The sequence below is a fragment of the Malaclemys terrapin genome, chromosome 14 (assembly GCF_027887155.1).
Source record: "Malaclemys terrapin pileata isolate rMalTer1 chromosome 14, rMalTer1.hap1, whole genome shotgun sequence".
In the NCBI taxonomy this organism is placed as follows: Eukaryota; Metazoa; Chordata; order Testudines; family Emydidae; genus Malaclemys; species Malaclemys terrapin.
In genome coordinates, this window is record NC_071518.1 from 37,497,441 (window position 1) to 37,637,731 (window position 140,291).

Sequence of the window (140,291 nt, forward strand, 5' to 3'; positions counted from 1 at the left end):
TGGGACGGCTCTTCCCCGGCTGGCTGAGAGGTCTGGCTGGGGAGGGTAAAGGGGTCAGAGCAATGACAGAAGCATGGAATCTTTCACCTGCTCTGCTCGGATCCAGGCACAGAACATCAGGCCACAGACTCTAGCTTCCTTGGACCAAAATGGAAAACAAATATTGGGCCGGATCCTGCTCACAATTACACCAGCGTATACTAGGGTTCCACACGCCCTCTGCATCGGCATAAGAGTTGCTGGGATGTCCAGGAGAGTACAGGCCGTACCTAGCAGGAACTGTGTTCCCTTGAGCTCTGGAAGCTATTGTCCCTCTAAACTAGGGTGGCCAGATGTCCTGATAAAATCGGGACTGTCCCGATATTTAGGCCTCTGTCCCACGATGTTTGGGCGGGATGCAATTTGTCCCGATATTTCGCGGCACTCTGTTTTTGTTTGTTTGTTTGTTTTTGCTCCGCCGGCGACCCCCTCCCCCCATGTGTCCTGATATTTTCTTCCTCTCATCTGGTCGCCCTACTCTAAACTCACTCAATGGTGAACATAACGCAGCCCGAAGGGAGTCCTGGAGGATATGGGTTTTGTGCGACTGCTGTACAATGCATTTAAATATTAACAAAAATAATGGTGAAGTCCTGCACGACACATCTGAGCTGGAGAGCAGGGCGTGCTACAGAAACCCTGGGAAGTACCTGTGGGGAACCTCCCAGAACAGATTGAACATGTGGCCTTTTCACAGCAAGTCAGTAGAATAGAGGGGAGCCCTGCTGAACATGTTGGCGCTTGGAAAGAGGACGCGGGGTGGGGATTACTAGATGTCGCAAAGTATGGATGTGCTTTGCTGTGCTGACCAGTCCCTGGCTTATAGCTAATGGAATCCAATTCAGTAGTAAAAATGGGTTGGGTTTGTTTTTTTAACCCGGTCACTGCCTCTGGAACACGCATGGGCCACTTGGCTTGCTTGGAGGAAGAACTTCCAGGGCTGGCCTGGTTGGTTATTTGGCTCTGAAGTAATGAAAGGAGGAATTTCATTTTAAGTCCCTGTAAGTTCTTCCTTACTTTATACTTGATGGTGTCCCTAGCCTCTATTTGTCAGAGGTTGGAGATGGATGGCAGGATCATTACCTGTTCGGTTCACTCCCTCTGGGGCACCTGGCATTGGCCACTGTCGGCAGACAGGATACTGGGCTGGATGGACCTTTGGTCTGACCCAGTCTGGCCATTCTTATGTTCTTGATCTTCATTGATTTCAGTGGGAGCAGGATCAGACCTTTCAAGTGCTGGTGATATGGGAACATGAGAGGAGCTGCCAGACCAGATCAGACCATTGGTCTAGCTAGCTCAGCAACCTTCCTTCAGCAGTGACCAACACATGAGGCTTTAGAACAGGGGTCCCCAAGGCGGTGCCCGCAGGCTCCATGGTACCCGCCGGGGCATCTATGCGCGCCCGCCTATTGGCCGCCAGACAAGCAGCCGCTGAAATGCCGCCGAGAAGCAGCAACGTCAAGAAGCGTTGCCGTCGAAAATTTACTATAATTTCGGCGGCGGCACCTCTTGATGACGCTGCTTTTCGGCGGCATTTCGGCGGCGACGCTTCTTGATGTTGCCGCTTCTCGGCGGCTGCTTGTCCGGCAGCCACGGTCCTCGGTCTGGAGCCCGCCACACGGAAAAGGTTGGGGACCACTGTTTTAGAGGAAGGGGGGGAAAGCCGAGCTATCATGCACAATTTGGAAACACTGCGCATGGGGGTGTGGGAATATTTCCTCCTCATCCCTGCAGGTGACCATGTTATGAAATGTCACATTGTACATGTGTGACGAAATGGGACTGTTCTTACTGTGGTCTTTGAATGCTGACAGGGGAGTGTGGCTAGGGTGGTCTGCATTGGGGGATGGGAGACTGGCCGAGGGAGAATACCTGAGCATGTAACATGAGAACCCAGGAAGGGGTTAGAGGCCAGGTGACACCTTTGCCTGGGAAACTGAACAAAGGCTAGAGAGAGAGTTCAGGGCTGGCTGGTGACATGGCTGGGAGGCAGATGGGGCTCTGACCTCCCAAGAGGGTTGTGGTGCCCTGGGACCCCAAGATGGACCTAACTGAGGGGGTCCTGTTGTTTGTGCCTGCAAGACCTGTCTTGGACTGTATTCCTGTCGTCTAAATAAACCTTCTGCTTTACTGGCTGGCTGAGAGTCATAGTGAATCGCAGGAAGCCGGGGGTGCAGGGCCTTGTGTCCCCCCAACACTACATGATAACATGTGGGGGAGAGGGATAGCTCAGTGGTTTGAGCATTGGCCTGCTAAGCCCAGGGTTATGAGTTCAATCTTTGAGGGGGCCACTTAGGGATCTGGGGCAAATATCAGTACTTGGTCTTGCTAGTGAAGGCAGGGGGCTGGACTCAATGACCTTTCAAGGTCCCTTCCAGTTCTGTGAGATAGGTATATCTCCATATTACAGCAGAATGTTGCTAGTGGTCATAGAATTATCCTAACTTCTACAACATCCTGCCATAGTATTTTACCTCTGCGGGTATCGATGCGACTTGTTCAGAAGAGACCCCACCTTGCCAGCCCAATGTTAACGCATCATCATGGGAGAGCCCCACTGACCCCCAATCATTAGTTTAGTCTCTTTATCATCCCCCCATAACCACATACCTGAGCATCTTGCTTCCCTCTGGCCAGAGGCTGTGGAATCACCTTCTCCATTCCCTGAACAAACCACTTGAACACCCTGCCAATCAGAAACTCCTGTTAAACTCCTCTTACAGCCCTTGCTTTCTTCATCGGTGGGGTTTGCATGCACTTGAGCCAGGGCAGACTTAGCACCCCAAAGGGCCCGCAATGCAAGAAGCGAATTTACCCTCTATCTGTGTCCACCCTCTGCGTATTGTTCTGCACCAATTAATTCAATCAATCAATTAATGATAAGGTGCCAGAGGTGGCTAGACACACTCGGCATGTTCTTGGGTTCCCTCCATTAGAATGAATGTTCCACCAGGCAAAGACAGGGGGATGCACACGGAGCAGCAATGGAAAGGGCCAGCAGATCAAAGTATTAGGGAACCCAATTATCTAAGAAACCAAGGACCGTCCCAATGTGACAGTGGAACATTTCAGAAGGATTCACACTGCACTACCTGCCACCGTCGCCACCTAGCGTCTGAGGAAAGAGAGAGGCACCAAGTCCCGACAGGCCGTCTGTAGATGCCGGCTGTGAGGTTCCTGATACGCTGTGACTTGCTTGAGAGCTTCCCTTTAGTGCTGTCCTTGTCTGACTCGCTTTACTTTCTGCTTGAGATTGTTCACAGCGAGAGAGAAGCGACACCGTGAGTTTCATTTTAAACAGTGAAGGCCTTTAAGGCATAAGCCATGTAGGTGAAATCCACCCCTGTGCAGAGGGCCAGATCCAACGAACATCACTGGAGCTACGTCTGTCTACCGCAGCTGAGCACCCAGCCCAAGGTCAGAACTAGGTCTATTTTGAGGGCACAAGTGGGATTTAGATATTGCGCTCACAGCCTGTGCCAGCCCTCTGCACAAGGGAGAGCTTCATGCTGTAGGACTTGTCAGTGAGGTAGGAGCTGCTACCTGCTCACCGTGATGCTTGTTGATTTGTATTGTAGTGGCACCCGGGGCCCAAATCACGGACCAGGGCCCTGTTGTGCTAGCCACTGGACAAACCCACAACTAAAAGACAGTTGCTGCGCTGAGGCATTTACAATCTGACAACCAAAACACCAGCATCAGCACCGCTCTCAGTCACGTATCTGCATCATCCCAAATGATCACCCACTTTTTGAACTCTAAACTCTGGTAAAACCCTCATCAGCAGGAGAAGAACGGGTGGAGGGGAAGCGTCATTCTGTATTGTCAGTCGCTGGTTTCCGATTGTTTGGTTTGTGCTCAAAAATGAATACAGCGCAGAGTCTAAAGTCAACACTTTCAAGCGCAACAAGGGGATATTTCAGAGGGTGAAATGAAAACTGAGGTGCTGTGGAGCGCTAAGGGATAAGACTGGCCCTTTTAATCTAGATTTATAAACATTGACAGCAAAGAACGCCCCAGATACCTTTGCTCTGCTATCAATGTATCCGTCCAGGATTTCTACGAGAACTAGGACGAGTACTAACCAGTACCAATTTCCCAGGAGTGCTCGGATGGGTACTAGCCCATTAATCAGCATAGGATAGCCATATGCACCCGTGTTTGACAGCACCAGTCCCTAGACAGCACAAGCACAAGTAATCGACTTCCTTTCACTGCCTGCAACGCCAAGTATGAAACCAGGATACTGAGGAAAACCAGTGAAATAAGATCTTAGCAGACTATGACGTTTCCATTCCTGAAAGTTCTACAGTCAGGCACCCCATTCACCCCAGCAAAAATCACTCACCTTCTCTTACGGCTGCCGCTTCAGATTTCCCCTCCTCTACATCCTGCCAAACAAACACATATGGAATAGACTGACATGCCGACATCTGAATTAAAGTGACGATGCAGCTCATAGCAACACCCCATCAGCATTCATCTTCGCATGCCTTGGCCTGACAGCAGAGCCGCCCGGCAGACAAACAGTAACCAGCATTTATAAAATGGACAGAAATGAAGGCGTGCTTTGATTGGCTCCTGCTACTTCCCAGGCAAATGTACAACTCTGGCTAATCTGACAGCTCGGTTCTACTTTGCCATGTTACACCTCCCAGTATCAATACCCCTCTGGGGGAAATAAATGTTGGAAATTGATTCCACCATCTTTTTTTGTTAATTGAGTTTAAATTTTAAAAAGCAATCACTGAAGATTGTAACACCCGGCAGATCCTAAGGAGCAATTAAAACTAAACTTTCTGTGTACTTGAGAGCTGAGCTTAGACAGGCTTAGGTGCTGTCTACACTAGGGGAATTAGTGGTAACACCAGTAGGAATAGTTCAGTCCAGATTCACAGGGCTGATTCTGATCCAGGGCCGGCTCTGGCTTTTTTGCCGCCCCAGGGCGGCAGGGGAGGGCGGCCAGAGCCCCGGGGGGAGGGCAGCGAGCCCCGGCCGTGGCCCCGCTCTCCCCGGCGGCCGGAGCCGGAGCACCGCGCCGCCCCCCTCCAGGTGCCGCCCCAAGCACAAGCTTGGTGGGCTGGTGCCTCGAACCGGCCCTATTCTGATCTCACACAGGTTTTACACCCAGGTAATTCATTCCATGTACTGATATAAGTGGAGTGATTCCTACAGACACTGATGTAACTGAGAGCAGAATCAGGCTGTCACCTGCTGGGTATAAAATAAAAAGTTGTTTGTTTTCTTTTCTCGATGCTCTCAATGGAAAATCATCTGTTTTTCCTCCCGAGGGGTTTGTGCCTAAATAGAGCGAGGGCCGGAAAATAAGGAGAATGCTTTTCCCTTTGGTCTTTCACTGACCTGACCTAAAGGGCAGTGTTTCTTGCTCACTTTGAAGTTAACATGCCCTGCTTGGGCTAAAGATGCTTTCACAAGAGAATTCTGCCTTTCAATAGAAATCTGTTTATTTTTTTGATTTTCAAGCTTGTTTGTATGCTGAAAATAATCCCCCCCACACACACACACACACACTTTCAGGTCAATGTTTGGTCCTGAATAGGCTGGGCAGGCATAAAAACAAGCAGGAAAATACCCTCAGGTGGATCAGATAAAGTATCAAAGAAAAATGGGTTCATTTTCTTCACAAGAGATCTCTTCTTGAGGTACAACTCCATTCAGAATTAGCCCGGATGATTTCCCCTGCTTGGGTATTTCAGACTATCATTACAGTCATTATTACTGGATGGTCAGAACTACAACTGTCACTGTCCTTAACTGACCGCAGATTACCCAAGAACAGGGTGGTTTGCAGGACCGTGTGTCCCTGTACAAACCACACTGTATCACCACACTTAAGTCTTCTGCTGCTTTTAGCTGTTTAACTCCGAATGTCCCAAACTTCATCTGTATGGGTCAGATGCTAGGTGCTCTTTTAATGCAGAGTTTTACTGTTTAATTTGTAAAACTGGAAAACAAGCAGGGGTGGAGGAAAATTTCCATACGGGATGGTCTTCACTAGAAAATTAAGTCATGTCAAACCATGCCCTTGAGGAGTTGTGCTACCAAACAGAATGTTGAACACCATTAAGTCGTCCAGGTTACAGGAACCACGATACTTAACATTGTGAGTAACACCTGCTAGAACCTAGGGCTAACCACAACCAGCTGACACAATGTTAAACACAGCTTGTCTCTGTCTGCACTGACTCCAAATTGTTTTAATAGCGTGTTAGTTAATATGCTTCCTCAAGCTCATGTTCGTATACGACCTAATTTTCTAGTGAGGACCAGCCCAGAGACAGCCGTAGCAGCATCTACAATGGCTGAGCTGTTAGAAAGTCAACGTATGTGTATTAAGCCCGATAGATTCCTCATGGAAAACAGTATGTATGAGACAATCCTGCTGTTGCACTTTATGATTCCTGTATTTATCTTCCCATTTTTCATTTCTAGAGACTGGTGAAATGGAATCTTTATTTTGAGAGCTCACCCTTCACCTGGAGTGCCTATATGGCACTCCAGTCAAGGTGAATAATATGCTTGCTTCAGCAATTCTGAAAATTAGCATAATGGAGGCTGGAGTGACACAAGGAGTTGCTAATGGAGATTTTCACCCCTAGTCCATGAGTCCACATATGGACCAAATCAATAGTAACTGGAAGCCAGTATCACCTGACAGCTGTCTAGTGGCTCATACAAAATGGGCTGGTGGCGCTCAGTCCAGTGCTAGGGGAAAAGTGTCCATATCACAAGTGGTACTAACTCGCCCCTTTCTTGTCTGTAGCATTGTTATAGCCTGGATGGTGACTATGGCTAGGTCTACACTACCCGCCTGAATCGGCGGGTAGAAATCGATCTCTCGGGGATCGAATTATCGCGTCTCGTCGGGACGCAACAATTGATCCCCAAATCGACGCTCTTACTCCACCAGCAGAGGTGGGAGTAAGCGCCGTCGACGGGGAGCCGCGGAGGTCGATTTTGCCGCCGTTCCCACAGTGGGGTAAGTCGGCTCCGATAGATCGAATTCAGCTACGCTATTCGCGTAGCTGAATTTGCATATCTTAAATCAACCTCCCCCCGTAGTGAAGACCTGCCCTATGACTGAAGGGGTGTTAATGGGCCACTTCACCGTGAGTGGTTCCTTGAAATGTGTTAACTCCTTGTGCTAAACAATCTGTTCCACCTTGTATTTAGCTGTGAAGCTCTGAGTACATTTCCCAGATCTGAAGAAGAGCTCCGTGTAAACTCGAAAGCAGAAGTTGGTCCAATAAAAGATATCCCCTCACCCACCTTGTCTCTCTAATGGCCCCTTTGTTGACAGTCTCAACAGAAAGATCACAGATTGAATGAGCTCCAAAGACTGAATTCCCCTCTCTCTCCTAGAAGCAGTCCCTTGGCTTCAGGATTGGAGACTGGCATATCTGCTATTTATATTGCACTGTTCTGGAGACAAGCAGAGGACTTCAGTCTCCAGTGCCGTTAAAGGGAGACCTTGCAGAGAAGGCCAGAAGGAGCCACTAAGCTCCTCTTGTCTGGGCTCCTGGCAGAACACAGACCAGAAAATTCCATCCAGACATTCCTGCAGTGCAGGGAACGGCACTGCCCTTCTGTAGAGCCCAATAACTTGTAGCCGAGCTGCAGCATCTTTCAGAATGAGATCCCATCTGGATGGAAGGGCTCCAAGCAATGGTGCATTTTGCCACATGCCATGTCGAGCTGTCCCAATGGTTAATTATCCCCTATTAAAAAGTTGTAGCTTATTTCCACTTGGAATTTTTCTAACTTCATTTCCAGCCATTGGGTCTGGCTATGCTTTTACCTGCTTATTTAAAGGTCCCCCTAATATGAGATGCATTTTCCCCATGCAGCTACTTACAAACCGAGATCAAGACGCTTCTTAACCTTCTCTTGGAAAACTAACAAGACTGAACTCCATAAGTGTCCGCATGCAAGGCATGTTTCCCAGACCTCACTTTTCAGTAGCATGAAACTAAGGGTACATCTATACCCAGCTGCTAGTTCGGCAGCTGGCAATCGAACTTCTGGGTTCCACTTATCGCGTTTTGTCTGGACGCGATAAGTCGAACCCGGAAGTGCTCGCCGTCGACTGTGGTACTCCAGCTAGACGAGAGGAGTACCGCGGAGTCGACGGGGGAGCCTGCCTGCCGCGTGTGGACCAAGGTAAGATCGAACTAAGGTACTTCGAACTTCAGCTACGTTATTCACGTAGCTGAAGTTGCGTACCTTAGTTCGATTTGGGGGGTTAGTGTAGACCAAGCGTTAGGTACCGCTTTAGGAAAAGATGGTTCAATAAGTAACAACCCCTGTAGAAAGCAACTTTCCCCAAATTGCAAAATCATGTTAAGAATGAGTCACCGTGGGAAAGCTGAGGGTGGAGTGTACTTGAGGTTGAGAGGCTACCATCACTTTTGGGGGTCAGAGGACTTGTGTACATGTCTGTGTGTGCACGGAGTACCATGCACGGACTACACCATCTCTTGATGACACAGTTGTCTGGCAGAGCAATCCAGGGAACTGTCCCATGCTACAATTTGAGCAGTCCCTGTTATCCCAATGTCTTAAAACAACATCATTGGGCAAAGGAGGGGAGGGGACTCAAGAAAATTATTTTAAGTAACTTTACAAATTCTGGAGACAATACAAAGAAGTTACTAAACTGATCAAAAGATCAACATTAATGGCCTAGTGGATAGAGCACTGGACTGGGAGTCAGGAGCCCTGCACTCTATTTCCAGCTCTACCACTGGCCTGCTGGATGACCTTAGTCAACTCACTTGATCTATCTGTGCCTCAGTTTCCCCATATGCAAAATGGGGGTAATGATGCTGACCTTCTTTGGAACGTGCTTTGAGATCTTCTGATGAGATGTGCTAGGTATTATTGTCGTCATCATCATCAGGGGGTCTTCCTATGACAACATAGGCTGAAGTGCTTGAGCCTATACAGCAGAGGACCCCAAACTGTGGGGCACATCCCCCCCACTGAAGCTGCAGCCCTGCTCCTGGCCCAGCTCCGAGGGAGGCAGGGGGGCATGAACAGGGGTAAGGAGGGGGCGCGACCCTCAAAAGTTTGGGGACCACTGCTATACGGTCTGGAGATCGTATCGTCTTATTATAGTGCATAAGTACCCAAAAAGAATCACACAGACTGGAATAAAGATCTGTTTGAACTAAGTCGTTACAGGAGAAATCAACAATGCCGGCGTTCTTTTCTGAGGTTGATCGGTCTTTGGAATTCTCCATAGGCGCTGGTAGATTTCACCTTGTGGGGATTCCAGAAAAAACAACAACCATCGTGAGGGCATTGGGAGCAGCTGGATGAGTGCATGGAGCAGATGCTTAACAACACGGATTTCTGTTCCCATGGGGAGTTTTGCCTGCATCAGATCTGGCCCTGGGCAGCAATTTTCCCCACGGCCATATTGCCAGGGCCTTCCTTGCTTGTCACTGAGCATAGAATGTTCATTAAGATCAGGTGGGCAAACTCCTGTAATTACAAGGGGCCTCAGACAACGGTAGTCCCTAGTCCTTCCATCTTCCTCCTCTGTGTTTCAGTAATGTCAGAAAAGGAGGGGGCTAGTGACCATCCTGCACGGACTTGTGGTGGGGGAAGGGTTGAGGGGCGCCGTTGCATGCGTGTGTGGGTGTGTGTGGGTGTACCTGTAAACCTATGTAAAGTAGGACTCGTCCTTACACAATGGGATGTGTGCGCTCATGACATGTGTTGGTGCTTCTCTTGTGCTGCAGTGACTACATCTCTTCTTTGTCTTTGCTGTACTCACCTCAAGCTTCTTCATGTTTTCTGGCTGTGGGATCATTTTCCCAAATCCCTGCACCAGCCAGCTAATCACCCTGCTGCCGGTCCTGCAGAGAGAGATCACCCACCATTAGGCAGTTCTCCTTCTACCCTCACTAGAGCTGGAGCAGATCCATTCGCCTCTCCTCTCCTGTTCTCTCCTCCGGGCCCTGGAAGATTGCTCTCGACAGCTAAGGGCCAAGTCCTCAGCTGCTGTGCAAAGCCCAAATAATCAGTTTTTTTGCAGAGGCTGGGGAAAGGACAGAATATCTCCCCCCACCTCCCTCAAACCCAGAGTCGGGGCACAGAAGAGAGACCTGAAGCATCTCCACAAGGCACTCTCCTCCAGGTGCTACTGGCATCTGCCAACCTCTATATCCCTTCTCTGTGGGTGTTTTGGCCAGCAGATCTCCATCGTTCACAGGACCAATGGTCAGACCTGGTTCACCCCCAAATCACCCCTTTTCCTGCATGGCAACATGGATTCACGGAGTTTAAGGCAAGAAGGGGCCATTAGATCATTCTAGTTGGACCTCCTGCACATCAGAGGCCAGAGAATTTCACCCCATTAACACAGGCAGTCACTGTGCAGCAATACTTTGCAGCAGGCAGAGAGAACCACAGAGCCCCCTCGGCTAGATTAGCTCATCTGGTCAGACCTCTCCACACCAGAACTCAGCTGTTTCATTGCTTTCCAGGCCACGTACCCCCAAGCAAGGGACCCTAAATCCCTCTCAGTGTTAAATACATACAGAGAATAGCTGAGGATCAATATAACAGAGACTTATGTGCAATTTTATACATAGAGTAAGTGAAATTGGCATGACAGACAGAAGGGTGAATCAGGCTCTGATGAATTACCTGAGACAGGGTAGAGCTGAGAGGGGGCAGAAGGCAGAATTCTCACCCTGGTCTACCAATAAATCCCAACCAAAGCCATCAGAAATACTAGTAACAGGCAAGCTGACTTTGTAAAATAAGCCCCATCACAAAAACCTCATGCAAAATCAAAATGTCCGAGCCTTTTCTGGCAATTCAGACGAGTGCAGTTAGCTTCATCATCACTGTCTGCATCTCTGTGTTTCCCAAACTTGAGTTAGACTGGAAGGGGAAGTACCAAAATACTATGCAAACACCTGCTCTCATAACATTTCCAATCCAGTTTTGCAGAGCCAAGTGTGCGGGTGTGTGGCTGGGATTCAGAAAAACATGGAGCGAGTGTTGTCCAGTGTAGCCAGGCTGATTTTTGCAATTATAAAATTGCTTATTGGGGTGCTACATGTACTTGTCACAAACAACAGGTTCTTTATTCTGGGGGCTACTTATAGGTAATTAAAAAGATGAAACTGGTGAAGCACACAGCAACTCTCTGAGATTTAGTTAATACCAACAAATATAACTGAAGTCACAGAAAAATTAATATACATAAATCTATGAATCAGATAACTACAGTAAAGTGTTTCCTACATTGTTCATACATACAGTCTTGCATTGTGCGTACTTGCAACCTTTGGAGATGTTAGAAACAAAGATGGGAGGACCAGTCAGTGGTGCACATCAGAGTGTTGGTCCTGATTCAGTTACACCATCTCGAGAATCCAGTGCATCCAAAATTTAGGGAACTAAGTCACGTCTTTTATACCTATTCTTTATGTAACCACTGAGATACAGAACCCTTTTTGATGCTCTTCCGTGACTATAATAAAGTTAACACCTGCCCATTAGCCATATGTGGTAATCTGGGTGTCCATAATTATACTTCCGATCACTGACCTAACCAATATGAGTCAATCCATCTCTTCATAGACCACATGCATCACTGTGGTTTAATTACCTAGTTACTACGGTACAAGACATTGGAGAAAATCCCCCAAACTCCCTCTTACTTGGGCAACTTGCTGTGTACCTGTGCTTCTCTGGTCACTTGTTTGTGACATCTAATAAGAAGGTATCATTCGTGACCTAGGGTTCCTCAGGCCTGCATTGACTTCACTTAAAATTCAGCCCGTGGCTGACTAAAATCAAGCTTGTTACACCGGGCTCTTTTACTCTAGCAAAGCCTAGGAACCCAGTTACGTGTGCTCCCTGCTTGCTGTTACCGCTTCAATACTGCTTGTTCCATTATTATTTCTATGAGCAGACACAGCAGGCAGATTATATTTTACCCTATCCTATAGACCCTCCAAAATTAGATCAGGGGTCCACACCAGGGAATCAGACAGTTCTACCCCCAGCCCTGCCACTGACAGATTTTGAACAAATGCTCACGACGGCTGTGCTGCTGGGGAGACTGGGGTAGTGTGTTGCTCTGAAGGATAATGGAGATGGCGTGTGGGAAAAATCAACCCTTTTTATTCATTGGACTGAAAACTGCAGGGGTCTTTCCCTCTTGCGCTAAGGGAAGGTGGGCCTTCCATGGGTGCTCAGGATTGAATGAATATGAATGAATATGAAGGCTGGATTTCTCTTCACATCCCATGGAAGGGGAATCTCTGTAGGGCAATGCTGGCATCATGGTTGCCACCGGGAGTCTGTCTGCAGAGTGGTGATGCAGATTTGTTTAAAAATCCACTTCTCAAAATCTTGTCATGGTGTCTTCTTGCCTCCCGCGCCTGTGACTCGCTGTGGCCTTCTGGTCTGATAGACTTTATCTCAGACAGTGTTATTCTGTTCTAACCCTGCTGGTCCCCGGCTGTAGGGTTGATGCAGCTCTGCATTTTGCTCAGTGAATGCAATGAGGTACAAGTAGAGAGCAGAGCCGCAGGACAGACAGGGTGCCACCGGAGAACCAATGCCAGTCTCATCTTGGAGGAGGCAAAAGCAGTGCCCAGTATTTCTCTTTAGTTTGATTAGCGGCGCGGGAGAGAGAGAGATGGATGCCCCACACTGCCCATGTAGTTTCATTAAAAAGTATGTCTAGGATTTCCCCAGAGACACCTAAGACAGCGAGGCACTTAAACCCCATTCAACAGGAGGGCACCCAACTCCCTCAGGCTACTTTGCAGATGCCAGCACATCGCATGTCTGATCCTTCCAGCTCATGGTGACTTTAATCTGGCAGCCCAGAGAAGTTTAGTGATTTGCTCAAGATCACACACCATGACAAGATTTTGAGGAGAAGTGGATTTTTAAACAAATCTGCATCACCACTCTGGAGACAGACTCCCGGTGGCAACCAGGATGCCAGCATTGCCCTACAGAGATTCCCCTTCCATGGGATGTGAAGAGAAATCCAGCCTTCATATTCATTCATATTCATTCAATCCTGGGCACCCATGGAAGGCCCACCTTCCCTTAGCGCAAGAGGGAAAGACCCCTGCAGTTTTCAGTCCAATGAATAAAAAGGGTTGATTTTTCCCACACACCATCTCCATTATCCTTCAGAGCAACGCACTACCCCAATCTCCCCAGCAGGACAGCCGTCGTGAGCATATTCAACCCAATCTGGCTGCGAGTCAAGAGGGAAGGTGGCAACCCCCTCTGGGTGGCTATCAGATTAGAGCTTCAGCGGAGAACCTCGTGTGCATGAAATAGAAGAGGAAAGTGACTGAATCCATGCTACACAGCTTTCGGGGGGCTTAAGGGAACTTACCCTTTTTCTGAGGCATTATTATCTGAGCTGGAATGCAACTCGCTATGCTCCTGAAGCTCCTCTTCATCTGGAGCGAGGGTGGTTATCTCTTGAGGGGGAAAGTAATAAAAAGACAGCATCAGGACAGCTAACCAGCTCTGCTGAAACAAACAATGGGAACTATGCAAAACCCAGGATTGCAAAGGACCCTTGTAGGCTTCAGCCACAGCTGATTAACCCACAACCACCCAATCAGGCATTGGGTTGGCTCTGCAGATGGTGTTGGTGACCTGTGATATACAGGAGATCAGACTAGGTGACCTGCTGTCCCTTCTGGCCAAAAACTCTATGAGCCCAGCATTGCTCAGACCTGGCATCAATCCCAATGGGCTGGTTTAATGAACAATACAAGCTGACGGGGGACAATGGAGACTTCGAAGGACTGTACAGTCTGGATCTTCCCAGCAGCTAGTCTGTCTTATTTGTATTACTGTAGCGTCTAGGCTGCATGGTGCTAGGCACTGTACAAACAGAACAGAAAGACAGTCTCTGACCCCAAATTGCAACCTAAGTAACTTCAGGCCTGCTCCCTGTTGCCCCAAGACTGGTTTTCCAATCTGTGCGAACCAAGACAGGGGCATCAAGCAGGGAAAGTGCCGTGAGGCCCTCAAAAGAATGGGGAATCCTCTCCCAGTCCCATCGCTCGTCAGGAGAGACTGGGCAGCGATTTCACTTTCCCTGCCGGTCTTGCTGCTGAAGGAGATCAGGCGGTGAGTTACTTGTGCTCAGGGCCATCCCTGCAGCTCTCATTACTAGAGAGCTCAGTATTGGATATATGTACAGGGAGCTGAGGGCGTGCACAGCCCATTTCAGCCAGGATCTCTCTCACACACACAGGCACCCTGACAGCTGGGGCTCATCGCTCGGAGCTGCTTGGAGTTCTCAGTTCCGGAGGAGTCACGCGTGGGGTGGGCAAGACAAGATACACTGGAGCACGCTGGGGATACAGTATAATCCCTCCGAGCCCCTAAAGAGCAGCAGGTGACATGCTCCCTCCTGAGTGCGGCCAACCGGCAGGACGGGTGAGTTGCTACAGTGCATGGTGAGCCTATGACGACAGAAGAGGATATTTCACCGTTTTGCACCTGCAGCCACCTTTAAGCAGAGTGGCCGAGTGGATAAAGCAGTGGACTGAGACTCAGGAGATGTTAGTTCTATCCTGGCACTGCCACTAGCTTGATGGGTGGCCTTGGGCAAGTCACTTCCCTGCTCTGTGCCTCAGTTTCCCCATCTGTCAAACATGGATAATGCTCTTGAACTCCTTTGTACAGTTCTTTGAGCGCTACTGATGAAAAGTGCTATATAAAAGCTAAGTATTAACATTCTATCATTAGTAAAAATTGTACCTAGTAGGTTGTCATCTTCCTTTATGCTCTGGACTTCAGTCTGAAGAGAACACACAAAACACTGATTAAAGCCACTGGCTAACATGCTGCTCACAATAGGGGAACTATGGCATGAAAATCAAACGCCGTTACTGAGTGAGCCCATCGATCTGATTCTGGTACATACCTGGTCAGGGAAGTCCAAACTGGTCTCGAAGCTCTTCCCGACAGTCTGCAGCATCCCTGGATTCTGGGCTGGCTGAGGGACTACCTTTCCCAGCTCTTGAGATAGCCATGAAAGTACACCCCTTCCAGCACTGCAAGAGAACGGACCGGCTAGGGTCTGCCAAGCTAATCAAACCGCAGGGAGAGTTTATCTCATACGCTTTCCCTTGTGGAGATTCCCCCACAAAGAAGTGTGGTTTCCCCTCCTCCATGCAGCAGATCACAGAATTCTCTAGAAACCTTGTGGACCCTGTGGAATCTGTAGGCGATCAGGCCAGTCACTGAGAGCTCTGCTCCAGCAATGTGTCCCCATCGGTCCCTCTCCAACACCCAGCGAGCCCAATGGAGCCATGCCAACAGACTCCCCCAAGGCCCAGAGACCCCAGCCTTAAAAGGGAGATCCCCAGTGCTGAGGGGACTCTGGGGAAAAGATAATACCGCCTCAGGCTGTCACCTTTCCTTAGTAAGTTCCACAGAGCTGGATAGATGATAATGCTCCGTTGGCCCTGCCCCTGGCCTGCCCATTCCTCCTCAGCATCCCCTTTCTCCACTCCCTGCCCACAAGAGGACCTCAGTGGAGGGGACCCCGTGAGACCAGGGAGATGCCATGGAGACAACCAAGCTCCTTTTGGTATGTAATTGGGGAGATCAGGGTGCAGAAGTTTCCTTCTCCACACAGATCCACCCCAGAGCCGGATGTCTAGCAGCTATCTAAAGCCCGGCTTTCTATCTGAAGTCAGAATTCATATTGGTTCAAAGTCCTCTCTCAGCTGGTATTTCCAACCCTAACTCCTCGCTGCCATGAGTGTGAGAGAGAAAGAGAAAGGGAGAGAAAAAGAGGAAGACACCTGTCAGCTGAAGACACTGAGGATGGGCCTGGCTCCTGGGTTGTGATGAATGTCACTTTCTTCCCTGCCCCTAAATGAAAGCAAAAAATAAATAAAAAACACTTGTTAGAATGACCACCGGGGGCCTAAATAGCTATATCTTCTTAGCGCAAGCCAGACTGTTTGCTTTCGAGACATTTTTAAATACACTTTCATCTCTGTTTCGCCATCTCTTTGGTTTTTCTTGCTGTGCAGAGATGCCAGATTCTAGCAGGTAACACCAGCGGCGATGTGAAACCCGCTCTCATGCACCCTGACAAAGCTTTGCATGTGCAGATCCATGTTAACATCGGCACAGGCTTCTCCACTGCCTGGCGATGCGGTGACAGCACTGTGAAGGCTGTGGGGGAGCCACACCGCGAACATGCTGTTGTACACCTCTACGACTGAGGCAAAATGGATGAGGAGAGACACCGCCCAGAGGGTGTGGCGTGGGCTAGAGGCATGGGCTGAAAGGCTGAGCGTATCTGGGCAGTGGTGACCAATGTATGTGTAAGAGTGACGGCTGGCTGAGAAATCCTAGCACAACTGTACCGGCATGACATGGAGGAAGCTCTGATTTAGAGCTGGTGTCTCCTGGGCAAGTCTCAGCTGAGCTGGCATAAAGGGAGCAAACACTGAGTCCTGTCATGGGACCATGCTCGCTGCTTAGTAGACTCTGCTACGTGGTGAAACCCACTCCGAATGTCTGGCTTCCAGCAGGGGAGAGAGATGAGTAGCCATAGCTGACCCCAGAGCCCTTCCCAAGCTGGCTGAGTGGCCATGCTCTGGAGACCTACCCTACGCTCTTGCTATTTTCATTTATGAAGTTTAGATTTTGCAGGAACGTTGTTTGCAGGAACTCACCCTCGGTCTGACGGCAGTTGGAAGATTTTCCTGGACCTGTGGAGTTTCCTTTTGGCAGCTTTTAGGGATTAAAACATTAAAGGAAAGATTTCAGGTGAAAAGTGACGTTACAACTTCCATCCCTGTACTCCTAAATTGACCTGGGCTTATCAAACCTGAATTAAAATCTCAATGACTTCACCCTCCTTTTCTACAGTTCCCACAGTCTGGACAATGACTATAGGCTGGTCCTATTTCATCTCTGTTTACAGATGGATCCATATACTGCATTCGGAATCACTTAGGTATGTAAGTTAATGGGCGTGAGTGTCTGCTCACGCGCTTCCAACTGGAGAATCGGGACCTTTGTTTCTAGTCCATTTCACTTCCTGGTTCTCATGAACTAACACAAAGGGCTGGTCCACACTAACCCCCCAGTTCGAACTAAGATACGCAACTTCAGCTACGTGAATAACGTAGCTGAAGTCGAAGTATCTTAGTTCGAACTACAAGGTACTTACCGTGGGTCCACACGCGGCAGGCAGGCTCCCCCATCTATTCCACGTACTCCTCTCGTGGAGCAGGAGTACCGGTGTCGACAGCAAGCACTTCCGGGATCAATTTATCGCGTCTAGACAAGACGCAATAAATCGATCCCAGAAGATCGATTGCTACCGCCGAACCCGGAGGTAAGTATAGACGTACCCAAAGGTGCAGCAATTTCAAACAGTGCCTGGAAAACTGCTCATGAAAACAAGAGAACGAAAGCTCCAGCTAGAGTCGTGTATTGGGCTGCTGGCATGTGCTTAGGGTGACCAGATGTCCCGATTTTATAGGGTCAGTCCCGATATTTGGGGCTTTTTCTTATATAGGCTCCTATTACCCCCCACCCCGTCCCGATTTTTCACACTTGCTGTCTGTCAGCCTACATGCGCTGTGCAAGCCTCACTCACACTGTTGGCCAAGACACTTCGGCCAGTGTCCAGGAAGAGTCTCATCGACAACATCTGTTTGGTTGTGGTTTGACACGTAACCCCGCCCTCTATCTAACAAGTGAGTGGATGTGTAGCGCCCCTTGTCCGCCCAGCCCAGCAGTGACCAGCCCCTGAGCTCCCCCATCTCCCCTGGTTGCTCCCCTCTCACCTGCTCTGCCTCTCCAGGCCTGGGTGCGACAGTTATCACCCTGGGATCTGCGTTTTTGTCTCCGTTCTCCACTAGGGGTGGCTGGTGAGGGGTCCCAGGAGGGTGAGGCACCACTCTCTCGATCCAGCCAAGCATCCTGTCACCTGCAGAGGGGAGGTTTGTATCTTTACTTCTTTCTAGAAAGGCCCATTGGTAAAGACATGAAACTGCCAGGCGAGCTAGTGGGAGACACAGCACGGGTTGAAATGTCAGCAGGAGGCAGATAACCGCCAGCTTTGCATCTCCTTGATGTCAGCGCCATCCCCAAGCTGTCTGACTGCCTCTCTGAAACCAGCACCTGGAGAAGAGCAGCTGGGTGAAGCTGAAGACTGAAGCGATGCTAGTGGGAAGGGAGAAGTGACTTGATGAGCTCTCATCCTTCCAGAAAAGGCATTTGCTCTCAGATTGTGAAATCAGCTCACAGACTTGGGGTCCTACTAGACCCTGCACTGTCCTCGGACACCCAAGTAGCTACAGCAGCAAGAAATGCTCACTACCAGCTGTGGTGTCCAAGTGAATGTGCCTCATCCTACCGAATGCAGCCCTGGCCTCATCTAAGCTAGGCTACTGCAATTCCTTCTCTCCAGGAAGGAAGCCCATGCCCCGAGGAAGCCCCAGCTTGGTTCAGAACACAGCAACCCACCCGCGCAGCAACACAGGTCACTGGGAACACAACACCCTGTTATGCCACCCTCCACACCGGCTCCCCATTGAACACAGGAGCCAATTCAAGGCTGCTGGCCTGATTTCCAGAGCCCTGCATGGCATTGGTCCTGGTCAACTGTGAGATCCACTATCCTTCTGCAGCTACGACCTCCCATGATAGCTGCATTCCACTGGAACAATGAAACTGTCAAGCAAGAGGTGTAATCTCATGAACGAAGGAGACAGAACCTTCCCAGGAACTAGAGCAAGAATGGGGAGTATGCTGCCGGAGGATATAAGGCCAAGAATTAACCTGACCACATTCAGAGCTAAATGCAAAAACTTCACCCAGGCTTTCCCACAATAACACCCTCAGTCTTACAGATTCATTAATAAAGAACACCCAACCCCCCTAAGCCTGCTTCTGGCTGGCAGAGAAGGAAGAGAAAGAGCAGGTCATCTTTTAATTTAAGAGAGGTGTTTGGGTGCTCTGGTTTGAACATAATATAAGTGAATGGCTGTGTGGGTGGGTGGATAGAAAGGTGACCTTCTGTTGGCCCTGTGGTTCTAGGAATGGAAGATCTCAGTGGAATAGCTAACATAGATAGGTATTAAGTAGTAGGATCCTTTGAGTTGAAGACAACTCTGGTGGGTAAAGTCCTTTCCTTAGTCCTTGGATAGACTGGAATTCATTATCCCAAACATCCCTCCTGGATACCAGTAGGTGCCTCGTGTAGGCTTTTAAAATCTGTTTTGATGAGACTTCCAAAGCCTACCACTCAGTTCATTGCTAATATTTAACCTCCATTTTCTCCAGTGCAAGTTAAGCTAAGTATTTCAGATCCAGGGCAGCGTGGCATCATTACTGGGTGATGTGCAATACTCCTATTAACATAAGAGACTACAGCAGGTATTTTGTGTGTGCCAGCAGCCCATAGTTGGTTCTCTTTAGTGGATTGTGCAATATAATGGCTAACTGCAACCAGTTCTCATTCTATAGCTGGTTGTACCTTGGAGAATGTCTTCCTGCATGAAAGCAACAGAGGGTCCTGTGGCACCTTTGAGACTAACAGAAGTATTGGGAGCATAAGCTTTCATGGGTAAAAACCTCACTTCTTCAGATGCAAGACTGCATGAATTATTTTATAGTCCTCTGCAATGAATTTCACAGTCTTAATTTTTGCCTATTTGTGTAATTCGTCAAGATTTTAGTGTCTTTTAATCCTGTCATCTACAGCAATGTCAATCACTTGGTATCATCCTCAGATTTGTTTTTATGTTCTCCACAGCCACTGTGTTCTTAATGAAAAGAGCCTGGTACGATTCTACTGATACCAAACCATGAATAATTACTCTGGGTAGATTACACCCTTCGTGTTTCAACAGAATTCTCAACTCAACTGGCTGGTGCCATGATATGGCCCTGTGTGTTTAACTTGTTTTTGACTTGTGTATCCATTATATAGTATTTTCATCCAATCCACTTTTAGAGTTTCCTCCTGAGGATTCCATGTGGAACTGTAGTGAATGCCTTACGAAAATGATGACATACTGTACAAAGTCTGCTGTGTTTCCTCTAACTACTAATCCTGAAATCCTCTCAAGGAAATAAATTCAGTTCCAGTAGTTTGGCAAGACTAGTTTATTGACAAATACGTGCTGCCTACTAGTTAGCGCCTCACTGTCCTCTCCGAAATTGTCTGCTTTGATTTATTTTTTTAAAGCAATTCACCATGTATTTAAATGAAATAGACCGGTTCATAGTTCCCTAGGTTACCTTCCCCCTTCAAAACCAGACACTCTACTCAGGGGTGGCTCTAGCTTTTTTGCCGCCCCAAGCACGGCAGGCAGGCTGCCGTCGGCGGCGCATCTGCGGGAGGTCCGCCGGTCCCTCAGCTTCGGCATACCCACTGCCGAATTGCCGCCGAATCTGCAGGACCGGTGGACCTTCCATAGGCATGCCACCGAAGGCTGCCTGACTGCTGCCCTCGCAGGGATCAGCAGGGTGCCCCCTGCGGCTTGCCGCCTCAGGCACACGCTTGGAGCGCTGGTGCCTGGAGCCGCCGCTGACTCTAGTAACGCTTTCCCAATCCTCTCTACCCCCTGAGTTCTCAATGACCATGTCCAATGCTTCCCCTGCTACTCCCTTTAGCACTCTACAGCAAATTTCGCTGAGTCCTGCTTCTCTGAAAACAGTCCAGTGATGATTAACCAGTTCTCGTCCCAGATCCTGCCTTGTCTTACTTCCATATTAACTATTATTACACCAAATACCTTGTTACTATTAGCCTTTTTATGGACTGAAGCCCAATAACTACTAAGCATATTGGCCTTTGCCTTGGCATCTATGTTTTCCCCCGATTCTTGCCTTGTTCTAAGACCCTTGCCCGCCTTCTCTTCAGGATTTGGTGGTCTATACCAGTGGTTCTCAAACTAGGGCCGCTGCTTGTTCGGGGAAAGCCTCTGGTGGGCCAGGCCGGTTTGTTTACCTGCCGCGTCCGCAGATTCGGCCGATCGCAGCTCCTAGTGGCCGCGGTTCACCGCTCCAGGCCAGTGGGGCTGCGGGAAGCGGCAGCCAGTATGCCCCTCGGCCCACACTGCTTCCTCCAGCTCCCACTGGCCTGGAGTTACGAACTGCGGCCACTAGGAGCTGCAATCGGCCGAATCTGCGGACGCGGCAGGTAAACAAACTGGCCCGGCCCACCAGGGGCTTTCCCTGAACAAGCAGTGGCCCTAGTTTGAGAACCACTGGTCTATACCAGTTAACAGGGGCTGCTAACAGGGAGTTTCGCAAGGGAGTTCTCCAGGTGAAGGAGGAGCAATACAGCACCCTTTTGGGGTAAGTGACTGTCTGTAGTGTGTTTGTTTGTGTTTGAGGGTTACTTGCTGTGTGCTGAGCTTGTGTTTGTCAGTCTGTTTGTTTGTTTTGGTTGTTTGAAGGACCGTGTGCTGTGGCTGGCAGTTGGAAGCTGTGAGCTTCAAAGGAAGGTTTGAAAGCTAGAAGCCTCTGGTAAGTGGCTGAGCCTTAATCAGTGGGCGGGGCATTCATACAGGCCAGGGCTTTATAAAGCAGCGCACAAGCGACCAGGGGCTGCTAACAGGGAGTTTCGCAAGGGAGTTCTCCAGGTGAAGGAGGAGCAATACAGCACCCTTTTGGGGTAAGTGACTGTCTGTAGTGTGTGTTTGTTTGTGTTTGAGGGTTACTTGCTGTGTGCTGAGCTTGTGTTTGTCAGTCTGTTTGTTTGTTTTGGTTGTTTGAAGGACCGTGTGCTGTGGCTGGCAGTTGGAAGCTGTGAGCTTCAAAGGAAGGTTTGAAAGCTAGAAGCCTCTGGTAAGTGGCTGAGCCTTAATCAGTGGGCGGGGCATTCATACAGGCCAGGGCTTTATAAAGCAGCGCACAAGCGACCAGGGAGCTTTGCGACCAGGGGCTGCTAACAGGGAGTTTCGCAAGGGAGTTAGGAAGGGGGCGAGGGTCCCTTGCCGGTTCCATCTGTTTTCTCTTGATTCCCCTTAATACCTATAAAGCAACTACATTCTAACTGTTTGCTTAAACAACCCTTTCAGCTGACAGGGGGCTGCAGACGGGAGTTTGACAGAGGGAGGCTTACGATGGTTAGGAAGACCCGCAACACCTGTGCCAGCACTGCTACTGTCTCCTCCACCTGTGCCTGTAGCCAGACAGAGTGCCTAAGCATGGATGCCTCTACCCAGATCCTGGTGTGGTTTTGCAAAGACTGTAACTTGCAATTTCCACTTACTGATATCCAGGCTGGGGGGACCATCCAATGTGAAAGGTGCCTGCTGGTGGAATCTCTCAGGCAGCAGGTGGGAGAGCTACAGGAGGAGGTGGCTAGGTTGAGGAGCATCCGTATCCACGAGCAATTCCTCGACAGTGTCCATGTGGAGACAGCTGAGGTAGCTGTCCCAGTACACAGGACTGCTGATACACCACTGGTGGAGGAGGAGATGGCTCAGGGTGGACGCTGGCAGCTGGTTACTTCTGGCAGCAGGCAGTGCTCCACCCTTGCTCCGAACCCTCCTGCCGTGGTTATAGGTAACCGTTATGCTCTTCTTGATACAGGAAAGAAGGAATCACTCCCTACAGTAAAGGAGGAGAAGCCTCGTACCCCTAAGGCTGGAGAGTCTGCTGCCACCACTGCGAATAGGAAACGTAGGGTAGTGGTGGTCGGAGACTCTCTGCTGAGGGGGACGGAGGCGCCCATCTGTCGCCCTGACATTTCATCTCGAGAGGTATGCTGCCTGCCGGGGGCCCGTATCCGAGACGTTACGGAGGCATTGTCGAGGATTATCCGGCCCTCTGACTACTACCCCATGCTACTCATCCATGTGGGCACAAATGATACTGCGCGGTGTGACACTGAGCGGATCAAGAGTGACTACAGGGCTCTGGGAGCACGGGTGAAGGAGTTTGGAGCACAGGTGGTATTCTCTTCAATTCTTCCTGTTAAAGGTAGGGGCCCGGGCAGAGACAGATGCATCATGGAGGTGAATGCCTGGCTGCGAAGATGGTGTCGCCAGGAGGGCTTTGGCTTCCTAGACCACGGGATGCTATTCGAGGAAGGACTGCTAGGCAGAGATGGCGTTCACCTTTCAAGGAGAGGGAAGACCCTATTCGGACACAGACTGGCTAACCTAGTGAGGAGGGCTTTAAACTAGGTTCGACGGGGACAGGTGAGCAAAGCCCACAGGTAAGTGGGGAACATGGAGACCGGGGAAATGAGTCGGAAACAAGAGGGAGTGTGGGCTATATTGGCAGAGAGAAAGGAGAGTCAGGAAAAAACTGGGAGGAAAGATCAAACCAGTATCTTAGATGCCTATATACAAATGCGAGAAGTATGGGGAATAAGCAGGAAGAACTGGAAGTGCTAATAAATAAATACAACTATGACATTGTTGGCATCACTGAAACTTGGTGGGATAATACACATGATTGGAATGTTGGTGTGGATGGGTACAGCTTGCTCAGGAAGGATAGACAGGGGAAAAAGGGAGGAGGTGTTGCCTTATATATTAAAAATGTACACACTTGGACTGAGGTAGAGATGGACATAGGAGACGGAAGTGTTGAGAGTCTCTGGGTTAGGCTTAAAGGGGCAAAAAACAAGGGAGATGTCATGCTAGGCGTCTACTACAGGCCACCTAACCAGGTGGAAGAGGTGGATGAGGCTTTTTTCAAGCAACTAACAAAATCATCCAAAGCCCAAGACTTGGTGGTGATGGGGGACTTCAACTATCCGGATATATGTTGGGAAAATAACACAGCGGGGAACAGACTATCCAACAAATTCTTGGACTGCATTGGAGACAACTTTTTATTTCAGAAGGTTGAAAAAGCTACTAGGGGGGAAGCTGTTCTAGACTTGATTTTAACAAATAGGGAGGAACTCGTTGAGAATGTGAAAGTAGAAGGCAGCCTGGGTGAAAGTGATCATGAAATCATAGACTTTGCAATTCTAAGGAAGGGTAGAAGGGAGAACAGCAAAATAGAGACAATGGATTTCAGGAAGGCAGATTTTGGGAAGCTCAGAGAGCTGATAGGTAAGGTCCCATGGGAATCAAGACTGAGGGGAAAAACAACTGAGGAGAGTTGGCAGTTTTTCAAAGGGACACTATTAAGGGCCCAAAAGCAAGCTATTCCGCTGGTTAGGAAAGATAGAAAATGTGGCAAAAGACCACCTTGGCTTAACCACGAGATCTTGCACGATCTAAAAAATAAAAAGGAGTCATATAAAAAATGGAAACTAGGACAGATTACAAAGGATGAATATAGGCAAACAACACAGGAATGCAGGGGCAAGATTAGAAAGGCAAAGGCACAAAATGAGCTCAAACTAGCTACGGGAATAAAAGGAAACAAGAAGACTTTTTATCAATACATTAGAAGCAAGAGGAAGACCAAAGACAGGGTAGGCCCACTGCTTAGTGAAGAGGGAGAAACAGTAACAGGAAACTTGGAAATGGCAGAGATGCTTAATGACTTCTTTGTTTCGGTCTTCACCGAGAAGTCTGAAGGAATGCCTAACATAGTGAATGCTAATGGGAAGGGGGTAGGTTTAGCGGATAAAATAAAAAAAAACAAGTTAAAAATCACTTAGAAAAGTTAGATGCCTGCAAGTCACCCGGGCCTGATGAAATGCATCCTAGAATACTCAAGGAGCTAATAGAGGAGGTATCTGAGCCTCTAGCTATTATCTTTGGAAAGTCATGGGAGACGGGAGAGATTCCAGAAGACTGGAAAAGGGCAAATATAGTGCCCATCTATAAAAAGGGAACTAAAAACAACCCAGGTAACTACAGACCAGTTAGTTTAACTTCTGTGCCAGGGAAGATAATGGAGCAAGTAATTAAGGAAATCATCTGCCAACACTTGGAAGGTGGTAAGGTGATAGGGAATAGCCAGCATGGATTTGTGAAGAACAAATCATGTCAAACCAATCTGATAGCTTTCTTTGATAGGATAACGAGCCTTGTGGATAAGGGTGAAGCGGTGGATGTGGTATACCTAGACTTTAGTAAGGCATTTGATACGGTCTCGCATGATATTCTTATCGATAAACTAGGCAAATACAAATTAGATGGGGCTACTATAAGGTGGGTGCATAACTGGCTGGATAATCGTACTCAGAGAGTTGTTATTAATGGTTCCCAATCCTGCTGGAAAGGCGTAACGAGTGGGGTACCGCAGGGGTCTGTTTTGGGACCGGCTCTGTTCAATATCTTCATCAACGACTTAGATATTGGCATAGAAAGTACGCTTATTAAGTTTGCGGATGATACCAAACTGGGAGGGATTGCAACTACTTTGGAGGACAGGGTCATAATTCAAAATGATCTGGACAAATTGGAGAAATGGTCTGAGTTAAACAGGATGAAGTTTAACAAAGACAAATGCAAAGTGCTCCACTTAGGAAGGAAAAATCAATTTCACACATACAGAATGGGAAAAGACTGTCTAGGAAGGAGTACGGCAGAAAGGGATCTAGGGGTTATAGTGGACCACAAGCTAAATATGAGTCAACAGTGTGATGCTGTTGCAAAAAAAGCAAACATGATTCTGGGATGCATTAACAGGTGTGTTGTGAGCAAGACACGAGAAGTCATTCTTCCGCTCTACTCTGCTCTGGTTAGGCCTCAGCTGGAGTATTGTGTCCAGTTCTGGGCGCCGCATTTTAAAAAAGATGTGGAGAAACTGGAAAGGGTCCAAAGAAGAGCAACAAGAATGATTAAAGGTCTTGAGAACATGACCTATGAAGGAAGGCTGAAAGAATTGGGTTTGTTTAGTTTGGAAAAGAGAAGACTGAGAGGGGACATGATAGCAGTTTTCAGGTATATAAAAGGGTGTCATAAGGAGGAGGGAGAGAACTTGTTCACCTTAGCCTCTAAGGATAGAACCAGAAACAATGGGTTTAAACTGCAGCAAGGGAGGTCTAGATTGGACATTAGGAAAAAGTTCCTAACTGTCAGGGTGGTTAAACACTGGAACAAATTGCCTAGGGAGGTTGTGGAATCTCCGTCTCTGGAGATATTTAAGAGTAGGTTAGATAAATGTCTATTAGGGATGGTCTAGGCAGTATTTGGTCCTGCCATGCGGGCAGGGGACTGGACTCGATGACCTCTCGAGGTCCCTTCCAGTCCTAGAATCTATGAATCTATGAATACCGCTGCCCAGAGTCCCCATGAATCATTGTCGTTACTTTGCTTCCTTTGTCTTAAGCAGAAGACTTTCAAGATTTGTATCTCCTATATCCATATGTGCCCAAGCTGCACAGTATAAACATGTCCTCTATGCAACATCCCCTCCCCATACTGATCTGATAAGGAAAAAGGGGCCGTTTTTACACAGCCGGTCTTCTGACCACAGCCTCGCCCTGTAACTCTGCCTCCCTTACCTATTGTGTTTGTCAACCCATTCCTGTGATTTTCATGCATTTTAACATAGATGAAGCTCTCGCATAACCACACGCCCATGCAAGACCCGTGCAGTGAACAGGGAGGGATAGAAGTCCGATTGCATGAACGACAGCTGTGATTCACTTAGTAGACTGTCTGAGGCGGGAGAGTTAACTCAAAAGGGTGATGCAGGTATAACTCATTCTAGAATAGTTAGGTTGCTTCTAAAGAGTAGTAAGTAAATCAGGATAAAACGCCAGGTACATTGAAAAAAGAAATTATGTGTATGGCTGCAAGGGAATTTATGGAGGAAAAACTAAAGTTACACCAAAAAACTTTCCAGTGTAGACAAAGCCTGACTCATGAGTCCTCATGGAACTCCTGTGATGTAGGTAACTGCTAGGATCTCCATTTTATGGATGGGGAAAGTGAGGCGGAGAGATGAAGTGTAACTGCACCTTCAGACTGCCGCTCAAATGTGCATTGTGTTAGATCTTGCATCTCATATATGTAAGGGTGACATTACACCCCATATTCTTCATAGGAATATCTGTGTGATATGAATACGGCATAACTAAAGTACGCTTCCTGCAAGATGGGTCATGTGAGGTATCATTGGAAAGGTTATGATTTACTGGATATGATTAACCTATTTGTAGGAATGTATCATTTCTGTATCTGAAGTTAGAAATATTGACTATGTAATAATTACAACTGTGTTTTCACCTGGGGAACGCCCACCAGACAGTATGCAAACATCCGGGATAGGCCATTAGGAAGGACAATAGGTCTTTGAAGATACTAATCTTCCTCCTTCCTGAGAAGCTTCCTGGGAGGCTGCTTTGACACTGCAAGGTCATGTGATCGTGTCACCTGGTACGGGATTCCATCTTGAGCTGGTATTTTTCCACTGGAAGGGGGTGGGCTAGGAAACAAAAGATTCCCGCCACATGTAAATCCTATTTAAGGCTGGGGAGTGAGTTAATCTTGGCTCTTCTCCACTGCCTCCCCGCCCAAGAAGGAAGACTGCTGAAAACACCTGAAGAAACAAAGGAACTAAGCTGGGGGGAGGCAGAGGCTGAGCCCAGGAGAGAAAGGTCAGCCTGTAAAAGGAATCCCTGGAGATTTAAGATGAAAGCAGTGCAGTTTACCTTCAAGAAACTGCAACCTGCTTGAAACAACATTTAGGGTGAGAAATCATTATTTGTATCCCTTAGTGTATTAAGCTTAGTTTGTGTGTTTTGTTTTATTTGCTCAGTAATCTGCTTTGTTCTGTTTGCTATCCCTTAGAATCCCTTAAAATGTACCTTTTGTCGTTAATAAACTTGTTTTTTGTTTATTCCAAAACCCAGTTTGTGCAATTCATAACTGGGGGAAGCTGTGCATATCTTCCTTCACATTGAGGAAGGAGCAAATTTCATGAGCTTACGCCAGGGGTTCTCAAAGTGGGGGTCGGGACCCCTCGGGGGATCGCGACGTTATTACACGGGAGCTGTCAGCCTCCACCCCAAACCCCACTTTGCCTCCAGCATTTATAATGGTGTTAAATAGATTAAAAGTGTTTTTAATTTATAAGGGGGGGTCGCACTCAGAGGCTTGCTGTGTGAAAGGGGTCACCGGTACAAAAGTTTGAGAATCACTGTCCTACGCTGTATAAATCTCTCTACAGCCCAAGACAAGATAATTTGGGGTTTACACTCCAGAGGGTGTGTGCATCAAAGTGCTGGGCAATTCCCCGAGCTCCCCCACAGAGCTGATTGCAGACTGTGTGATTCTACAGCTGGGTGTGTCTCTACCTGTGTGTGTGCTGGAAGGGGGTTTGAGAGCCTGTCACAGCAGCACAGAGTGAGGGGAACCCAGGCTGGTGGGACAGGCGGGCTCAGTGGGACCCCAGCACATCAGGGGCACCCCAGAAGGGGGGTCCAACCCGTCACAGTAAGATCAACCACTAAGGCTGAATCAGAGCCTAAAAAAGGAAGCACATGAACTGCAACTCCAAGACACTGCCCGATCAACTACAGAGTTGATAGAGAAATAGGAATATTCTGCACTAACATAACACCACTATTATCCGAGGATGTCAAAGTACTTTACAAAAATCAGTTACAACTCTCCGCACCCGGTGAGGTAGGTTAGTAGCATCGTTTCTATTTTATGGATGGGAGAACTTGCTCACGATCACCCACTGGAAACAGAAACTAGAAGTCTTAATGCCCAGTCCCCTGCTCTAACCACTAGACAGCACTGTGCTTTACAATGGCACGTCTGTCTTTAAATATTTGCACCAAAACAAACTCTAACTGGACCTCAGTCCATCTACAGGACAAACTGGTTCTAAAACTTAAGCAATGCATGGATTTGAGTTTTCCGGCTGCTCCAAAACTTGAAAAACAATGTAGCTATTGTATAGCTTTTAAAGAAATATTTTAGATTTGGGCTAATAAAGTGTAAATCGAGTTTCAGCTGCGCACAATGTAAACCAGGACATAAGACAGGAAATGGCAGTTTAAAAATACAATAGCATGTCTTCTAATGGAAAAGTGACTCGATCCTTGAGGCATGAATATGCTCCAGGAGTTGTAAATGTGAATTGATGCAAACAGTCCGAACCAGAGGAACTTGCTTTGCTACAGCTGTGGCCTGACTGCATACAGATGTGATTGTCTCAAATAAGTGGCTTCCTTGGCAGCTGTGTTCTTCGCCCATACACACATGCTCGGCACCCAGAGACCTGTGCCCAACAGCTGTGCCCTACTTCCACACACGTACCCTACACCCATTCATGTGTTCCCTAGTCATATACCCAGCTACCGTGCAGCTGTACCTTTTGCTCGTTCATACATGCCCTACTCCCCAGTCCCTGTGCCCAGGCAGCTAGCCCATATTCCCAAATGCCTGCAAGTCACTTGCTGTGTCCTGCAGAACCGAAGCACCACGAAAAGGCTGAATCTGGGAGCAAATTCTTTTCCTGCTGCAAATGGCAGCTCTCTCTGTTGCATGTCACCTGTTTGCAAAAGAATTACACCTCTACCTCGATATAATGCTGTCCTCGGGAGCCAAAAAATCTTACTGCGTTATAGGTGAAACAGCGTTATATCGAACTTGCTTTGATCCACCGGAGCGCACAGCCCCGCCCCCCCGGAGCGCTGCTTTACCGCGTTCTATCCGAATTTCTGTTCTATCGGGTCGCGTTGTATCAAGAGGTGTAGTTCAGGTCGTCTGCATTGATTTACGGGCATCTCAGGAAAACATGGCACTCACTCTTCAAAGCATCTAGTTCTTGTTATGCCGCAGGTGGAATCCATTAAGGTAAGAGATAGCAAGTATTTCTGGGGCTATTTGGAGCTCCTTAATCCACACGTACCCAGCAGGAAGCAAGAGAGTTTATCCCATGCACAGCCACAGCCTTCTGTCTGCAACGTATTGTAAACTCATCCCGCTCACTGGAAACAACTCGGGGTTTGGACGTTCACCCTCGCCCTCCGCTTAGCACAACAGCTTTTGCATGCTCAGAAATCTTCGGATCCTTAGTCAATATAAACCCACAGTGAGGCACCTGATGAACACTGCCCTGATTGCTACAGGTATAAACGTGTGCGGGGTGCAAAAATGCACGTTCAATTGCACACCTAATTTGTGCGTGCAACTCTTGCCTCCCACCAAAGGTGCATGCACAGATTGGACACTTTTTTATTATACGTTATACTTTGCTATTATTGGTTACTTGGTAGCAGTGCGTTCAGTGCGGCACAAAATACAGAAACTGTCTCTGCCCAAAGAGCTTTGAATTTAAAAGATTTTAGACAAAAACAGACCCAGAGGACAGCAATCACTTCATGGGATGGTTTCTTCTGGAGAAACAGTCGGGTGAGCAGGATAGTAGAGAGAACACACAACAGGGTTGTGTGGCCTAGTGGTTTTAGCACCAGGAGTTTAGGGTAGTCACATCCCTCACAAGTGGCAAAGTCAAGAGAAAGTTATGCGACTCCCTCCAAAATGAGCGTGGATAAAATCTTCCAGGGCTAGAAGTGAATGTTGGTTCCCACGGGAAAGCTTGAAATCTCTCTGCCCATCAAGGTCAAGAGATAGTAGAACGTAACCACCTCATCCCTGGTGCAGGAATGAATATGGCGCCAAGCAGTTTATTTTTCAGGGGGTGGAAGATCTGTGCGTAGGGTGGGACTTGCACAATGGGAAGAAAGATGGAAACATTTCCCTGGCAAGTTGCTTTAACAAAATATGGCAACTCTTTGAAGCTTGTCATGGGTTTGGAATGTGATAGTTAGACCCGGCAGAGACCGATTGGTGGGCAGAGTGCTGGTGACAGGGTCAAATGTGCAGGATAAACTGCAGATAAATTATCATTACATTTTGCAATTTATCATATATATTATTATTTATTATTATCATTGATGCCAAACCCCAGAGCGTGCTAGGTGCTGTCTGGATATCCAGAAGCCCTCCCTGCTATCTAGAGCATAGGGGTGCAGTGCTGAGAAGACAATGGTAAACACTCGTGGGTCTCATAAGAAGTTGGTTTTCAGGAGAAACAGGAATCACAAGAGGCCGATGATTTGCCCGTGCAAGTAACCATTGGCAAGGCAATTGTACTAATTGCATGGGCAAATGAGGTGCACAATCATGCACACATTTTTGCACACACATGCATGGTTAAAAATAAGACACATGATGTCTGCTAGCCTCTCTCTTCACGCAGAAACACCCGGTAGCAGTGTATCTCCATTCCATACTGCTCCTTACCACTGACTAGTATTTGTACACAATTCACGCCAGGCGAGCTTATCTTGGGACACTGCGCATGGCCCTATTGGTTGAGCTGAGAATGCCAGGGGCGGGACATTGGTAGAGTTCCACTAGAATCGCAGCAACAAGTGAGCGCCTCTCTTTCACTGTACCCGCTCACACTCCAGTCGCCCCCTGGCTGGTTTCTAACCTATTGCCTTCCTTCCTTTGAATACCACATGGCCCTGGAACCAGCAGGAGGCACAGAAATTATTAGCAACTTTAAATAATCCGAGAGCCATTTTAAAGTTCCCTAGGGTGGAACTGAACTTGTGTCACTCAGTTAGTTACTGGTTAAGCACAAGTGACCAAGCTTCACTCTCTGCTACGGGCACCACCCACCTGCTGTTATTCCATGTTCTCATAGTCACCTAATTACACGTCTGCCCCACTATCCCACAGCCACTCCCTGTATCATTCCGCTTCAATTGTCCCTCACACCTCTGGCCCATTACAGATCAAACACCTCCAGGAGCTGTACAAAGCTCCCATGATCCCCAGTCTATCATCTTCCTCACATCTTTCACTGCAGAGCAGAGCTCTCCTTCATCCTATACAACCCTGCTGTTATTCTGCCTTCACTCACTGCTCGCTCCTCTCTCTCATTAGCGATCTGAACTCTCCACTCTCACTCACCGGTTTATGATACTCCTCACTGTTTCTAGTGAAAGAACCCAATTCCTTTCTTAGCAGAGACTGCAAAATTCAAATTAGGATGCACACTTCCCCAAAGTTTGGGGATGTTCGGATACAAGATGCTGGTTTCGGCCCATCTACCTCCTCCCCTCCATTAGCTAACTTGAACAGGGAGGGGGCTGGCATGCAATCACTGAGAGCTTGGGAGGCCACAAAGCTTCAGCTACCCCATCCTTCTCAGACCCCATCTCCACATCCCTCAAAACCTTTGTGGTATCTCCTAGGGGCCCAGTAGGTGGCTTCTGCCTTTCACCCCTTTGGTTCTTCCGGATACCAAAGGGGGAAGTGCCAACCAGGATCCCAGCAGCTGCGGATTTAGGGGCAAAGGATCTCTAAATCATTCCCAGTATGGGGTCGCTCCCATGGGCTACTGTCCGAAACACTCAGCTGGTCACATTTCAAAATGCAAACAGACAGGCCGTCACCCCTACTGCATGGACCCTCTCCACACAAATAAATCCCCAGCAATCCCTCTCCTGCTTTCCCTTTACCCACAACCTCAAAGACAGAATTTCAACATCAAAACCAAAGCCAGAGAGTTGGATTCAGCCTATGGCTTCGGCCCTACAGCAAGTTCCACAGGCTACGAACCCCCAGAGCTGTTGCCCTGTCACTTCTACTACACATCAGCCTCTCCGCTCATTGCATCTTCTTCCACGCTCACTCCAGCCGCCCGGTAACAGGACTTACCACAGGGTGTAGTCTGGAGTAATGCAGAGGTCCTGATTTTCCCTGTGTCATAGGAATTTTCCTGCCAAAAATGCTTGAGAGGAAATGAATCTAAGGAAAGAAGTTTGTGTCCTTCTCTGTTTACCTTGTGATTTATTGTAGCAGCTAGTGCGAGAGCCTGGATTACACGGAGTCACTAATCCTGGCAGGGGATTAGCAGAGCACCCCGTATGAAAATGGGATTAATGGAGTAGAGCTGTCCTATAATCCAGAGGCACAAGACTGTCCCATAACTCAGACACACCAAAGTGCGTGACTATTTCAGACCACAAGGGTGTGTAACGATGCCCCACATGGCTGACCAACAGCCCAGTGTGATCTCTATTCGCATCGCTTTCCGCGCTGTATATCAGACACAGATCTCTGCTTCTTAGCATGGCACTTGGGAATCTGCACATTCCTCTTAGGACTTGCCGCAGCTGGAGACGTGAACATTATAAAGCACCGAAAAGACCCCCAAATTCAGAGATCTAGGGCTGCCCCAAAACTCAGGTACAGGAAACTACGGAGCTGTCCCAAACGATAGTGACTGCAGGTTTATCATAATACTGTAGTCCAGGGGTAAGCCCTGAAACTGATGCAAAAGATTGCATGCCAGCACAGAGGTGCTGGACTCTAACTGTCTCCTAAACCAGGAGTCTGAAGGTGGGGGACTGTAAATATTAGGGGCACAGGAAAGATCTGTCTAAAAGCCGAAGGGTAGGATGATGCCAGGCTCTGCCCTAGCTCAAGATTTAAGAACACGGAGGGCTGCCCCTCCTCCCAAGGCTCCGTCCCCGCTATCACACGGGGGGAGAAAGCAAGTCTGATGGTAGGCAGAGGATGTCATTGAGCTAATCCTGCCTTTGCTGAGGATGCCAACTGCAGGCTGATCCATTTACTGCTGACCCTGTGAGGCTAACAGGATTTCCAGGTGTCCCTAATCCCTCCCTCGCTGTTTTTACGTGCTTCTTCTGGAGAGCAGGGGGCGCTGAGTGAGGGCGCCGAATCCTCCCGTCCATGGCTGGATTGCCCAGGCAGACAATCCATGCCACGCACAGCCCACTTTCTGCACTCCTCTTGCTGCCAGCGGGCAGGTGAGTGGGTGCATTCTGGGTCAGCCTGTATCAGCACTGACTTCAGAGCCTGGCAGAGTGAAAGGCAGGTGGACTGGAGCTGTAAATGCAACAGGCAGTGGAAGCGGGATGCTCAGCTTACCTTAGATTAAATTTTCCCATGATGCAATAGAATCCAGGCCACTTTCCAAGAGTGCAACTGTAACCCCTGTGCCTTGTGCTGTGATATTTGACGTTAAAGTCTAAAGAAAGGCAGAGAAACAGGTGGGGAGGAAACATGGACTTTTGTTCGAATCCTCTGCTCAGCAGCGGAGCTAGAAAGGCCTAGAATCACCCACAAGAAGGGTCTGCGAGTTACTAGATATCCTTGGTAGCTGTTTCTGAAGCTGTATAGAAAGTTTCCATTAAGGGCAAGCAGGCTTGCAGGCCATACACATATTAACAATCTGACAGTTGAGCCACTCAGTGGGGGAAAAGTTATAAGTACAGGCAATAAAGACAGTCCTGTGGAGTCAGTGGCTGATCAATGCAGGACCAAGAGATATTTTTGCTGTGAGGGCTGGATCCCAATCCTGTACCACTTTGGATAGAAGCTACAGGTTTCCTATCTCACCAGGAGCTGAGGAGACCAATGTCCTATTAACCCAAAGCCTGGAATGCTGCTAGCTGGAAGGTGCCTCAGACTTTAGTTTGCTGACAAGATTTGGAAGTGTTTGGACAGGAACAGAGATGCTGCATCTTCTCAAACTCAGGAGAATCCCAGTGGCACACACTACGGCCACCGTATAGAGATTGAGAAGTCATCACTGAAAGATGAGAGGGGAATGGGTTCATACATGGGTGCTAAAGTATTGAAAGTAAATGTCATGTTAAAATCCGACACTGAATCTGACAGTGGCAGCAGAGTGGTAAGATACCGTATGCGGAACACCAGCAGATTTACAATCTAATAGCTTTTGTTTAAGAGCTTTTCATAAGCATTCCAAATACGCTCTGCAATATTTTTGCGTGTGTTAAATATTTGTGTACTAAGAATTGTGGGGTACTCGGTTTGAACTGGGGGCTGTAATTAACTCCCACAGGCAGGGCCTTACATACAATAGCTCTGAGGCCTAACTGTGTTAAATGTCTTCCTAAAAGACAGAACCCTGGTCTGTGCTTCCAGAGCCGAGGTGCAGGAAAGGCGCGTGGAATAGAGTGGTACATAATATAATCCCCAGCATGCCCTAGCGCCCCCCGCCCCTGGCCCCGCCCCTGACTCCACCCTTTCCCCGCCCCTGCCCCGCCCCCATTCCAACTCCTTCCCCAAAGTCCCCGCCCCAACTCCGCCCCCTCCCTGCCCCTATTGGACCCGTTCCCCAAATCCCCGCCCTGGCCCTGCCTCTTCCCCGCGCACACCGTGTTCCACCCTCCTCTCTCCCAACCGCGCAAAACACCTGTTTTGCGGTGCAAGCGCTGGGAGCTGGGGGGGGGAAGCGGGCACGCGGTGCGCTCAGGAAAGGAGGCGGAGATGAGCTGGGGCGGGGGGGCGGGGAGCTGCCGGTGGGTGCAGAGCACTCATCAATTTTTCCCTGTGGGTGCTCCAGCCCCAGAGCACCCACGGAGTTGGCACCTATGGCTGAGGCACTGTGAGCACTAGACTCAAGGCTCCAGGGTTCACTAGGTCCCCTTTAACACTCCCCGTACGGAGGAAGTAGCAGGATTATTTGCTAGGCCTGCCAAAAATAAAAGGTGCGAATACACCACTAGGCACAATGACTTTAACACATACAATGGACACCTACCCACCAGCTCCTAGCGCAGCCTCTACAGGGGGGGATGCCCATGGCATTCCTCAAGCCTCACACTAGGCCTGCTCCCTTTCCAGTCCATCTATCTCCCAGGGAAATGCCGATCTCAGTTAGAGATCTAGTCCATCCATCCATCTCCCAGGCAGAGCTCAGTTATTTCGTCCATGGTCTCTGGGACCCACCTGCACTGCCCTCCTGAGGCCCCCACATCTCCTGTCTGCCCACTGCAGCAGTGTCTTGTGGCTGCAGCTAATGCTGACCCTAGGGTGACCAGACAGCAAGTGTGAAAAATCGGGATGGGGGTGGGGGATAATAGGAGCCTATATAAGAAAAAGACCCAAAAATCAGGACTGTCCCTATAAAATCAGGACATCTGGTCACCCTAGCTGACCCTTTGCCCAGCTGTCAGCTTTCCAGACCCAGCTCCCAGGCGGCCTGCCTCTCTGCCTTCCCTCCACGACCGGTTCCCAGACTGCAGCTTTCAGCCTGCTGCTCCTTCTCACATGTAGCCTTTGGCTGTCTGCCCGGCCTGGTGCCCTCTGACAGCCCGCGGTTCCTTTCCCTGCACTTGCAGCATTATGGACCCCTGGACTGGCCAGAACCTTTCCCTACGGCTCAGTCAGGTTCCAGGGGAAATAACCAGTGAGGAGCCGGCAGGTCCATGACACTATCCAGCAAGGCAGAGAAAGGGCTGGGCTTTCATTCATCTCTGTATCTGAAGAGGGTGGGGAAGTGATCCGTCATTATTATTAGCTGATCACATAGGACAGAGTCTGGAAACAGAAACCCTTCATCAACACACAGGCCTAAAGTTTCAAGTCATAGATTCAAAGATTTTAAGGTCAGAAGAGGACACTGGGATCAACAAGTTCCACTTCACCATCAACTTCAGCCTGGACAGTCCACACAAGAGGTCCACTTTCTGGACACTACAGTGCTAATAAGCGATGGTCACATAAACACCACCCTATAGCTGAGGCACTGTGAGCACTAGACGCAAGAAACCTACTAATTGCTATACTTACCTACATGCCTCCAGCTTTCATCCAGACCACATCACACGATTGTCTACAGCCAAGCTCTAAGATACTGGGGGCAGCATTTGCTCCAATCCCTTAGACAGAGACAAACACCTACAAGATCTCTATCAAGCATTCTTAAAACTACAGTACCCACCTGGTGAAGTGAAGAAACAAATTGACAGAGCCAGAAGAGTACCCAGAAGTCACTTACTACAGGACAGGCCCAACAAAGAAAGTAACAGAATGCCACTAGCCATCACCTTCAGCCCCCAACTAAAACCTCTCCAGCACATCATCAAGGATCTACAACCTATCCTGAAGGACAATCCCTCACTCTCACAGACCTTGGGAGACAGACCTGTCCTCACTTACAGACAGCCCCCCAACCTGAAGCAAATACTCACCAGCAACCACACACCACACAACAAAAACACCAACCCAGGAACCAAATGCTGCAACAAACCCTGGTGCCAACTCTGTCCACATATCTATTCAAGGGACACCATCATAAGACCTAATCACATCAGCCACACCATCAGGGGCTCGTTCACCTGCACATCTACCAATGTGATATATGCCATCATGTGCCAGCAATGCCCCTCTGCCATGTACATTGGCCAAATTGGACAGTCTCTACGCAAAAGAATAAATGGATACAAATCTGACATCAGGAATTATAACATTCAAAAACCAGTAGGACAACACTTCAACCTTTCTAGTCACTCCATAACAGACCTAAAAGTGGCAATTCTTCAACAAAAAAACTTCACAAACAGACTCCAACGTGAAGCTGCAGAAATGGAATTAATTTGCAAACTGGACACCATCAAATTAGGCCTGAATAAAGACTGGGAGTGGTTGGGTCATTACAAAACGAAAACCTAATTTCCCCCATACTAATTTCTTTCTACTGTTACTCACACCTTCTTGTCAACTGTTTGAAACGGGCCATTCTGATTACCACTTCAAAAGTGATTTTTCCTCCCTTGGTATCCTGCTGTTAAGAGAATTGTCTCATTAGACTGACCTCCCACTTGGTAAGGAAACTCCCATCTTTTCATGTATTTATACCTGCTCCTGTATTTTCCACTCCATGCATCCGATGAAGTAGCCCACGAAAGCTTACGCCCAAATACATTTGTTAGTCTCTACGGTGCCACAAGGACTCCTCGTTGTTTTTGATGATACAGACTAACACGACTACCACTCTGATACTAATCATTTTGGTCACCCTTCCCTGTATCTTTTCCAATTCTATCTTTTTTTGAGAGGGGGCGACCAAAATTGCACATGGTATTCAAGGTGTGGGTGTACCATGGATTTATATAGCGGCATTATGATATTTCTGTCGTCTTATCTCCTCCTTCCCTAATGGATCCTGATTCTGTTAGTTTTTTGACTGTCACGGCACATTGAGTGGATGTTTTCCGAGAACTATCCACCATGATTCCAAGATCTTTCTTGAGTGGTAACAGCTCATTTAGCTCCCATCGTTTTGTATGTAGAGTTGGGATGATGTTTTCCAATGTGTGCTACTTTGCATTTATCAGCATCGACTATCCTCTGCCATTTTCTTCTCTGGCGCTAGGCCAGAAGGCAGCCAGGCTGCTCGAGCTCTTCCCCTCTCTCTGCTCCCCTTGCCAGCTAGCAGTCAGCATGGAGTGAGAAGGAGGCACCGGAGCCCCCTCGTGGCCCCTGGCAGGGAGGGGAGAGGCTAATGGGAACAGGGTGGGCAGAGGTTGGAATGCAATACCACAAGGGTCGGGACAAATGGGGCATTGTTGGGATGGAGGATCCTAGAGCAGAGGGGTGGCTGGGGTAGGTGAGAGCTCCCCTATTGTATCCTGTATACAGCTGCTCCCTAGGCTCCAGGGTGTCCCTTCCCAAAATCTGCCCCTCCCCCAGACTCCCTGTTTATCCCTGGTTCTCCCCACACACGCTCCCCTCCCACCTGCACCCACTCCTTGAGGGCCGGAGTCCGTGACCGATTCCCATCAGGGGAAATGTCTCACACAGAGCGGCACAAAGCTGAGCAGCTTCGGGTGCCTGAGTTTGGATGTGAGGGGCTAACTTTAGGCTGCCGAGTTCGGAAGTGCTGGCCACGGCCTTCTGCTGCGTGGCTGGGTGCTGTTCGCACTGCGTAGGGTTACCATACGTCCGGATTTTCCCGGACATGTCCGGCTTTTGGGGCCTCAAATCCCCGTCCGGGGGGAAATCCCAAAAAGCCGGACATGTCCGGGAAAATAGGGAGGGAGGGCTCGGCGGTGCTCGGCCGGAGCCGCTGGGGCTGGGGCCAGCGGTGCGGGGCCGGGCCGTGGCCGGCGGTGCTTGGCAGGGGCCGGGGGTGCGGGACCGGAGCCGGCGTGGTGCCGGGCTGGGGGCCGGGCCGGGGGCGCGGTGCCAGGCTGGGGGCACAGTACTGGGCTGGGGGCCGGGCCGGGGGTGCGGGGCGGGGCCGGGCCGGCGGCTGGGGGCACGGTGCTCAGCCAGGGCTGGAGCCGGGGCTGGGGGCACGGTGCTCGGCCGGGGCCCGGGGCCAGGGGGGCGGGTACTTGGCCGGGGGCCGGCGCCCCAGGGCCCGAGCCGAGCCGGGCAGGAGACGCCGGGGCCAGAGCCTCTTGGCCTGGGCCGGCCGGCCGCCGGAGGGAGCCGCTCGGCCAGGGGGGCCGGAATGGGCCGCGCCGCACCCCGCCCCAGGCCCAGCTTACCTGCTGCCTCCCTGTTTCAGGCTTCCTGCGAATATTTGATTCACTGGAAGCAGGGGAGGGGGAGGAGCAGGGGGCGGAGCGTTCAGGGGAGGGGGCAGAGTTGGGGCGGGGCTGAGGGCGGGGAAGGGGCGGAGTTGGGGTGGAGGCGGGGCCCCATGGAGTGTCCTCCTTTTTAAAAATTAAAAGATGGTAACCCTAGCACTGCGGGCCTGGCTGTTCTGAGCACAACAGATGCCCTTTAGACACCCACCCAGCTAAGCGCACAAACTGAGAGGCCCCTTTCAAAATTAGCGACTCCTAAAAGGGAGCATTTTCCTTACCAAGGTAGGGGAGCCAGATCCTTCCATTCAGTGGGGCTGCACCGACTTAATGTGTCAGATCCTGAGATGACTGATGTATTTTCTAGGGCTGTCAAGCAATTAAAAAAATTAATCGTGATTAATCGCGTGACCAAAAATTTTAATCGCAATTAATCACGTGATTAATCGCATTGTTAAACAATCATAGAATACCATTTATTTAAATATTTTTGGATGTTTTCTATGTTTTCAAATATATTGATTTCAATTACAACACAGAATACAAAGTGTACAGTGCTCACTTTATATTATTATTTTTGATTACAAATAGTTGCACTGTAAAAAAGCAAAAGAAATGATATTTTTCAATTCACCTCATACAAGTACTGTAGTGCAAACTATTTATCATGAAAGTTGAACTTACAAATGTAGAATTATGTACAAAAATTATTGCATTGAAAAATAAAACAATGTAAAACTTTAGAGCCTACAAGTCCACTCAGTCCTACTTCAGCCAATCGCTCAGACGACCAAATTTGCAGGAGATGATGCTGCCTGCTTCCTGTTTACAATGTCACCTGAAAGTGAAAACAGGTGTTCGCATAGCACTGCTAGATATTTACATGCCAGATGTGCTTAAAATTCATATGTCATAGAATAGCAGGGTTGGAAGGGACCTCAGGAGTCCAACTCCCTGCTCAAAGCAGGACCAATCCCCAGACACATTTTTGCCCCAGATCCCTAAATGGCCCTTTCAAGGAATGAACTCACAACGCAAGGTTTAAGAGCCAATGCTCAAGCCACTGAGCTATTCCTCCCCCTTCATGGCCTTCATCTTTAACCACCATTCCAGTGGACATGCGTCCATGCTGATAACGGATTCTGCTTCATAATGATCCAAAGCAAAGCAGACCGACGCATGTTCATTTTTATCATCTGAGTCAGATGCCACCAGCAGAAAAAGATTGATTTTCTTTTCTGGTGATTCAGTTCTGTAGTTTCCACATCAGAGTGTTTCTCTTTTAAGACTTCTGAAAGCATGCTCCACACTTCGTCCTTCTCAGATTTTGGAAGGGACTTCGGATCTTAAACCTTGGGTCGAGTGCTGTAGCTATTTTTAGAAATCTCAAATTGGTATCTTCCTTGCGTTTTGTCAAATCTGCAGTGACAGTGTTCTTAAATCAAACAACATGTGCTGGGTCATCATCCGAGACTGCTATAACATGAAATATATGGCAAAATGCGGGTAAAACAGAGCAGGAGACATACAATTCTCCCCCAAGGAGTTCAGTCACAAATTTAATTAACGCATTATTTTTAATGAGCATCATCAGTATGGAAGCATGTCCTCTGGAATGGTGGCCGAAGCATGAAGGGGCATACGAATGTTTAGCATATCTGGCACGTAAATACCTTGCAATGCCGGCTACAAAAGTGCCGTGCGAACACCTGTTCTCACTTTCAGGTGACAATAGGGTGACCAGACAGCAAGTGTGAAAAATCAAGAGGGAGGTGGGGGGTAAGGTGCCTATATAAGAAAAAGTCCCAAAAATTGGGACTGTCCCTATAAAATTGGCACATCTGGTCACCCTAGGTGACATTGTAAATAAGAAGCAGGCAGCAGCATCTCCTGTAAATGTAAACAAACTTTTTTGTCTTAGTGATTGGCTGAACAAGAAGCAGGACTGAGTGGACTTGTAGGCTCTGAAGTTTTACCTTGTTTTGTTTTTGAGAGCAGTTATGTAGCAAAAAAAAATCTGCATTTGTAAGTTACACTTTCAGGATAAAGAGATTGCACTACGGTACTTGCATGAGGTGAATTGAAAAATACTACTGCTTTTGTTTATCATTTTTACAGTGCAAATATTTATAATAAAAAAATAATATAAAGTGAGCACTGTATATTTTGTATTCTGTGTTGTAATAGAAATCAATATATCTGAAAATGTAGAAAAACATCCAAAAATATTTAATACATTTCAGTTGGGATTCTATTGTTTCACAGTGCAGTTAAGCACGATTAATTTTTTTGAGTTAATCGCGTGAGTTAACCGCTATTAATTGACAGCTCTAGTATTTTCCTATCCCAGGAGTGAAACATCAGGCACAGTGTCCTCAATTCTCTAAGGTGCATAATTCCATATTAGCTTCCCGCACTGAACATGGGTTATTGCAGCTGGCACCACTGTGGGTGGAGCTGTAGGGTCCTATGTGATCTCTGTGCTTGGGGATAGCTTTGGTTGTGGGGCGATGCAGTTTCCCACGTCAGCGCTCTCCACTAGGGCTGCTTTCCAGTAGGTTGCAGCCACCCAGCCCTGTGACTTTTCTCCCTCTGCAAACAAACCAGCTCTTTATCAGGAAGCTGCAGCAGCTGGCTGGAGGCCTGCGGGGCTTGGAACTTTCCTTTCAGCCAGGCTGAATGGGGGTCACCGGTTACCAGGTAACTACAGGGACACTGCTCTGGTTACTTAGCAACCCTGCCCTCATCACCTAACAACTACTTTTGATACTGGCTGCCTGTTGCCATGGGGAATAAGGGATCAGTAAACAGAATGACTGGAGTCCACCTCAGGCCTGAGACAATGCGAAGAAAGCTGAGAAAATAGGTATCGCTTCGGTTTAGGTATTTATAATTATTTACTGTTTATGCTGTGGCAGTCCCCCAAAATGTGCTAGGCTCTGTACAGACATTTATCCTCGATCCTAAAGCCCGGGTGTTGCTTTTCCTTTGCACTGTCTTTGTCGTGTCTTTCGACCAACCCTGCTCACAAGTAGGGTGACCAGACAGCAAGTGTGAAAAATCGGGACAGGGGGTGGGGGGTAATAGGAGCCTACATAAGAAAAAGACCCAAAATTCAGGACTGTCCCTATAAAATCGGGACATCTGGTCACCCTACTCACAGGGGAAGAATCTAAGGAGTCCAGCAAAACTGGCACATCCTGGGGCTGACGTCTCTCTCTTTAGATCTGCAGGGAGCTTTTCTCCTGGGCAGGGCTGGCTCTGGCTTTTTGGCCGCCCAAGCAAAAAAAACAAACAAACAAACAAACGGGGCGGCCAGAACGGCAAAGCAAAAAAAAAAACCTTCGACGCGGACCGGCTAGCGGGGGGGAGGGGGAGGGAGCGGGCGGGAGAGAGAGAGAGAAGGGGGGTGGACAGGGCTACAGTGGGGTGCTGCCACGCGGCCCCTCCCGCCGCGCCGCATGGCGCCGCCTGCCGGGAGGGCTCCGCTCCAGTCGGCAGGGAGGGAAGGATGAGGACTGCCCTGCCAGGTTTGCTGCAGGGCGCTCCCATCCTCCGCGCCGCCTCCCCTTACAGGGCGGCCGGAGCGGAACAACAACAAAAAAAAAAAGCGTCCGTGCCACCCTAGGATTGGGCAGAATGCCACCTCATTCAATCTGCCACCCCAAGCACCAGCTTGCTCGGCTGGTGCCTGGAGCCGGCCCTGCTCCTGGGAGTCAAACGTTCATCACACAGCCGCCATGGCAGTGCCGTGAACTCCCTGCCAAGTGTTTCCTGAATGCAGCAAGATGCAAATTTCAGAGCTTCCCTTCCCCAAGTTCAGAGGGGTTAGAAGCCAGGATTTGAGTTCAGCCCTCTTTGGAGCAAGGGGTCCGCTGGGAGGTGGTTCAGAGGTGGATATGAACTTTCCCAACATTTAGGGGGATCCAAACCAGAGTGTTGATTCTGGTGGACCCCTGGTAGGTGGGTGATTGAGTCGTTTGAGAGTGAGATCAGCTCACAAGAGAGACTGAACCAAATAGTACATTTAATGGCTTAATTGTGTCCATGTTTTTCTAGGCAATTTTCACCACTGATTTTACTGATTTCAGAGTAAGAGATTTTCCATTGACTTTAACCAAGTTCTTCCCCAGCTTTGCAGATTAAAACAGGCTTCCAAGCAGCCATTGTTCTCGGTCTCTTCTCCCCCCCGCTTCGGAAACTCAGGGACGTGATCTACATTCCCCCCTTTTGCTTCATTTGCAGTCACGTACCCTCAGCAGATCCTGGGCACATTGTTATTTCTAAAGTGCTGTAAGGGCCACGGCTCCTGACAGCTGACCAGGTCAGGTGCCATACGAGACTGAAATCTCTGCCCTCCAGCGTTTACCCGATTCCACTGCCTTTGCAGGGAGCAGCTTTCAACTGACTTCAGCGAGAGTCGGATCAGGCCCTAAAAAGTCCCAAGCGGCTCCAGTACAGACCAATGCAAACAGAACAAAGCCAGGGTGGCTCCTGGACAGTGCCGCTGGAGCTGGGCTCACATTAGCTAGGAGCATAAGCAGGCACGAAGTGAGGAGTGGGCATAGGGCACGGAGGACGTAGTCAGGAGGGAAGCGTGGGCGCAAGGCAGGTGTTAAGGTGTCTCTGTCTGAAGATGGGCACTGAAAAAGCACCTCAAAGTAGGAGCCGCTTCTGAGAATTTGATCCTGAGTGATAAGGCCCCTGTTGTCCTGGGACTGCACGTACACCCGTCCCTGTGCCTTCACCAGGGCTGCACAGGGGTAGCCGAGCTCAGAGAGTGGAATGTTTCATCACCTGCCTGGTATGCCTGCAGCAAGCCCAAGCCCATGTGTCTTTTGAAGGGATTTATTTAGGGGCTCATGGAACACCTAGCAAACATTCATTGGGCCATCTCCATTTGACAGGATTGTGTGTTGTTCCCTTTGCTATGATACCAGCAACAAAACAGGGAAACAAACCATGCCTCCTCTCTAGGGGATAACGTGGACATCCTGTACACAACACGTTATCAGGACGCACGGTCTGTCGGTCAGGGTGGATATAGAGCTGTTAGCAAATAAGTGCCATGTTTTTGCACTTGTCTGTTTCATTTTGCTCTCTCTTTGGCTTTGCTAGTTTACAGGAATGGCCCAAGTAATTGATTTGGTACCATGGCCTGAAGATGGCCACCCTGTCTACACGGCCCCAGCGGTGCTACTGCCGCTGGACCCTAGGAAAGCCATGCTGGCTGGAGTAAAGGACAGGCTTTTCCACCCAGACCTGCCAACCTTACGGCAAATGGACATGGACTCAGCAGGGAACAAACTCCCAGATGAACATTCCAGGACAACCACTGCGTGCACCAAAGGTAATGCTGAGGCAATATGGGCCTGGGGATAGTGCACTGGATGGGGACTCAGGAGAATGGGTTTTATTGGTAGCGCTGCCAATGAGTCGCTTCAGGTGGCGCATCTGTAAAATGGAGAAAATGATCCTCACCCCCGTTGAGGTCCTGGGCAGAGAAGCACTCTATAAAGTGCTAGGCAGATAACACCACTATTTCTTGCTCTCTGATGTTATCCTTAGAATATCAGGGTTAGAAGGGACCTCAGGAGGTCATCTAGTCCAACCCACTGCTCAAAGCAGGACCAATCCCCAGACAGATTTTTGCCCCAGATCCCTAAATGGCCCCCTCAAGGATTGAACTCACAACCCTGGGTTTAACAGGCCCATGCTCAAACCACTGAGCTCTCCCTGTCCCCTATAGAACAGCAGCCTGGTTTTCACAGGTGCTGAGTCCCTACAACTCCTAGGGAAGTTAACATGTGGTTGCTCAGCACTTCTGAAAGTCGGGCCGCAAGGTCTCCGTCTACCTGCAGCCACTGGTCACCCAGAGCAGTCTCATAGCCTAGGTCACACGGAAACTGCGGTGAGGCACTAAGGCAGGGGTAGGCAACCTATGGCACGTGTGCCGAAAGCGGCACATAAGCTGATTTTCAGGAGCGCTCACGCTACCCAGGTCCTGGCCACCGGTCCGGGGGGCTCTGCATTTTAATTTAATTTGAAATGAAGCTTCTTAAACATTTTAAAAACCTTATTTACTTTACATACAACAATAGTTTAGTTCTATATTACAGACTTCTAGAAAGAGACCTTCTAAAAACGTTCAAATGTATGACTGGCACGCAAAACCTTAAATTAGAGTGAGTAAATGAAGACTCGGCACACCACTTCTGAAACCCCTGCACTAAGGTGACTTTCTTCTGTAATGTCGTGCAGTGTCTGGGCACCAGGTGAGTCCGGCATAACCCGAGGGACTCAGCTAAATACGCAGCCTGCCCTTGATTACTTTACTGATGCTTGTATGAAGTGCGCTACTGGTGCACAGACAGACAATTCTACCGACCTGTGTTCAAATTAAGATTAGGCTGGTTTCAATAATAAAGCCCTCCCATCCCAGGGTAACTTCTCACTTGTATGCACGCACTTGCAAGCATGGCATAGCCCAGGGGTTCTTCTGTAATCTTTGCCCTGGCTCTATAGAAAGATGGTCTAGATAATCCTTAGTCGTGCCATGAGTGCAGGGGATTGGACTAGATGACCTCTCGAGGTCCCTTCCAGTCTTACGATTCTATGGGCTCGCCTGAGGTTTGCAGAGCTGGGCACACCTCGTGGTCTCTAGGCTTATCCCTGAACCCACAGCCAGCAGCTTTTCAGTTCTTTTTGGAAGATGAGACCACATGGCCAGTCCTGAGAGGCCAGGCCTGGATTCCTTCCTACAGGAACAGCCCCCATTCACTATCTGCAGTTCAGATTAGCGACGATAAAACCAGATGTGTTTGTCTTAGAAAAATGGAAGGGAAAAAAATCAAAGCAAGTAAAAGTTAAGCAGAATAAGCCATGACTGTCTAGACGTCACAAAGTCTACCTAGCCAGGCCAAATCCCATAGTTAGTGTCTATTGATCAGTTCCTTTCATCTCGGCAATGGCCTACATTGCTCTTGCCAGCAGCAGGCTGGGTTCAGTCAGTTCCAATGCATGTCTCCCCTGGGCTAAGGCTTGTATCCTCTCTATTTAATAGATTCCAGCTCCTTTGTCTTAGGGTGTCAAAATCCCTCCTTGCAATGTCAACCCTCCAACCCAGCCTCCCTGTTCAATTAGCACTGAGACATTGTTCATTAAGTTTGTGATCCCCATTCCCCGCTCCCCCAAACTGAGAGCAGTTCCTCCCCAATTAGCAACTGCGGGGTAGTTAGCATATCAAAGAGTTCTTTTCATGCTCTCTAGGGGCTTGGGGAATACACAGTTAACAATGTCCTCCTAAAGGTGTTGTTTGGCTTCCTGGCAAGACAACTGTTCCCGCTGTGACTGTGAGCAAACGATCCCCTTTGAATAAGAACTGTTAGCATTTAAAATGCCCCCGCCTCATAGACAGGGCCTCTGTTTTCCTGCCTGAAGGATTGGGGTAGCATATTTTCTTTACCTTGTCTATACACAGAAGTTGATTTGAATCAGCTGAATCCCTTGTTGACATGGGGAAATTTACCAGTATAATTATACAAAGCACTATAAAGGGGTTACGCTAAACTGGAAAAAGACACCTTCTGGAATAAGGATGCGGCTTCACTAGGGTGACCAGACAAGTGTGAAAAATCAGGACAGGGGGTGGGCGGTAATAGGAACCTATATGAGAAAAAGATCCAAAAATTGGGACTGTCCCTATAAAATCGGGACATCTGGTCACCCTAGGCTTCACTCAGATAATCAGCACCTGGGTTAGTCTAGTCTGGGAATGAACAGTCACATGACAAAGCCTTACTGCATCCTCACATCCCATCCCATGGGTCTTTGTGCTGCAGAGCGCTGAACCGCTCTGTGAGTCTTTCCAGGTTGGAAGAGACCTCAGGAGGTATCTAGTCCAATCCCCTGCTCAAAGCAGGACCAATCCCCAACTAAATCATCCCAGCCAGACCACTTGTCTGTCTTACTGGGCACAGGAGGGGATTGTGGGAAGGCACTGGACGATGCTCGGCGCTCGAGGGGTTTAGCCTGCATCCTCGCTGCAAAGTGGGCATTACCAGACCAAGTGAAAGTGGCAGCCAGGTTTTAATCCATAGCCCAGGCTGGGGCAGCTAGCCTGGGTGGAAAGAGTCACTGGAATTGAGTGAGGAGGTTTTGTGTGAGAGGAGGCTGGGGCAACACCCAGTGAAGAGCCAAGTGCAGCGAAGACATTCCCTAAGAGTGTCTCCACAGGGAGTGATACTCCTCGAACCAGAGTGCTATCATTAGACTTGGGATAGCTGTCCTAGTGACTTTCCCCGTGTACACAAGCCCATTAAAGCTAGCGCTGTTGGTGCAGCTTTGTGCCTGCCAGGCCTCGTCCACTTGCAGAAGTTGTACCCATTTACCCCCAAAAAAGACAACCCCTGCCCACCGGGCAGGCTTACCTCGGGTTTTAATTTACAGAAACCAAATTAACGCTGCATTCAAACTAGCTCCCAGGCGTTCAAGTCCATACCACGCACACTCGTCCTGCACAGAGACCCGAGGCCAGTGTCATCAAGGTTAGGCCCTGCTCATGCTATATGGGTTAGGGCCAGGAGAGCTTTCTTTCCCTGCACTGGCTTCACCCTGACGAGTGACAGCCTTTTTATCGGGCCTGCTGGGTCCGGACTGGTCTCCGCCTCCTGCCGGCCCTTCTAGCTACTGCAGATCCAAGGCTGGCTGGTTCTGACTGCAGCTGATCATGGGAGGCCACTCCAGGCAACCCTGGAGGTATGAACTTGCTGCTCGTCTCTGCATGGAGGGCGTGCCCCAAGCTGGCAACGCCTCTGGCAGGGCACAGCAAACACCTAGAGCACCCCGTCCCATGGCCCCAAAGAGATTCTCATAGATTCATAGAGCTTAGAGCCAGAAGGGACCATCTAGTCTGATCTGTAGGTCACAAGCCATTAAATCTCATCCAGTGACCCCCCCCCCTGTTGAGCCCAGTGACTCATTTGGGGCTACAGCAGCTCCCAGAAAGGCGTCCAGTCCGGATTTGAAGACAGCAAGAGCTGGGGAATCCACCACTTTATGTACAGGCCAGGCCTGATACACCATCTGAAATGCATTGTCCTTCTCGAATAGTGGCAATATGTTTGGAACAAGAAAGGCTCATATTGTCACAGATGACATCATCTTAGGTCACTGTCATGTGATCCTCACAGTCAGGTGAGGACAGTTGTAGTACCTCCTAGTGGTTGCAGATGTGAGCTGAGAATGTGGCTAAGAACAGGATGCAGAGTGCGATTAGGGTGACCAGATGTCCCGATTTTATAGGGACAGTCCCGACTTTCGGGTCTTTTTCTTATATAGGCTCCTATTACCCGCCACCTCCTGTCCCGATTTTTCACACTTGCTGTCTGGTCACCCTAAGTGCGATTTCAGGGGGCCAAGCCTTCCTCTCTACACCAGCCATCTTGGGGTGCACTTCCATTTGTGGTACCAAAGGGGGGGCTGCCTGTGTGTCCAGGGGAGGGGTGTCACGCTCTCTAATCCTGAGGCCTAGTGACACAGAGCTGAGACCTTAGGCAGCTGTCTGTGCCCCGTTGTCACAGATCCTAGCGAGCGCCCCCACTTGGCCTCCCACTAGGGCTGCTGTGAGGGGGATCCAACCTTCTATGCTCTGAATCCCCTGGGGGGGTTCAAGCCCCTGTAGACTGAACAAAGTCCAGCCACTACCCCAATCTGGGAGTCACCTTGCAGACGCTTAGGGCACAAACGTTCTCTCAGGCAGCCCCCTCCGAGTGCTGGAACCTGCCGTCCACTGGGAACAGCGCTGACCCTTCGGACCCCCTGTTCTTAACCACAAGCCTTGTTCCAGAACTCCACCTCAAAGCGCGATTTGGGAAGCTCCTACTTATGGTCTAACTCCCCCTGGGACATGCAGCAGTTGCAAAGCAGTCAATATGGATACACAGTCCAGTCTAACACCTTTATGTACCAAACAAAGCACAGGAGATCATAGAAAACGATCAAACATGCGAAAGGCAGCTCACCCTCCCTTTGGGGAATCAGCCATGTTCCACAAGGCAGGGTCAGACCTCCGCCCCGTTGCCTGCCCTGCCCCTTGCAACAGCCTCCCTCATCCTAATCTGGTGCAAAATGACTCTCTCCCCCCAGTTCAGTTTTCCCCAGTGAGTCCCTTTATAGACTCTTGCTGGGATCACCTGCGGCTCTTGTTCTGCCTTTTGGTAATTTTCCACTTCTCTCAAGCTCCCCCTCCCTTCAGACGAGAGGGAGACGTGTCTCCTGCCGTCTAGAACAAACCCATTGTCCCAGGTTGTTTTACTTCCACCAGCTTGTCGAGAGCTGCTGATCACTCACCGGGGTCCCTGGCTTGGCAGAAACATGCCCCAACTCTGCTAACTCTGGGTGGACCCACATGCCCAGAGGCTTTCCTTGACTCTGTAGTTTCATGATCCAACTTCATCAGATCAGCCCCAGTTCAGAAGCGGTGCCAACTTCATCGCACCCGTCCACACTAACATACCCACTCTTGTTACCACCGCTGGAGGAGCACCCGGGGTGGCAGGCGTCCGAGGCAGCCGAGCATACAAAGGGCCTCCACGGCCCCGTTTGTGCTGAAGTCTCAACACAGTTCCTGCTAAGCTGGTTTTGAACACTATTATTTATTTGGAGTATTTCAGAAGAATCTAGAGGCCCCAACAAACATCGGGGCCTAATTGTGCTAGATTCTGTGCAAACACCTAGTGAGACACACTCCCTGGTTCAAACAAAGACAGATGCAGCGTGGGAGGGGAAACTGAGGCAAGGAACGGGGATGTGACTTGCCCAAGATCACCCAACACGTCAATGGCCAAGCCAGGCAGGAACCCAGGTCTCCTGACTTCTAGCCTGGGGTCGTACCCACTAGACAACACTGCCCCCGCGTGGTTTTAATCAGCAGAGGTGAGGCCAAACTGTTTTAAAGCCATTTTCTAAAGCCCTATTTAGACTGTTCCATTGCAGGACCCCAGGGGTCGCCCTTGGGATCTAGGATCACTCCTAGTTTCCAAAAAATGTTCTAAAATAGTTTGGCCCTGTGCCTGCACTGGCTGGACCAGCTGTGTCTGGAGCCAGTTCAAAGGCAGTTTTCAAACAGGCTGCAAAGCCCAGTGCCTTGTCGTGGACACGCTCCTGGGCCAGACAGGTGGGCTAGGCCAAGCCCGCTCTCCACCCTTTGGAAGCAACCAAGAAGGCCACAGGTCTCATTTCTCTCCCTTCTGTTTCCCGCAGAGGATTTTGCCAACGCATCCTTCACTCTGGTGGGAGTCCCCAACAAGCGCCTCCCCTCCCTGGTGAGTCACTTCAGCCAAAGGAAGCGGGATTATGAGGGACATTTACACACCTGTTGACTTTCGGTCCAAGTCCTGGCCTTCGTGTAACCCACTTGTGCCTTCCCCGCCTTGTAAGCTCAAGCCTGAATATCATCCAGATCCACCTCTGCTTAAGCACTGAGGGACCTTCAGACATGAGCCAGCATCAGCCGTTTGCTCTGCCCTGTGCACACAAACAAGGAGCTACAGTCCCTGTTCCAAGGCACTTACAATCCAGACCAGGTACAGACAAACCAGCTCATGTCTACACTAGGATAATGTTCTGGAATTTGGCAATCAGTTTCCACCACTGGTTCCCAGCCTGTCCCCCAACTGGGGTTGAAAAGAACATGGCTGCTAGTAGGCAGAACCAAATCAGTTTCAATACCAGCTACAGAAACATGCCAAACACCTCCTTCCAACCAGGGCAGAACATCCCTTCTGGCACGGGTGTCAAACCAATTGGTCCGTTTGTTTTCAGCCCTGGTTGAAGAAAGATGTGGGGAGGGGACCTGTGGCTGACATCTGTTGCCCTTGTCTATACTGGACTATTCAATTTTCCCACTGTTGCTACCATCAACACAGTTCCAGCAGCGGGAGCCTGAGTGTAGATAGGGCACCTGCATCCCGTGGCATCTTAACCACCATGTTGAACCAGATCTGGGCAGGGTTAGATGACAGGTAGTTAAAACACCAGCAGAGGCTACTGAAAAAGAAAAATAGTCCAACTCTAGAAGAATGGTTCAAAAAAAAATTTGGGAGGTGGTTATTATGGAAAAAATAATGCACCAATTACATACTGTGCTGGGGTGTGTTCCTGTGACAGGATGTATAAACCCCTCACTGGACAGTAAAGGGTTAAAGAGCAGTTCTGGGCTTGGGAGATCCCGCCCCTGTGCCCTTGCAGAGCATGCGCCAATTGGAGGCGGGGCTTAAAAGGGAGCCGGCGGGCTCAGCTGGGGTAGGGAGGAGTTGCTCTGAGAGTGCTGCAGGAGGATGTAGCCAGATTGGGAGAAGGAATGGCGGTGAGCGGCAGTCCTTGCGGGCCACAGCCGGATAGGCAGCCTGTGAGATAGCACTTGTGGGGACAAACCACAGCATGCTGTAGGAAAGAGGGGGATAGGAAGTGACCCAGGGAGCTGACTTGACATGCCCCAGGGTGGAAGATGCTGGATGGGCTTTACAGGGCCCTGAGTTGGAACCCAGTAGAACAGGAAGGCCTGAGTTCTCCTACTGCAGCCACTGGGTGGTAGACCATGGAACCGGACCTGTTCTCAGCTCCCCACACAGGCCCTGAGAGAGTTGCATTAGGCCAGGTGGGTCCAATCAGCCAATTAAGCTGCAAAGGGGGGAGATTTAGGCTGTGTGGAGAGTGCTAATGAGAGGGAAGCTCACCTGTGAGGGGACAGGCAAGGCTTCTCTAAAGCCAGGAGTCTGGTAACAGTGAAGGCTGCAGAGAGGAGGCACTGAAGTCTGTCTCCATGAGGTAGGTAGGAGGAACAGGAACACCTGAGAAAGAGGTTATCTAGCAGCCTTAAGAGGGGGGGTCTGACTAGGAAGACTTCACTGGAGAATGAAAAGATTGGGGATGCATGGTAAGACATAGTCCAGGGAAAAGCGTGCTAAGGAAGGTGTAGCCATAGCCCTTAACTACTTGCTGTAGGGCTCTGGGCTGGAACCCAGAGTAGAGGGTGGCCCCTACCTCCACTGCAGAGTGGTAGTGCAGTGCTAGGGGCAGTGAATAGGAAGACTGCCGGAGTGACACAGGGCAGCGGGTGTGAGGCCTGCCTGATGCTGCTTGTGGAGAGAAACTTTGAAAGACCCCCCTGGAAGGGGGATCACAGTGGAACCTGGCAGGAGAGCTGAGTCACGAAGCCACATTGCAACTCTGTGAGCAAAAGCAGAGCTGCCAAGGTAGAAGAAGAGAAAGGGGGTGCTGAACCAGGTGGAGCTAATCCTCAGAATTGCCAGAAGGAGGCGCCACCCAGCAGTGAGCAAAGTGCCCTGTGACACATACCCAGCAAAACAGAAGATAAATAAAAAGTCAGATATTTTGTTACCATTTATTCAATACTCAAAGTACATGCCCTTGCCCAAAAAACAGCACATCAGTCCAATTCTTTTGAATAGCGACATTTGACAGACATGCCTGGTCTGTTAAAGGTATGTAATCAGAGATTTCAATCAGTAAAAATCACACACAAAAAGCCCCCAAACAGCAGATGTTCTCCACTAGGATGCCCATGTGACTTCCGCCACAAGAGGCTGAACTTCTGGTGGCAGCAGTGGGAATTTTTAAGGGGGAAAAAATATCTAAGCCCTAATTTTCATTTGTACTAAGGCCACTTTCAGCTCTCTAGCAGCTTAAAGGATTTTTCTGCTTGTTTAAGAACCCTTTACACCATCTTAGCATAAATGAGACTCGGGGCTGTAATGTAGACACATTCTTGGACAACTGGTGGTGAATATCCCCTTGTGATAAGGACATCAGCTACCACGTGGGGCAGGACTCATTGCTGAAAAGCTTTGGGGAAGAACTGTGTTGATAAGAAGGGATTTAAGGGAGGAGAGGGGGAGAAGGAACAGTGGGACTGGGAGTGGCAGGAGAAGAAAAGGTGTAATTGAAATTGTAAATACACTTGTTTCTTTATGATAGATTTGGCCCAGATTTCTCGGGTGTGTGGGTCTTGTTCTCTCTTCGGGCACTGGGGGGCAGCCTGAGCTCAGGTTTGCTTCATGGCTCTCTCCCCCAAGGCTTAGCTTTCTCAGAAGCTGGTTACCTGTGAAGAGCAAACAGAGATAAAGAGGGACTCAGTTCTAAGCAGGATTCCCCTACGCCCCACTTCCCATCAGAGTTGGATCCATCTGGCTTTTACTCCAAACTCTGTTAAGCTTCAGTCTTTCCAGTTTCAGAACAAGAGCAAGTAGCTTGCAATCGCTTCTCAGCTCACCTCCGACTAGTGAATTCCGTTGCCTCTGCATTTTTTGTTACCATGTGCCATAACCGTGGGGCCTAGAGATTAAGGCAGCAGGGCGGTTTCTACAGGTACTGTTATCTGAGGATTTTAGAAGCCAAAGTAAGCTCAGAGAGCAGCCAGTCATAAAAAACTTTAGAGCGGTAAGCAATGGTGGTTTTGCGGTGGAAGAAGGTAAGGATCCTGGATTGCACCATAAAAAAGCTGTTTGCGCTGAGTGAATTCACAGAGAACGCAGCCACTCATTTCAGATGTTCAAACCCCAGTTTAGCCCCAAAAGTGGCATCATTTTCAGGGCGGGTAATATGATGCCAGTTATTAGACCAACACATGCTTTGCAATACCCCAGCTGACAGTCGTTGGCACAAAGGGGCTTCTCATTGCGTATTTATTGGCCTATTCAAAGGGACTATGTTGTGTACTTTTAGTAAGCAATGCAGATACGAACATTTTCTCTATGTAAAGACCATGTGTGATGGAGTGGGCCGAGCATAGGAGTCAGGAACCCCCGCTGTCTAATCCTGGCTTTGACACTGACTGGCTTTGAGCATGTCACGTCACTTCACAGGTCCTCAATTGTTCCTATTTGTAAAATGGGGATAATACTTGCCCTGTCTCACAGAGCTATCATGGAGATCGATGTTACTCGACAGTTCTGTAGCACTTTCTACCCCAGGCTCTCAAAGCCCATTGCAGGCACTGATGAGCTGATCTGCATAAACCCTACAAGGCAGGTATCTATTAGCAGCTCCAGAGACTACACAGCAGGCCCCCGGATGGTGGGACTGAAGCCCAGCCAGGTTAATGAGACATAGCTGTAGATTCGGCAGGGAGTCGCTAGCCGATCTGCTGGCTCCCTGTACTCTCCCTTGGCCCAGATCCCCAAAGGTGTTTAGCTGCCCAACTCCCAGTGAAATCCTTTAAGGATCTTAAGTGCAAGCTTGTTCTTCCCCCATTAATCGGTTAAGGTGGACGAGGCTTTGCCAAGTCTATAGCATTACACATATTTGCCGCATAAAAATAAGCCAACTAGCCAAGACTCTGGAGCCAGGCCTGTGCCAGGTGGATGTGGAACAGTCTGACTATAGGCGCTGACTCCTGCTCCCGCCGATGGGTGCTCGACCCCCCTCTGCCCTTGGCCCCGCCCCCACTCCACCCAAGTCCCCACCCCTGCCCTGCCTCTTCCCACCCCTGCTCCGCCTCCACCCCACCCCCTTCCCCAAGTCCCCACCCCGGCTCTTCCCCCCGAGCGCACTGTGTCCCCGCTCCTCCCCCTCCCTCCCGAAGCGCCACCAAACAGCTGTTTGGCAGCGGGCAGAAGGGCTGGGAGGCACGGGGAGGAGCAGGAACGCGGTGCACTCAAGGGAGGAGGCGGGAAAGAGGCAGGGAGAGCTTGGCTGCCAGTGCGTGTGGAGCACCCGCTAATTTTTCCCCATGGGTGCTCCAGCCCCGGAGCACCCATGCAGTCAGCACCTATGAGTCTGACTGTAAAAGGATACCAAATGGCTCTGGATTTTCTACTTGCTGGCTGCAGATTAGGGGGAGGGAACTAACCTCTATTGTTGTATTGGCCTGCTGGTCAACTGCATGGGTGGGATGCAAAGGGTTCAAAATGGCTGCTTGCCCTGCACCCCACGCCTCCCTGCTGAGCGCCCAGCTGGGAGCCTGCAGTAACCTCTCTCTTTGGCTTTGCTACTCAGGGGATGACCGAGCTGGGCCAGTCGCTCACTGCAAGGTACCGAGCAGGGAAGATGGCTCCACTCACTCCCAGCACTAACCACGAGGAATGGCCAAGCTACACGCGGGCTATGGATGACTGGTCACGCTTCGTCTCCTCTGCTGGAGAATTCAAGCTACCCAGCGTCAATAAGAAAGGTACAGCCAGGCACATGGTAGGGGCAAAGCCTCTCTTTGAAGGAAGGGAAGGGCCAGCATCATTTCATCTCTTAGATAGGCAGCTCTACGACCCGCCTGCCTGTTTGGGAGACAAGCTCAGATGCTGCCTACTCCTTTTGAGGTTTAAATGACTAGCAGCTCTTCCACTGAGCAAGGTGAAGCCAGGCCAAGACTTCACTGATAAAATTACAGCTGTGATATTGACCAACACGACTCCATGGGAGCGCCGAGGTATTGTATGTGCCACCGCCTTCTGGCTCTGCCAGGGGGTTGTAAGGGTGGCATTTCCACATGTGTACATGCTGCGTCAGAGCCAACCCATATGCACAGTAAACTGTCCTCTCTTTTTGGAATAGCCGTGCTGTCAGATCAGGGCTACAGAGCCAGCTGGAGATATAGATGAGCCGGATGCAGAAATCCATTCACCCTACCTGTATTTTCCAGAATGACTTGCTAATCCCCAGAGCCCCATCGAGAATGTGATTATGCAGAGTTAGTTGCCACGTCTGTGGTATTCTAGATTCTTACCTTTCATAGTAAAAATATCAAGTCTCTAATCCTGGTGGCGGCAAAGAAAGCTTTCTGGGTGTGGAATGAATGTAACCAGTGCAGTGCCTGCGCTTGCTCAGAAAGGTGCACAAGCTCCCATTGGTCTCCATGGGGTGTTAACTCAGGAACTTAGTGATGACAAGTCAACACCAGTTTGCTGATCACTTTCACAGAACGTGCTTCCTCCAAACCACCCCCAGCAGAAGCCCCAAATGTAGTACAGAAATTGGCAGCAAACTGGCCAGGGCAGATTTGAAGGCAGTATAAAATAAAATGAAATTAATATCTAAATGTATTAGACCAGGGTACCCAGATGCTCTGGTGATGGGCACCACATCGGTACCGGGCTGGCTGGGGCAGTGAAGGGGAAAGGACAGGAGGGGCCGTTGCTTTATTATTTCATTTTACACAGACATTGGCGAGCAGGGTGAAGCAGCTCTCTTGGCAATGCAAAGACCATCAGTTCGGACATGCTGACTGGAGCTCCCTCCACCTTTCTCCTTCCTCCCTCAGCGTGCACGGGGGGCGGGGGGCAGAAATATGTTAGACTCTTGCTGCCCACCTTGGAGGACAGGAGTCTAGAGCGCAGGTGGGATATTCACAATGAGGGAGTCACTCTTGTCGCATTCCCATGGGTTGCCAGGCTGTGTTCTCCCAGGATGCTGTGCCGCCTGGGTATGGTGTGGGGCTAGCAATTAAAGCCATAATTAAAATATTGGCGTGCGACAGGGCTGGGGTCACTCGTGATAATAACATGTGCACCATTCTCTCTCCCCCCAGTGCTCGGGTTCAGCTGTTATGCTGTTAGGTACTTAAAGCCAGACGTGTCTCAGACGTGGAGGGTAAGGAGTTCTCCCTGCTACTGAATCGTCGTGCTGCTGCCTCCTGCTGGGAGCCCTGGGGAATCACAGGTTGCTTGGGGGAAAGTGGAATTTATGTTTAACCTCCTCAAGACAGGCATTTTGCATCAGCACATGGGCTATGAGCCACGGCCACCCTGTCCTTTCCGTATTGCTCACTCGGATGGAGGTCCCAGCTAGAGGGGAGGGGAAGTCTAGGAGTTGCCAGTACGGAGAAATTGAGACCCACTGGGTTAGTGGAACACTGTCATGGGCAGGAGGCCAGACTAGATGATCACGCTGCTCCCTTCTGGCCTTAAAGTCTGAGTCTAATTCACTTCCGGAGCTGGTTGGCTGATGTTGGGGAAGGCCCTTAGTGTAGCTTCATAAACATGGGAGGAGGAAAGGGCTTTTCCCTCATAGCCTACCAGACGCCTAGACCCCCTACAAGGGTTCTCCGATTTCTCTTTTACCAACTAGGACTCGAGTTCATATCCCACCTGGGTTTTACCACGGCAGAGAATTCCATTTCACCATTCCCCACCCCATAGGCCGCCCTGGGATCCACTGCTCCAGCTTTACTCTCTCCATGGGCACAGTTACACGTACACTCATGCCCCAGTGCGTGTGCACCGGGGGGGCTGCATGTATACAAGTCAGGTCCTTGGGAGATTTGGGTCCAGAGATACAGGGAAAAGCTGCCTGGCAGTCAGAGTGGGGACGGGGAGGTCAGGAGAAGGAAAGGAGCAGGCAGCTGCCAACTGGCGGGAGTATCTTTATAGTCCCAACCCCAGCTCCCCAGTAGCAGCAGTTGTAACTGCCCCGGGCTGCCTAAATCACAGGAACTGAACAGGAAGCAGCTCAGAAGTTCTACATTTCCTTCACAGTAATAACCCCTCACCACTCCCAGCCTGGACCTTCTCGCCTGAAAGCTTCTAGAGTGCTCTACAAGTTGTACTGCACATTCCCTCGCCACTAAAATGTAGCCACCTCTGGGGTGGAACACGGCAACCCTTCTGCACCTGCCACAAGGGTTTTTGCTCTTGTTTCAAGACGGGGAGGCCCCATGGGCTCACCAATGACCACAAGACGTTAGATTTTACATCTCATTTGAGCAACTGTGACCCTGGGCACCAGAGGCAGACAGACCTTGCAGTCCCTTCTAACCCTATGATTGGCTCAGGCCTGACTGAGACAAGAGCGCCACCTATTGAAACATGTGCACCACTGCCTACAGCAGCTGGATTTGCCATGATTATGTCCCATCCAAGGTGTGACCTATTCTAGCACTTATTAGCTTCCAGACCTTGTGGAAGGAGGTCTTCCCCGGTCACAGAAAAGGTTTCGAGGTACCTTTATTCTTGGGAAATACAGTTTTGGTTCCTTTTCTTGAGACTAATGCAACCTGCCAATATAAACCAGATGCGACTGGATTGAAATCAATAGAATGACACTGGGGTAAAACAGGTGGGAGAGGAGAATCAGGCTAGGGGCCTAGATTCTACACTGGGCACGCAGCCAGTCAGTCAGGGGGTTGCTATGGAAACAATGGGAAACTTGAAATCCACCCGTAGTGGTCAGGAGAGGCTGGACTCCAGTGCAATGGTGGCCAAACCTCTCCCCCGCCCCCTTACCAGCAATGGAACATGTCCGTGCCACCCCGGGCCGGGAGCGGAGTCACAGAGTGACACTCCCTCCCCACCCTCCCGTGGGGGCTGGCCTAGGCCCCACCATGCTCCTCAGATGTTCCTCTGTGCCCCTCTAGGGGGGCACGCCCCACAGTTTGGGGACCACTGCAGTAGTGGCTGGATAGGTGGCAGCAAAGGGGTGCAGATGGAGGGAGGGGGCTACTTGGTTACAGTGGCCATCTCTGACCACCCTCCCCGCTCTGCACTGTCCTTCCAGTACTGCCTCAATCAGAACCCCAGCCTGGACAGATATGGACAGAAGCCCCTCCCTTACAACAGCACGTAAGTAGCCCCCCGGCTCCCCAATCCAGGCTGCCGTTGTAACCCCGTTGTGCCTTTCTGTGACTCACACCGTCTTCTGATCCTTTGCAGCAATGTCTTCAGGAGCTTTGGGTCAGCATACAGGTAAACAGCAGAGATGCTTCTGAATTCAGCAAGTGGGCCAAGGCCAGTAGTAAAGAGGGGGAGACTTGGGGGGACACGAGGGTGGGGAGTGCATGGAGGGAGGTAATGTGCTATCTCACCCTAGGGAAGTTGGCTGTAGGGAAGGAGGAGAGAAATTTGCATACAGCCCTTTATCACCCTCCCTCTGCCAGATATTCCCTGAGGGCCAGGCAGTAAACTCCCTACTCTCCGCAGGTGAATAATTGCTCACCAATGAAAGGAAGGGGTTCACCGTCTGGCTCAGAAGCCAGCACCATCACCGGCCTCAGCTGGGGAGGAGACAAATGCCCCACGCCTCCCAGTTCGGATTTGCAAGTGCTAATTGGATTCCAGGTTCACACACAAAATCAGGGGACCAGCTGTCCTGCTTTGACTTGCGGATGGATGGGATAGTCCTAACCCATCTGCCTTTGGCCTAGCCTAAATTTGGACAACACAATGCTACTGTGCAACTCTGCCATCACACTGGACTGCTGGCAAAAAAAAACCTGTCCCCCTCATGAGCCTGTGCAGAAAGCTAGCACACACAGGGAATGCAGTTAGTGAATCATTCATCCCCCGACGCCTTGCAGTTTAACGTCTTCGAGCCTGTAAGAAGCACCCGTACATACCATGGCTATAAAGACTTTACAAACAGCATTGTGTCTACTGAAGCAGAGTATATTAATACCACATTGTGGCTGAGAAGTTTACAGCACAACACTCAGGGACTTTAAAAGTTGTGGTCCTTACACCAAGTGCAATTCCTCCTCCTTGGCAATCACTAGTATTCTGCTTCAATGGCCAGGATTGCTGTAACTAAACCAGCATGTGGGCATATGGAAGTGTAGCTTGTTGTGACTGCAGTCACAAGTTACTTTTTTTTTTTTTTTCATTTGCACAGTCTTGCATTTCACTTCTCCGCCCCTGCACGCTATTAACCTAGCACAGGCTTTCCCGTGGGATTTTTTTTAATTGAAATAAATCCATTTCAGGTTACACGCTTTGTAATAAATACAGATGCCAAATCCAGCTAACGCCAGTTAGGTGCATGTGCTCAAACATTGATCCCCTGCCAAAATGAAGTAATTTGCATGTGTATACATGGAGCATCTACTTGTGTGTGCATGCAGGCCATTCGAATCAACACACTGGTTTCTACAAGCTCCTGCTAGGTGAGAGAGAGGGGGCCTGGTACCCTAGGACAAGACAACGGTTGCCTGACTAGTTGGTTCCAAATATTAGAGGCAGGGGCATGTTTACTCTGCACTTTCGAGGAAGCGAATAGCTGGCCTTAAGCTGGATCCCTAAGAAGAATAGGGAGGAAAGCTGAGGTAGAAGGGACAGAGAAGAGACGGGGAGGGTCCCTGGAGTGGATAGAGAATGGGTGGGACTCAGGGAAGGAGAGAGAGAGGGAGAAGTGGATTCTCTTAGGAACAGACAAGGGGAAAAGGAAGTGCTCCAGGGGAGGAAGAAGGGCTAAGGCCTAGTACAAGTGCTTAGGGGAAAGGGGGATCACCCAGTGAAGGCATTGGAAGCCATTTGTTGTGCTTCATCAAATGCGGTGTCTGTTTTCCTTCCCAGCCGCTCGCACTACCTCCAGCCCTGGCCCTAGACGGCAGGAAACAGGAAAAGGTGCGGAGCCCGAGGTGAATCTACTTGGCCTCTGACAGCCAGCTCCAACAGCCAAGGCGCACAGGATCCGAGAGCGGCCGTGGGGAAGGGCAGGACATACACCTTGGTTGCACTTCCTAGCAAATAAAAAACACTCTTAAAATGTCTAAATATAACGAAGAGAGGATGAGGGAGGGGCTTCCTGAGGGTTTTCAGACCTTTCTCCCCCCACCCTGCCATTCAGCCTGAGCTGAGGGGAAGCCAGGAATGGAAAGTTGATGTTAGCTGAAAAGAAAGATGTTTGCTGGACGTTTTCAGAGATGCACCAGTCAGTTATACACAGAAGCACCAAAAGGCCCCAGTCAAGGATCAAGGCACCACTGCGCTAGGTGCTGTACATATATCAAGATATCTTCTCCTTCCCTGCCATGCACATGTAGCTCAAAGAGCGAATGCTGGACACTGAGGCAACCCTTACCTTGTGTCCTGGCTGTTGGAGATGCTCATAGTGTCCCTGTTCCCTCTTTCCTCCAATCCATCTAACCTGCTAGCATTTACTTCCTATCATTCACTGGGATAAGGCTCATCTCTCCCGCACCCAGCCCCACCTCCAGAGCACTCTGTGCCTCCCAGGGCCGGGGCGCTCTCCCTCCCAGCAAATACCCTGACAGCCCAGAGTGCCAGACCCTCCCAGCCCAGCTCTCTGTGTCTGCTTCACTCCTAGCATAGCCTGGCAGGATAGGCAGAGCAGATTTACTAGTAGTTGGAAGGTGCCTTTAAAATGGGCACAGGCCTAGACTGGACCAGTGGAGCTCTTTAAACTTGGGTGAGTCAGCCTCTCTGTGCCTCACTTCCCATCAGTGAGCTGGGGATGGATATTCACACTGCCCTGCCCCTCAGGACGGTCCTGAGGATAAAGACATGAATTGTGCAGTGCTCAGATACTCGTGACAGGAGCGAGACACGTACCCTAGGTAGACAGACAAACTAGGTGTAACAAAGCAAATTACTGGAGAGCCAGGAGAAGCAGCACTGGAATGGGACCCCGCTGAGCGGACACAGTCTTCTGATGCCCAGGCCAGAAATGCATGGCCTTGTTATCAGCTGGAGGGGAAAGGGCCATTGCATTAAATTTTACACTGACCCCTTGCTTAAGCGACATTCCTGGGCTAGAATGCTACCCAGAGATGGGTGCGAAGGGAAGGCATGGAGCTGCATTATGCCAGCAAGAAATACCCACAGTATGTTTGATACTGAACCAGGGGGCAAAAATCGATCCCTTCGGCGCTGCAGCGTCTGACGTCTGTTGGCTAACTTAGTCTGGCAGCTTGGCTTCGTTTGAAATTGTAACAAAGGGGAGCTGCCCCCATACGGCGACCAAGGGCATCAGCAGCGACCGAACACCGCAACTTCAGCACCAAAAGGGCAAGCCCCTGCCACCGGAGCTACTTTGAACAGCGCTGCAGCTGTTTGAGTGGCTAGGGCGAGACATCCTAACTAAGCCAGCACATTTCAGAATCACCTCTTAGTAGAAGGTGCCTAAATGAAAAGAATTCTAAAGGCTTTGAGTCAAAGACTAACATCCTATTCTAGCGTTTGGCTTGGAGAAGAGTGGACGCAGACACAGAGAGGTAATGCCCGGGGTATATTAATTCTTAAAAACCTACACCAGAAAAAGCCTGTATTAAGAAGGTGGACAAGCAATCACAAGCCAAATGATCACTAAGAAAGGCCAATAGTGGCAGATGGGAGCATAATGGTGTGCAGTGTCCCACACTCCCAGGAACTAGACCGTCACCTTTATGAAATGGGTTTAGATTGAATGTGGTTTATTCCTTCTGGTGCAGCATTCATGGCCTGCACGTTGATTAATAACTGGTGCCGTGCAGCTCACTGGGCGTGGTACAGGTTTTCAGGATGGCGGCACAGGCCAGGGGATGGAAGCACTGGCCTGGGATTGGGAATCGAAAGACCAGGCTTCTTATCCCAGTTCTGCCAATGACCTGGTCAAGTCACTTCACCCCTCCATGCTCCTGCTTCCCCTCCCTCCCTTTGTCTTGTCCATTAGACTGAAAACTCCTCGGGACAGGGAGCGTTTCCTACCCCTCATGCACAGCCCCTAGCCCCAGTCTCAGTTAGAACCTCGAGGTTCCTGTAATAACACGTGTATGAAATAGGGTGAAGCATCTACAGCCAAGGAGAGGCACAGGAAACCTACTACTAAAGAAACCACAATGGCATGATGCTGTATTTGCTTTTAATAGGGTAATTGTACTATAGTGGTGCAGTCCTAACCCATCAGCCACAACCACACCACTCCAGCCAGGGCCTACAGCAGCAATGCTCGCAGTGCGGGAGGAGACTATAAAAACGATTCAGCTAGTTGCTCAGTCACAAGACAAGTAACAGGTTTGGGGCGAGTTGGTGCCTGCAGTGTAGTAATGCTCTGGGCTGTTCACATTCTGCCTATCCTCAAACACAAGGACAAGTGCCAAAAATCTTACCTGAAAGCCACGAATGCTTTTTTGGGACAACTAAAAAGCCATTCAATGTACATTAAGCCTGAGTAATTATTGGTTCTGAGGAAGGATGAAAAGAGTCTGTAAAATGAAGGTTATCCCTGCTCTGCTTCAGTGTCTTTAGGTGGAAAACACATCACACGTTTATACAGAGCACAATTCTGTCACCCGTGCGTGGAGCAGTAGGATTTAACTGCAGAGGTAGGGGCGTCTCAGCGAGAGACCGGCTGGCAGAGTCAGGCCTAGAAGAGAGCAGGCAGACACACCAGCTGTCTAGTTGCTTGGAAGATCTCGTAGTACTTTCTTGTTCATTGATGAGACCCAAGAGTAGCAGGGAAGCTTCTGTTACCTGCCATCTCACAGCCCAGGACAACTTCAGTGAACAAGGCATAGCCAAGGGCATTTAACAAAATGGAAAAATGGTGTTAAGAGGCAAATACTTATTTCTGCATGGCAGGCCCCTCCAAGCAGGGTTAGAAGGTGCTTTTGGTACAGAAATCAGCGTTCACCAATTCTGTTGTGCAGTTAAAACCTACATCAGAACTGTGTGTTGTTCAGTCCATTCACATTGCTGTATAGGCCATGTTCATTGCCTGCAAGGAGCCTTACCTCTGAGAGCTTTAGAGGGGCACTAATATAATGACTATCACCAGCTTTGATTCCAAAGGAAGTTTCAGCTCATGCTGCCCAGGCCTCAGTGGGTTTTGGCAAGCACAGTAGTCTTGTGCCTAGGGTCAGTTAGAGTGGACAGGTTAAGTTACTCGAGAGCAGGGCTTTAGAGCCATGAGGGAGGATAAAAGAGGGAGACACGGTGCTCTTCCCAAACTATCCATGGAAGGTGGATGAAGCAGGTTAGGGAGGATGATCAAAAGGCAACTTACAAATAACAGGACATATCCGTTTCTAAGACAATTAGGAAGTTGAATCAAATACAGTATTTCACTTTCCAGCGGGCTAGGAGTAACAGCACAGAACATTACCAGCTCCTGTCAGTAAACAGACTCCAGTCCCTGAAATGGAGAGAAGCCTCCATGATCTTTGACACAGGCCCAATTAATGGGATCGCACAGAAAGGTGGAAACGAAAGATACAAGCTGAGAAATAAAACAGCCCTTCAGTACTTTCAAAGCAGCATGAAGCCTTTCAGTTGAGTGAATTTCAACCACTTGTATGGGTAGCCTTCCCCCCTGGTACTTAGCTGATTGCATCTATCGAAGCCCCACCTCACAGTAGGATGGTAATAATGCCTATAGATTAAATAGCCTCTGTTGCTACTCACATTCCCACCTGTGTGGCATGCTGGTTTAAAGTTAGACTGAGAATGACGACAGGAGAGGTTTTCTATGCTGATAGAGCCAGTGAAAAGATTAGGAGTGCTTACCTTACAGAGGAGACAACACGGAGCAAACATGTGAACGATATACAAAACATCGAGTGGTCTGGACAAGGAGGATGGACTGGACGCTGCTACCCACCCTCTCAAACATTTTAGATGGGGAAAGTGAGGCCGCGAGGTGAAGTGCCCAAGGTCACTCAGCTAATCAGTGTCAGAACCAAGAACAGAACTCTGGTCTCCAGATTTGTGGAATGGGAAAAGCAGTAACTCTTAAATTCCTCAAAGCAGCACTGAACTATGCAAATACCATCACAGGCAACACAAGCTGGTAGGAGAATTCGAGAGTAGCACCATTGAGTTACTAAGAGTGGGCTTTTTTTTGGTACGGGAGACACAGAATAGGTTTTTTCAATCACAGAACAGCCTTTTTTAAAAAAAAACCAAAACGTAAGTTTGGTGAGAAATTGTCACCGTTGTGGATAGTCTCTCTTTTCTAAACGCCTTTCCATGACATTTTTAATAATTAATGAAGATATCCTATTTCCTAGAACCGGAAGGGACCTTGAAAGGTCATTGAGTCCAGCCCCCTGCTTTCACTAGCAGGACCAAGTACTGATTTTGCCCCAGATCCCTAAGTTGCCCCCTCAAGGATTGAACTCACAACCCTGGATTTAGCAGGCCAATGCTCAAACCACTGAGCTATCCCTCCCCATCCTTATTCATTTCTCAAAGACGTTTTCTAAATTACTGAAGCTCCTCATTGACCAAACCCCGGTTTGCAGTAACAAAACACAGTTTTTGGTAAACGACAAATGGCTATCGCAGTTTCAAAAGCTACTGCAAAAATTTTTTAAAAGGAGGGAGGGGGTCTCCAACTTTGAACCCTGTGAAACAGGAACCACTTCAACATTTTGGGCAGTCATTTTCCCACTGTTTGGCCAGCTCTACTTATTACTCCAGTTAGGGTTTAACTAGCTCTTAACCCTCTGATTTATGCACATTTCTTGGTTTTATTGCTATTTAATGAATTCCAAGTCAAAAGACACTTACTGTGCAAAGCTGCCAGTGTTTGGGGGGGTGAACCTGCCCCAAAGACAGAGTATTATCTGATGCTCTAGAACAAAGTTCAAGCAGTTCCATATTTTAAAACCTTAAAACACAATTTAACTCCCCCCGCCCCGTGTCTGGCTTGGAAATAACCTTACAAAGAATAAGGAAGCCAGGCAGTGGTGAAGGGCAGCCCCCATTTACATCAATAATTGGACACAAGGTTTGAAAAACAGGACACAGAAGTTTTAATGGCATATGGTCAGAATCATGCGTTTCTCTCTCCTCCAAAAAGCCAGGAACCCCAGCAGCACAGAATCACTCATTCAATACTGACCCAGAAGGGAAGACGGCCACCTAGCTGAATTGCCAGCACCACCTTCCTGAAGGATCTAGGCCACGGGTTCTCACAACAAAAATTTTGGTGGCCTTAGAGTGCGGCCACCAACTCTTGCTGGTGGCCGCTCTGACAATTTTTCCTAAAATAACTAACTTTAGGAAAAACAAATAAGTATGCACATAGACATGTCCATATCATTGTAATTTATTTATGAGATTTTTTTGCAGACTCAATAATAAAAATAATGGACAGTTGTCCCTATTCTTTACAGGACCTAAACAAAATAGAAACACAAATAAGGTTTTGTTGGTTTTTGTTAGACTTGCTAGCAAGTCTGCTATTGTAAAAAGTGATGTTTGTTAATATCGCTTTTCACAGCAAACTTATTCATCCCCGGCAAGCTGGAGGACAAATTTAAACCCTGGATGGGGAGACGGGTAAGGAGGCAGGAGGGCACGGGGTGAGGGAGGACTGGATGGGGAGGTGGAGGTGGCTGCAAGGGTCAGGGTGATGCAGGGAGGGGGTGAGTCCAGGGCTGGAGCCTGGAATCCCACTGCATGGGTGAGGGGGCTGGAGGAGGCAGCGGGAGCCAGGGGCAATGTGGGGGGGGGGGTGAGCCCAGGGCCGGAGCCCAAAGCCCAAGCCCAAGCCCCACCGCCCCCAGGAAGGTGGAGAACTCACACTGGTTGCCTGCTCCTATAGTGTTTGTGGTTCCAGAAGGGGGCACGGACCAACCCCTGCTGGCGACCCTGGGGGAGGGACCGCTGCTTTGCCCCCCTACTGCCCCGCAATCACCACCCAGGAGGCGGTGGCCGCAAGAAAAGCCCATGGTGGCCGCATCTGAGAAACGCTGATCTAGGCCTTAATTAAAAGCTTTCCCAGCCATGTATATGATGCTGCCCTGCCCAGGTTAGGGGGTCAAAGTCTCAGGCAACCGTCACATTTACAATTAGAAATCTCTCTTCACAATAAAGGATCTAAGCATGCAATAGATCCAACTTCTAGGATACAGAATTGGAAGATTTTCCCTCCCCCTCAAAAACAGGAAAATGTAACATGTTGTCCCCATAGTACAGTGTGATGGGCTGTTTCTAGCGGGCAAAGAATTTCATTCACTGATGCAAGTGCTTCTTAACACAGACCCGAGTTCTGTTCCCAGCTTTGCCACTGGGTGATCTTAGGCAAGTCATTTTCCCCTCTGTGCACCTCCTTCCCCGCCACCTGTAAAATGCAGATACTACTTACCCTTCTTTTGTCATAGCGCTTTGAGATCTATGGGGGACAATATTTATAAGCAGGACCATTTAGAAGGGAGAAATGTTTTGAAGGTGCTACTGCTGCAGGACAGGATCAGATGGGAGACACCTAAAAATGAGGAGGAAAACAGGCTACATTTGTTGCAGCGTGAGTTTTGATGTCAAGAGATCCCTCATGCCTGATCAGGGTGTCTCATTTTCAGAGAGATATAGCTCTGCCATCTGAACCCCCCGACATTAATCGTGTGCTGGGGGACTGGATGTTCTCTCCCAGTTTTAGATCTCAAGAGGGGTAGGGAGGAAGTGGGGCCACAGACAAGCAAAACTATTTTCCTCTTCGCATCTCCATTATCTGGCCAAAATAACAAAACCCACATGATGGAGCGGGTGGAGGGGAGAATAACTTCGTGCATTTGAGAATTTCTGTGCCTGGTTTCTGCCCAATTCACCTCCAAACCACAGAGTTATTACAATGCCATGACTAGATGAGCGTTGAGCGAGAAGCAGAGCTCCTTTGGACACTGTGGGAGCCTTCCGTGGAATCCGGATCCTTGGAGCAGGAATCGATCCATTTCACCAATGAAATCATTGCTAACTGTACTGGATAGACAGAGCACCTATAGCCGTCACTGCTAAGCTCGTGGTAGTGGAAGCCTTTGGCCATAACCTCCATCCAGGGAAAACCAGCAGATAAGAGGAACATGCTCATTTCTAGCAGGAGTGGAGCACATCAAAACTTTTTCCTCTTTTGTTTTAGTTTTAGCGGCTTGAATCCTGAACGTTTTCCCATTTCGTGACCTTCGGTATCAGCAGCACAAGCTATTGTTTTTCCCTCCACAGATGCTCAAAAACAGGAGCTGCCCCAGGAGTAGATTTACAAGAAAACCACAGTAAACACTTCGGGTAAGAGGGGTCATGCGTGATGTCCCCCTCTAGAAACCTTACAAACCCACAAGAAGGTATAAATAACTATAAATTTATTTGTCAACTGGTTTTGCTTTACTATCACACAGGAGAGCCGGACAGGTTAATACAATATATATATACACACACACACACACGCACACATATGGGATATAGTCTTATAAACACACGGAGAGCAGTGTTAAAGGCACTGCAAGCCACACAGAAGCCTCATCGCTCACAAGTACAATCTCACACAGCCCTGCTAATTCACAGGCATGGAGTCACAACCATAGGTTACGCGATCCACCTATAACCTCACCCCATCAGAGACTGTGCGTGGGCCAACAAGCCCTCTGCTACTGACCCGGCTCCACTGCAACGAGGAACTGCCCCTGAAAAGAAATCAGATCCATGGATCATATAAAACTTTAGAGACAAGCACCTGGAGTTAGGGGTTAGAATTCCACCTTGGGGTTCTGGCAAAGGGATTCGCGCTCAGAGGTCTAGGGATGTCGGGAGGCTCAGCTCCTGGATGACTAAGACGGTCAGCAGGGAACATGCCACGGAGGAACAAAGTGGATCCCAAATCACAAGAGACGCTCAAGTTGCCAGAACCCAAGACGGAGTGGTAGCCCAAAATTCATACTTGCCTGTCCATCTCTATGGGATGTCTGCGTACACAGGAACAGAAATCTTCCAGAGAGTTAACTCAGCGTGTCACAGCTTGATGAAGAATAGTTAACATTCAAGGTTAAGGTTTTTGTTTCATGAGTTAAACACCCAGTTACCAGTTGCAGTCCTGGGTTGACTGTAATGCCCGAAGGAAATAAAAAAAGTGCTCTTCTCCTCCTCAAACACATCATGCAGGCAAGTTATTTCAGCGGAGAGCCAGGAGACTGTACCAATCCATTGTCACAGGCCGCTTTGGCCTCATCCATCCTCCAGTTTTTCCCATTAGTGTTCACTTTGATCAGCACCAACTCCTCCAGGAGCCACATGGCAACCCAACGCTGAGCACGCACATCAGCACCCAGCTCTAAGAGGGACACCCTCGCTCCGCATCACGCCCCTAAACAATCACTGAATATGGGACCAAGATCAGACAGCTGGACCCAGGGCACAGGTACAAAGTAGGTTGTACCCATCATGGTGAAGCTAGGATATCCTTCCACCTTGAGAGCTACAGCGTGACAGCCCCATAGGCAGTCGTAGGAACAACCATTTAAGGATAGATTGAAGTTTTTTAAATTCCATATGCACAGTATCAGTGCGTATCTCGATACACCGCTAACTCACCATTTCTACCCCATGAACCCTTTAGGGCTCTCCACTAAGTTACTATCAAGATTTGCCTTGACAGTGTCAATGGACAATTTACTGGAGAAACTGCAACTCATCAGGCTATGTCTACACTACCACGGTAAATTGACCTACGTTGCACAACTCCAGCGATGTGAATAATGTAGCTGGAGTCGATGTAGCTTAGGGCGACTTCCAGCGTGGTGTAGACATTGCAGTGTCAATGGGAGACGCTCTCCCGTTGACTCACCTTACTCCTCTCGTTCGTGGTGGAGTACCAGGGTCGACCGGAGATCGCTCTGCCATCGATTTAGCGGGTCTTCACTAGACCCACTAAATCAACCTCCAGTGCATCCATCACCGGAGCATCGATCCCCAGTAGTGTAGACATAGCCTCAGGCGAGCGCCCGTTTTACAGCTATGCTGACCAGTCTCCTCTTGGTTCTGCAACCTCAGTTTCCTACACAGGAGCATTGGGAGACACTTTCCCCACACTTTGTTGCCAACACCCCCGCCTGTAAGGCTGAATTGACACGCCCAGAATGGAACTGACCCTAAAAGAAGAATGAGGAATGTGGCTGCGCAAATCCTTTGCTAGCTTTGGCTGTGCCACTGCGGGCAATGGCTCTGCAGACTGCAATTGAGTTAGCTGCTCAAATCCCATTGGAATTCAATGGAACTGGGCACCTCACCCATCAGGTTCCTTTAAAATCCCCACCATTCGAGGTCTTCAAGTAAATGAGAACTACCACTGGTCTCCGAAAGGTATTTATTTTAAAGAAATCCATAGTAGAAAAATAATCAAACCGGCAAAAGGGAAAAATGTACCATCCTTTACAAAGAGCAAAGCCAACATAAGAGGTGCAAAGAAACCCAGAGGTGATTATAAAAGGATAATCCCCAAAGACTGCTGAAGAGCGCACAAGAGACATGGGGAGGGAAAAAATAAAAAGATGTCAAGGCATCCTGTGGCTACGTTGAAGGAAGGGAAACAGGAAAAGGGAGGAGGACAGAAAGAGATGGATAAGAAGGAATCTCTCCTTCCTGGAGGCAAACACACAGCTATGAAGAACTGAACGCATTGTCTGGAAGCCAGTTGCCCGGCTGCAGAGGTACAACGTAGGTTCCCCCCACCATCCCATCTTTCTATGAGTTTCCAAAAGTTCCGTCTTTTCATTCCTATTCTTCTGATCTTCAAGGGCTTCACACTAGAGAAACCGCCACACGCAAGACGGACCCGCATCTAGCCCATAACATCTTACAGCTATCGAGCTATTGTGCCTGGCTTCCCGTGTTCAGGGCAGATAAAGCTGGCCGGGACTGTTAGGTACCATGAGCAGACGGAGGAGTATCTTTTGAAACCAGGATGTGGGGCTACAGATACCCCAGCCGTCTCTCTCTCTATAAACATCAGAACGGAAGAGAAAGGAAGTGCAATACAGATACAGAGTTTAACACATTTTATCCCATAGAGGCTTTGGCCACATTTGCTCTTTGGTTTGAAAGTAAAAGGTCAACTGAAAACAGTCAATAGCGGATGAGCCCTTCCGCCCTGTAGGATGGTGTCATCATAACCCGCTTTGGAAAGGCAGCCATTATATCAGCTGCAGGAGCCCCCCAGAAGCAGAACCAGGGAGGTTCTCTTGCAAGATGATGTTCTACTATTTCTACCACTTACCCCAGTTTAAAAAACACCTGACTCGGAAAGGCACAGCTATGTAAACCAACCCTCTTCTCCCCAATCTAAACATCTTTAAGGGAACAGCTTGTAGTTAAACAATTTTCTTTACCTAATCAAAATCCAGGGCTATAGCACCAGTTCTACCATATGACTTGTCCCCACCCTACCCTTGTCCCAGGAACAGCATTTTAACACTTCTGATCAAAGGTATGGCCACATACACCTGACTATTAATCTGCTCCTGCAACAGATGCTGTCATCGGCTGTTAGGACAATCAGCGTTTTTAATTGGAACTGGACTGCACTGTTACCAAACAGAACAAGCCAACTGTAGTCCTGAAGCCACACATAGAATCACAGAAGTGTAGGGCTGGAAGGGACCTCAAGAGGTCATCTAATCCAGCCCCCTGGGCAGAGGCAGGAGCAAGTAAACCTAGGTCATACCAGACAGGTATTTGTCCAACCTGTTCTTAAGAACTCCCACACCCTCCTTTGGAAGCCTATTCCAGAGCTTAATTTCCCTTATAGTTAGGAAGTTTTTCCTAACAGCTAACCTAAAATCTCCCTTGCTGCAGAGCAAGCCCATTACTTCTTGTCCTACCTTCAGTGGACATGGAGAACAACTGGCCACCTTCCTCTTTATAGCAGCCCTTAACATATTTGAAGACCCAAATCCCTCCTCAGTCCTTCAAGACTAAACATGCCCAGTTTTTTTAACCCTTCTTCATATGTCAGGTTTTCTGAATAATCGTTTTTGTTGCTCCCCCCCAGACTCTCTCCAATTTGCCCACATCTTCTCTAAAGTGTGGCACCCAGAGCTGGACACAGTACTCCAGCTGGGAGCTAACTAGTGCTGAGAAGAACGGGGACAGTTACCACCTGTGTCTGACATGTGACACTCCTGTTAGTGCACCCCGGAATGATATTAGCCTTTTTTGCAGCTGCATCACATTCCTGACTCAGTCAATGTGTGATCTGCTATAACCCCCAGACCCTTTCCGGCAGTACTGTCACCTCAACATTTACCAACGATTAGGACTCCTGGGATGCATCTACACTACCCGAGAGCTGGGTAACAGCCCTGGGTACATACAGACCTGAGAAATGCATGTCTCTAGTTTACAGGGTTGCAGCTATGAACTGCATTTCCACACACTGGACATAGATTCAAGAGATCTTGGGCCTGATTCTGTTACACTAAGACCCTTTTATGATGCTCTGGCAGCATGAAGGTGCCCTAAAGTGGGTGGAAAGGAGTAGCCCCCGTACAAAGGGCCTGCCCACAAACCTAACACTCCTGTAACACTGGCATCAGGGGCAGGCCTCTGTTGTGTATGACCAGCTATTTACTTTACAAATGAAGACTCTCTGGCAACTACAGTCGTAGATCAGCATCCTCCATCCTTAAATGTGTAATTCATAAAATATCAGGGTTGGAAGGGACCTCAGGAGGTCATCTAGTCCAACCCCCTGCTCAAAGCAGGGCCAATCCCCAAACAGATTTTTACCCCAGTTCCCTAAATGGCCCCCTCCAGGATTGAACTCACAACCCTGGGTTTAGCAGGCCAATGCTTCCCTTCTCAGAAAAGGACCAGATCTCTCAATTACGCAACACAAACATCCTCTCCATCCCCTTCCAGTTCATCACCGACCATCCCCATTTTGGGGACTAACTTAGAAATAACTCACACAGCAGAAGAGACAGAACCGCTGTCTTCTGCCACCGCTGAGGTCAGCTCCCCACTCCAGCACAGGGCAGCCAGGGTACCAGCTACGCACTGCACTGCCTAGCTACCTGCTCCCACCCTGAACAGTTCAGCAGCTCAGGGATTTCCCGGCTGGAGCAGACAGCTAAACACAGCATGAGAGTGCACCAGAGCCAGTGGGGAACGCAATGAGGTTTAGCCTGGGTTCACATCCTCAAACTGGTTACAAAAACCAGGGAGAGGTACTGAGCTGAGAACAGATCCTTCGCATCCAGAGCTAGCTAGTGCTCTGAAGCGGATGGGACAGAAACCAGAGTCGGAGGAGAGGAAGAGGAGAAACTAGCTCGTTAATAAAAGTAGTATTGCGGAGATGCAACGGGAGCCTGTATATCTGGACAATAATTTATCTCCCTACTTGTAGGTGCCACCCCACTGCTGCCTACTATACATTCAGATCCACCTCTACAGCACCCCTCTGATCTCTTGAGGAGGGTGGGGTATTTGCCACCCATAATAAATCTATTGTTTGCTGTTTAACTACAGTAGAACCTCATTAATCCACTTTTTGGTCTCTCCACAGCCAAGTTGAATACAGCAGCTGGCAGAGCATTAACAGCAAGGTCTGATACCCAATCTTGGTGGCGCAGTTTACTGCAGAACATTTACTTGTAGGTTCTGAACTATCAATGCTTCTGGCTGTCAAAACAAAACGAGGGAGGACACTGGGAGCCAGTCTTGATTTTTTAATTTGAAATGTGTTTATCATCTTATGAGCCAATTCACCAGCGCTGGTGGTTCCCAATGGATGTCCCGAAGGCATTAGTGCAAAACGTAAAATGCTCTGCAGCTGGAACAAAATGAGTCTCTATAGCCAAATGTCTTGCATGTTGAACAATTTGGTTCCTTAGTTCTCCCCTCATATCCTGAATTTCAATTTCCAAAGCGATGTCCCCTCCAACGCCACCGCTCCGACTCCCCCAACCTTACCCACTTATAAAGACAACCTGAACAAGATTAGCTTTTCTTGTTTTTGTTTCAGTTTTACTCCTATAGTTAAGAATACACTGAACTCTATATATTAACATCAAAAACCAGCTACCTAGAACTGAATCTCTCTTTTTAAAGATCCAAAATGACATCAAATTAAACTATACAGGATTTCTTTTAATGAATATTAACAAACTGCTTTTTAAAAAAAAGCAAAATGGAAAATAAACGCAGACAGAAAACTTGGTAGAAGTCGGTTCTACATCTTTGAGGCAGCGTGAAATACGAAGAGCACTGACTGAGTCACTCCTCCTCAGGTGCCAGAGGTTCATTTAAATGCCTTAAAGCTGCTCATGAGGAAAACTTGGCCCTGCTGGGACCTGTTCATTCAACTTTTCCAGCCACCTGTGGAAATAAGCTCTGGTCCTCTTTATGGTGCTGGAAGTGGACATGGAGTAGGGGATCCTTTGAGAGAAAACAAGCGTGACTTAACCTTTTACAGAGTTAATGTGGGTGTCTGTCACCCACAATGGAACTGCTTTTGTGACCCTATCCAGTTGGGCAGCATACAGGTAGTTTGACCACCACTGCTCACTAGTTACAACCAGTGTACCACCAATTCAAACACTAGCCAGCCAAGCTGGTGGCAAGGAAAGGATTTTGGGTAATGCAGCAGGCACTCCTCTGGCCTAGGAAGTGCCAAACGTTAGCTGAAGAACCCTTGGTCGTGAGACGCTAACAATATTCTGTAGACGACAGCTCTGGGGGCTGGATCAGCCCTGTCAAATGGGAAAACAGATGATGGTGATTTTTTTTTTAAAATGGTTCCTAGTTGCAATATAAAGATGCAATTCCCATGAAGGATACAGGTGGGATAAGGGACCAACAAGTGGGGTCCACAGGGACTCCCAGGAAGGAAAACATTCATCCCTGACCCTCTGCTAACCTGCCCTTTCCTGTGTAATTGGCTTCTTGGGGAGAATTAATTCTCCCCTACTCACTGTCTGATCAGAATAAAGAGGTCATGCCCCATACGATCACAATTTAATGCCACAGAATTTGAACGTGGGTTACAGGCTCCTACCTCTCAATTAGGATCCCAAATCCTCAAACTCATTTTTAAACAAACTTCTCTTTTGCTGATTTTTTTTTTTCAAGTTGTATTTTAATAGTAGTGTTTCCCCCACCCCTTAGTGTTTTACTGCTGATCCCACTCAGAGACCTCTCTCTATTTCAGCACGGAGGCCCCTGAGGCTGGGATCGTATGCCCCGTCCAAGTGCATCACTGAGTAGCACGACGAGAGAAGGGCTTGTGTTGGCTCCAGATACCGTGCAGCACCCTTGTAACCCTTCGACTGCACCAGAGCTCCTGGGGGTCAGGTGAGAGGGAAAGGAACCTTTGCAGACTTCTACAGCTAGCAACGGACTCAGTACATCTGGAGCACAGCAGTCCTGATGCTGTTCCCTTCTGCTCACTCTAGTGAGAAGTAGGTCTGGGGAGCTCCAAGGACCATTTGGTCAACCAGTGCTACTGACTCGAAACTGCCTTCAAGCAACGTAACTGTATTTGGACTAACAAGCAGGAAGGCTCCCAAACTGGAAGCCTGCTGTTTCACTGCAGAAAATGCAGCTATGCCTGGGGAGAGAGTCGTGCCTGGGTCTGGATTGTTCCTGAGCCTCTCTGAAGGCCAGGGACAGTCAGCCGGCTCTCTCAGGGAACCTCGTTACTAGGGGGTGTGTGTAAAGGGCTACAGTCCCTGGGGGCAGCTGAGCAGAGACCTGCAAACTCACATCTCTTTGAACTGCAGGTGCAGTGTGAACTACAATCCAGAAAAGGACAAGCAGGTATTTGATTTGCTTTCACTATTTCCTTCCCTTCTCCTCCACCCCCCTGGACTCTTCACATATTGTCCGTCAGATCAGTAAGACACTAATACAGGTGGAACAGAACAAAGAGGCCAGAGCACTGTCAACCAGGCCAGCAGCCCATCTCCCGCTGCCCCACCTAGGTACGGGTATCGGTCCTGTACGATCAGTGAAGGGAAGAGGGCGGTTGAGAGGTCTGCATGCACGCTGAAGCCTGCCGAGGAGGCTCACGGCAAGCAGGCCGCCACCTGGTACGCCCCCTCGGCAGTGTGCTGGACGCTGTGTTCCTGCAGCAAGCCCAAGTCCAGGAATCTCTCCCCACACCACATGCACTTGTACTGCTGCTCCCGGGCATGCACGCTGTGGTGCTTGTTGAGGTGCTCACGCTGCTTGAAGGCCTTCTCGCACGACGGGCACTTGTAAGGCTTCTCGCCCGTGTGCACGCGCCGGTGCCGCTGCAGGTCGGAGGCGTATTTGAACCGCTTCTCGCAGTCAGGGCACTTGAGGGGTTTCTCGCGCACCGGGTCGCAGCGGTGCTGCACGAACTCTGAGGAGGAGAAGAAGCGTCTCTCGCACAGCGTGCACTTGAGCGGCTTCTCAGCGCAGTGCGACAGCTGGTGCTTCTGCAGGGCCGAGGACCTCTTGTAGGATTTGTTGCACACGGTGCACTTGAAGGGCCGCTCGGCGTTCTGCACGCACTTGTGCCGCAGCAGCTCCGAGGACTGGTTGAAGCCCTTCTGACACACGTTGCACTTGAACAGGTTCTCTATGCCGTGCACGTGCTGGTGATAGACCAGGTGCGAGGGCTGCACGAAGCCCTTCTCGCACAGGTTGCACTTGAAGGGCTCCTCCACCTTGTGGGTGCGGCGGTGGCGCATGAGCGCATACTGCTGCTTGAAGCTCATCTGGCACAGGTCGCACTTGAAGGGGCGCTCCTCGCTGTGCGTGCGCTCGTGCTGCCGCAGGTCCGAGGGGCGCTTGAAGGACTTGTGGCACTCGCCGCAGCGGAAGGGGCGCTCCCCACTGGGCGTGCACTGGTGGTGCAGCAGCTCCGACGACTCCTTGAAGTGCAGCTCGCAGACACTGCACTTGAAGAGGTGCTCGCCCGAGTGGGCGTACATGTGGCGCACCAGGTGCGAGCGGTGCTTGAAGGTCTTCTCGCACACCGTGCACTTGTACGGCCGCTCCGAGCTGTGCGTCCGCTTGTGGTGCACCAGGTGCGATGACTGACTGAAGCTCTTGTCGCACAGGGTGCACTTGTAAGGTTTCTCGCCGGTGTGGATGCGCTCGTGCCGCGAGAGCTCCGACAGGTGCTTGAAGGTCTTCTGGCAAATGGAGCAGCTGTAGGGCTTCTCCAACGAGTCGAGGGCCTGGGAGTGCTCCGCCTCGGGCGGCTTGTAGGTCTTCTCGCAGATGGAGCACTTCATGGCGCTGCCGTTGTGGACGTTGTGGTGCTGGGCTAGGGAGGTCAGCAGGGAGAAGCCCATCTTGCAGACCCCACACACGAAGGGCTTCTGTTCTACCTGGATGCACTGGTGCTCAAGCAGGTCAGTAGCCTGGTGGAAGATCTTCAGACACTGAGTGCACTGGAAGGAGCGGTCGTGCCCTGGCAGACACTGGTGCTCATGTGGGTTGGACAGGTGAGTAAGGTCGTGGCCGCACACGCCGCATTTGTGGGACGGCTCTCCAGCCTGGATCGGGGGGGGCTGGTGATGCTGCGGATTGGGGTCTGGTTGGAGCAGGATGCCGTAGACAGCACAACCCAAAGGGTTCTCAGCTGTGCTCGAAGGGATCGAGTGCTCTGTGAGAGCTGCTGTCCCGGCGTGATGTTGTTGCTGTTGTGGTTGTGGTTGCTGCTGCTGTTGTTGCTGCTGCTGCCAGCTTTCTGACATGCTTGGGAAAAAGAAATGGGGTTTTAGCAGACACAGCTTCAGCTTCTCGGTCGAGGGGGTCAATTCAGAAGATACTGATTCCCAGCAGCTGGTCCTGAACTGGGGGTGGGGAATCCAGCCCACTCTCTAGGTATCAGCAGCAGGGAGTGCTTTTCATGAGATCCTGTCTCAAGTTTTTTGGATAAACTAAATGGAAACCAGAAGCAAAAGAGTGTCTTGAAGACAACAGGAGGCCCTTGTCCGTGTTGACCCAATGCACTCACATTGGGGAAGGTGAGGCACACACTCCAAGGAACAACTCTGCAAGGAAAGAAGACAGCTCACATCAGTTCCCACAGGTAAGCAAGACAACTGTGTGTTCAACCCATGGATCAGACTAAAAATAATCGATTCTACCTAGTCTATGCAAGCCACACTTACGCAAAAAAGGATGGAAACTAACTGAACCAGGAGGAACACACAGTCTGGGGGAAGTTTTACCTAGGACCAGAAGGGACCGAGTCCTGCCCTGACAGCCACACCCCCCATTAGACTGACTTTGTCCTAGTGACCAGCGGCCTTGGTTTTTGGCTCCCTGCATTTTCAATCAAGTACGGTGGCCCAGAAAGGGAAGCGTGTGTACATGTGACTGTGGCTCTTTCAGTTTAGAGAGAGTCTGGGGATTCTTCTGTCCCCATCTGGGACACAGATTGAGACTATGGAATGACCCGTCACCATCTCTTTCCTCAATACTCAGCAGAGAAGACTATATAGTCAAACTGGATTAAATTAATCCAGTTTGATTTCCCATCCCCAGGCGTTCACTTGTTCGGAGACCATTGGCTAGTGATGGTAAAAGTGGCTTGCTCGCCAAAAGACAAGTCCAACCTTTCTAATGATTTCATGTAAACCTCACTCAAGACGACATACAGCCCCTAGTCGGACTAAAAATACTGCCCTCCACAAACCCTTATAAAAACCACATCACTGCACAGGATCTGCTGAGGTTCAGCACATCTACTAAAACCAAAATGTTGTCTCACGGTTGTGCAGTCCAAGGGGGTAGATACACCCTACTGTATGCTAGGAGCCAATCAAGATTTACACTGAAATCTAGCATCACAAGCGGAGTCCACTCTGATTCAGTTAGGACTGGTTGAGTACCACAGGCTTACTTGGGGAAACAGATATCTCAGGATTTACTTCCAATTCCCAACTTTGTTAGTGTACCTGACACCACAGCTGTAGAAACGAAACAGCCTCACTGAAGAGGAGATTCAAGTGAATAAAATATCTTCTTATTTTGAGACTAGGAAGAACAAGAGGGCTCCAGGGAAACAACTACTCTGCTTATGGTGGGCCACACAACATTAACCCATTAGACTAGAGCAAAGGCCCACTTACAGACAGATCACAGTACCCAAAAGTGTTTGTAGCCATATAGGTCTCTTAGTGAACGTGGCCAGAGTACATAACGTGATTGTTTGGTTACAGAGACTGTCAAACTGCTGAAAGGAGGATCACTGGAGCCTACAAACTTGTGCATAATTTACTCATTGTCCCAATGAAAGGTATCCCATTTTCTGCCTTACAAAGAAGGCTCAGCAGGAGTTGTAATCCTCTAGATGCATAACACAGAACTAAGAAAACGTACCTCCTAGTAAGAAGACTAAACCTATTAGCCAGAAGCAGATACAAGAGGAAGATAGTGAGGTAACAGCGAGACCCAGGAGCAGGCCAATCCCCTGGCAAGAATTCCAACACCACCTCTTGGGAAGAAGGAGGGTACCGATATTCCTCCCAGGCCCTGCTCAAAAGCGCCATCTTTCAGATTAGTTTCCCGTTAACAGGTGACTTTGGATTCAGCAGAAACTGATGGTTTAGTCTCCCACTCATTGCTGCAACTGTCTCACACATCAGTGGTAAGTGGCAAAAAAACCAACCCAAAACTTCATCTAGGCCACCATGGCATTCAGCTCAGATTGAGTTGCACTATTTTGGTACTCAATAGGATGCTGCACTAACCAATTTGCCTTTACAATGTTATAGTCAATGGTGCACTATTCAGAGAAGCCACCAAACTCCTTAGGGCTGGCAGCTTCACTGCGATCTCCCTTTCCAATCCTGCATATTCTACCCTGTCCCCAGATTTAATTTAGAACTATTTACAAAGAATATCTGCAGTTACACTAGCTGGAATAAGACTATGAATAGATAATCTCATGTTTCAGGGCATAAGCCAACCACTAACTGCCCAGGAAGAAGAAGAAAAAAAACTCCCCCGGGGGCAAGTTTAATCTATAGTTGGCTGTTACACAGTCTGATAGGTAAGCGGAGACAGCACCTTGGACTATGGCCTGATGCAATATGGAAATAGCTAGGGAATACCCAGATAAAGCTGTTAGGAAATACCAACCTGGGTACATTGAGATATATATATATATATATATATATATATATATATATAAAAGTGAATGCAGATGTTCAGTCTAGCTCATCCCTTGGTGGAACACAGAAAATGATGACACTTGAAGATCTCTCAAGCTGGAGAAGAGGATGGCAAGGTAGCCATCTGAAACATAATTTGATCCACCTTCTGCTTATCATTTCTCTTGCCTTTTTGTTATGAACCTATTTGTGTTCTGATCAGGACCTCTCCATTTCAGGCCCAGGTTCACTTCCCGTTCCACCTCCAAGTCACAATCACAGCACCAAATTCAACGAAATAAAACATCACAAAGATAACTCCCGAGTGCAGGCCAGCAGCAGAGGCTACATGCAAGGGAGACGGGCTCAGATTCCAACTCAAGTAGATTCACAGCAGCAAAGGGCATAGAGGAAATCGGAGCACGGGCCTGCGCCTTAATTAAATGGTCTGTTCCCACAGGTTTACTCCAGCACAAGTGTTCCTCTGAATTTCCTGGCGTTTGTTGCCTGCAGTGTACCCTTAAGGTTAATGTGCTTGTTAAACACGTTTAATAATTCCCCATTAGAAGATACAGCTAGATCTTGAGACGAAACCAAGCACCCTCAGCTGCCACCTGTTCCTCAAGACATCTTTTACCTTTTCGCTGTATGATCTAGTAAGCTACCCCACACTCAGTCACACCCGAGTCCTCTATTTGGCTCTCGCCCTGGTGGGATCAAAGGAAAGCCAGTGCTGAGTAGAACAAACTACACCGTTATGTTATGGAGAACTCACAGGATAGTTACAAATATGTAAAGAGAAGCAGGAAACGCTACAAATACCCCACTGAAAGTCCTCTTTGTAATGAGCCTATAAACATGACAGGAAATAAAGCCTCCCCCTCAGTCCAGTTTATATTACACCCCCTGTTCAACCAGACCTTAAGGTGAGACATCCAAACCACGAAGTTTAACTTGCAGATCAAAAAAAAAAAAGTGGTGTTTAGTTAACTTAGAAGTAAAAACCCCCCCTCTCCTTCCAGCCCGTGTCCTACGTGTGAAGCTGGGGACATTTCCAGCTGGGAAGAACAAAAATGCAGGGGAAAGCGAAGGGAGAGACAGGAGACAAAACTGGGAGTAGAGCTGGGGAAGAGGGAAGAAATAAACAAAACACCCAGTTCAATAACTGGACTGTGTCTCGGGGAGGAACAGCTCCCGGGGTGGGAGGAGGAGGAGGAGGAGAGGCCGGGCTCCCCCGGGGCTAGGGGCCGTAGGACGGACCTGAGGAAGCGGGACACGGAACGAGGGTGGGGAGGGCCGGGGGCACCCCAGGATTTGGGACACGGCCCCCGGGAGAGGGGAGTGGCGGGGATCCCCCAGCGATAGCGGAGGGATCGGGCCGGGGGAAGCCCCCCGGAGACGCGGGGGACACAGCGGGCTACGGGAAGCCCCCCTGGGCCGGGGACCCTCCAGCACTGGGGGCGGGGAGCCCCCGGCAGTGGGGGCGGGGAGAGGCGCTGCCCGGCCCGGCCGCGGCGCTCCCGGCTCCCCTCTCACCTGCAGGCCGGGCCCGGCGGGGGTGGGGCGGCCTCTGTCAGCCCGGCTCGGTCCCGGGGAACGCGGCCTGCGGGCTCCTCCCGATCCCCGAGCTGGCGTAGCGGGCGGGGCCGGCGGCGCAACCCGGAGCACGGGGGCCGAGGCGGGGCGGCGGCGGAGGACGAGGCGGGGCCAGGCGGGCAGCCGGCGGCTCGGCGCTGGGGGGTCCCGCTGCCGGGTGGGGCCCGCTCGGCTCTGGGCGGCGGCTGCGAGCCCCGGGATGGAGGGAGTCGGAGGAGGCGGGGCCGAGGGAGCGACCGGGAGTGGGGCTGCCCCCTGCCGGAGCGCGGCGGGAACTGCGCTCCCACACTGCCCCCTGCCGGAGCGCGGCGGGAACTGGTGCGGGCTGCTCTACCCTGGGCCCCAAGGGGCGGAGAGAGGGGGGCTGCCCCGGACAGGCTGGGGGTGGGGGGCTGCGGCAGGCCTGCCCCTGACTGGGGTCGGTTGCCCCACGTGGACCGGGCAGGGGCCATTTGTGGAAGTCTTGCCCGTGACAAAGACCCCCTGACTCTGATTTCGTGGACCTAGAGGTGTCTGCAGGGATCTCAGCCCCATTCCATCGGTCTGAGGCGGCCCCTCCCCGCACCCCGTGCCAGAGGCTGGCCACGGATTTCTTGTAAAGATCACAGGTTACTCATGATCCACCCCACTCCGCTCCCCGCTCCCTACTTGCCCAGGTCTGGCTTTGGGCCCAATGATCCTCAGCCTGGATTGCTTGGTCCCCGCACCAGTTCGGGGCTGCAGGGGGGATGGTGTCAGCTGGGCGGCCACTGCCACGGGTGAGGTGCCTCCAGCTCTGCTAAGATGCCCTCTGGGTACAAGGGAAAAAGCCTCCTGTGAGCTTCCTGTGACCAGGAAAGTGCCCAAGGCACAGCAGCCCGGGATGAAGGGGTGGATTAGACCGGGGCTGGGGGTGGATTAGAATAAAAGTTAATTTTCCTTCACTCGCTACGAAAGGAGGCAGGGAGGACCTGGACGTCCCTTGGGCACGGGCACGGCTCACCCCCTGGGTGAATGCTTCCCCGCCCGCCTGAGCCCAGGCCCAAACCCCTTCACCACCTCGGCCCGCTGAAAGCTCCTGTCTACACACCCGGGACCCAGATGCCTTCTCTACCCGCTCCAGCATGTGAACAACACCGCTGCAGGCAGCCCGCCTCCTGCCACCTATGGCGTGCACCCCCAGCCCTCCCTGCCCTCCGACCACCCCGCCGGCTCCCTGGCCATGTCAGCATCTCGCCAGTCCGGAGCCCTCCCGGCTTCCCACACCCTCTGCGGACTTGCTCCGCTTTCCTGCTCTCCCAGGCGCCTCCTCCCCTGCCGCACCCCCCTGCCCCCGGCTCCCCATCCCGCGCCCCGGCTCTGCCCCGGGACTGGCCAAGCTGCAGCCTCCCGGAGCTGGAACAGCGCGGCCGGGGCCCCGAGAGCCGGGGGACGCTACACGCTGCGGCACGGAGGCGCCGCGGGAGGAAGGGAGGCGGCCGCGGGCGGAGCGGAGGCGATCCGGTGCCGGCCCCCATGAGCGGGGCGGGGCTGGTGGGCTACAGCAGCAGCTCCGAGGATGAAGCCGGCGGCTCCCCGGGAGCTGCGGGGGGAAGAGAGGAGGGGGCGGGAGGCTGCTCGCGGGGGGAGCCGGTGGCCCCCGGAGCCGGCCCCGCCCAGACCAGGTGGGTTTGGTGCCGGGGGACTGCCCGGGGGGGGCCCGGTGCGTGCGGCAGCGGGACGGGCACAGCGCCGAGCGTTTCCTCGCTTGGTTTGTCTCCTAGGGTTTGCTTCGAACTGAAGTTTCGAGGTGAGAGGAAAAGAGGGATGGAGTGGGGCTGCCCCAGGCCTGACCTGCAGGGTCCTCTGGGCCCCACACAGCTCTGCCCATGGCCCCCTCAGCCCAGACCTTCTGGGGTTACTCCTTGAGACCCCACTAAGGCTTGTCTACACGGGGTCAGAGCCCAAAATAGCGGATGTTTAATAGCCCAGGCCAGGCCTCCTGAAATCAGGAAGTGCTGCATGTCTGGACAGAGCACTGGCAGATCTAGGGGCTTGTCTACATGGGCAACTATTGTGAAATAAACTAGATTGTGAATTTTAAAGCACAATAGCTATTATCTCCCCCTGCGGACACAATTATTCTGCACTACGAGCACCTTTGTCCCGTTTAGTTTAACCCACTTTGGAAGATCTGCTAGCTCCCCTCAGTCTTGACCTGCAGTACCTCCTACTCTAGGCCTGGATCCCTTAGCCAAACACACCCTACCCCTGACCTGTAATGCCCCTTGCTGTTTTAGTTCTGGATCTCTGCTAGGTGGCCTGCTGGTTGTGCTGAATTGTGTAGTGGCTTTTCAGTGTGGGTGAGTAGTTTTGACAGGTTTGGAGCAGCCGAATGTTCCGTGACTGGAAGATGTAGGACTGACCGCAGGGCCGGGTGTGTGTCACTTTCCAGTTTGTCAGTGGCAGCCAAAGTTTGGTCGTCCCTGCGTGATGTTGCATTTGGTAACTGAAGTGTTCTCCCTCATTTAAGTGTTTGAAATACAGCATCATGAAAGTGTCTTCAGGAAAAGAGTGAGTGCAAAGCCTCTGTTAGGGGAAGAAATAGGAATTGGTCATGGGGGTATATTACCTCTTCCCTTTCCTTTTCCAGGCCTGCAACCGGGCTGTGTGGGATTATCTGTCCTCTGCAAAACCACAAATATTATTAGCAATGGGTAGAGCAAGAGGATCCCTGTTGGGCTTCTGAATGCAGTCAGGGCTTTAGGTTTCATAAGGGGAGGATGGGTTAAAACTGATTGCACAGGACAGGGCCAGCCACAGGAACCTAGGGCTAACAGATGGAGACCCTTGCGTTGAGAGGGGGAACTCTGTATAGAAGCTCTCCTTGCTGGCTGACTTTGGAGGAGTCTAGAACACGTCTGTGCAAATGAGGAAGGATGAGCCGGTGTCTGTGGTGCACCTAGCCGAAGACACTTGCCTCTCTCTAGGGTTGGGCCATGCCTGTTAATTTCCTTTTCTCCTCCCCCCATCACTCCTGCAGCATGCCGATTCCTCGCCTCCCTGTGCCGGACAGCGTCTTAAACATGTTCAGAGACCAGGAAGAGGAGGTCACGGATGACAGCACCAAGCATGGCGGACGAGTGCGCAACTTCCCCCATGAGCGGGGCAACTGGGCGACGTACGTCTACCTGCCCTGTAGGTAACTTCAGGCCTGTCCCCTCTGTTTCCCCAGTATGGGGACAATGAGGGCTGAAGAAGTGAGAGCACTGGAGAGAGGAGCTCTCGGTACCAGTGTGGGGCTGGTGTGGGCAAGAACAGATGAGGGACAGAGACCCCTGGGAGTGGAGCCCTCCATGTCCCCAACGTGGGAGCAGTGCAGGCAGGAGCAGGGTGTGTGGACCCACATGTGTCGCTCATGGAGCAAATCTTGTGAACATCTGTCTCTGCAAACTGACGACGAGCCCAGTCCCTAGTGAGAGCCTTCGCTCCCATTCCCCGTGATGGGCTTGGACATCTCTCTCCAATGCCAGCTGCTTTCCAGCAGTATGGTCCGTAAATGCACTGGCCTGTTAGACGGGTCTGGCACACCCTGACGTTCTGGCCATTCAAACAGAGCGGGTAAGAGAGACGCCTCCATTAGACCAAAGGAGTCAAAAGGGAAACGTGTGTGTATGTAGTCAAGTTCCCATTTGATGTGTATTCTCCCGGCTCTGCGGCTTAGCAGTAACTTCTAATTGATGCCTTGGTTGGTGCTGGTTACCTTTGTAAAATAAGGAGGCAGAACAGCAGACTGGGAATCGGGACTCCCAGGTTTTATTCCCAAGTCTGTGCCTTATTTCCTCGTGGGGAATAAGGATAATAATGGTCCCCATTTTCACAGGGCCGGTGTGAGGCTTCCTTAGCGTGTGTAACAGGTATTGGAATCCAGGGGTTGCCCCTGCTTTCTAGCTCATCATCGGGCCGACGGATCAGCCCCTTCGCGCGGAGGCAGGTGCTGTGGGGGAGGGTCAGGCTCTAATCCTGCTGCTCTTTGCCCTGGCAGGTGACATCCAGGAGGAACTGCTGGAGCTGCGGGAGCTCCTCATTTCCCACGCCCGCAGGTACGCGGTGTCGCTCACTGCCATGGAGGAATTCCACATCAGCCTCTCCCAGAGCGTGGTGCTGCGCTACCACTGGATAAACCCCTTGGTCCAGTCCCTCAAAGAACGCGTAGCCTCCTTCTACAGGTAGGAGCAGCACAACCCTGGAGGCGCACTCCCCACGTGTCCCACTCTCCTCGGGTCACTCCAGCCGTTCCTAATCTCCCAGCCTGGTCTGACTCTGGGACTTCTAGCGATTCCCCTTGACGGCTGTGGAGCCCGGTTAATCCCGTGTCTGCTCTCGAGACCGCTACGCAGGGAAATCAATGGGCGTTTTTCCTTGGACTTGAATGGGTGCAGAATCTGGCACCAGATTAGTCTGGCGAGCAGGCCAGTGGCCCAGGAGGCTCCGGGTTCAGGAGCAGTGACCGTGTTGTATTGTCTTGTAAATGTCTTACCCAAGGTCTCTCCTGAGTTCAGTGCTCACAGCTGGCTTGGCGACTCCGCAGGCACAGCCTCATGCTATTTTGATGGCTAGGCTCGGGACGTGCACAGCAGAGTGGAACCTAAGGGAGGTAAGGACTGATCCGAGCCCCAGGAAAGTTCAGTTTGGACCGATTCACCCTTGATAGAAACAGGCCTTTGCCCATGCGCTTGGCCAGCAAGAGGACGGCCCTGCTGCAGCAGCTTCATGGTGGGGCACTTCGCGTCTCCTCCTTTGTTTCTTGCCTTAGTTGAATTTGCTTCTTTCCCCATTTCAGGTTCTTCTGTACGGCCAGCCAGGTCAAGGTGTATACCAACCAGCACAAAACCAGGTGGGTGACTAGCATAGCAGCATGCTCTTTTGGAGAGCACTGGGGAGTAGGGGAAAGTTGGCACTAGGAGGGGTGGATGGGGAGTGGTTCGTGCTGTGCGCAGACCCCTTGATCGATGTCAAGCAGCTTGGTGGCTTTGTGATATCATCTCCATTTGTCCCAAAATCCTGCTGCGGTCGGTTTTCATAGCCGTCCTCCCAGTCCCCCCATAGCTTCCAGGCATGGTCCTGGATGGGTAGATTTTGATCTTGGGCTGCAACTGCTGGCAGCCCGAAATATATGGATAAATCCAGTTATCTGACTGGGCCAGTTCATGGCATCTCATTGAGCTGATACCTTTCCCTGATGGTTTCACCTTGCACGGCAGAACCTCAGCTTTCATTCAAAAAAATCATTTAAGCCGCTAGCCCTTTTAGCTGCAAAGGTGACTTCAGTGTAACCAATGCAGTGACGTCTGCCTGAGTCTGCAGACAGCCTGTAACAATAGCCCTGACGGAAGTAAGAGTTGTCCCAGTCATCTCTGTTGCGTGTTAACGCTGAAGCCTAACAACGCTGATTTAAAATGTTGAGATTGTTAACTGTTTCATTGCTGAACAAAGCACATGGAAAAGGAGGACAGTCAAACTAGGAAAAGTTGCTGACTCCACTGTGGGTGCTGGCTTGTGTTGGTGTCATGAGCGGATGGAACTTAGATAGCAGATGGAGTTTAGGAGAGTTCCACTACTTTTTTCCCCTCAGTCTGACATATGACCCTGGGAAGGGATGGGGACTTGGTTGCCCTTAGCAAGCTGCCCAAATTTATAGGGGACTCCGATATAGGGTATGAACACTGCTTTTCGTGTGTGACAAAAGTTTGCTCGGAGGATCTTCCTGCACTCCATCTTTCTCCCTGTCTGCGCGCAGGACCTTTGTGGGCTTGGAGGTCTCGTGTGGGCATTCTCAGTTGCTGGAGCTGGTCTCTGAGGTAGATAAAGTTATGGAGGAGTTCGATCTCCCAACGTTCTACAAGGTAATGGTTTGTCTCTTGTCCTCTCCCTCTTCTCTGCCTGTCCAAACCCTCCAAGGGAGGCCAGAGCTCTTAGCTGCTCCCCTGACTTTAATATGGAGGCAGTGGGAACAAGTTCATAAGGGGCTTGAACTTCAGATGCAGTGAATAAAAGAGAGTGGGAAAACATATCACAGTGTGAACTCGCCTCCTGCCTCTGACCTCGCTCCACTTTTGCCACTGCCAAGGGGGAGCCTGGTTTGTCTGCTCCCATGTCACTCATTTATCCTGCTTTCCCATTGGTGGCCATGCTGGTCATTATTACTGCCTGCAATAGCATCAAGTGCTCAAGGCCCCGTGTGGGGCATTTCCTGGCAGTCAGTGGCTGACAGGATCAAGGGCTTGAGGTCACTCACTGACAGTAATGCCTGGAGGTCGGTATTGTGGGGCTAACACAAGCCTTTCACGTCAAGATCACATCCTGCCCGGGACTGTAGTGATTTATAATCGTTACCGTCCAATGGCCCGTCTGTGAAATGTATTTCCTGGGTCTGAGCCCCGTTCCTAGGTCACAGGGGGACATGTCACAGAAACCACCACCACCAAAACTGGCACCTTGTTGGCAGGAGAACGGCCTAGGGTTGTATGGGCCATGGAGAGTCCCACCCCAGTCGTCATTAAGGCACATTGGCGGGGCACTGTGAGGAAGCTGGCACTGATGCTGTCCGTTCTGTGGACACTCTCCTGAGCTGCCAGTCCAGCATCTTTCACTGCCTAAATTCACTTACAGGGTGTGGGGGTTTTATTAAATAAACCCTGATCTCTGAGTCTATGGGCTGAGTTGTGTGCTTGCTTCTGGCTCAGAGGTGTCAAACAACTTCTCAGATCTGTATCTGTGTAGGAGGTGTTTCTCCACACGTTATGAATACATCTTGCAAAGCTGAGAGACGCTAGGCGGGGAAAGGCAGCCTTTGCTATTGATACCGGAGGCAGGCAGACTGGGAGCCAGGATTCATGGTATCTAATTCCCCCCCCCCCCCCCCCCCCCCCGCCCCTGACACGGACTCGCATTGGGTCCCTATCTGTAAAGTAGAGATGATGATGCTTACCTATTTCACGGTGGGTTGTGGGACTTCACAGATGTAAAGCGCTCTGAGATCCTGGGTGATGGGACCCTGCAGGGCCGCGTTACACCAGCTCTCTGATTTCGCAGCCATCTTGCACTGAGCTGTTGTTCCTTTGCTCTGTCTGAGCGTGTGTATCTCTCTGTACAGAACCCGTCATTCCATATCAGCCTGGCCTGGTGTGCTGGGGACCTGACTGACCAGCTGGAAGGGCAGTGCCTGCAGGAGCTTCAGGTAACTCCCCAGGCAGCTGTCTCCCGAGATGAGGGTGGGGGGGGGGGAATGCAAGTAACACACCAGCCAGGTGTCTCCGGGGACGAGGAGGGATTCAGGTAACTTCCCAGCCACATATCTTCAGCTGGGAGCCTTCAGGTGGCTGAATTGTAAACCTTAGAGAGATGAGGGAAGAGAGCCTTTTAGGGGGGAGTTTCAGTTTAATTCCGCTTCTCTAAGGTGGTTTCCTTACGAGCTGTCTGGGAAGCCCTCAGCCCTCCAGCTGCTACCTCTTCATAAGGAGAGCCGTGGTCTGTGTGCTGTGAGTGACTGACTTGATCCGCAGGCAGCCTCCTGCGCTCACACACAGTGACGCTTCCCTTACGGGCCCTGGGGGTGTTTTCCAGGAGATTGTGGATGGGTTTGAGGACTCTGCATTCCTGCTGCGATTCCAGTGGGATCAGATCCGCTGCAGATCTGGGAACAAGTTCTTCTCCTTCCCCTTGAGGTAGGAGACCGGAAGCCACCCACTCCAGCTGCCCTGAGGCCTCTGCTAACTGTTGGACAGTTTGGAGTTTCACATGCATGCGGAGTTGCTGTTCTCAGCTCATCAGCCTAAGGAGGTTTGTAGCCTCAAGCCAGGTTGCTTTTGTTTGAAGCCGCTGGCCCTAGATGTGTGTATATGTGAGGCTGTTAGGTTATTGTGCTGTGTAGACTGCCATCTACACAGGCAGTTCTAGGCTACCTGTGGTTGCCAGATGTGCTGATGTTTTAAGCCATAGTCGCCTGCTAGTGCGGAGGCGAGGGAGGTTGCTAAGGGAAGTGTGTCACACAGCTGGAAATTGCCCTGCATTGCTAAGGGGATCTAGAGCATAGTTACTGTCCTGAGCTCTGAGTCCTTAGCTATTAACAGCAAGATCCAGGTGTGCAGAGTTAGGTCCTTCTCTATTAGGACAGAGCATCTCTCTGCCTACAGCTGACTGGGGACAAGTCCCCTTATAAGGCTCCTCCTCCCTGATGCCTTTATTGCCACACTGGAGAAATTGAGATCAAACCCTCAGTCCAAGTCCTGGTGGGATTAAATCTGGCAAAGAGGGGGAAGGCCCTTGTCTTTCAGTGCTAAGCACCTAACTCCAGTTTGGGACTAGTGGAAAGTGTTCCGTTTAAACTGATCCACAGAGAGATTTGGGGGGGGGGGGGGAGCAGCAGGGCACTGATTTTCAGAGAATTTTAAAAGGTACGGGGCAGGTTTTTATTTTAAATAGGAAGCTTGTCATACTGCCAAATGCCCAAAAGAGGGCAGTGTTGGTTTTCCCAAGTGAACTGGCTAGCAATAAGGGTATTTGGCAGCCCTCTGATCATACCCAAGTCCAGAATTACCCGCTGTTGTTTAGCTTAATTTGGGCAAGCCAAGAACATCGGTCCCCAGGGAGGGGCACACCTTGCACCAGGACTAACTCCACTTTCAAATGAATCAAGCTAACTGGATCCTGTAATGACCGCCCTGCACTTCCGCTCCTGAAGCGATCCTGTGCAGACTGTACTTTCCTGCCCTTGACAGGTGCTTTGGCCTCTCGGACATTCTGGACAGGGCAGGCAAGTTATGTCCATCATTTCATAGTTGTCTGCCAGAAGAACCTGAGGCTTTTGTTTAGTATCAAACCCTGGTTTCTAGTTGCCATAAAGTTGTTTTCCTGGTATATTCCGGACATGTAGGGCCTGATTCTCGGAAGTCCTTAGCACCTGCAGCTCCCATTGACTTCAAAGGAAATTGTGAATATTGAGCACTTCTGAGAATCAGCCCCTCAGTGGCCCTTCTCTCCATTGAGATAGCAGGGAGGTGGTATCACTGGCCAGCGTGGCTTTGAGAGAGACCAGTGTCGCAGGGGATTCATTGCCATTTAAAATCTTGCTAAGAAGTCCTTTATGTTTATCAACTTCTTACCTGGAACATTTGATTTAAAAAATTCTTAATGGACTCCCTGAGTGGGTTTGTAGGGGCCAGAAGATGAAATTCACTGTTTAAAATTTTGTATTAAATATATATATAAATAAAACCTCCTATTTCTGCCTCTGGTCCCTGTGTCTGTGTTTTCATACAGACCGAAGTCTAATTGTTCTAGCATGCATTCATTTTCTTCCAAGCCAGTAACCTGACTGTCTTGAGAGCTCAGTTCTGTCAAAGATCACTTCAGTCTATGCAGCCTTGCACTGAGTTACTTCTGTGTGGTCCATGGAGTTTAAGGGTAAGATCTTGGGATCAATGGAAATTTTGATTCTAGTGGGGCCAGGATTTCACCCCACGCGTGCAGTTATACCCGCTACCTTTAGCAGGAAACACTTCAACTCTCTTTCCTCCCTAAAATAATCCAGGTATCAAGATCTTCCAGCTGTTCCCAAACAGAGATCACGCTCTGTCACTCTTCATGATTATCAGGAACACTGCCCCACCACTCCCCCCATGCATAATGTAGTCATCATTTTTAAAAGCCTTGGTGAAATGAGCTCTTTATTCCACCCTGTGATGGTGTGTTAGCATGGTCGTGCCAGATGGGATGTGGTGGCATCGACCTGTGCTCACACCGTGGCTCTCTGCCCACGTGGCTGTGGCTTGCCCAGTGATGCACAACTTCATTGCTGGTGCTGTATGATTGGTGTTGGGAACAGTTCCCCTGAGGGGGGCAGCACCCAACTGTTGGGGGGAAATACATTGCACATCTGTATGGCCTGCCATTGGAGGATCTCAATGTGCTTTACAAACAACAATAATATAAAACAAACCCCCCTCTCCACTCTCATGGGTGAGTATCCTTAGCCACAATCCTACACATGGGGAAACTGAGGCTGGAGGAAGTCACTTGCCCAATGTCTCCCAGTGAGTCAGTTGCAGAGCCGGGAATTCTGTCCAGATCATGTCCCCCCTCTCCTGGGTTTTAACTTCATGGCTTCTCCCCGCTCCCACCCCCATCAATTTGGCTTCTTTGTAACCCGTTAGCCACAGGGGCTAAAATTCTCTCTGTCTCATTTGCAAAGTGTCTTAGACACTTAGCAGCCCAAGACCCACTGACTTTCAGGGAGATGGCAGTTCGGCAACATACCCCTATCGGCTTTACTCATGGCTTGTCCCCACTAGCAATGGGTTAATGTTCAGTTGGTAACCATGACAGCCCCCGGTCAGAGGCCGAAACCAGCACATAGGGCCTTCATGTACTGTTTTCGCAGTGTAGGCAGGATTCCCTTACTGTGCCCGTGTCCCACTCTGTTCTCCCAGCTCTCTGTGTGGTAGGACGTCCCAGAGGTCATTGCTCCATGTGTTGCTGGTACCTCTGTGTGCAGGTCTCCCCTGATGAGGCACGATGGGACAGCTGGCCAGGTTTCCCAAGATGCACCGATACAAACCTGGTTAGGCGGCAGGGTGCTTGGCGCGGAGTTATCACAAGGTCATTGGGTGAACAAAGCTGCTGTTGTCCATGCTGAACTCCTGGGTGTTCGTTGTCACCAGGCCAGCAGAGGGCTGCAAAGGCCCAGTCGCACTTGCAGTGTAGATGGGGCATGAGGCGTGACAGCGAGGGTCTCCTCAGTTGCTGGAGGCCATGATGGGCATTGTATTGCAAGGTGAATGGGGAGAGCTTTCAGGGTGCGACAGCTAAGAGACCCCTGTAGGGTGGGGAGAGGCTGGTTTGGTAGTGATCAGGATCTCAGCAAGGCCCTGTCTTGCTCTGTGTCGGTTGGTGGTCTGTGAAATGCAGGAGGTCAGACTAGATGATCTGGTGGTCCCATCTGGCCTTCAACTCCATGACCTTGTTCGTAGGAAGCCCTTAACACCTCACAGGAGCAGACCGTGAAATCGGGTTTGGCTTGGTGTGCAGTAAGTGTTTTCCTCACCACCATAAGTGCAAATACTCCGGTGCTAGCGCATCCCTTCCTAGCCCTGCAGGGCTGGGGCGTGTCCCCTCCCCAGCCTCCCAGCTTATCCTTGGCAAGCGATGCTTTCTTTCCCTGCTAGCCGCTCCTAATTCTAAGGGAGGGAGAATGAACCTGGCTCCCTTATTTGCTTCCTTGTCTGTGCACCAGCTTCATTACTGCTGTCTGCTCCAGCTGGCGAAGCAGAGCTGTTTAATTACAAGTGCCACGCTGGAGCCAGCAGGGGGAAGACACCACTCCCTGTCTGATTGCTCTGCGCTTTGTGGGCACGTGCTTGGCAGGGCAGAGCAGAGCTGTCTCCCAGCCCAGGGTTCTTGCAGGTGAGACAGAAGCACGTCTGGATCTCAGTCACACACAGTAAATAGAGTGATGTCCATGAAGGCAATGGAGATGTTCTGGATTTACACTGCGGTGACTAAGCAGAGTCCAGCCCTGCCACTGGAGTGGCTTGCTCCAGTCGCTTGGAGCTGGGTCCTCCAAAGTCACCGAGTGGTTACAACATCACCCGAGCACTGAGAGCGTTCAGGTCAAGGACTGGAGCATCATCACCGCTTGAACTCATCCCTGGGATGCTCCAGGGCAGTTATGCTAGGGATGTAATTGGCCCAACAAAGGCAATTACTGGTAGTAAATAGCCTTGTGCATCCAGAGGGTCCCACGCTGAAATAAACCCGCTGGGAGATGGCTCAGCAGGACGTCAGTGGTACGTGCGAGAAACGGAACGGTTGTGTTGCGAGGCATGCTCTGCGCCTCATACAGCCTTGGCTAGGGAACTTCCTGCAGAATTGGGCTCCAGCGTCTCTGCTTTCATTTGATTCAGAGCTCCATTTCCAGCCCTAATGGTTGAGAAGAAAACCTTCCAACTGTGACTCAAGTGTGAGTGAGGCAGTGATGCCTGGGAATTTGCAGAGAGCCTGAGCCAATAGCCCAGGGAGGTTTGATCTACTCCCATTTGTCTCACTGGGGTGTTGACTCTGGAACATATTAATGACGCTTTACATGTTAACTATTTCACTGCCAAACTTTTTAGCAGATATGGCCAACGCAACAGTACCAAATGCCCCCTCCCCTCCCCACACACACACACATTGCATCAGGGTCTCTTTACCTTGTGACAACTCCTACACTTCAGGTCTGTATTTTCAATACAAAGATCTACAGCCTGTTCAAATTGAAATTGTGGGGGGTAAGATACATTAAATGGACTCCAATTTCAAACTCCAAACCAGAACTGATGCTAGAGGAACTGTGTTATGCAGCCTTGTATTTAATTCAATAAATCCCATTTTAAATATATAAAAAACTCATTTTTATTTTGTCCGAATCTGCCCCAGAATGCAAGGGATCTGTGCACCAAATTTAGGTAAAGGTTGTTGCAGGGGTTCTGCCTTGGATTTAATTCATTATTGGTTGTAAAACACTTTGAGATCCTCTGAGAAAAGACACTAGAGACATGTACATTAAAGTGAAATAAACCTTAACTTTACCATTATAACCAGAGAGGCATTCACTGCATCAATTGCTGCCTTGTTCCCTGCCAACAGAAGACCCTATCCCAAGCAGAGTTTCTGAGAACCAGAAAAGGGCAAACAAGCCAGAGACTTCATGCAATCTCCTGCGGTACTTTGCTGTTGGTAATCTATTTATGTGGAAGGTGCCTAGATACAACAGTGATGGACAACAAGGCAAAAATCCGTAGAGAGAGAGCAATTGCAAGGTTTAATTCAGCACACATGGCCTCCCCCCTGTGCGTGACACACAAGAGGTTTTTGCCCGGATGGGGGACAAAGTCCAGGCATTTAAAAAACAAAGCGGAGGTTATACAAACAGAGAAACAGTCTCTACAGCCAGAAAGCCCCTTTCCCCCCTCTCCACCCTCCCACGCATACATGGGGATAACTTAGCACCCACCTCAATGGAATTTTAACGTTTTCAAGAGCATTCACCTTAGAGAGGGCAACAAAGTTGGCACGTCAGCCCACGCTGTTCGATGCACGTGACAAGAGTTTGCAATGTAGGAGCCTCCTCCATAACTGTTGGGTCACGACCACGGCACCATAGTACCTAGGCAATAGCACCTGTACTGTTCCGCAGACACCAGGCAGCCATTTTCAAAAGTCACCACTGATTTCAGAAGGCCTCCATTTTTCGCTGCCCAACCAGAGATACTTTCAGAGGTGCTGAGCACTGGCGGCTCCCACAGACTTCAACTGGAGTTTTGGGTGCTCAGTACCTCTGAAAAATCAGGCCCCAGTTAGGCCCAAATATTTGAGACACCCAGAATCAGTGACAGGTTTTGGAGTGGTAGCCATGTTAGTCTGTATCAGCAAAAAGAATGAGGAGTCCTTGTGGCACCTTAGAGACTAGTGTCCAAGTACTCCTCGTTCTTTTTCCAGAATCAGTGGCCACTTTTGATCATTTTGGCCAGTGTTGATGGTCTTACTGGTTCCTTCTCATGTGTTACCCAGGATCTTAGCCGTCTACTCAATCCCTTATACTCACAGTTATAGTTATGCCACTATAACCTCATAGTGTAGCTGTGGACTGCAGTGAAGGAACGGGTTTTTCCATCACTCTAGGAACTCCACCTCCCTGAGCGATGGTAACTAGGTCGAAGGAAGCAGTCTTCTGGGGAGGGGAGGTGGATTAAGTCGGCATAGCTCAGGGGCGCTGGAACAATTTGTATAGTGGGGGTGCTGAGAACCATTGAACCAAACTGTAAACCCTGCATATAATGACAGGTTTCAGAGTAGCAGCCGTGTTAGTCTGTATCCGCAAAGAGAAAAATGGGCTGTAGTCCACGAAAGCTTATGCTCTAATAAATTTGTTAGTCTCTAAGGTGCCACAAGTACTCCTGTTCTTCTCCCTGCATATAATGGAAACCCTTGCAAGCCAGGAGGTGCAGCAGCAACCCCCCCCCCCTTTTTTTTTTTTTTTTTTAAATGGAGATATCCTATCTCCTAGAACTGGAAGGGACCTTGAAAGGTCATCAAGTCCAGCCCCCTGCCTTCACTAGCAGGACCAAGTACTGATTTTGCCCCAGATCCCTAAGTGGCCCCCTCAAAGATTGAACTCACAACCCTGGGTTTAAGCAGGCCAATGCTCAAACCACTGAGCTATCCCTCCCTTCTCCCAGCACCTATTGGCATGGCTATGTCGTCGTAGGTTTTGAGTGTAGACTGGCTCCTGTCCAGTATCTCTGAAGCCTAACTGTATCTGTGTGTTTGCACGTAGCTTCGGCTGTGTGCATATGTGTGAAGAGCTGCAAAATTTGTAGGTGTGTGTGAGAGTGACTAGTGGTCTGAGGCAGTGTGATTGTGTGTGGACTGGAGCGGCTACTGATAAGAACAACCAGGAATCTCTCTGCAGTCCGAATGAATGAAATTCCAAGCTCATTCTTCCAACATAGCTCTTGGTGGTGGTGGTATTTCTATTTCATTTTCATACCGTGGTGAGAAGGATCCACATAAGAATATGGATAGTATAAGTGCTGGCCCATAAATCCTCACTGAATTGAACTGACTGTGTGTCTGGAGGGGATGCTAGTGTGTGTACATGTGTCTGCATATGAGCTGGAGGTCTGAGTGTAGGGGCATGATGGGGAAAGTGTATGATTATGACTGTCTGCGAGTCTGGCTGTGTTTCTAGGGTCTGTGGGTGCCTGTGTGTGTGTTGCTGGGGCTGTCTCTCTCTCTGTGTGTAGGGGTGTGTCAGTGTGTAGTGGTCTGAGGGTGTGTGTATTTGTGTATGTAGGGGTGTGGGTGTCTGTGCGTGAGGGTGTGTGTGTAGAGGGTCTCAAGGGTTCCTGTATATGTGTGTGTAGGTGTCTGAATGTGCATCTGTGTGTTTGTGTAGGGGGTGTGTCGGTGTGTGTAGGGAGTAGAGGGATCTGAGGGTGTGGGTGTGTGTGTAGGGGTCTGAGTGTGCATCTCTGTGTGTGTGTGTAGGGGGTGTGTCGGTGTGTGTAGGGAGTGGAGGGATCTGGGGGGGGGTTGGGTAGGGGTCTGAGGGTGTGTGTGTGTAGGGTTGTGTCTGTGCGTGAGGGTGTGTGTAGAGAGTGGGGGGTCTGAGGCTGGGAGTGTGAAGGAGTTTATCAGGGTGTGTCAGTGTGTAGTGGTCTGAGGGTGTGTGTATTTGTGTATGTAGGGGTGTGGGTGTCTGTGTGTGTGTGTAGGGGTCTGAATGTGCATCTCTGTGTATGTGTAGGGGGTGTGTCGGTGTGTGTAGGGAGTAGAGGGATCTGAGGGTGTGGGTGTGTGTGTAGGGGTCTGAGTGTGCATCTCTGTGTGTGTGTGTAGGGGGTGTGTCGGTGTGTGTAGGGAGTGGAGGGATCTGGGGGGGGGTTGGGTAGGGGTCTGAGGGTGGGGGTGTGACAGTGTCTCTCCCCGGGGTGGGCGCGGGACTGCCCCTTTAAGAGCCCGCCCAGGCCGCGCAGGGAGGGCAGAGGCGGGGCTCGCCCGCGCTCCCGGGCTGCTCGCGCCGCACACCGAGCCCAGGACGCCGCGAGGAGCGAGCTCCGCCAGGCGCTGCACCCCGGGGCGCCTCGGCGAGCCCGGGAGCCCAGCGCGCGGCAGGGCTGAGCCCGGCCCCATGGGGCGGGCGCGGGGGGCCTGAGCGCAGCACACAAAGGCGGCGGCGGCGGCGGCGGCCCCCGTGCAACTTTCCTGCGGGCCCCTGCGCGAGCCATGGGGGCCCGGCGAGCCCCGGCCGCAGGCTCGGAAGGCAGCGGGGCCCCGGGAGCCTAGCGCGGGGCGGAGCGAGCCCCCCTGGCTGCAGGGTCCCTGCTGCGTCTCGGGCTCCCCGCAGAGGCGTCGGGGGCGGCCAGCCCCGAGCCGGGGCCGGGAGAGGCTGACCTCGCCCCCCCGGGGGGCGCAGGACCCCCGGCCGCACCATGGGCGGGAGGGCCGGTCTGCAAACCGCCAGCCCCGCCTGCCTGCCGGGCCGGACGCTGGGCTGGAGTCTGCTGCTGCTGCTGGCTTCCGTGGGGCGCAGCGAGGCGGCGGATGGAGAAGTCAATGCAGAGGTAGGGGCCCGTGCTCGTCGCTTCCCTGGGTGAAAGTGTGGGCGTGCCAGGGGGCAGCCCAGCGGTGCCCAGCCCAGGACCTCATTGGCATCGGGCCGGGCTAGGGGGAGCCACCCTGGATTTGCCGGGCTGCGCACTCGAGGGGCGCTCGCCTGCCCATGGCATCGTGGCTTGGGTTTGTCTCTTCCCTGAGCTGGGACTAGACATTGTTCACTAGCAAAACAGCCCGGCAGCTGCCCAGCCTAGCTTCGCCATGCGAGTGATGGGGCGGCCGGGGCCTCGGGAGACCTGCCCTTGGGGCACCCGGCTTGAGTAGGTTCTTCGGTTGCTTAGTCTGGAACCGTGCTTCAATAAAGGCCCCCTTGTCTCCCCAGGCTCGGGCTGATTTGCCTGCACTTCGGCTTCGAACCTGCCTGTTGCTCTCACGCTGCCCACTGACTAAAAAATCCCTTTTGTGCGAGCACGGCTCCGCTTTCCGGCACCCTATGGCGATCCCGGGGGGACAAACTGGCCCTGCTCCCTCCAGGAGCTGCCCCTGAGCCCTGTCATTGAGTACTGGGCCAACGCCAGGCCTGAAGTGGTCAATCAGGGCGGGGGGTTAATGCCCTGCAGTGCTCTGCTCCAACATTGTGTCTGTAACATTTCCCTTCTCCAGCTCTGGTTTTGCTCCGTTAGCGGATCCCCTCTATAACTGTGTGTTTAGATGTAACAACACACTTGGCTCCTATCCTCTCCATTATATGAGCTATCCGCCCGCAGGCACACGGACGGGATTACTTCTGCATGGGTTTGGCCGGTGGCCCCTTCTCTGTCTCTGGTCTCCCCTCCCCACCTTTGCACCAGCCATAAGCTGCTGTGTACTGTGCCGTCTCTTCCCAGGCCCCTGTCTGTCCCGTCTCCCTCATGGGAAAACCAGAGGCTGCAGCACTGTGCTAGCTCAAGGGCATGTGTAGCTTCCTCTGTGGGGAGCCAGGGGAACGTGAGCTGGGAGTGATCTGACTGGCATGAGAAAATGCAACCTGCTTCAAGTACAGGTGCAGAGAGACCAGGGCACTTGCTGTTGCCCTGCAGGGAGCTAGAGGTCTCTGGTCTCTGCCTCTAGCTCCGTTGGCAGCTGATCTTGCAAGATGGTGGATGACCCCACTCAGTAGGAGTGGGAGGCACTCCGCACCTTGCAGGACCAGGCCCGTGACTAGTACAGGCTGGGAATGCTACAGAAGCAGTGGGCCGAACTCCCAGCCTGAAGAGGAAGCTCTTTGTTGCTCATTGGGGACCCCTTCTGGCTCTGAGGAGAGGAGGTGTGGATGGGGCTCTGGGAGAGGATCTGTGCCACGTGGTGGAGACCAATGATACTATAATAGGCCTTCAAGGAAGCCATTTGGCCATGAACCAGACCCATCTTCCTGGATTTAGCCTCTAGATGGTGTTTGGGTGAAATGGGACATGGTTGCAGATGAAAAGGAAACAAGACATGAGCCTGATAGCGCCCCCCCCCCCCCCTTGTGCTAGCTGGTTTTTATCCTGGTAATCTCTGGGCGTAGGCCCAGCACTGGGATAGCAGGGGGTGCTGTGGAAGAGGACGGAAGTGCATTGCTGGATCTGGGAAGAGACCACAACGGAACTAGGACGGGGCTGGCCAGTTGGGATGGAGGTGAAATGGTTGAACTTCAGGAGAAGGATGAAGCTGCCTCTGTTAACGGCAGCCCAGTGGTTGTCAGCAGGGCAGTGTTCTGGTGTTTTCCCCATTATCCTCATGTGCATAATACAATCGAAGGAGGGTTGGCACGGGCAGGATGTATCGCTCCCTATTTATACTTGGGCAGTCCCTGGCCCCCCTTCCCCACGAGCCGCAGGAGAGGCTCTCCCTGCCCAAGGAGCTCAGCTCTCTACCCGCCAGCACCGAAACGGAGCCAGTGACCACGAACGGCTGGAAACGAGGCAGGTGCTGCCTCCTGCTGGATGCAGAGAACGTTTTCACTACATCGTTCTGGTGCCGACGCATTTCCGTTCTGGACCCTGCGGCTCACACAAAGAGCCTAGGGCAACTGTGGGAGCCAGTGGGTGTCTTGCCTTTGAGTTCAGGGGGCGACTGATGAGGCTATAGGCTTATACGGGAGGGAAGTCCGTTTGAGTCGTGTACCAAGTGATGTATGGAGTAACTCAGTAGAGTTGAGCGAGATGTTGCCGCAGTTCAGGCCCTGGCTGACACGTGGGATGGGCTGTAGGGTGCTCCGTTAGCCCCGGCAGTCACAAGGCTAGCGGCCTAGTAAGGAAATAAGAGATTTATTTATTTTTAAATGACAACTGACTGGTCCTGTAAGGAGAGTGGGTGGCTCGTGCTGGCGAGGGGAATGGCAGGCAGAGCCTTTCACTGCTAGGACATCTTTTCCAATCCAGCTGCAGGAGCCGCCAGTCCAGGCGGGTAGTCGCCCGCAGCTGACCGGTGGTTCGGCGGCCTGCGTGACCGAGGTGGTAGTACCGTCATCCTAGTCAGTACCTAATGACTAGGGGTCTCCCAGCACATTGGCCCCTTGGTGGTTGTTACATCTGAGAGGCTAAGGATGGACTGGGCCTGCAAACGGAAATATCCTGCCCCAAAAGGGAACCCGTCCCCCTGCGGTTCAGGCTGGGGGTGAGTTGCTGGGCTGCAGTGTTGTGGCAGGAGACACTTGCACTGGCTCTGGGGATGCACAGAGAGGGCTTCGACCTGGCACTGTGTTCCCATCCCTCAGAAACAGTCTGGGTGGGGGAGGAAAAACCTCCAGTGTCTGCCTAACACCAGGCCAGCCCATCCCCCTTAGTGGGAGACTCTGAGCTTGGCAGGGTTGGGTAAAGCAGCAGATGAGGAGCCCAAGGAAGGCAAGGCCAGGTCTGTGTGAGGCAGGGGGGTGCGCATGGGTGTATATATATAGCATTTCCCTTGTGAAGAGCGTCTGTCTCGCTGCTGCCCTTGAGCCGTGTGTGGGGAGTGTAATCAGGGCCTGTGCAGGGAGATCACCGCCTCACAAGCTGGGTCTGTGGAGTTTCAGCTGGACACTGCTTTCCCCCGGCTCCTGCCTGCTGGTCTGGCTGGGGCTCTGCCCTAACTGAGACTTCTGGACCGGTGCTGCGTCCCCTCCCCCAGCACCAGAGCCTCACTGCGGCCAAGCCCTGACCTGATTGTAATGAGCTGGGCTGGGTAGGGCAGGGAATTCCTGCAGGGCTCTGGTTACAGAGCTGGATTTCCCCCTCCACCCAGCAGGTTCCTCCCACTTGGCCCTGCCTGGGAATGCAGCCCCCTCTGGAAATGCAGAGGGCATGAACCTGGCCTTACAGTGGGGACACTAAATGCTTAGGAGTCCAGCATGTGTGTGTGTGTGTGTGCGTGTGTGTGTGTGTGTGGATGGTTTGGCCAGGAATCAGCCAACTCTCTGCCCATCCTTTGGGCTGAACTCAAGGTGAACCCTGAAGGTTCCAGTTGGACTCTCCTGTTGCTGGCAGGATCCCAGCTGTCAATCTGTCACGGGGAAGGTGTTCCCCCAGTTCCACTGCCTTGTGGCACTTGGGAATGTGGCAAGGGTCAGGGGCATAGTGAGCCCATCTCATGCCCCGTCCCCACTGCGGAGACAGTGGCTGTGTTCCATAGTGCCACAGCAACGCCCAGATCCCATGTGCCACCCACAATGCCTCTGGCACAAAACTCCTGCCATCTGGGAACTTCAGGAGCCCCACTGTCAGGCAAGATAGCAACCCACATTTGAGAACATGTTGGAAAGGTCACCTTGGCTGAACAGAGAGCCTGGCCCGTTCAGTATTCGCAGTAGCTGGGTTGCAGCGAGGGCTGATGAGTAGGAGATATGTGGCGGGGTTAGGGGACATTGCAGGATGTGGCTATCTTTGGAGTTTATAACCAATGATCTTTACTTTGAGGGCCTGGTTATCTGAGAATTTGTCTATATAAAAATGCATTTAATTGGCATGCACAACTACAGTGATTGCACATGCAAATTAGTTAGCTGCACAAATACATTGTCATTTGCACCAGCGTGGTGACGCTGTGCAATTGTGACTCATGCCCCTGTGCTCCAGTGGGCAAATTCATGTAATACAAATGAAAGGAGCATCTCTATTTCCACCCTTTACAACATCTTCAATAAACTATTACAGAGAAAAGAAAAAGCAAGCAACCTGCTAACCTTACATCCCCTTCCAGCCAACGAAAGGCAGCTCACAGCACGCAGTAGGCAAGATGTCCAGCAGGGGGCAGCAGACTGTAAAACTTCCATTTCTAGGACTGGCTTGAAAACCAGCTGGAATTTCAGTGGGAGTTTACTAGAAACTAAGATTCAATAGCGATCACAGGACCCTGTGAGCATCGAAAAGATGTTGTTTTTGTCAGATGGATTCAGGTGAATAGAAGGTTTCACTTATGGAGCAAGAGGCAGTGAATGCCAGAAAGCTCAATGAAGACCAGGGGATTGCCTTGTTTTGTTTGTACTGCACCTAGCACAGTGGGTTCTGGAGCTGTGCCTGCAGCTCCTTGATTCTGCTACAATATAAACTAATAATAATAATAAAGAGCGGCCTGATCATCAGGCCAGGACCCCTCCTTGGAAACGTTTACTGGTCTTGCAAGTCTTTGCACCAGCTCTAGAGTGCATCTAGCCCTTGCACATTGTAAAATGTTGGATGTTAAAGTGTGGGTGTCACTTAACTGCTGACAATGGGGGGTTTGTAATAGCTTTGTTGCTATGAAATGGTCATGGCTCAATTGTTTCAGAGAACTGAAAGCCAAGGATGGCACTCTAGGGGCGAAGGTGGTGGAGTGGGCGTCGAGCAATGTGAGCTGTAGTTCCAGTTTTGCTAGTAACTTGCTGTGTGACCTTGGGCAAGTCCCTTCGCTTCTCTGGGTCTCACTTTCCCCATGTAAGCTCTTCAGGCGAGAGGCTGTCTCTTATGATGAGTATGCACAACACCTCATGCAATCAGGCAGCTAAAGGCTGGTGTAATAATAATACATATCCTTCTATGGGGCTGTCGTCACCTAGCTGTGTTCCTGGGTTACTGTTCCCATGCTTGGGAACTTCTTGCTTCTACATTGATGCAGTGGTGAAAATATCCCATGTAGGGCAAAAAAAAAATAAAGTCTGATCTCTTCTCTGCTTGGTATTTCAGAATGTCCCAGGGAAGGCTTTACCACCCACACCCCCGCTGGAACAAAATCCTCCCTCCGGTTGAGTTTAAATGTTCGTATGTATGCAAAAGCTGCTTTCCCCATCCCCAGGTGGAGGGGAGGCAGGGTTACCTCGTGGTTACAGCAGCAGGAGGCCTGCCACTGATTTACGGTGGGATCTTGCTCAAGCCCATTCTGTGCCTCACTTTCCCCCATCTGTGAAATGGGGATAAACAGCCCCATTTGTGAAGTGTTTTGAGCTCCTCAGGGGCTGGGCAAAAGCGGGGTGCAAAGTCATGGGGCGCCATTTAATGGGGCAAAATTCAGGCAATGGATTCCCTACAACAGCCAGGTATTAGTAGTGAGTCTTTTGCTAAGAGGCAAGTATCAGGGGGTAGCTGTGTTAGTCTGTACCCACAAAAACAACAAGGAGTGCGGTGGCACCTTAAAGACTAACAGATTTATTTGGGCATAAGCTTTTGTGGGTAAAAAACCCACTTCTTCAGCTGCTGATAAGAGGCAGGCAGCCAGCATACAGGAGAATCAGCTCCTACCCCACTGGGCTGATCCTGAGAGGCAGTACCCAACCCTAACTCCCATGGGAGTCAGTGGGGCTTTGTAGGGCACTGCTCCTCTCAGAACCAGAGCCCACATTAACTGGTCTTACAGCAGAGTCCATTAGTACCACTCTCTAGTGTGAGCATTATCTCCTCCAGTAACATAGGCCCACACGTACCAGCTGAGGGCTTGGACACCCTCTTCCAATGAAAATCAGTGGGAAATGGGCATCCAGATCCCCAGGGGCAGTGGAGAATCGCACTCACCTTGTGCAGGGGCATAGCTCTGCCCTGGGGCCTCCTGACTTCAGCAATCATTTGTCGTGGAATACACCGCCTGCTGCAGGATTGTGCTCCAGAATAGAAGTGTTTATAGTCTGTTTCTAGTGCTCACAATTGCAGGGAAAACTTTAAAAATGGAAGCTAAACCACTGAAGTGCTGTCTGCCTGGGCCTGTAGACAGCCTGAAACAGGAGCTCTGAAATGTTCCAACCTCTCAATCCGAGTGTTAACTCTGAAGCCTACTGATGACAATGTCACCAGTGGATCTGTTTCACTAGTGATCATTTTAGCAGAAACATCCAGCTGAAGTACTTACCTCCACAAAGCCAAACTGCCTCATATACTTCCTTGGGCACTCAAAACCCCAGCTGCCCCTACCCCTGAGCCCAGCCCCTTTAGCGTCCCCCTCACATCAATCCAAAAATTTGCAGCACATTAAAAACTGAAATATGGTGATGCATTCTATTTATTGTATTCTAATTCATCATATAATTCAATTTCCTATTTTAATTCATTCATACCCTCCAATATAGAATATAAATGAAGCTTCCACAGAATTTCCACCGCCCCAGAGTGCCATTGAATCCAGGGCCCCTGGGCAGAATTTAGCGGTGGAGCGTACACCGAGTGCAGGTATATTAACATCTGCCCAATGGACAGTCACTCCTCGGCTCTTTCAGCCAACTCCTCAAACAGCTGTACGAACCAGCTCAGAGCCAGTGGGTTGAAGCTAACCTGAAACGATTAAACGTGAATGCGGACTGGCGAGACTATCCAGTTAGCGTCCCGTGGCTGTAGTGGGTCACTCAGTGGCGTGTTAGCCCCTACCCTGCTGGAGTCCGGGCGGGGTTACAGTCCTGTTGAAGAAGCTTTGCTTTTGACCTCCAGGTTTCATCCTTTTAGAAGGGGGGTGTGAGCCTTCCTGGCAGGGATGCAGGGAGAGTGGGGGAACCCGCAGGTGTTTAAAGAAATACCCAAGCCCCAGGTATCAGCACATGCTCCATAGCGCAAAGAGGTCCTAGAACCTGCTGTAACAATAGGCAGCTGTCATATGCAGCGACAGTCCTAGGGAGGCGTGTACTCCCAAGGCACTGATGTTCCTTAGCACAGTGACGGTTAGCAGGTTAACCGATCTCATGGTGCAGTGCTGTCAGGGGAGCAGATTACTGAGTGCCCTCCTGGCCTCCGAGCTCGCTCTCTGGCTCAGCTGCAGTCCTTTTGGGGCCGTGCCTTAGTACCCCCTGGGCACCTGTCCCAGGTAGCTGACGCAGGGGCTGCACCAGTCTTTCAGTAGCCTGCCTGGCCATGCATCTGACGGGTGGTGAGCTGGGTCCCGCCAATGGCGTGGTCCCTCTGTGTGCTGGCAGCTTAACCAAAGGTTTAGCTCCTCTGGCCCGAAGGCCTATGATGGGGTGTAGCAGACCTGCGCTACGGGTCTCTGCCTCCCTCACCACTGGGCTCTGGGCCAAGCCAATTCCTACCCACCCTGGCAATGGTGTTTGTTTCCGTTAGGCGGGCGGGGTTACCATTGCCAGCGTGTAGCCTGAGCAGCTGGCTGCTGTGCTGGGGAGATTGGCAGGGCCTGCAGGGAAGGGACCTCCCAACTCCCAGGCCTGGAAGAGGCAAGACAGCCCCGCGGCAGACACCAGCCTTTGCAGCTAGCAGCCCCTGCCCTGTGTCCAAGTCTCCCCAGGGAGCCCCTGTGGAGCGGAGGCATCCCAGCACACACAGGTGTTTGCTGAACGGGAGCTGGATTCTGCAGCACTGCCTGCCCCAGCTCGTGGGGTAACGTCCCCTCTCTCCCCCTGGCTGGCGGTGTTGCTACCCAGGCACTCAGACTCCATGGTGACTGGCTGGCACGGTTTCCCTTGAGGTGGTCTTGTGGCTTGAGCGCTGCACTGCATTGTATTCTGGGCTTGTCCCCACGTGCCCTGAATGCCCTTGAGCAAGTCATTTCAACTGTCTGTGCCTAAGCCCCCCAGCAGTAAAATGGGAACGTAGACCCTTCCTTTCTCCTTTGTCTGTTGTGATTGGAAGCAGAGAGACTCTCTCACTGTGTACGTACAGTGCCCGGCACAAAGGGGTCCTGATCTTGGCAGGGACCTCGGTCTACAAATCGTAATAGACCCCACATGCCTGTAGATCAGATTGCTATGAATCAATTAGCAAATCCATTGAGATAGATAGATATAAAAAAAATCTGTCGCTCCACTCTGAGTTAATCAGGGCTGGTATCCGTGTAAGGAAACAAACCACATGGCCTGCTGTATCTTCCTCGTGCAAGAAGAAACATGATCCCAGCTCTTAATAGGTTCCAAGAACCTCTCCCCAGCACATGCTCAGGGCTGGGATTTCCAAGAGGCCTGACCCTGCCCTTGTTTGAGGGAGGCTACAGAGCCCTCTGGGATCCTTTGCATGACAGGGCCCATAAGTCGTTATTGATTTGGAGCCATTGCCGGGGAACTGTGACTGCAGCTAATGGAGCAGAGAGGAGATGTTGTCAGGGCCTGATCCTGAGAAGTGTTGAAGGCCCACAGTGTGGTCAGGGCCTCTCAGGCCCCAGTGCAGCTCTGCTAGGGAGATGTTAAGGAAGCCAAGCTGTTTGGTGCTGGCGGGGTCTCCAGTCAGGTCTGGGATGGGGGATGGGACGCCTGCCTGGCTGGGCGATGGCCGGGGGAAGTGGAGTGAAAGGAACTAGGCTGTCTCCCATTAGCATGCTCACAGTGATGGTGATGCCAGCTGCAGCTTCTCCTGTCTCCTCCCCACCCCCCCGAAAACCAGACGCAATAGCCCAATGACCTGGTCCAGTACAGCAAGTCCACTTGCCTCGCCATTGCCCCGCCTGGCAGGCATTGGCCACTGTGGAGCGGGCAGCCAGCAATCCCCTTCCTCTGCCATGCTTGTGGTCAATCACTGTGCCTGGCACGCTGGCATCCTGTTCTACAAGGGTTTGCCCATGACACACCGTGGAAGGGGCAGTTCTGGGTGCAGCACATTCATTCGAGCAGGAGGCTGGGAGTCAAGTGAGCTGGATTCTAGGCCAGAGTCTGCCATGAGTTTGTTGTGTATCCATAGGCAAGTCATTCCCCAGCTCGATGACTCAGTTTCCCCAAATGTAAAACAAGGCTCATGGGCCCTCTGTATCGGTCACTGAGGATTCATTAGTTAGTTCACTAGTGACGTGCTAATTATTCGCAGTCGAAGCCAGCTCACAAAGCCTCTTCAGACAAAAGCAGATTTATCAACCGACAAAATTCAAGTTCAAACTGGTGTTAGCAAGGAGCACTGTGCCACGGCTCCCCACACCTCAGCTCACCCTGCCCCACTGAATCCCAACAGACCCTGCTCTAGTGGGCGGGATAACATGGGAATGTCTCCCCCAGCTCCGTTGATGTCCGTTACTAATTAGTCATTCCAGTGCTTTCAGCGTGACAGAGATGCCTAAAGCACCTGGGATCTCCCCTCCAGTGAGAGATTTCTGATTTCACACAGCCCGAAATCTAGCCCACCGCTGGGACACCGGGCCGTTCTCTAGTACGCTCCAGTCATGGCTTTCAAAGCACTTCCAAAAGGGTACTTGATCCTCACAAACCTCCCCAAGGCAGATGCAGCAGGTTAGCGCCATCGTACAGGTGGGGAAACTGAGGCACGCCACGATTAAGTGACTTGCTCATGGTCACGCAGTGAATCCGTGGCAGCAGTGGACTAGAGCTTAGGAGCCTTCGCTTTCATTGTCGGAGCGCCCACTTGAGTCCCCTGTCAGAGCCCCTGTAAGTGTAGCTATGACCCTGCTGGCGTGGAGATGCTTCGCCGCTAGAGGCAGTAAGGCCTACTCAGGGGCTGGTGAGGATCTCGCGCCCTCGTGGCTTGTCACGTACAAAAGCTCAATGCTCCCAGAAGGCGAGGGCCCCGTCAGATCCTGACTTCAGGCTACACAGGCAGAGCTTAGCTGGTGACTGCAGGGTCTGGGTTTGGGTTTGCATCCGTGCTTATGGCTGCTTTCCCAGCGCCTTTCAGCGGCATTTCTTTGGGGCCCATCACTTTGGTAGCTGGAGAAATATTCAAGGAACCCTGCACGGCATCAGCCGGGCCCCCTGGCTTAGAGACTTCACTGGAAGGCAACATTCTCTGGGGCTACTCGTGCTGCAAGTGACAGCCAAGTCCCCCGACAGCCATAAAACAAAAGGGGCGGGGCCTCAGCCCTTGGCTGGCCTGGCTGTGTGTGTGCGTGTGCCCCACGTCGAGCCGTGGATTTGCACCAATAGAGCTGCTCCCAGCGTCAGGCTTTGAACTGCTGGATGAGAGCAAATTGTGCGATCGCACGAGGGGGAGGAAGGGCAGCGCAGCTCCCAGCACTTCTGGCTACGCGTTGTGCCTGCCCTGCATCCCACTGGGGGGCGTGAGGCCGCTCTCGTACCCTGAGAGCACTGGGCACCAGCTGTACATTGCTGGCAGGAAGCAAAGTTCTTCTCAAACCGTCCCAGTGGGCCAGGGAAGAGCTGACTCTGCAAATTGGCTTATTCCGCCCCCTCTCCTCCCAGCCCCTTTTAAGGAACCATCGGATCAATGACACAACCCTGGCTGAATTAGCTCGAATGATTTTGCATCAGGCAAGCAGCCAGGCATTTCACACAAAGAAACCATCTCCTTCCCTGTTGCCTTCTTTAGACCCATCCTTTCATCTCCGCGGCACTGACTCTGTTTACCACACACGCTCCACGTATATTACAAGAAACTGAGCTAACAGGAAACATCTGGTGGGAAAATAGTCCCCTCCCAGACTTTCACTGGGCAGGTCCCCCTCTTGTCCTCCATACCCTCTCCCCAACTGTCCTCTTCCCCTGGGTCTAACCTGGACTGTGAACTCCTCAGGCAGGGATGGGGCTCTGAGTTGCTTCCCACCCATAGACCCCGAAACACTTTACAAAAGCAGCTATCACTGTCCTCATTGTACTGCTGGGGAAACTGAGGCAGCAAGGTGGGTGGGCTAATTTGCAGGGTGGATTTTCAGCACTTATGAAAAGCAGGCTTTAACGGACCAGATTTTCAATTCAGCTCCTCAAGCCGGGGTCAGATTTCCAAAGCTCCTGGGCAAATCCTGCCCCAAGGTCACATAGGGTATGTCTACACAGCAAAGAAAAATCGGCAATCGGCAGCTGCTCCATGCCAGCTGACTTGGGCTTGCGGGACTCTGGGACCTTCCCACTGCACAGGGTCCTAGAGCCAGAGCCCCAGCCTGACCCCGGAAGTTTACACAGCAATGAAAGAGCCCCGCAGCCAGTCCCCGAGCCTGAGCATGGGCCACTTGCAGGTTTTTCTTTGCTGTGTAGACGTACTCCCAGGGAATCCACAGCAGGGCTAGGAATAGATCTCTGATCTGCCAAGCTCGTGCCCGCTCCGTGGACTACGCAGCCTTTCCCCATGTAAACTGCCACGCTCACTATCCAATAAAACACTGACTTGCCCCAGCCTCCCATTTGCTCTGTATTTTATCTCTTGCCTCACCCAGGAGTTGACGTGTTAATCTGCCTCTTCAGGATGCAGCCACCTTTGAAGTTCCCTGCGCTAACGAGGCGTTGCTCGCTAGGGCTTTGCAGCGCTTCTTGTGAGTGGCTTGGAGCCAAGTGAGAAATAAGGAAACAATAATGTGAAAGGATATGGAAAGGGTCAGGAGTAACCAGTGTTCGTAGTGCAGCAGCATGTACCACTTTCCCCAAGCTCCCCTCCCACTGTCCCGTCTCCAGTTGGATTCGCCAACCCCCTGGGCTAGATTCCCTGCCAGCATGCCGCCTCCGAGCTGATGCCCATGTTCTGATGCTTCCTGGAATCTCCCTGGCCACGTGATTGGCACAGGGCCCGGTTTTCCACCCCTCTCTGCCCATACGCAGCGTCCCCCCTCTCTGTGACGAGCACGTTGGTTGCCAGTTGTTGTTACCGTCCGGCGGGGTGGCCCAACGTAGGATACATGATCTCGGCTTGGGGAGGGATCGGTTCTGGCCAGCGGCCTGGCAGACCCACGTGTGCAAAAGGGAGGTTAAAAATAGCAGGTAAATAAAAGCGAAGGGTTGGAAGAACAGGAGGGAGATCAAAGCCTGATTATCTGCCATGTAAACCGCCCCCCAGAGCCTCCTGGGCCTGGAATGTAAACAGCCCAGTTCCCTTTTCATTTGTCCTTTGCTCAGAGCGGCAACATCAGGATCCCAGGCCTCTGGAGGGGTCCGGGAAGGAGCAACCCCTTGTTGTTAGAATCATTGATTTGCATTACCTGGGCACCTCACAGCCCCAGTGAGCTGAGGGCCCCCTTGTGCTAAGGGCTGCAGCCCATCTCTGCCCCTTGTTACTCACACGGGGGGGGGGAGCGGTTGGATCTCCCCCAGGTGGCTAGAAGGCAGCATGTGGGAGCAGTTCCCAGCAGCGGGGCGCCCAGGCTTGTCCCAGCAGCGTGGGAGTAGCCAGCTGAACTGGACCCTTTGGAGCGTGACGCCTTGACCCCAGCAGTACGCACCCAAGCAGACCTTGCTGCTGCTGTGTAGGGGGGCACGCCGGGGACTTTGAGAGGGGGAGACGGGGCTGGTTCCCATGGGGCTGCGGAGACTTCCCCCTCCAGGGTGACGGACTGACTCCGGACCAGGCCGGTAGCCACACAAAGGCCTGAGCTGGAGGTGGCAGGTTTGCCATTTTCTCTCCAGCCCACTGTGCCAGCCAGGCGCCCAGGATCATGGGCACGGGGAAGGCTCAGCGTGTGACCCTCGTGCCCCCTTTGCAGGCCTGGCTCCGGCTCTATGGTTACCTCCCGCAGTCCAGCCGGCAGATGTCCACCATGCGCTCGGCGCAGACCCTGGCCTCCGCGCTCTCCGAGATGCAGAGGTTCTACGGGATCACGGTGACGGGCATCCTGGACGAGGAGACCAAGCTGTAAGCGTGTGAAAGGGGGAGGCGTTAACTCCCTGCCACTCCCCTCCCGCCCAGGCCCTGGGACGCTCCCAGGAGACACTGGCTGGACTATCCGGCATGTCGAGGTGGGAGGGCCAGCCCAAGGCAGCAGCACAGGGCCCCTTTCCCAGGGCGATGGAGGAGACGGAGCGGTCCTCCACCGCTAACAGAACTGAAGGACCCCGGCTCCCCACACCCTGCATCTGCCAGACCTCCCTTTCATCTCCCCAGCCATAACAACCACCTGACTCTCCCCACTGCCAGGCACTCTCGGATGGGTGGGACTTGGGAACCTGTCTGATGCCCCCCACATCTAGCTTCACACTGGGCTTCCCAGAGCCTAGGGTCTGGTCTCCTGCTGGGCGTTGAGCCCCACCCCCTCCACCTTGTTCTGCGTTGTGAGTGTGCCAGGCGCGTCCCACGTTCTCAGTCCTCACTCGGTGGCTGCTGTGCTCGGCTTCCCCAGGTGGATGAGGCGGCCCCGCTGTGGTGTCCCGGATCAGTTTGGAGTCCACATCAAAGCCAACATGCGGCGGAAGCGGTATGCGCTCACCGGGCGGCGCTGGAGCCAAACCCACCTGACCTTCAGGTATCGGCGCTCAGCCCATTGGGCCTTGGCTTGGAGTGCTCTGCGTCCCCACTCGGGCCTGGCCGGGGGCTGCTCGGGCTCCCAGGCTGCTAGGGCCACATGCAGGGTGCCACCCGGGGCCTGATTCTCACTCACTCTAGTTTTACAAGGCTGTCATTCCAGTAGCTACTCCTGATTTACAGCAGGGGGAGCGGAAGAGGGTCATGCCCAGGGCACAACCCCCAGGTGGGGCAGCAGGGCTAGGGACCAGCAGCCACCCAGCTGAGCAGCACGTACAGCAGATGGCCCAAACAAACCAAACGCCCCAGGCTCAGCGCTGGGCACTAACCGGCTGCCATGTCTGCCTGCCCAGGTGCCGTGCTGCCATTACCTAACGAGCGGCCTACTGGATCCATGCCACGTTCTATCTCTAACTCGCCTCCGGGCGAGCTCCTCGGCTGCCGTGAGTCGACGCAGCTCTACTGGCTGTTCTGGAGGTTGGCTCTCCAGCAGCGACATTGGCTTCCCTTCTTGGGACGGGTTCTGCTGCTTGCTTCGCTCCCGCCCCCCCTCTGCCCCCCCAGCCGGGAGAGGATGGTTATAAAACAGGGAGCAGGGCTGTTAAAGAGATCCCAGGGCATGAAATGGGGCAGTAAAGGGATGTCTCGGGCCCTTTGCCAAGGGACCAACAAGACTGAAAGATGAGAGTCCCTAGGGAAGGGCAGGGCCCAGCATTCAGGGTATCATAAACCTTGATGTAACCCGCTGGCCCAGTGTCTGTCCCTCCCCCAGCCCTACCCCATATGGCTGATCCAGAGAGAACTCCCTGCTCCTCTGCTGTGCACAGGGGATTTGGGGGCTTGCTCCTTCCCCACTGAAGCCAGTGGGACATTTGCCATTGACGTCAGTGGAAGCAGGCTCCGTCCCCCAGTGCTTAGCTAGGTCTGCGCATTGGAGCTGGAGATCCTGGCGTCAGTCCCTGCTGGAGAAAGGTTTGGATTACGTTCTAATACATGAGTAATGCCCCGTGAAACCAGTTTTGGGTGGGATGTGAGCTTTCCCCCTGCTGGGTTTGCAGCCCAGATGTTGCTGCACAGGGATAGTGCCAGAGAGCAAAACTGACCTGAAACCAAAGTGAAACTGACCCATCTGGTCCCTCTCCTGTCCCGGTTCCTCATGCCTCAGAAGCGATCCCACGCTCACTCACAACCCCATCCCCTGTTTTGTGCCTCCAGCATCCAGAACTACACAGATAAGCTGGGGCGGTACCACTCGTACGAGGCCATTCGCCGAGCCTTCCGGGTGTGGGAGCAGGCCACGCCCCTTGTCTTCCAAGAGGTCCCCTATGATGACATCAGGCACAAGAGGAGGAAGGAGGCCGACATCATGGTGCTCTTTGCCTCCGGTTTCCATGGAGACAGCTCCCCCTTCGATGGCGTGGGGGGCTTCCTGGCCCATGCGTATTTCCCCGGCCCCGGGATGGGAGGGGACACGCACTTTGACTCGGACGAGCCCTGGACACTGGAGAACACAGACGTGTCTGGTGAGACTGGCTGGCACCTTGGGGAAGGCTGGTGACTGGGGCGGAGAGGGGAAAAGGACTTAGTGTGTGGGGAGGGTGAGTCTCCGCTGGAATCCAGACGGTTGAGAGATCACTGTGGGCTACAAGTACCCACCTGGGGAAGAGATTTCCGGTAGTAACCGTCTCTTTAATCTAGCAGGAAAAGGCATACCAAGAAGCTGAAGCTAGACGTGGTCAGGCTGGAATAAGGGGCAAGTTTTTAAGTGAGGGTAATTAGCCAATAACAGTGTACCTCGGGAGGTCGTGTCTTCTCCATCAGTTGAAGTCTTTAGGCACATATCCCGCCTTGAATTAAAGACCTGCTCTAGCGCAACGATAAGTTATGGGCTTGAGGCTGGACTTACTGGGTAGGGTTCTGTGGCCTGCGTTCTGCAGGAGGCACGCTGGAGGGTCACAGCGGTCCCTTCTAGCTGTAGCAGCGATAGTTACGGCCGAGTTGAGTTTTACACTGGTGGCTGGCAAGAAAGGAGGCAGCTGTCTCTTGCCCCGCATGGCGTGGGTGCGACGCAGCGTGAGTTGAAGGCTGCAGGGGTTGCCGATGTGTCGGGTACACTGTCCAGCGTGAGATTACTGGCATGGTGAGTTGTGTCCTGATCCCAAGCACAGCCCCCTCTGGCGCATGGTCAGGGAGAACCGTGGGAGTGGTACTGGCTGGCCTAGATGGTTGGACAGAGAGCCCCGGCTTGGCACAGGGAGGTCTGGGGGAAGGGAAAGGATTGTTAACCCCTGGGGTATTGGGCTGCAGGAGCCCCAGGGTTGGTGAGCATCCTGGGGTCTGTCCACCCTGCTGGGGGCAGTCCCTGAGCTCTTGTCCGCGTCTGATAGCGCCTTTCTCCCTCCCAGGCAACAATCTTTTCCTGGTGGCCATCCACGAGCTGGGGCACTCGCTGGGGCTGGAGCACTCCAGCAATCCCAGCGCCATCATGGCCCCCTTCTACCAGTGGATGGACACGGAGAACTTCCAGCTGCCCGAGGATGACCTCAAGGGCATCCAGCAGTTGTACGGTGAGCCGGGTCCCAGCCTCCTGCATGGGGGCTGGGCGGGGAGTGGGGCTTGGCCAGCCCAGCCCAGGTGTGTGTGTTGGGAAGTAGACAGGCCGGATCAAAGTCCCTTCCCTTCAACAAAGCATGAACCCTAAGCTGCTGCTGTTAACCCCTTCGTTGCTGCTGACCCACCGGTTTTCTGTGCAGCATTGATCCAGGTACATCAGGCGATGAGGCAGGTGCCCCTCTGCCCCTTCCTCAGACTTGCCCCCTGTATCACCAGAACCTGCTCTGCAGCTCCAGCCGTCCAAAGCAGCCTCCCTGTATCTGCCCGGAAGTGGCTGTCCACCATGGCCCGGGCCCCTTCCCCTCTCTCCAGACTCCTGTCACCGTACTGAGAGGGGAGCTGTATGCTGGACAGCGCAGTGGGCGTGGAGCACGGGGTCGGGGCTTGCCCAGCATTGCCTGTCCTTGCCCTTTGGGCTGCGGTTTGGGAACCTGGACTGGAGTCTGGGAGCCGTCAGAGAGGCTAGGGAGACAGAAATGCATCTCTGTCCCTTTCGCAGCAGGCAGTGAGGAGTTAATGATTTGTCATTCTGCCCCCCAAGCCAGGGGTGTTTCCAGGCACATAGCTGTAATATGTGGGGAACATCTGTCCCCAGTCACAATAAAATCTAAGCACTACCCTGTCTAGTGAGTACCCTGCTCGGGTTGTGTCATAGGCCCTGTACTGCTGAGAAAGTAGCTGTAGTGGCAGAGGCCTGTGCTTTTGGAGCCATGAGTGCGGAGATCTCACCCCACTGACTCCATGCAGCCCATGAAGATGGGGGCACAGTATGGTGAGGCCCAGGTGCCTGCAGATTTGTACCAGCACAGCACATTCGCTCCTGTCCTGCTGGGTTAGACATTTGGGAGTGATTTCTCATTGTCCCCTCCTCTTTCCCAGGTGCCCCTGATGGGCAGCCCCAGCCCACCCGACCCCTCCCTACGGTGACTCCCCGCGGCCCTGGAAAGCCAGACCACAGACCCCCCAAGCCACCTCCCCCCGGTAAACCAGATCGGCCCCCGAAACCAGGCAACCCGGACCGGCCCCGAACCACCGACCGGCCCGACCAGTACGGGCCCAACATCTGTGATGGGGAGTTCGACACCGTGGCTGTGCTGCGCGGGGAAATGTTTGTGTTTAAGGTACCAAGCACCATTTCTCCATCCTGCCCTGGGCCTCGTCCCTCCCTCCATTCCCCCTGGCCCTTCCCAGTGTCTGGTTATGGGACACTTGCTTCCCCCACCCGCTGCCCCCTTCCCCGGCTGCCTGGCCGTCTGCCCCCCAGTGTGCTCCTCTGCCCTGGGCCTGTGGCGGGTCGAGGTGAGGAGATCTGCCCCGGGCCGTCCCAACCAGCCCTACGAGTGAATCCTGCCGCCCCGCCGAGCCCAGGAGCCCAGGGCCTGGGTCCCCACGTGCAGTAGGCTGGGCGGGCTGTTTTCCTGGGCCGTGCTGAGCATCACGCCTGGTGGCCTGTTGTCTTGAAGGGCCGATGGTTCTGGAGGGTTCGCCATAACCGGGTGCTGGACAACTACCCCATGCCCATCGGGCACTTCTGGAGAGGCCTCCCCGGGGACATCGACGCCGCCTACGAGAGGCACGACGGCAAATTCGTGTTCTTCAAAGGTGAGAGACCCGGGCAGGGGCAGGGGCTTTCCGTGAATGCAGAGCTGGAGAGAGGGAGCAATTGCTGCTCCCAGAGCTGGGCAGACTCACCCCACCCCCGGCCAGTGCCCCACAGCCCTGCCCCAGAGCCCCTGCCCCCTGCTGTCCCAGCCCTGGCCTCCCCCACAGCTCAGGCAATGCCAGGGGCAAAGGCTCAGGGCCTGGGGGCAGTGCCCAGCTCAGCAGGCCGGGGCTGAAGCTCGGGCTGGGTGAGGTGGAGCCCTGGGGGTTGGCAGGGCAGCAGATGGATGGTGCCCAGCAGGAGTGCTACTGCTGAGAGAGGCCGCGTCTCAGCGGGAGAACAGGGCCAGGGCAGGGACGTGGGTGCTGAGTTTAGCACAAGCAGTTTCTCAGCACCATAGCAGCGCAGGGTCCTGCATGCCTGGCCGGGAGGGCCTGTGGGCTCCAGGGGGCTGGGTTGGGCAGGGTGACTTGTCTCCTACATGCCACGTGGCCCATGGCCCTCCCGCCATCTCTGCTTTCCCTTCCCTTCCCAGGGGATCGGTACTGGCTCTTCCGAGAGGCAAACCTGGAACCCGGGTACCCGCAGCCCCTCACCAGCTACGGGCAGGGCATCCCCTACGACAAGATCGATACTGCCATCTGGTGGGAGCCCACGGGACACACCTTCTTCTTCCGCGGGGACAGGTAGGTTGGCCCCGATGGGCCATGCGGGCAGCAGGGCTTCCCGTGGTCATGGGGTCAGAGCAGGGGCCTGGCTGTGGAGACCCCTGGCTTCTATTTCCAGTTCTGCCCTGTGCCTCAGTTTCTCCATCTGTCTCATGGGGACAATGCGAGGCGCCTCCGATGGGATGCACTGAGTGTTGTTTATCATCCTACTCCTCCCAGCCCCTCATGTAACCTCCTGAGCACTGACTCTTCTGCCACTTCTCCCGAGAGACTTTTCTGCAGCCCTGTGGATTTCTCCTGGCGTGGGCCCTGGGCCCCAGCTTCCTCCTCCACTTCACCTGGGATGGCAGCCCTTCCTCATGGCTCTCTGCTTCTGACCCCCCGCCAACCCCCCAGCATCCCCCTTCCCCGCAGCACTGCGGGATTCAAACCTATGGTCGGGGGGCAGGGTGTCTATGTGCCGCTCCAGTCTGCTCGCTGTGGGTAGGATCCAGCGATCTGAGGACGTTGTGGCTGACGCACGGGACTGGGAGGCTGGGTTCTAGTCCCAGTTCTGCCACTGACCTGGGCAAGGCACCGCCTGGCTCTGTGCCTCAGTTTCCCCTCCTGTTAAATGAGGGTGATGCTGCTGCTCCTTCCATCTCCGCACCGTGCTCTGAGGTCCAAAGGTATCGTCGTGTGTGTCACTGAGCATCTGGTTGGACTAGGATGGGTGGGCGGGAGGAATATACCCCCCACGCTTCCCGCGATCTAAGCAAGCGGGACGCCCCCTGCTGGTTCTAAGCTGGGGCTGGAGCTGGCCTAGCCATGTTCCGTCCTACGGGACCCTTTTCTGGCGGGGTGCTGCCATGCGGGGGACGGACCCCTTTGAGCTGCCTGGGTGCCATCTGCTCACCGGGACGTCTGTTCTCATGCAGGTACTGGCGCTTTAACGAGGAGACCCACTCTGTGGATCCTGGCTACCCGAAGCTGATCACCGTGTGGGTGGGAGTCCCTCCTACGCCCAAGGGAGCCTTCCTGAGCTCAGATGCCTGTGAGTGAGACGCTCGAGCCCTCCTGCAGGAGCCGGCTACCCCCTCTGTAGGAACCCGCCGCCCAGCGGGGAAATCACCCAGCACTGCCCAGCAGCACCTGAATCAGCCCCACAGCTGATGATCTGGCCTGGGCGCTCCAGGGAGAACAATGATCACTGCCCCTTATGGCTCTTTCACAACTGTGTGTGTGTGTGTGTGTGTGTGTGTGTGTGTGTGTGTGTGTGTGTGTGCGTGGTGGGGGGGAGGGGAGGGAATGTTGCAATTCTGGCTGCAAAGATTACAGTGAGCAAAGCAGGGAAAGTCCCTTTTATCCCTATCTCTCGAACCTCCTAGCCCCTTGGCAAGGACGTGGGAACCAGATGGGCACAGGCCACTCGGTGGGAACTTGGTCATTTCCCTGTCTCTCTACCCTGCTTTGTAGTATTATCGGTACCCCCTCGCCCCTTTAATGCTCTGCGAAGCAGCTGATCAGCTTGTTCGACTGCCCCCCCAGTCCTCCTGTGGAACCCCCGGCAGATTGCAGGCTTCTGCTTGCACCAGATCCTGCGTCGGCCTCTCGGCCTTTCCCCGTGTTCGCGCTGGGCCTGGCTCCCCACGGGTTACCTGGCGCCTGGTACCGAAGGGTCGCTGGAGCAGCAGCTTTACACTGAGCCAGGGGCAGCGGGTGCGGGAGTGGAGGCTGGTGTCACCCCCTGAGCTTGCAGAGGGCACAGCAGAGCGCCTCGTTCGGAGTTACAGGAAGTCCAATTTCCTCTGCTCCGTTTCCTGGTCGCTGGAGCATAACCTGGCTTAGCCCAATGCCCGTCTTCTGTTCTGTTCAGCAGGGCACTGAGCCGCTAAGCTCCCTCAGGGCAGCGCTAAAGCAAAGGGAATTGTTTGTCCCTGGCCGGGAACAGACTCCCAGTAGGATGTCGCAAACAAAGTGCTCATTCATAGAGCATGTAGTGGGATTTTGGATCCAGGGAGCGATAGGGTCAGCTCCTGGGACTGGGTTTTAAAAAGGAAGGTGCTGAGTAATTAAAGGAGCAATTATATTTGCACTAGGAGAAATTAACTCTCATGCTTCAGGGCATCAGCCCTTAACTGCAGGGGTCAGGAAGGAACCCCTCCTTCCCCCAACACACATCCTTCAGCATTGCACAATTAGCCAAGTGCATTGTCACCAGCTTTATTCTCCTTTCTCTGAAGCATCAGTTATTGGCTATCACCAGAGGCGAAGATAGCAGACAAGACAGTCCAGCGGGCTGATCAGGTGTGGCAGGAGGCAGAATACCAGAGGAGGTGGCTCCCTGGCGGGGTGAGGTAGCAGAGAGGTTGATTCTGGGGTGTGGCCGAGCGGTTAGCAGATCAGGTGGCACTAACCTATTCTCATTGGCTCCCTTCCAGCGTACACCTATTTCTACAAAGGCACCAAGTACTGGAAGTTCGACAATGAGCGGTTGAAGACGGAGCCGGGGTACCCCAAGTCCATCCTGCGGGACTTCATGGGCTGCCACGAGGCACTGGTGCCGGACCCCGACCCTGGGCACCGATGGCCTGACCTGGACAGACCTCCCTTCAACCCGGATGGCAGGGGCACGGGCGATGACCGGGAGGGGGACGAAGGGGAGGCCGAAGCACGCCCCGGTGACCGGGAGGAGGAGGAGGAGGAGGACTACGGCGGCCCCACCCGGGGCAGCGGCAACGACGTGGACATCGTGGTGCAGATAGACAAGTACACGCGGACCATGAGCATCGTCATGGTGATGGTGCCCCTGGTGCTGCTGCTTTGCGTTCTGGGCCTCATCTACGCCATCATCCAGATGCACAGGAAGGGGGCCCCTCGGATGCTGCTCTACTGCAAACGCTCCTTGCAGGAGTGGGTCTGATCCTGGACCCCCCCCCACCATGACCCCCTCCTCGCCCCCAGCCCGATCCCCTCTCCCACCACCATGGTGCTAACAAAGAAACTTGAGAAGACGAAGCCCCTGGAGCCTTTCTTGGACGACTTACACCGAGATTTTGCACATTGAGTTGAATGCGCTCGGCCAGGCCTGCTTCCCCCTCGAGCATGTCGGAGACGCCCCACTACAGACTCCTCCGTGCCTACAGCCACCCCTGCCCTTCCCATGCCTGGATCAAGGCCGCCTGTGGGCCCCTCCCTGCTGGAGGAGAGGGGGGTTGCCCCACGATCTGGGTTGCTCCCAGTGTTCCCGCTGGGCGAGGGAGACCATGTCCGTGCGCTGCAGCCCCTGATCTCTCGTCGCTGCGGGGCTGGCATTGGGGAGCGGCCATTTGCTGGGGGCCCCCATCTCTGCTTCACAGAAGCACCTGGGCCCCGAGTGCCGAACCCCCCACGGGAGGGGACAGCTGGGTGGGTTTCCCTTATGGCCCTCCTGGGCCATGGGGGTTTCTTCCCCGTCCTCAGAGCCACCTCCCTCGGCTGCGTTCTCGGCTCGGCGCCCAGTCACAGGCTCGGAGGGGCAGAACTCGAAATGCTTCCTCAGCTCGGCTCTTCCCCCAGCAATCAGCGCTCCTGGTCCTGGATGTTTCCCTTCGGCGCCCATCCACATGTCGTGCGTGTGTTGTCTGTGCCAGGCTGGGCCCGTGGAGCAGAGGGAGGGGATCCTGGTCTGGGTGGTTCACCCCTGCCAAGTCACCAGTCTGATCAATCCCAGGGGGGTACGTTCCCCAGCCCGAGGAAAGGGAAGCCTTTTCCCGGGTGAGGTCCTATAGGAGAGGCCTGGCTCTTTGGTTCATCCGAGGCAGTCTGGCTCTGATGTCTGTTTCAAGCTCCCCTCCCTGTCTCCTCGTGTCGGTGGTCTTTGCAGCCCTGCTCCTCCCCGGGGCGAGTGGGCCAGCCGCTCAGTGCACTGCCCTGGGGGAGTGGGAAGCCATCTCCCCGGCCCCTCTTCTCGCTCGCCCGGATGGTGCTAACCTCTAGCAGCCGCTTTTCCCCACACAGCGCGCTAGCAGCGGGGCCCAGGGGAAACGGCCTCGTCCAGGAGCTTCTCCCCATGGCCACCCTTGGGCTGTGGACATTGGCTTTCCTGGGCATTTCAGTGCCAAGCTACAGCAAGGGGAGGGTGGTGGGGTCGTCAGGGTGCATGGGCCAGCTGGAGAACTGGATTCCAATCCTGGCTCAGGTCCCAGGTGACATGAGTTTGATGGCCTCAGCCTTGTGTCTAGCAGGGATTGGAATGTGGACTGACCAGGATTATACATCTGAGCCTGTGGCTAGAGTAGCTGGGGGGCTGCAGGGCGGAGGGGCACTGGCTGAGCTGGGGGAGGGCCCGGGGCTGGGATAGCAGGGGGGCTGCAGGGCAGGGCGGAGGGGCACTGGCAGAGCTGGGGGGGGCCCGGGGCTGGGATAGCAGGGGGGCTGCAGGGCAGGGCGGAGGGGCACTGGCAGAGCTGGGGGGGGCCCGGGGCTGGGATAGCAGGGGGGCTGCAGGGCAGGGCGGAGGGGCACTGGCAGAGCTGGGGGGGGCCCAGGGCTGGGATAGCAGGGGGGCTGCAGGGCAGGGCGGAGGGGCACTGGCAGAGCTGGGGGAGGGCCCAGGGCTGGGATAGCAGGGGGGTGGCAGGGCAGGGTGGGCGGGCACTGGCTGAGCTGGATGGGGGCCCTGGGCTGGGATAGCAGGGGGGCTGCAGGGTATTGGCAGAGCAGACGGTGCAAGAGAAGCCCGGCTCCGGCTGCTGCTGGTTGGTTTCCGAGGCGTGCTGAGCTGGGCTTTCTGGCCCAGGCAGACGGGGTGGAGGTGACCTCACTGTGTTTATTTCCTGTTTAACTGTTTGCAGCTGGGAAACGAGGGAGGGAGCCTAAAGATAGCAGAGGTCTCTGGAAGGCTGGCCGGGAGCTGAGGGCCTGTGCTTCTCCCAGCCCCAGCGACACTGGTCAGTTCCCATCGGGGCCTCCGTCCATTGGGAAGATGCTCTGACGATGGAAGTCGCCCTGTAGCTGCTTTTCATCCGCTTCCTTCTCCCCCGCACACCCACTTCCGAGCCAAACAGCAGCCTCCGGGGCCTGTGGGAAATGGGGCTGGGAAAGCAGAAGCTGCGGCGCCCAGCCCCCGCTGCCCCAGAGCAGTGCGGGCGCTCAGAGCCTGAGAGCACCGTGCACGGGGGACAAGCCGCTCTGGGAACGGGCACGGGGGGGAGTGCAGCTTAGAAACTTGGCTCCATAAAAGCTTTTGTGGGAGCCCAGGGACAGCCCGACCCAGGCTCGCAGCCATGGCAGACCTGTTCAGCCTCTGGAGACGGGGCGGCGAGGCAGGCTAGATGCTGTCCCAGTTTGGGCAGCAGCCTGGCAAGCCCCAGATTAGCAGACACTGTACAGGTTCCTTGTAACTACACCCCTGAATTCGACTGTGCCTTATCGGGCACACCTCTTCCCGGAGAGCTGGGATCCACCAGGAAAGGTTGCGTAGCGGGAGCAAGGGGGCTCTGAACACCCAACCTCCGTGGGCGCAGCTGAGGCCTTCCTGCCTTTTTCCTGAACCAGAGAGCGGCACCCACTCGGCAGATCCCACCCGCTCCATTCTTGCACCAGACGTGCCGGCTTTCTCCTGCACGGGGAAATTGTCCCAGCACCGCCGATGGGCGCAAGCTGCAGAAGCGGGTGGGATTTACTGTGGGTTCCCAATGCCTGAACTCTGGGCCAGAACCGGCCTGGCCAAATCTGCTTTTTTTCATGGTTGAGTAAAATAGTGATGGTTTTGTTATCATGGTCAAGAGCCAGCAAGTACCGTTTGTGTCTGGGCTAGTCCGTTTCCCTGGCAGTTTTGCCCAGGCGAAGGGGATGTGTCTAGGCGGGGGGGATCGGTGTTTGCTGCACACCACAGGGATGAATAGGCTGCTTGGGCCAAAGATTAAGAGCCAGCTTCTCCCCAGCTGGAAATCAGCATCTCTCCATTGACTTGGACGAGATCCTCCGCAGGCGTAAATGGATGTGGTGCCACTGAAGTCAATGGACTAGATCCCCAGTTGGTGAAACCAGTAAAGCCCCATTGGCTTCAGGGGAGCGATGCCAGTTTAGACTCGCTGAGCTCTGGCCCCGTGGGTGGCCTTCCCTGCCCCTGACACTGAGCTGGAGGTGAGACGGCACCACCGGGTCCCTGGGCCAGGTCTCACTGTGTGGCGGGGGGCTACAGGCTTGCTTCCATACCGGTGTCTCTGGCAGGGCAGTTCACTCAGTGCCCCAGGGGGAAACTGTCCAGGATCCCAGAGGACTCCCTGAACCCTCCCAGGGCAGCCTGGTTTGATCGGCAGGTGAGGACCGTTGATAATACAGCACTCTAGGTTCCCAGGGTCCCAGTCAGCAGAGCCACTTGTTCTCCCTCACCCCAGGGTGCTGCTCCCCTGTGGGCACCTCCGCTATTATCGCAAAGGCAGGCGTTTCTCCCAGGACATGGGGCTGCTGGGCATGTTCTTTCTCAGCCCTCGGGATCGGGGGCAGTCTCACTGGAGTCCCCCAGAGCTTGGTTCCCTGGAGCAGTCTTCACTCAGTACCCCTCCGTGGGAAAGCACAGGCTCCCGGCTTCCCCGTCAGCGACCATGGGGCCACCTTTGTTTGGAAAAAGCCTTTTGTTGGCTCCAGCCGCTTGTCTTTCCCATTTGGAGCGTTCCCAGCGCTGATCGGCCAAAGCCGTTCCCCTCTTTGAGCCCATCTGGAAGCTGGAGCTGGGCCGAGGCCAGGCACTCGCAGAGCCCTTGGCTTTAATGAATGGAAAATTGTTCCATTTTTAAGCGCACAGGTGTGCGCTGGAGAAAGTGCATTTCGGGCCAGGGCTGGCCCAGAGCCCAGCTCCCGCTTCGCTCTGCCTTGGGGCAGGAATTCCACGCCCTGCCTTCCCGAAGGCGGCCCGGCTCCGCTGGGGCAGCATCCCCCCCAGGGGATCCTTTCACCTCGCTGACCCTCCTGCAGGGGTGAGCTCACCATGGCGTGAGACTGATGGTCCTCTCCATGCCGACGCCTGCTCGGAAAGGGCCCCAAAGCGACGTCTGGCCCAGTCGTGCAGCGTTAGCAAGGCAGGCTGGGGTTAGGTTCCCAAGGCTGTCGGGCCCTCAGCCTCAGAGGAATTTAGCTACCTAACTTCCAGGATCGGGGCCTCAGCGCCAACAGGCCCCATTGAAATGTGAGCCTGAGGCTCCCTAGCAGGGCACAGGGCACCAACACTTGAGGTGGTGACCACCACCCCCCAATTCCTCCAGGTCAGCTGCCTCTGAGGAGGGGCTGTTCCTGTGGCCTGACAGCTCTCCCCACCCCATGTCTCCCTCTGTCCCCGCATCCCGTCCATGCCCCCATCAGCACGGGGGAAATGGGACCGGATGGGAGGGTAACTAATCCTACCCACCTCAGCTCTGCGCCAGCAGCCATGGCAGAAAACGGGGCCCCTGGCAGTAGCGTGAGAGGTCGTGTCCCATGGGCATGGAGGCTCATGGTGACAGCCCGCCAGGCCATGCCCTATCCCTTGTGGTGTCTGTCTGTCTGTCTCTCTCTCGTGTGTACACGTGTGTTTGGTTTTTTTTAACGTCCATGCTGGTCATGTTTAACTGCTACACAATAAATCCTACCAAGCCAGCTGTGGGCCGCTGTCTCTGCATCCCCTCCCCCGGCTCCCCTTAGCACGAGTCCATTAAGCCAGGGGCAATTAGCGGCAGTTCCACTCACTTGCCTCTTGCTCCATCCCTCTGCCCTGGGGACACTCTGGTGGCCCAGCCCTGCCCTGGTGCTGAGCACTTGCTGCTCATGGGTGCTCTGCGGCTCACAGGATCAGGCCCCTGGGGGGCACCAGAGCACCTGCCCAGCCTGAGTTGGGCAGGGCCATGGAGATAGTAAAAGTCCACCCTGCCTTGGGCTGGGACTGGGCATCAGGCCTCCCGCAGAATCAGGGCAGGAATGAGGTTGGGACTGGGCCCCGGGGCTTGGGGAGAGCTGCTGGTAACAGCTCTTGCTACAGCAAATACCCCCTGTCGCCTTCCTCCTGATTCCTGGCACCCAAGCTGCCCCTCCCGCCTTTGAATACGTTCCTGAAGGAGCCAGTCTTTGCATCACGAGCAGGGGAGCCGTGTGCATGGACAGCAGAGGCCTTTCTCGAAGGCTGTCTTCTCCTGCCCTCTGATGAACCAGGAGCCAGCGCCAGCGCTGGTCTGGCCGTGGGGATGGAGGCTAGCAAGGGTGGGGCTCTAGCTTGAACTTTCCTTGCAAGAAAAACCTCCACAGAGGAGCTTGGCCCTGGAGCCCCTTCTCCAGGAAGTCATGTCAGGCGCAGCACGGACCTGGCTGGCGACATTTTGGTATCTGGGGAGCAGGCACTCAGAGGAACAATGGGGCTGTGAGGAAAAGTAGCTTGGCTTGTGTTGGGCGGCTTTCAGACCAGGAGGTAGTGAGGGTCCAGTGAGCTGGACAGGGGGCCAGGGGTGAGGAGGTGGGCTGACAGCTCCAGGATATAACTTTCGGAGGGCCTGTTTGCACTGCTTGATACCCCTGGGAGCTGCATATGTACCAGCCCTCAGGAGCGTAAAAGGATGATGGCACCTCCCTCTCCCCGTTCTCTGCTAGCCCAGTTTGCCTTCCAGTCTGCACTCTCAGTCCTGCCAGTGCCCCTCAGTCCTGGCCGGCAGAACTCCTGTCTTCTAGGGCTGGGACCTCACACCCAGCTCTGCCAGTGCCCCTCAGTCCTGGCCGGCAGAACTCCTGTCTTCTAGGGCTGGGACCTCACACCCAGCTCTGCCAGTGCCCCACAGTCCTGGCCAGCTCTGGGCTTTCCCCTATAGCTCTATCACTGTCCTTTCATCTTTCACAGGCTCTCCTGCTACCCCAGCTCTGCCAGTGCACCCAAAGCATCCCTGACCTCCAGTCCCAAGACACCTCCTCCCCTTCCCACCAGTGTTCAGCAGCTGACGTTCCTCCAGCCCACCAGTCCCTGACATTCCTGGGCAGAGCTCTCAGCCTCTTCCAACCCCTAGCAGCCCAGCTGCCACAGTCCCATTTCCTTGTGCCATCCTCCTAGCCCGGCGGAGCCAGGGAGCAGCTGGAGGCCGCCTGACCACAGCACCTTATCAGCAATTGCTTCATTTACTTGGCTAGGGAGGGCCTTTGTTTTCTAGGCTGTGAGATTGCAGGGTTAAAGCCAACAGAAGCTGCTATCAAAGGGGCCTGCCGTGGACTGCAGAGGAAACACAAGGCCAGGTTGCATTGCCGTTTCCTGGCGTTAGCATAAGCCCAGGCTTGCTGCAGTGATGGTGGCAAACACCCAGGGGAGACAGGCTTCTGTGGGGCAAGCTTTGAATGCTGTCCTGGCTTGGCAGCTAGGAGAGCATTGCCTGCAGCATGCCAGCCCCTCGCCATCGGCTGCAGGGGCTTTGGGACAGGGCCTGTTGCCAGGCATGGGGGAGCCGTTCCAGCTGGGAAGTGGGGCAAAAGAGGGGAATGTTTTACAAGCCAATAAAAGACTTGTTTTGCCTGGCGTTCAGCCTCCTGTGATCTCTGACCCTCTGTGATCATTGCTACCCAGGTGGTGGGCATTGGTATGAGACTCTGACTCAAGGGGAGGTGAATCAGGCCCACTGGCCCAGCAAGGCCAGTACCCCACCACCACCAATACCCAGGGAATGAAAGACCCTTCTAATGCAACTGGCCGTGTGTGTGATCTGCAGACAGGGACCCTGATCCTGCTTCTGGGCACCACAAGACGCCCATTGCCGTCAAAGGCAGGTCTCCATGGGGAGCAACTGCAGGAGTTGCCTCAGCGAGGCAGGCACATGATGAGTCCTTCCAGACATCCCCCTGCAGCGGTCGTCCCAAACCTGGACGCATGCGCTGGGCTCATGACCAGACTGGATCAGAGCAATGGGCCCTCTAGTCCAGTAGCCCATTTCTGACAGTGCCCAGCACTAGCTTCAGAGACAGCTGTAAGAGCTCCCATAATGCAGTATAGGGAGGTGTCTTCCTGACCCCTGTCAGCTGGAAGTCAACATGCCCTGAATCATGAGTGTTTCTATCCCTGCTAAATGTCTGGTCTTAGCTAATGCACCTTGGGGGGAGTAGCTCTGTGGTTTAAGCATTGGCCTGCTAAACCCAGGGTTGTGAGTTCAATCCTTGAGAGGGCCATCTAGGGCAAAATCAATACTTGGTCTTGCTAGTGGAGGCTAGACTTGATGCCCTTCCAGTTCTATGAGATAGATGTATATGTCCATAAATGGATATTCCTCTTCAAATAAATATCTAAGCTCATTATGAATCCTGCTAACATCTTAGCTTTGGTAATATCCTGCGGCACTGAGTTCCACAGTTTAATTATGCCTTGCATTTAAAAACATCTCACCCCACACACCCAAACAAACCCTCATTTTATCAGTGGGCTGGCTGTTGGCTTTTAATGCCATTGGTCAGCCCCTCCTCCCAGTTTTATGTGAAAGAGTAAATAGGCACTCAGGCTGGATCTGCGCTGATAACCCTTATCAGCCTCTTAGCTTTGCACAGCTTTGGAGATTACTGAGGGGGGAATATAGTCTCCACAAGAGATGTGGGTTTGCATGAGGCCCCGCCCTATAATTATTGCCCTGCTGCTTGGCTGCTCCGGCTTTGCGCAGGGTGGCAGTAATATTGGCCCGGTGTGGTAAGCACAGGGGCTGAACTACGACAAACTCAGGTAATGGTGTCAGTGCAGGGCCAAAAAGGTGGGACTCTTGCAGGGAACACCACCCTGGTTCTCAACCCCAGCACAATCGGCCTGAAGCCTGGCTAGGGTGACCAGACAGCAAGTGTGAAAAATCGGGACTGGGGTAGGGGGTAATAGGAGCCTATATAAAAAAAAGCCCCAAATATCGGGACCATCCCTATAAAATTGGGACATCTGGTCACCCTAAGCCTGGCGCCGAGGCAAAAGGCTCCAGCATGCTCCACGTGCCAGATGGCCCTGGTCTCTGCACCCCATGGGCCTTTTCCCCCTGAAAGGCCAGTGCGCTGAGTTCAGGGCCGAGAGCTTGCTGGCTGGGAAACAGCTGGCCCTGGATTCGCAGAGCAAATGGTTTTTCTGGCGGGTGTTGATTTCACCGCAAACCTCAGTCCCAGCCCACAGACATAATAATCCACTGCCTCCCCTTGGCATTTGTTCCCGCCTCTGCTGAGATCCTTGCTCTCTGCGCAGCCGGGCTTTGGAAGCAGCGCCGGGCCATCCTCGCATTCTGCAACAGGAGAGGATCAGCTGCAGAGCTGTGGCCTCAGATGCAACTGACAACAACAGACTTTCCTTTCATGGGGCTGCAGCAGCCGGCCTGATGTTCCTCTTCCCTGCTGCTTGGGCAGAAAGGCCTTTTTGTTACCCGCAGCAGTCGCTGTGCTCAGCGCGCCAGAGGGCTCTGGTTAATGCCTGGGCATTGGTTAGTTTGAGGGCAAGGTTCAGCGTGAAGGGCCAACCAAGCCCCCCTCGCACTGTGCCCAGCCTGATGCCAGCACCAGTCCACGGTGTTGCTCGTGACCCTTCTGGCAGCCACAGGCCAACAGTGGCTGCGCCGTTCTCTCTGCAAGGACGGCTCCTTCCCAGGGGAAGGGCAAACTGCGCTTGTCCACCGCGGGGGTTGGATTGGTGGCACCTGGTTCGGGCCCCTGCGGAGCGAAGGAGCCTGATCCTTCGCTCCTGCCACGGGGTGCAATGAAGCCACTCCTGATCTCCACCAGCGTGGGGGAGCAGAGTCAGGCCCTAGGCCTCCTGACAGCCAGCATCCTCGGGCTGGACTCTGGGGTACGGGCTCGTCTCCCTGGCAAGGGCGGGACGCCGCTCAGTGGCACCTCAGGGAACAGCCGGGGAGATGGCGGTTCTGGGATGCGAACGTCACCGCCGTTAGGACTAAGGCCAGGCGTGAGGGGCTGGCCAGCTGCTCAGTATTGACTGTCGGGGGGGATTGGGAGCCTGCCTCTGATGGGGCCAGTGCAGGAAAACACAAAGTGAGGCTTTATACCATTGGGGACCCGTGAACAGAACAGCACTTCCAGAGCTCAGTGCAGCCGTTCCCCAGGTCACCCCCCCCCCCCCTGCGCCTGGGGCAGCAGCCACCTGTAAGTGACTTGCCGCAGGAGTCCATGCAGAGTTGGGCGTGGAGCTGGGGGGGGTGTTCCTGGCTCCCATCGCTGTGCTCCGCCCACTACGCCGCATGGTCTCTGTAACACAGGCAGCCTGGCTGGCCTGCTGCTGCATCCTGGGAGATGATGGGCCCCAGGTGTGACCAGGGCGGGGCAGCATCTGGCGCACACGATGTTCTGGGTCCTTGGTCCAGGCGCGCCTCAGCCTGCGTGCAGTTGAATGGGTTCCTCTGCCCCAACCAGCCCCCACCCCCCCGATAGCGAGGCTGGGGAGACACCCCCACTTCACCTTCTTCTCCTTGCAGCAAGCTCCCTGGAAATCCCAGAGCAGCCGGGAAGTATTTGGCCGCCTGCCAACCTGCTGGGAGTTAATCACATTCCATTCACAACACTGCTCCATCCAACCACCCCCCCCCCCCCCGCCTTTCCTCCCCCCCCCCAGCCACACTGACCTCATTCACTTCCTCGCCCATCAACCCCCCCCACACACAATGCACAGGCTGCCTTGTCTGACGTCCAGCCAATTACACCATTTCAAGGAAGCACTTAGTGGCCTCACAGGCCTCTGGTCAGGGAACCGGGGAGTTGATTCTTGCGAGGGTTCATGCATGGGCTGCATGGAGCGAGTCCTCTCTGCTCCCTTGGCCGGGGACTTAGCGCTGACTCCAATGCGGTTTAAGGAATGTGCTATTCCAGGCTAGGATCCCAACACACAACGGTGCCAATGCACCTGAGTCCTGACCTGCGGCACCCCTGCGATTCCAGCCCCAGCGCCTTACAGCTCTGCCAGTGCCTCTCCGGCTGCCGGCTGCACCCGCTGCTAGCCCAGTCCTGAACCCAACCGCTGAGCCAATGCTCCTCAATTCCTGCCAATCCAGAGCTCACCTGCTCCAGAGCAGAGACAGCCACTGAGTCAGGAACTGTCTCACGCGGCCAGATAGCCACTGGAGCGTACCTGGTGGCCACGGCATGCACGTCACATGAGCAGAGCAGAGGTCCAGACAGGTGCATGCACAGGCAAAGGGAAGGAGGGAGTGAGGCCTAGAGGGATCACAGCAGAGACACAGGAGTCAGGCTGGGTCTACGCCCTGCACTGCCACTGGCTTCCTGGGCATGTCACTGCTCAACACCTACCTGACGGCTCCTCAGCAGAGCAGCTGTCAAAGTGCTTTGCGAGCACAGGGTGAACCATGGTGGCCCTTGCACCTGCCAAGGCGAGGGGAGGAGGCCCGTGGGCAGGAGGTCTGTGGAATCGCAGCTGGGAGGGGAGAAGATACCTGCACCAAGCTCTCCACGGTGAAAAGTTCTAGTTGCCACAGAAGGCCTGAGGATGAAGCTGATAGGTAATTAGGATGAAGGCTTCTGAGCAAACTTGACACCAGCACAACAGCTGGGACTGGCCCCCATCGTCCTCTGCTGACGCCCCACAGCTGCCCAACTGGGCAGCATTCAAAGGCTGGGATGCTGAAGGAGCTCACGGGGCTTTATGGGCACGGGCAGGGTGAAAACGGGTCTCCAGTCTATGTGTCCCATGCTCGTGGCTGGAGGCTGGCGCTGTGGGACGTGTGGTCGCCTCAGGACCCCTGTGCGCAGCCGAGGCACATACATCATTGGCACCAGTCCCTGCTGAGAAGCGGTTTTGCCGAGGCTGCGTGACGTCTGCCCAGGTGGACGTGCTTATGGGATCTGGCCTCCCTGAAATCAGCAGCCCCTGCACTGGTCTAAAACGTTTACAGATTTATCGAAAAGCTCCATCGGTTTGGAGGCTGGGGAGCAACAAATCTCAAACCTGGCGTACAACAGCCCCCAAGCACCCCCCAGGTCTGTCAACGCCCCTCAGTCCCCACCTGCAGCCCCCCCGGCTATCCCAGCCCCAGGCCCTCCCCCAGCTCTGCCAGAGCCCCTCAGTCCTGCCCTGCAGCCCCCTGCTCTTCCATTAGCCCCCCTCTTCTGAGCAGAGATGGTGCCAAACCTCAGGGTGATTTACCGAGGGACAGACAGGGAGTGGGGTCAAAGCCGGCCATCAGGCCCAGTTTGATTAGAAAAAGTTGGGGGAACTAGAGGGAAGCCACAGGAAAGGCAACGGAAAAATGACACCCAAACTGGAGGCCAGAGATTCAGGGTCAGGCGCTAAATACCCGTAGGGAATTATTATTTACCCCTGATATCCCGGTAGTGCCCCGTGTCCCCAGTCCACCAGGCCAGGCTCTGTACAACGCAGGAAGACACAGTCCCTGCCCCGTAAAGCTCGCAGTCTAAGACCCACGACACATTTCGTGACTGAGTTAACCAGAGCCCCTGACGACGGCTGGGGTGGCCTGGATCTCAGCTAGACTGCACGGAAGAGCTCTCCCTTCCCACTACGAGTAACTGGGCAGTGGGATCGCTGCCGTGGGGGGAGCATGCCTGCAGGGCATCAAGCCAGGTTAGCGCAGACAGAGGGGAGTTTGCTGGGGAGCCTCGCCGGAGGAGGGGAGCGGTCAGCACAGGTAACCCCCCGGGTCTGCTTTCCCCCTGCTAGCTCCAGTCGTGTGATTACCAGCTGATGGTTTTGCAAGAGGCAGCTATTTCTCCCAGGGAGCCTGCCAGAATGCAGCCTTCCCACTCATGGACAAAGGCCCTCCTCTGTCTCCTCTTCTCTCCCTGCAATCCTAGGAACCCGGCGCTGGGCTCTGTCACCAGCCTTGCAGACACGCCCCCGTCCCTCACAGCCCCGCTGTTCAGTTCCCTGCCGGGCAATGGACGGAGGGCACCCAAAGCAAAGGCTAGTCGTGGCCATTTGCTCCACGGTCATGCTGCAGGTTCATTGCTAAGCCCAAGCTGCCCCGCTACAGCCCAGAGAGGGAGGAAATCAAGCTGGAGCCAGGCCAGAGAAGCCTTGTTTATGAAACGCACCCCCAGGCAGTGTGCTGCACCGTCCCTCGCCACCGGTGGCTGGGTCATGGGTAGAGGTCGACGACTTGGTCCTGCTAGTGAAGGCAGGGGGCTGGACTCGAGGACCTTTCAAGGCCCCTTCCAGTTCTAGGAGATAGGCTAGCTCCATTAATTAAAAGACATTAATTTAAAAATTATTAATTAAATTACAAATTAATTATTAATTAAAGTGTTAGTCAGCAGAGCGGCTCTTTGAGCTCAGACAGCAGAGGCCTCCAGATTCCCAGGTTTAATCCTTCCCACTGCCGAGCCAATGGTGTCATGTTACACTGCCAAAGGTCCCTGGGGATGGGCCCGGTGCAGGTGTGCGGGTGTCTCTCAATGAGGGTCAAGAAGGGTGGTTTGGAAGGAGAAGAGCCGGGACTGCATCTCCTCAATGAGACCAGGCCACTAACTCCCTGGGGCGCTCACCTGAACGTCCTGCCATGCAAAGGACGCCGTGCTAGCTCTGGAGAAACACCAGCTCCAGCTCATAGCCAGATCCCAAATGCTGCCGTCTCACATCGGTGCCATCCCCCCTCCTCTAGCTAGGGACGCCCTGGCATGGAAGGTGAGCGTGAGGCGTATCCACCCCGTTGGCTGTCACCCCTAAATAATAGTCAGTGCATTTCCTACAGTAGAACCGTCACGATCGGGGCCCCATTGGGCTGGAAGCTGGGCAAATAGATACAAAGAGCTTAGGCCCAGCGCCTCAAAGCGACGATATGTATTTGTCTACCTCCCATTGAAATCAATGGGTGTTAAGCATCTCCATACCTTGGAGGATCTGGGTCTTACAGTCCTGGAGAAAGGTACGAGAGGGCTCCCCAGCTATTTAAAGGGACGCCATCCAAATCCCCTACACTACAGAACTGTCATGGACTCTAGACCAGACCACCAAAGTGGAGTCAGCACTTCCCTAGGCAGCAGCTGCTCTCGGCCTTTATTTTTGGTCCTGTGAAAGTTCAGCAAGGACAAAGGCAGAGGGAGGCTTCCTGCTCCTCCCACGCATGCAGGTCCTACCCCACTGCCGGCTAGTGGCTGGAAGCCACGCCTCACTGAGAATACGCCCAGGAGTCTGGAAGGAGACAGCCAGTTTAACGAGCCCAAAGAATCCAGGCTCACATTCCCCATCCAAACCACAGCAGGAAAACACACCAGGGCCGAAACTGATCTGGAGAACCACGGAACAGGAATCCAGGGAATGAGCAGCCCCAAGCCGTGGGAGAACCATGTAGAGTAGCTCTGTCACTTGTGGCTGTAATCCCCACTGGGTGCCCCATGGAGAGCTGACAGCTGCTGCACACTGCAGGGCTCCCAGGTGATTTGGCCAACACCATTCCCCCAGCCTCACTATAATGCCACTGCACATTTCATGTGGGACAGGCCATCTTCCATCCGGTCTCACTGCTGCTTGTGACACTGCCTCTTTGCAAGATGGCACTGACTTGGGAGACGTTGCAAAACACGATGGAGGACAGAGAAATAATCGCAGGGGAACTGGAAAGATGAGACCGATGGGTAGGAAATGAGAAAAATGCAAAATAATGTGTCTTGGGGGGAGGCTCCAATTCCCCAACATTCAATGGGAAGGAAACACATGGAAAGAGACTTAGAGGTGACAGTGGGCAGCAAACTAGACATGAGGTTTTCCTGTGATATAACAGCAAAAAAATGCCAATAGCTGTTTAATTGCATATGCAGAGCTACCAGGTCACAAAGCAGGGAGGTGATAGTCCCTCTCTAAAGAATAAATGAGGTACAAAGCATGGGGCAGGAGTGAGGAAATGACAGCCAGCAACTATGGTGTACGTAACTGTGTACGCACATGGGGGATGTTGTGAGTCTTTGGTGTACAGCACTTTTAAATGTAAAGGAATTTCCTGGACTGTCTGCTGTGGGCACACAAACACTCCTGGGAGTTGATTCAAGAAGGCTGTTACCGAATGAGTTATACACACAGTGCTCTCTCGCTCACTGTCATGTGGACTTTGTATTAGTGCTTTCTTTGATTGTGGCTGCCCTTAATCTCCAAAGAAAGGTCACTGTTTTGTTCCCTGTGCCTAGAAAATAAACATCTACAACAAGGACAGGAAGGGTATAAAACATCAAGGAAGGGCAGAATGGTTTAGAGAGGCTCAGGGCTACAACTAGGAGTAAAGCTGGAGTCTTAAGCAGTGGTGGTCGTTAAAGATTCCATGGTACTTTGCATGTAAGAATGGAGGTATCAACGCTGGTATCTTGCCACATTTCTGGACAATTCTACTATTGCCCCTCTGCCTAGGGGTAGCAGATTTGGTGCTCTGTAGCTCTTGCTCTGACTGAAGGAGAAATCAATGCCATTCAGTCTTGGTATTTTCTTAGTGCAGTGTGTTTATTGACATTATGTACACATGTCCTTGAACAGAGGTGGTCACAAATGACACAGGCCATCCCCTCATTCAGAAATCTCAGCCCCAAATACCAATGCTTGGATCCCAGGGAGCAACCCTGCCCAAGAATTGAGGCTAGCAAGAGAGATTAAGTCAGAGAGCAAACTCTCCTGCTGTTTGCAAAAGCTCTCCCCAAAGAAACTGAATCACAGAACTAACAATTCAGCACTTCTTCAAAGATTGTACACATGCATGCTAAGAAAAAGAACTTGTAAGCCCATGAGTAGGGCCCTACCAAATTCACAGCCGTGAAAAACGCGTCACAGACCTGAAATCTGATCTCCCCCGTGAAATCTTGTCTCACCCGTGAAATCTGGCTAATATAGGGGAGGAGCAGGGCTGGGGGCTCTTACTGGGCGTCAGTCTCCAGATGCTAGTCCCAGCTGGGCTGGGGAGGGATGGACTTCCTCTTCCCCTGCAAGGGCCTTCCCGGGCCCAGTCAGACCCATCTCCGGGAACTTCAGGTAGCGCCGCAGCTGCTGGTTGGGAGCCCACCTCTGCCAGCAGCAGTGCAGAAGTAAGGGTGGCAATACTGTGACCCCCCCTTCAATAGCCTTGCGACACCCCCGCTTACAACCCCTTTTTGGGCGGGACCCCCACGCTTACAACACCGTGAAATTTCAGCTTTAAATATCTGAAACCGTGACATTTCTGATTTTTAAAATGCTATGACCATGAAATTAACCAAAATGGACCGTGAATTTGGTAGGGCCCTACCCACGAGTAACGGTGCCACCTGGTGACTCCTGCTACAGTGATATTCTCCCTCCCTACATTTGCCCCTCAGCTGGCTACACCATTCTTCACCGCCTGGCCTAAGCAGTTGTGTAGTGTCGCCGTGGTCTATTAAACTCCCCTGGTGCCACCCTAGGAGTAGCTGCCTTTCGTTGATGATCCGCGTGTGCCGCATCCGTTTGCTCGGGGAGCCTTTGGGAGGACAAGGAGCTACATAAATAGAGGATAATTACCGTGAAGTAATGGGATGAAATCGAGCTCAGGAAAATGCAGGCTGGCTGTCAGGAAAAAAGAACTAGCAGCAAGGCCTCTTAGCAAGTGGAATAGTCTCCTTGGGGAAGTGATGGACGCTCCATTGGCTGAGTCATTCAGAGCTAATCAGGACAACACAGCAGAGAATATACAGTAGGGAACAATCCTGCACTGTCCGGGGGAGGGCTGGGTAAGGGCCTAGAGGAGCTAATACGGTGGGTCTTTTCCATCTCTATGATTCTGCACTAATTTGGGTTGAGAGAGGTTAGCCTGGAGAGAGAGACATGGGTCCTAATGCCTGGGTCCTGTATGAGCTCATATGGACCTCTGCTGCCTAGAGCTTTACATTACAGCCCCCCACACCAGTACTGCTGTCGTGGCAAGAGAATAAACTGATTTTCCACTGTAAACTCAGCTTTATAGGCAATGGGGTGGGGGGTTGTAAGTTCTCCCGCTTGCGCTATACCATGACACGCTCGGGCTGGAGCAGAGATGCGGGGATTACACACACCAAGCAAGCAGAGCGTTTCGTTCCTGCCAGTCAGTTACAGGGGCTCAAGTCTACGGAGCAGCTTTCTGGGAGTCGGCACTCAGAGAGCACCCGCAGTGGAGAAGCGACCCCGTATGCTCCCAGGGCCCTGACCCCGGCAGGACAGCAGGAGCCAGGGATGGTATTTATCTTATCTTTATCTCGCCCTGGTCAATTTCACTCAGCCCCTGGATGCTTCTAAGGCAGATCTTTGTGTTTTGTTTCCTATTTCCTTAATAGCCTCTTGCCGGAGACCTTATCAAAAGCCCTTTCAAAGGCTAACGACATTGCATCCACTGCCTCCCTCTTACCCACCATTTTGTTAACTCTTTCACGGCCGCCTTAGGGAGGCAGAGTTTCCCATTGCGACAACCATGTAGATTTCCCCCGCCATTCCACACTCACAAGTGGCTTTCTCACCTGGCCCGGGCAGCTATGAGCGTGGAAGGGGGGTCGCTTGGTTTGCTGCGCCTGGCACCTTTAACCGCACTAGCGGAGGGGTCTGCCCGCCTGCTGTGGGGGGAACGGTGCTGCGCATGTGCTGCTGCCGTTTTGGGTTCCAGTCGTGGTGCGTGTGGGATGGCTGCCACGCTGGGGACCAGGGACCTCCAGAGCTAAGAGCACAAGGTGCTAACGCTCCCAAGCCAGGGCTGTGTAATTTGTAATGACCGGGGTTACTCTGTATCCCAAGCTCTACAGTGCCAGTAGCATGCGAGGTGTACCACAGCTTGGAGGCAAGTGCTGGTGCTTCAGCATAAGAACATAAGAACGGCCATACTGGGTCAGACCAAAGGTCCATCTAGCCCAGTATCCTGTCTTCCGACAGTGGCCAATGCCAGGTGCCCCAGAGGGAATGAACAGAACAGGTAATCATCAAGTGATCCATCCCAAGTCACCCATTCCCAGCATCTGGCAAACAGAGGCTAGGGACACCATCCCTGTTTATCCTGGCTAATAGCCATTGATGGACCTATCCTCCGTGAACTTATCTAGTTCTTTTTTTAACCCTGTTATAGTCTTGGCCTTCACAACATCCTCTGGCAAGGAGTTCCACAGGTTGACTGTGTGTTGTGTGAAGAAACACTTCCTTTTGTTTGTTTTAAACCTGCTGCCTATTAATTTCATTGGGTGACCCCTAGTTCTTACGTTATGAGAAGGAGTAAATAACACTTCCCGATTTACTTCCTCCACACCAGTCATGATTTTATAGACCTCTATCATATCCCCCCTTAGTCGTCTCTTTTCCAAGCTGAAAAGTCCCAATCTTATTATTCTCTCCTCGTACGGCAGCTGTTCCAGAACCCTAATTATTTTTGTTGCCCTTTTCTGAACCTTTTCCAATTCCAACAGATCTTATTTTAGGATGGGGCGACCACATCTGCACAGAGTGTTCAAGGTGTGGACGTACCATGGATTTACATAGAGGCAATATGATATTTTCTGTCTTATTCTCTATCCCTTTCCTAATGATTCCCAACATTCTGGTCGTTTTGACGGCCGCTGCACAGCAGTGAGGCCTTATAGGCGGTGGGTCCTCATAACCGCCCAGCCACACGACGAAGGGAAAGGTTTTAGATTCCCTGTGTACAGAGACGTAAACAGTTACAGCTCCAAGGTAGCTCCAGGGCTTCCCGCCTGGGTGCCAGGGACAGGCCAGCTAAGCGGCCGGGCTCTTCAGGCCTGGTGCCTGGGCTGCCCTCTGCAGTCCAGTCTCTAGTCACCCAGATAAACAGCTGTTGGTTTCCAAGCCAGGCTCAGTTAGTGTCTCTCCCTGCCCAGCCGCTGCTGCCGCCCTGTAGGTCCCACCCAGACCTGCACCCAGCGGTGATGTCCGGCACTCACAGCCTGCTCTGTCCAAGTTCCTGGGGCTTCTCTACAGCTCCCTGCTGCCATGCGGCTCCCCCCGGCCACCTCCCTGGTCAGGCCCTGCCCCCTTTCCCGGGAAGGTGAAGTGCAACAGGGAGGGGGCTGAAGGGAAATGTTTCCCTGCTTAGCCTGGAGGAAGGGGATGTGCAATGGGGAAACGGCTGATGGGAGCTGTAGTCCTCTGCTTTGCTGGTCCATCACAACTTTTCTGTCCTCCAAGGATTAGGCCCAGAGGAGGCACTGCCGCGTGATAATGCCCCCGGAGCAGCGTAGCAGGGACCTTAGTGGACTGGAGAATTGGCCTGAGTCCTAGGGACCAGAGAGCAGGCGGGGGCCCAGTGCCCACGCAATCAGTGCGTGTGGGGGGAACACGCGGCTGAGCCAAACCGGAGCGAGGAGATGGCAACGGTTATGAGACAGCATCTGCATGTGTGTGTGTCTCTCTGTGTCTCCTCTGGTGGCTGGACATTGTCCTGACCATTGGTTCAGACAGGTTACAGGCTAACAAGCTCCTGTTTTCCTGCCTTGGAGACCTCTCTGGACGTCACCCTGTGAGCCCAGCCCAGCAGCCTCCCTAGCCCAGAGCGAAGGCCGTGGGGCCGGCGGCCCTGCCTGGAGATCCTGGCGTTCTGGTTTGCAGGTGGTTGCATTTCTCCCTTGCACTGAGAACTGAGCTGATCCAGCCCTCCCAGTGGGGAGAATTCATTCTCTAGCTCGCCCTCTGCTCTGCTTCCTGTAACCACCAAATTAGATTCCTCTCCGTCCGGGAAGGGGCTGCGTCACCGCCACTGACCCCATTAGGAGGCCGATAGGAAACGTTCGTTATCGATCCCTCTGGCCCCCCAGGATGGACCCTGCAACACTCCTCGCTTTGTTTCTCGAAGGCTGCTCTCATCCAGCGGATGTGAAGTAATGGGCCGGTGCCCCCTCCCTGAGCTACACACACAGCCTGCGTTTGTGGCCAGGCAGCCTTTACAATGGATGCTTCTCTTCTTCAGCTCGGAGCCCTGGCTTTATGCACTGGCCTTTAAAACGGGCCCCTGACACGAAGGATGGATGGCTCAAACCTGCCAGAGGGAAAGATTTGGCAAAGCCCCCAGCTGCAGACCTGCCCCCCCTAGGGGCACATGCTCTGGGCTTTGTCCTTGTGGCCTGGCGGGAGGGGATGGCAGACAGTCCGGTGGCAGGAGAAAGGAAGAGAAAGAAAAAGATAGATTAGAATTGGAAAGAGTACAGAGAAGGGCAACAAAAATGCCTAGGGTACGGAACAGCTTCCGTATGAAGAGAGATTAAAAAGACGGGGACTGTTCAGCTTGGAAAAGAGATGAGTAAGAGGGGATATGATAGAAGTCTATAAAATCATGACTGGTGTGGAGAAATTGAATAAGGAAGTGTTACTTACCCCTTCACATAACATAAGGGTCACCCAATGAAATTAATAGGCAGCAGGTGTAAAACAAACATAAGGAAGGACTTCGTCATACAACGCACAGTCAACCTGTGGAACTCCTTGCCAGGGGATGTTGTGAAGGCCACAAGTATAACTGGGTTCAAAAAAGAACTAGATACGTTCATGGAGGATAGGTCCATCTATGGCTATTAGCCAAGATGGTCAGGGACACAACTCCATGCTCTGTGTCTCCCTAAATCTTTGCTTGCCGGAAGCTGGGACAGGATGACAGAGGATGGATCACTCTATAATTGCCCTGTTCTGTTCGTTCCCTCTGAAGCATCTGGAATGGGCCACTGTCTGAAGACAAGATATATGAAGCTAGATGGACCATTGGTCTGACCCAGTAGGGCCGTTCTCATGTTCTTAAGATTGTTATTAATGTTATTCTGCCTGGACCCCATCCTGATTAGAGTTGAGCAAATCAATCATGGATTTTTCGGTTCTCTGGCAAGTCTGAAAAATCAGAAAAATCCAAGCTAATTTTAAAAAAAATATATTTGGAAAAATCAAAAGGTGGAAAAATTTTATTTTGGGTCTGATGAAACATTTCGTTTCAATTTTGACCATTTGTAGACATTTTTGATTATTTTTTAAATAAAATTAAAGGACAGCGAGGAACAAAAAATTGTGTCGAACTGAAAAATTGAACCGTTTCTTTTTTTCCAGTATTTAGTTTAGTTTAGTTTAGGGTTGTTTTTTTCCCCAACCTAAACAATTTGGCAAAATGGACATGACGGCAAAAGGTTTCGGTGTCACCGAATCCACATTTTCCTTGGGAAAAAAGTTTTGGTTTCCAAATTTCAAGCCGCTCCAGGCCTGATCCCGCTGGGTCAATGGGAGTTTGGCCACTGACTTCAAAGAAAGCCGCAGTTGAATGTCTCAGATCCGAACCCCCAGGTGTGCTATGAAGTATTTAACCTCCCAGTGGTTCTCCCAGCTCCTAGGCTTGTGCGCTAACCACAACCAGACGCCCTCCCTTGCCCTGCCCCATGGCTCTAGCACGGCAGGGGCCTGCTCAGAGAACTCAGCTATTCTGGCACAATGATGCTGCATGGCTGGGGGGTGGGTAAGTGGGGGTCCCAGGATTGCTAAAATCCAGACTCATTCCCTACTTAGCCACCCGCCCTAGCCCTGGCCGCTGTGTGACAAGCAGACCAGGTCTCTGCTCCAGTGTGGGATTCCAGAGCTGCCACCTTCAGTTCCCTTCTATACGATTAACCCGGTCAGTACCCTCTGGGAATCCACCTAGGTCTCCATGCACATCCGCGGGGCTGCAGAGCTGCTGTCCTGGTGTGTGCACAGCTCGGGACACAAAGGGTTAATTACATTTGCAGCTGGCGAGTGTGCAAGGCCAAGAGTGACTGGAGACTCACTCATTAACTGAGCTGATGGAATTTCAGCTCCATTTGTTCCAGGCGCTAAAAGCTACCCACAGTCCTCGGGGGAAACAGGCCGGGCTTCGCAACCCTGGGCTGAGCTCGACATTCAGGGAAGTGAAAAAGTTGATTCAACTGGCTAGAGTTTGACTGAGTGCAGACAGGTGCAATGTGAGCTTCTTCCATCAGCCCTGCCAAGACCTCTCACACCCTCCCAGCTCTGCCAACGACCCTCCATCCTCACCCAGCTCCGCCAACACCCCTCTGTCACACCCCGCCTCACCCAGCTCTGCCGATGCCCCTCCGTCCCGCCTCGCCTCGCCTCGCACAGCTCCACCCACGCCCCTCCGTCCTGCCTCACCCAGCTCCGCCAACACCCCTCCGTCACACGCCGCCTCACCCAGCTCTGCCAAAACTCCTCCGTCCCGCCTCGCCCAGCTCTGCCAATGACCCTCCATCCTCACCCAGCTCCGCCAGCACCCCTCGGTCACACCCCGCCTCACCCAGCTCTGCCAAAACTCCTCCGTCCTTCCTCGCCTCGCTCAGCTCTGCCAACGACCCTCCATCCTCATTCAGCTTTGCCAATGCCCCTCTGTCACACCCCGCCTCACCCAGCTCTGCC

General features: G+C 52.2%; 6 protein-coding genes across 7 annotated transcripts; 3 read left to right on the top strand and 3 right to left on the bottom strand.

Annotated features, from left to right (window-relative positions):
• Positions 1-13,446: 13,446 nt before the first annotated feature.
• On the bottom strand, positions 13,447-32,646 carry LOC128848976 (cyclic nucleotide-gated cation channel beta-1-like). Its single transcript, XM_054049288.1, has 7 exons — positions 32,580-32,646; positions 17,895-18,037; positions 16,773-16,830; positions 15,888-15,957; positions 15,002-15,131; positions 14,836-14,875; positions 13,447-13,538 (listed from the first exon to the last, which is right to left on the bottom strand). Exons 2-7 carry the CDS (start codon positions 18,027-18,029, stop codon positions 13,447-13,449), a joined length of 525 nt encoding a protein of 174 aa, XP_053905263.1. The 5' UTR covers positions 18,030-18,037; positions 32,580-32,646.
• A 9,364-nt stretch (positions 32,647-42,010) lies between these two features.
• TEPP (testis, prostate and placenta expressed) lies at positions 42,011-60,818 on the top strand. Of its 2 annotated transcripts, none has more exons than XM_054048698.1 (8): positions 42,011-42,031; positions 44,450-44,681; positions 50,594-50,655; positions 55,349-55,523; positions 56,874-56,935; positions 58,838-58,902; positions 58,993-59,025; positions 60,628-60,818. In XM_054048698.1, exons 1-8 carry the CDS (start codon positions 42,011-42,013, stop codon positions 60,656-60,658), a joined length of 681 nt encoding a protein of 226 aa, XP_053904673.1. In that variant the 3' UTR covers positions 60,659-60,818. The 2 variants fall into 2 exon arrangements, with proteins under 2 accessions (XP_053904673.1, XP_053904674.1); XM_054048699.1 differs by lacking the exon at positions 42,011-42,031 and adding an exon at positions 42,125-42,214.
• Positions 60,819-73,475: 12,657 nt separating this feature from the next.
• On the bottom strand, positions 73,476-77,581 carry ZNF319 (zinc finger protein 319). Its single transcript, XM_054048695.1, has one exon. The coding sequence runs from the start codon at positions 77,490-77,492 to the stop codon at positions 75,828-75,830; it is 1,665 nt and encodes a 554-aa protein (XP_053904670.1). The 5' UTR covers positions 77,493-77,581; the 3' UTR covers positions 73,476-75,827.
• On the bottom strand, positions 77,552-82,630 carry LOC128848656 (uncharacterized). The gene is made up of 2 exons (XM_054048697.1): positions 81,435-82,630; positions 77,552-77,792 (listed from the first exon to the last, which is right to left on the bottom strand). The coding sequence occupies exons 1-2, from the start codon at positions 81,944-81,946 to the stop codon at positions 77,552-77,554; spliced, it is 753 nt and encodes a 250-aa protein (XP_053904672.1). The 5' UTR covers positions 81,947-82,630.
• Positions 82,631-82,923: 293 nt separating this feature from the next.
• On the top strand, positions 82,924-90,748 carry USB1 (U6 snRNA biogenesis phosphodiesterase 1). Its single transcript, XM_054048696.1, has 7 exons — positions 82,924-83,137; positions 84,496-84,650; positions 85,498-85,681; positions 86,296-86,349; positions 87,253-87,358; positions 88,609-88,692; positions 89,079-90,748. The coding sequence occupies exons 1-7, from the start codon at positions 82,989-82,991 to the stop codon at positions 89,181-89,183; spliced, it is 837 nt and encodes a 278-aa protein (XP_053904671.1). The 5' UTR covers positions 82,924-82,988; the 3' UTR covers positions 89,184-90,748.
• Positions 90,749-97,067: 6,319 nt separating this feature from the next.
• Positions 97,068-120,324, top strand: MMP15 (matrix metallopeptidase 15). The gene is made up of 10 exons (XM_054049326.1): positions 97,068-97,618; positions 110,376-110,524; positions 111,009-111,131; positions 112,346-112,653; positions 113,536-113,697; positions 114,623-114,864; positions 115,207-115,345; positions 115,882-116,032; positions 116,932-117,047; positions 118,435-120,324. The coding sequence occupies exons 1-10, from the start codon at positions 97,487-97,489 to the stop codon at positions 118,914-118,916; spliced, it is 2,004 nt and encodes a 667-aa protein (XP_053905301.1). The 5' UTR covers positions 97,068-97,486; the 3' UTR covers positions 118,917-120,324.
• The last annotated feature ends 19,967 nt before the right edge of the window (positions 120,325-140,291 follow it).

Coding starts and splice junctions, on each gene's coding strand:
- LOC128848976 (XM_054049288.1), bottom strand. CDS start 18,029: ATGCTTGGCTGGATCGAGAGAGTGGTGCCTCACCCTCCTGGGACCCCT. Junction 16,831..17,894: donor GGCCTGGAGAGGCAGAGCAG/GTGAGAGGGGAG, acceptor AATCCCTAAAAG/CTGCCAAAAGGAAACTCCAC. Junction 13,539..14,835: donor GGAAGATGACAACCTACTAG/GTACAATTTTTA, acceptor TTCCCCCTCAAG/AGATAACCACCCTCGCTCCA.
- TEPP (XM_054048698.1), top strand. CDS start 42,011: ATGGGGGTCACCGGTTACCAG. Junction 55,524..56,873: donor ACCCAGCGTCAATAAGAAAG/GTACAGCCAGGC, acceptor CTCTCCCCCCAG/TGCTCGGGTTCAGCTGTTAT. Junction 56,936..58,837: donor ACGTGTCTCAGACGTGGAGG/GTAAGGAGTTCT, acceptor CTGTCCTTCCAG/TACTGCCTCAATCAGAACCC.
- ZNF319 (XM_054048695.1), bottom strand. CDS start 77,492: ATGTCAGAAAGCTGGCAGCAGCAGCAACAACAGCAGCAGCAACCACAA.
- LOC128848656 (XM_054048697.1), bottom strand. CDS start 81,946: ATGGCCCCTGCCCGGTCCACGTGGGGCAACCGACCCCAGTCAGGGGCA. Junction 77,793..81,434: donor CCGCCGGGCCCGGCCTGCAG/GTGAGAGGGGAG, acceptor CTTTCCTTGCAG/AGTTGTTCCTTGGAGTGTGT.
- USB1 (XM_054048696.1), top strand. CDS start 82,989: ATGAGCGGGGCGGGGCTGGTGGGCTACAGCAGCAGCTCCGAGGATGAA. Junction 83,138..84,495: donor GCCGGCCCCGCCCAGACCAG/GTGGGTTTGGTG, acceptor TCACTCCTGCAG/CATGCCGATTCCTCGCCTCC. Junction 85,682..86,295: donor CGCGTAGCCTCCTTCTACAG/GTAGGAGCAGCA, acceptor TCCCCATTTCAG/GTTCTTCTGTACGGCCAGCC.
- MMP15 (XM_054049326.1), top strand. CDS start 97,487: ATGGGCGGGAGGGCCGGTCTGCAAACCGCCAGCCCCGCCTGCCTGCCG. Junction 113,698..114,622: donor GGGCATCCAGCAGTTGTACG/GTGAGCCGGGTC, acceptor CCTCTTTCCCAG/GTGCCCCTGATGGGCAGCCC. Junction 117,048..118,434: donor CTTCCTGAGCTCAGATGCCT/GTGAGTGAGACG, acceptor GCTCCCTTCCAG/CGTACACCTATTTCTACAAA.